This window comes from Moschus berezovskii, chromosome 2 (genome assembly GCF_049115385.1).
Source record: "Moschus berezovskii isolate FMDL1 chromosome 2, NW_MosBer_1.0, whole genome shotgun sequence".
NCBI classification, from domain to species: Eukaryota; Metazoa; Chordata; class Mammalia; order Artiodactyla; family Moschidae; genus Moschus; species Moschus berezovskii.
In genome coordinates this window covers 114,893,877-115,024,119 of record NC_142461.1, presented here as the reverse complement: position 1 = coordinate 115,024,119, position 130,243 = coordinate 114,893,877, and the positions used below count along the sequence as shown (strand labels likewise).

The 130,243-nt window shown below is 41.9% G+C and overlaps 1 protein-coding gene and 1 non-coding gene across 4 annotated transcripts; one reads left to right on the top strand and one right to left on the bottom strand.

Moving 5' to 3' along the window:
- The first annotated feature begins 10,708 nt into the window (after positions 1-10,708).
- LOC129538794 (U6 spliceosomal RNA) lies at positions 10,709-10,811 on the top strand. The gene has a single exon (XR_008682330.2). It is a non-coding gene; the product is annotated as a U6 spliceosomal RNA (small nuclear RNA).
- A 6,130-nt stretch (positions 10,812-16,941) lies between these two features.
- Positions 16,942-107,679, bottom strand: ITGA6 (integrin subunit alpha 6). 3 transcript variants are annotated; one of them, XM_055398901.2, is made up of 26 exons: positions 107,130-107,509; positions 60,090-60,214; positions 58,617-58,696; positions 56,422-56,677; positions 54,690-54,821; positions 51,376-51,586; positions 50,486-50,679; positions 50,256-50,344; positions 49,434-49,552; positions 44,240-44,338; positions 43,926-43,987; positions 38,732-38,892; positions 38,420-38,563; positions 35,955-36,070; positions 35,649-35,838; positions 35,472-35,555; positions 35,295-35,374; positions 35,063-35,140; positions 34,873-34,975; positions 33,302-33,475; positions 31,624-31,722; positions 31,418-31,528; positions 31,220-31,318; positions 23,972-24,097; positions 21,274-21,403; positions 18,967-19,105 (listed from the first exon to the last, which is right to left on the bottom strand). In XM_055398901.2, the coding sequence occupies exons 1-25, from the start codon at positions 107,309-107,311 to the stop codon at positions 21,296-21,298; spliced, it is 3,222 nt and encodes a 1,073-aa protein (XP_055254876.2). In that variant the 5' UTR covers positions 107,312-107,509; the 3' UTR covers positions 18,967-19,105; positions 21,274-21,295. The 3 variants fall into 3 exon arrangements, with proteins under 3 accessions (XP_088686236.1, XP_055254875.2, XP_055254876.2); XM_088830110.1 differs by lacking the exons at positions 21,274-21,403; positions 107,130-107,509 and adding an exon at positions 107,661-107,679 and having other exon boundaries at positions 16,942-19,105; XM_055398900.2 differs by lacking the exon at positions 21,274-21,403 and having other exon boundaries at positions 16,942-19,105.
- Between the last annotated feature and the right edge of the window lie 22,564 nt (positions 107,680-130,243).

Sequence of the window (130,243 nt, the reverse complement as noted above, 5' to 3'; positions counted from 1 at the left end):
TTACTGGTTGGGGCATAGGCCTGGATTTCTGTAATATTGAATGGTTTGCCTTGGAAACGAACAGAAATCATTCTGTCGTTTTTAAGACTGCATCCAAGTACTGCATTTTGGACTCTTTGGTTGACCATGATGGCTACTCCATTTCTTCTAAGGGATTCCTGCCCACAGTAGTAGATATAATGGTCATCTGAGTTAAATTCACCCATTCCAGTCCATTTTAATTCACTGATTCCTAGAATGTCTATGTTCACTCTTGCCATCTCCTGTTTGACCACTTCCAATTTGCCTTGATTCATGGACCTAACATTCCAGGTTCCTATGCAATATTGCTCTTTACAGCACCGGACCTTGCTTCTATCACCAGTCACATCCACAACTGGGTATTGGTTTTGCTTTTGCTCCATCCCTTTATTCCTTCTAGAGTTATTTCTCCACTGATCTCCAGTAGCATACTGGGCACCATTGATGACTGCCCTCAGTTTCATTAGTCCCACAGGTTTAGCTTGAAGGAAAACACTGACCACCTTTACAGGTGTAGGTAGTTGAGGGTTGGGGTAGAAGCAGCACTTAAACATATTTTTCAAAAGTGGTGCCTCTAAGAATTCTTTCAGATATCTGTTAACCTGGTTGTTGTTACCATTTTGGTAAAAATTTCTTTAGAGGAAGCAGTATGAACATAAGACTATGAGATAGGTAGAGAAAGTCGGAGAAGGCAATGGCACCCCACTCCAGTACTCTTGCCTGGAAACTCCCATAGACGGAGAAGCCTGGTAGGCTGCAGTCCATGGGGTCACTAAGAGTCGGACACGACTGAGCGACTTCACTTTCATTTTTCACTTTCACACATTGGAGAAGGAAATGGCAACCCACTCCAGTGTTCTTGCCTGGAGAATCTCAGGGATGGGGGAGCCTGGTGGGCTGCCGTCTATGGGGTCGCACAGAGTTGGACACAACTGAAGCGACTTAGCAGCAGCAGCAGAGAAAATAATCAAATCTTTTTTATATATTTGCTGTCCTACCAGCTATACTCTGTACCCTCGAAATGTGGCCTTCTTTCATCTATTCTATGAATATTTGTTGAAAGCACATTATGTAAAGTCCACCATCGTCGAAGTTTTACACATATCTTCAAATATTAGATAGCCTGCTCCATAAAATAAGGGTTATGTTTGCTCTGAGTGACCCAAACAGCAGATGGAAGACTTGGGGATGGAAACTGTAGGGAGACAGATCTCACCCCCATGTGGAAAAACTTTGGTTACAGCCCTTTGACTGTGAAATGGTGGGCGACCTTAGAGGAGGGGGTGGTTCTTAATGACAGAGACTAAAGGACAGCTTTTTAAGGAGGCTGTGGGGAGGGTGATGGCAAAGCCGTGTGGTGCTATGAACACAGCCTGGATTCTGATGTCAGAGCCTCTTTCATGTACTGGTTATGTGACCTCGAGTGAGTTAACCTCTTTGAGCATCAGCCTCCCTGCCTAAAAAGGGGGGATACTGGATGTCTCATTGGGGGTGACTGTGAATAGATAGTGTAGCCATTTGTGTTAGCACAATACCCAGGATATACTAAACTCTCAGATTCCATCTTTTTTTTTTTAACCATTACTGCTGTGGTTTTTTTTTTTTTAAATTATTTCCTTCAGTTCAGTCGCTCAGTTGTGTCCAACTCTTTGCGACCCCATGAATCACAGCACGCCAGGCCTCCCTGTCCATCACCAACTCCCGGAGTTCACTCAAACTCATGTCCATAGGGTTTAATCAGAACCACTCACACACATTTTTCATGAAGCCAACTTTACCAAAGGTTTGGTAGAAGACAATTTACAACTGAACATTATCCTTAAAATAGTCCTCAACTGTTCTGCAGCTTTCCTGCAGCCTCCGGTCATGTGGCCTTCCTCCTTCTCCCCTTCCTTCCAGATTACTCCCTGAACTCTGAATTCTCCTCACACTATCATACACAGTATAATTGGCTTCCTCAGCCTTGATTTGCAACTCTGCTGCTTTCCACCCGAGCATGTTGAGGTGCTCAACTGAACATTAACTTGTGTGAAAGTACAAAGGCCAGGCAGAAAGCTTGGGATTTATTGTGTCAAGGTTCATTCACTCAGAAACCAATCCAAGTTTTCTTTTCTTCAAAGTATATTCACCAAACTTCCACCCAACTTATAGTGAATAAGTATATAAAAACAGATACAAAATTGCATCAGCTTTTCACTTCTTGGTCAAAGGCTGAGGATCCAGAAACTGGAGAGAATGTGTCTGTTAACTTGACGGTTATTAAGACTATGGTAAAAATATTTTAGAAGAAGCGACATGAATACACAAGATATGTATTCAAAGGTAGAAAGTGATCAAAGGGTGGTATGTCTTTCATGAATTTTTACCAAAGGGCTATATTATTTAACTGTGTACATATAAAGTATAATTGTAATTTAAGGCTCTCTAAAAAAATTATTTATAGCAGACTTGGGCTGGATTCTCTAAATTCACTGAGATTTTGTGATTATTGTCGGATTGATTTGACTGAAAATCATGTAGAAAGCAATAGGAGGAAAGAAGATGAGCTATGCTACCCTGTCTCCTACCCTGTGGCTTCATGGGGCTCAGAGGACAAGAGGAGAGAAAAGTGATTATTCATTCTCCTGCTCCTTCCTGCTGGGCCATGACTTGTGTCCCTTTTAAGTATGGCCACAGCTCCCTTCCTGTGCCCAGGGAGTCCTAGAGGTGGTACCAATCTCCCTCTCCTGTTCATTGGGGTGCTTCACTATCTCCATCTCTACTCTGCCCACACCTCTATAAATAGTCCCTGAAAACACTCTTCAGTTTCCCCTTTGAGTGCGCTACCATTTCCTGCCCCAGAACCCTGACTGCTGCTTTACAAAGGTAACTTTCAAAAGAGATAAAATCATGACTTTCATGTAACTACAAAAACATGAACACATCTCTTGCACGGTGTGTACTACTTTTAATATCTTATGATTTTATCAATTATATCTCACTGAAGCTGAAAAAAAATAAAATGAATACACTGAAATTTTAATTAACACTTTCATTAAATGAGAGACTCAGAGAAGAGCAGCAGCATAGGTTTTTCCAGTAGTCATGTAAAGATGTGAGAGTTGGACCATAAAGAAGGTTGCTGCTGCTGCTAAGTCACGTCAGTCGTGTCTGACTCTGTGCAACCCCACAGACGGCAGCCCACCAGGCTCCCCCGTCCCTGGGATTCTCCAGGCAAGAACAATGGAGTGGGGTGCCATTTCCTTCTCCAATGCATGAAAGTGAAGTCGCTCAGTTGTGTCTGACTCTTAGCAACCCCATGGACTGCAGCCTACCAGGCTCCTCCGTCCATGGGAGTTTCCAGGCAAGAGTACTGGAGTGGGTCTCCAGTCCCTTCTCCGTAAAGAAGGCTGAGTGTCAAAATATTATTGCTTTTGAATTGTGGTGCTGGAGAAGACTCTTAAGAATCTCTTGGACAGCAGGGAAATCAAACCAGTCAATCCTAAAGGAAATCAACCCTGAATATTCATTGGAAGGACTGATGCTGAAGCTCCAATACTTTGGCCACATGATGCGAAGAGTCAACTCATTGGTAAAGACCTTGATGCTGGGAAAGATTGAAGGCAGGAGGAGGAGGGGGTGACAGAGGATGAAATGGTTGGATAGCATCACTGACTCAAAGGACATGAGTTTGAGCAAACTCCGGGAAATAGTGGAGGACAGAGGGGCCTGGCATGCTACAGTCCAAGAGGTCGCAAAGAGTCAGATACAGCTTAGCAACTGAATAAGGCAAGAATTATCTACAATTTACCATTATAAATAGCTCAAAGACAGTGAATCAGAATCAGACACCCTAGAAACTTGTGCTCTGAACAGTGCATTGTATTCCACCTACATTCGCCTTCTCTGTTTAAAGAAGACCATCATTCAAGTAATTACCTGTGCCATGATATTGAAGCCATCCTGCTCACCAGGACTTGTTCAAGGAAAACCCTGAATGTGTCCGGGGGAGGTATTTGATAAGCTGCTGGAGTTGAGAGGGAGATCCCCAGGGACCACTCTCAGAATAGCCTTGCAGGAATCTAGAAGAGGAAACCACTTCGCAGAGCTCAGGGAGAGGGGAGGTGGTGATTGCAAAGGCTGTTTCAAAAAGAGGGAGCTTCCTGAACCCTCAGTAAAGTTCACTAAAAAAAAAAAAAGATTGTTGAGACTGGGTCTTTTGTGCCTTTGTGCAAATTGGTAAAAAGGGTGAATTTTGCATAAGAATTGGAGCAGCATTTGCACTTGAGGAGCCTAAGCAGTGGTTAGGTTGAAGGGGACTCGGAGGTCAAAAACCCCTAAGAATTTACAGACCTGAACAGTGAGAATTGTCCACTGTCCACTGTCTCTGGATATGGACACGCTGGAATTTGCCATTTCAGCTAATTCTGGGGGCAAGAAGCCTTCAGATGTCTGAATTATATATGCCATTAGCACAGTTCAAGTTGTTCTCTTTGAAATTTTGTTGGAGTGGGAAGGTCCAAATTTCTTGTTTCACCATTAATTTCCTTTTATTTATTTCATTTCATTTCTTCTGAGTTTTCTAGGTACCTACTTCTGGGGTTCACTCATTCCGTAAATGTTTCCTTGGACATGCTGTGTGCTGGGCAGGCATGATTTTAGGTTCTGGGTGTACAGCACTGAACAATGCATCCAGGTCCCAGCTTTTACAGGGCTTCCATTCTAAGGGCTAAAGACAGAATAAATGTATACGATTATTTCAGAGAGTGCTACAGACTATAACAATAATAAAACAGACCACTCTGTGTGTGTGTGTGTCTGTGTGTGTGTGTGTGTGTGTTGAATGGAGGCTACTTTACAGAGGTCAGCAAAGGTCATTCTGAGATTAGGACCTTCAGAGGCCCTAAAATGAAAATAGATGTGACTCCTCCCACCACGAGCCTCAAAAAACCCAATCCTCCCTACTGCAAGATACAAAGCCCCTAAGCTTTTTGGCCTTCATTCATTCATAATTCACCAAGAAAGTCTTTAGGTGGGACTTTGGATTATGATTGCTAAAGATTCCCTCAAAGCACAGAGCTGACTGAAGTCATCACCTCAATTTGCAAATAACCACAGGCCACGCACAGCGTTAAGCCTGAAGTGCTTGTCTTCGGCTTCCTGGCCGCTGTCCAGTCCACCCAGCTGCCTCCCCCACCCTCAGGAGACCAACTGAAAGGCTTCATGGGAAGGTCCTTCTCCATTTGTTCTGCCTGAGGAGGTGCCCCCACTGTCTGTCAGGAACCTGTAACTGAAGATTGCATAAAATGCTCATGTCTTCTTCAGAACAATGTGAGTTGCCATATTTCATTGATACTTTTTTGTTTCTTTCACATTTTAACACTTCATAAATCGACAGGGTCCTCAATTCCTATCAGTACGGGTATTGACACTGCTGATGTTTGATCATCAGAATTTGCAGACTGGGTATCCGCTGCCTGGAAGAAAATCCTGAACAGTGGAGTGCTCTCTTCAAAATGCTGCATCACAATACTTTTTGGCAAGCAGATTATTCTGAATTAAATGTTAATTTGAAAGATTCAAAATATAAAGGAAAAGTTCTTAGAGAATCTTAATCAATTAATCTATTTCACTTACATTTTTCTATTATATGCACAGGGAATAATATGATTAAAATCTGTCTATCTACAAGCTCTTAAGATAAAATTTTCAAAGAATAAGAAAACACTGTCATTGGCAATCTTTTAAAATTCTTACTAGAAGGAATGTTGGGAGATAATCTGTCTCTAATTCTACTGGTAATTGGGATTGTTGAGATCACCTGAGAAGGGTGTTGGAGGCCAGAGAGAATCCCTCACAGCAGAAATATTTGAGATGACAATAGTAGAAGCCAAGAAAAAAGCACTTTCAAAGTTGAGGGGGCATTGGCTATCATTAAATATTCTCCAGCAGTCAAGTAAAATGAGAACTGAGAAGTATGCTTTAGACCTAATAGCCAAACTGTGGGTCGTGGCTTTGGAACAAGGGGCTTCGTGAGAACAGTGATGAGGAAGTAGAGATGGTAACTGTGAATAGTCATTGGAAAGGACCACTGTGGAGTTGGTTTATTTATAGGTTTTACAGTGGGAAAGTCTTGAGTATGTCTAAATGCTGGGGGTGAGGAACTTACGAGGCAAGCTGGATATAAAGAGGGAGAGGTTACGTGCCGGAATAGGGTCCTAGAGGACTGGAAGTGTTCTACTCCCACAGATGGGAAGGAGGACACTTCTCTGACTGGGGTGCGTTATCAGTGTGTTTAAGAAATATATGGAATTGACGTGGGCAGACCTGGGTGGGAATCAAGGCTCCATCACTTTCTAGATGCGTCACCTTGGCTAAGTTGCTCACTCTTACTGATGATCTTACTGAGCACGTTCTATGGGATAGGCACTAACCAACGAAATGGTTATTTTCACAGACAGTGCTGAAGCTGTTAGCCTAGTGAAGAGAACATGTGTTAAATTAGACTAGGGCTCAAATCTAGGCAGGAAATTGAGAAAATCCTTCTGTAGTAATTTGCATGTTTGTGTGTGTGAAGTAGGAGGTAAAGTATGCTTGAAATTAAAGGGAAAGGTGGGAGAAATTCATTGGATAAACCATCTAAGAAAGAAAATCTGAATAACCACATGTCTTTTGATAATCCTTCTAGAGATGTGTTAGGGTTGACGGATTTTACTTACTCAAACAGTGACAGACTTTATCTTCTTGGGCTCTAAAAATCACTGCAGACAGTGACTGCTGCCGTGAAATTAGGAGATGCTTGCTCCTTGGAAGAAAAGCTATAACAAATCTAGACAAAGTGTATTAAAAAGCAGAGTCATCACTTTGCTGACAAAGGTCCATATAGTCAAAGTGATGGTTTTTCCAGTAGTTATGTACAGATATGAGAACTGGACCGTAAAGAAGGCTGAGTGCCAAAGAATGGATGCTTTCAAGGTGTAGTGCTGGAGAAGACTCTTGAGAGTCCCTTGGACAGCAAGGAGATCAAACCAGTCACTCCTAAAGGACATCAACTGTGAATATGCATTGGAAGGATCAATGCTGAAGCTCAAGCTCCCATACTTTGGCCACCTGATGACTCTTTGAAAAAGACCCTGATGCTGGGAAATATTGAAGGCAAAAGGATAAGGGGTCAGCAGAGGATGAGATGGTTAGATAGCATCACTGACTCAATGGACATGAATGTGAGCAAGCTCTGGGAGATCGTGAAGGACAGGGAAACCTGGCTTGCTGCAGTCCATGGGGTCACAAGGAGTTGGACGTGACTAAGCGACTGAAGAACAACAAAGCAGGACTCTTTTTTTTGTAAGTTGGCTAAGGCTGTTTTTTGTTTGTTTTCTTAATCAATTTATTTAAATTGGAGGCTAATTACAATATTGTGTTGGCTTTTTGCCATACATGACATGACATGAATCAGCCATGGGGGGTACATGTCCCCCATCCTGATTCCCCTCCTACTCCCTCCCCATCCCATCCCTCAGGGTCATCCCAGTGCACCAGCCCTGAGCGCCCTGTCTCATGCATCGAACCTGAACTGGCGATCTGTTTCACATGTGATAATATACATGTTTCAATGCTATTCTCTCAAATCATCCTACTCTTGCCTTCTCCCACAGAGTCCAAAAGTCTGTTCTTTACATCTGTGTCTCTTCTGCTGTCTCGCATATAGGGTCATCGTTACCATCTTTCTAAATTCCATATATATGTTAGTATACTGTGTTGGTGTTTTTCTTTCCGACTTACTTCACTCTGTATAATAGGCTCCAGTTTCATCCACCTCATTAGAACTGATTCAAATGCATTCTTTTTAATACTGAGTAATACTCCATTGTGTATATGTACCACAGCTTTCTTATCCATTCGTCTGCTAATGGGCATCTAGGTTGCTTCCACGTCCTCGCTATTATAAACAGTGCTGCAATGAACATTGGAGTCCATGTGTTTCTTTCAATTCTGGTTTCCTCAGTGTGTATGCCCAGGAGTGGGATTGCTGGGTCGTATGGCAGTTCTATTTCCAGTTTTTTTTAAGGAATCTCCACACTGTTCTCCATAGTGACTGTACTAGTTTGCATTTCCACCAACAGTGTAAGAGGGTTCCCTTTTCTCCGCACCCTCTCCAGCATTTATTGTTTGTAGACTTTTTGATAGCAGCCATTCTGACTGGCGTGAGATGGTACCTCATTGTGGTTTTGATTTGCATTTCTCTGTTCATGAATGATGTTGAGCATCTTTTTATGTTTGTTAGCCATCTGTCTTCTTTGGAGAAATGTCTGTTTAATTCTTTGGCCCATTTCTTGATTGGGTAGTTTATTTTTCTGAAATTGAGCTGCAGGAGCAGCTTGTATATTTGTGAGCTTAATTGTCAGTTGCTTCATTTGCTATTATTTTCTCCCATTCTGAAGGCTATCTTTTCACCTTGCTTATAGTTTCCTTTGTTGTACAAAAGCTTTTAAGTTTAATTAGGTCCCATTTGTTTATTTTTGCTTTTATTTCCAATACTCTGGGAGGTGGGTCATAGAGGATCTTGCTGTGATTTATGTCAGAGTGTTTTGCCTATGTTTTCCTCTAGGAGTTTTATAGTTTCTGGTCTTATATTTGATCTTTAATCCATTTTGAGTTTATTTTTGTGTATGGTGTTAGAAAGTGTTGTAGTTTCATTCTTCTACAAGTGGTTGACCAGTTTTCCCAGCACCACTTGTTATAAAGATTGTCTTTTCTCCATTGTATATTTTTGCCTCCTTTGTCAAAGATAACGTGTCCATCAGTTCAGTTCAGTTCAGTCGCTCAGTCGTGTCCGACTCTTCGAGACCCCATGAATCACAGCACGCCAGGCCTCCCTGTCCATCACCAACTCCCAGAATTCACTCAAACTCATGTCCATCGAGTCGGTGATGCCATCCAGCCATCTCATTCTCTGTTGTCCCTGTCTCCTCCCGCCCCCAATCCCTCCCAGCATCAGAGTCTTTTCCAGTGAGTCAACTCGTTGCATGAGGTGGCCAAAGTATTGGAGTTTCAGTTTTAGCATCAGTCCTTCCAATGAACACCCTGGACTGATCTCCTCTAGAATGGACTGGTTGGATCTCCTTGCAGTCCAGGTGACTCATAGGTATGTGGATTTATCTCTGGACTTTCTATTTTGTTCCATTGGTCTATGTTTCTGTCTTTGTGCCAGTACCATACTGTCTTGATGACTGTGGCTTTGTAGTCTAGTCTGAAGTCAGGCAGGTTGATTCCTCCTGTTCCATTCTTCTTTCTCAAGATGGTTTTGGCTATTCAAGGTTATTTTGTATCTCCACCCAAATTATGAAATTATTTGTTCTAGTTCTCTGAAAAATACCGTTGGTAGCTTGATAGGGATTGCATTGAATCTATAGATTGCTTTGGGTAGTATACTCATTTTCACTATGTTGATTCTTCCAATCTATGAACATGGTATATTTCTCCATCTATTTGTTTCATCTTTGATTTCTTTCATCAGTGTTTTATAGTTTTCTATATATAGGTCTTTTGTTTCTTTAGGTAGATTTATCTCTACGTATTTTATTCTTTTCATCATGATGGTAAATGGGACTGTTTCCTTAATTTCTGTTTTCTCGTTGTTTAGTGTATAGGAATGCAAGGGATTCTTTCTGTGTATGAACTTTATATCCTGCAACTTTACATATTCATTGATTGGCTCTAGTAATTTTCTGGTGGTGTCTTTAGGGTTTTCTATGTAGAGGATCATGTCATCTGCAAACAGTGAGAGTTTTACTTCTTCTTTTCCAATCTGGATTCCTTTTATTTTTCTTCTCTGATTGCTGTGGCTAAAACTTCCAAAACTATGTTGAATAGTAGTGGTGAGAATGGGCACCCTTGTTTAGTCCCTGACTTTAGGGGAAATGCTTTCAATTTTTTGCCATCGAGCATAATGTTTGCTGTGGGTTTATCATATATGGCTTTTATTATGTTGAGGTATGTTCCTTCTATGTCTCAAAGCAAGACTCTTGCCAACTCAAGTACAGGAAACCCAGTTCAAACTTCCTTAAGTAAAAGACCATTGTTTTCTGGTCACTGAAAAACTTTTCAAATGGTAAACCCAAAACATCAGTGTGTCCTGCTGTCCTCTTCTTCTTTCTTCCTCCCCATGCTTTAGCTCTGCTTTTCTTGGTGTTAGGGCTTCTTGTGACACTTTATAAACTTCACAAAGCTGACTCCTTTCCTATTTCAGAAATGGACAGAGTAGCAGCAGGCTTTAGTTTCCAATGGGAAAAATCTCTGTAATGAGCACCTCTCATTGCTTCAGAAAAACACTAGGGGATAGACCCTGATTGGCTGGGCAGGGGCCATGTTTCCAGCCTGGGAAAATGGGAGTAGGTGTGGAGAGGTGGTACACACACACCTAACATCAGGGACTGAATTAGAAGAAAGGATCCCCAAGGAAACAGCAGTTTCTTTCACCTAAAAAAGGGATGCTGGGAGGTAAAGACACATTATTTCCATGTTCTATAGACTGGTAGCATGTTTTCCTATTAATCACTATGATTTAATGAAGACAGTCCATTAATTATGACATTCTCTCACAGAATAATGATTCTTCACATTTTTTATTCCCTTCACTTCCTGATTAAGTCAGATAATGTACATACCCATTTCCACTCTCTTTTAGAGATTTAGAAAAAAGAAACAAGTGCTTTGGCAGCACATATACTAAAACTGGAACGGTACAGAGAAGATTAGCATGGCCCCTGCACAAGGATGACACGCAAATTCATGAAGCGTTCCATATTTTTATGGAAGCAACCTAGATGTCCATCAGCAGACAAATGGATAAGAAAGCTGTGGTACATATACACAGTGGAATGTCACTCAGCTATTAAAAAGAATACATTTGAATCAGTTCTAATGAGGTGGATGAAACTGGAGCCTAATATACAGAGTGAAGTCAGAAAGAAAAACACCAATATAGTATATTAATGCATATATATGGAATTTAGAAAGATGGTAACAATGACCCTATATGCAAGACAGCAAAAGAGACACAGATGTAAAGAACAGACTTTTGGACTCTGTGGGAGAGGGCAAGGGTGGGATGATTTGAGAGAATAGCACTGAAACATGTATATTACCATATGTGAAGTAGATTGCCAGTCCAAGTTCAATGCATGAGACAGGGCATTCAGGACCGGTGCACTGGGATGACCCTGAGAGATGGGATGGGGAGGAGGGAGATAGGAGCAGGGTTCAGGATGGCAGACACATGTACACCCATGGCTGATTCATGTCAATGTATGGCAAAAACCACTACAATACTGTAATTTGCCTCAAGTTAAAATAAAATTAATTAAAAAAGAAACAATGTATGTCACTCTAACATGACATATATTTAATATCTTGGAAAATCAAGTTGATATTAAAAGCAATAAAAATATTCTAAATCCAGCATTAGCTAGAAGGCAGTTATATCCCATGCATTTTCTCTTTTAATTTCCTAGATCTTTTACCATTTTCTTTGGGTGAGTGGCCATATCAGTTGGGGTTCAGGGTGTAAAGTAAAAACCACTCTAGGTATTACTGCCATGAAGGGATTTAATTCAGGAAATTACATGTATACAACACAGACTAAAGTAGGCTCTAGACAGGGCCTCTGGGGATAGTATCTAGAACAATGACTCATCTAGGGGTTTCTGGAAATTTAGGTGAAGAAAAATACTTGTAGCTACAATCCATAGTCAAAAACAAGAAATGAGACCACCACCAGTTAATCCTTTCTAATGCTCAGAAAGCTAGAAGACCCTCAACGCTGAACCTTAGGTCTCCACAACCATGCTTGCTAGTAGAAACACTCACTGAGTCCACCTTGCAGATCTCAAATGAACGTACGTAATTCACAGAATCCAGTTCATGTGCAAAACCCATAGCTGCAAGGAAATCTGGAAGAGAATTTTTAGCTTTCCAGCCCTTCTAATTAGAGGGTGGAATAGAAGTTGGCAAGCCAATCCACAGATATCTATCTCAATGGGCTTAGGCATTATTCATTTGTTTTCTAGCAGGAGTAGCTGGGTTGTTTGCAGTGGCAAAGGCAAAGGGAAACTGAAGAATTGTTGCTGCTTAAGAAAGAAATTGTCAGATTGCAGAAGTTTAACCCTTAAAGAGTTTGGCTGACTCTTACTGCAGTCTTTCTGTTTTGTTACTTATTTAGAGAAGTCACTGTAACCAGACCAACATATCTTTGCTTCTGTGGGTCAGCTACTAGAACTGGCAGATTGTTCCCATTTGTTGTAAATGGGATTTTGCTTCTAGCAGGGCAGGTGTCTTAAAGGCATGGCCCATAGAGTAGCCTATAAGAATGTTATCTATCCTGTCATCCTCACATTTAACAAAGACTAAAACGTGCCCTGATTGTTCTTTATATGCAAGTTTGAAGATGTTAGGGATTGGGAGTTGTTAAAGGTGAGTAGACTGGTGTCTCCTTTCTGGAAGCCTAGGTCATAATCCTTCCATATACTGATTTACAGATGCAGAAATTAAACCAGTAGGGATAAACAGAAAGTGGCAGAGAAGTGACTTGACCTTGAATGAAGATGGACTCCACAGACCCTTGCTACCCAACGTGTAATCTGTGGACTGCAGCGTCTGGAGCTCATTAGAAAAGTTGACTCTCAGGCTCTTTCCCAAGCTCTCTGAAGCAGCACCTGCAGTTTAATGTCTGCAGGTGATTCTCAGGCATGTTAAAGTGTGGGGGAGGATGGCTTTTAACTACTTTGTTGATTTAAGACTTCCTAACAAAGTGGCTATGGCTGTAAGCGCCCTAGAACTTGAGTTCCATCAGCAATTTGATGACACCTTGGAATCAAACAGACCCCCCCCAGTCTTTCTAGGGAAAGGTTCCCCTTTTACGAACTTTAGAATCTTTCAGTCAATGCGCTGTGACACGTAGAAAGAAAAAAAGGGAGTTTTTCCAACTGTTCTTGCACTGACAAATCTGGTCTAATATACATGATGTAACTCAAGCATGAATGGGCCTATGAGCACTTCCTCTTCTGCACAGCAGTAAAGGTATGTAAGCAACAAAACTACAACATGCCTTCCCACTGCAGGAAACCAAAGAATCTATCGTGTGGGTGAAGAACTGAGGAATGGTTCAAAAAAGAATCCTCTTTTTACACTCTTCCATTTCTGGGGAAAAAAAAAAATCAATGAACAATTCAAGATACCTACATACAGACTTTGTGTGCATGCTCCAAGTCAGCATTATGGTTATTGTATTAAGGGTTTAAAACAGTTTGACATAAGTCAGTCTTGTACAAAATGACCTATGTTGATGAGCAGTTTAAATGTAAGAGTTAGGCTCAGTATTTTTTAGTGAAGGTTCCTTGCACTTGCAGACTGTAGCTATAGCAGGTAAACCCAGGGGTATGAAAAACCTAGATGAGGAGACAGGTCAGCAACAGTTAAACTATATTTCCCCATCTGTGAAATGAGAAAGTAGATCTAGATTTCCATGTTTCCTTCCTATTTTAACATTTTATGGTTCTATATAACAAGTGTAATTATAAAAATAACATTTATTGAACATTTTCTGATCCTCTCATTTATTCCTTTTAATATCAATCTTACTTTACAAATAAGAGAAACTAGGGCACAGGCATGTCAGTCACTCGTGGGGGTTATATTCTAACACGGGAAACTGATTCACACCCTGGCAGTCTGACTGCAGCCTCACTCTTACACACCCTATTCATTGCCTTCTGCTGCTGCTGCTAAGTCACTTCAGTCATGTCCGACTCTGTGTGACCCCATAGACAGAAGCCCACCAGGCTCCCTGTCCCTGGGATTCTCCAGGCAAGAACACTGGAGTGGGTTGCCATTTCCTTCTCCAATGTGTGAAAGTCGTGTCCAACCCTTAGCGACCCCATGGACTGCAGTCCACCAGGCTCCTCCATCCATGGGATTTTCTAGGCAAGAGTACTGGATTGGCTTGCCATTGCCTTCTCCGTCATTGCCTCCTACTTTATGGCAAATATGTCTCTAACTTCCAAGCTCTTGTTACTGATACAGTGGAAATCTCACACGCGGCAATAAGGCACTTCCACACAGAGGGCAGAGCCCTTGCCATAAATATTGAAGTCGTCCAGTGCTTTAGAAGCAGCTCTCAACCTTAGCTAGACATTAAGAGTCACCAGGGAAGCCTCAAATAGCATGGATGCCTGGATTGCACACTGAAGAGTTTCTGATGGAGTCAGTCTGACATGAATACTCAGCACTGAGGTTTTTTTTTTTAATGTTTTTTAGGAATTCAAATAGGCAACCCAGATTGAGACTAGACTACTCCCAACTTTATAGGAATGGGGTTAGTTCTGTGGGCAAGTTCTACCCACGTAGGACCAGGTACTGACTTGATGCATCAACCATTGATACCCTGACACAAGATTTTTAATTCTGCTAGTTATGTAATGGAGGAGGAAATGGCAACCCACTCCAGTATTGTTGCCTGGAAAATCCCATGACAGAGGAGCCTGGTGGGCTACAGTCCATGGAGTTGCAGAGTCATACATGACTGACTGAGTACATTTCTGTAAAGTAGATTACCTGTTTGTCAGTACCATCTGTTGTTTTGGATAAGCTTCCTGTAAAAGGGCAGAGCCAGTGTCTTATTTGTATGTGTGTCCCCAGAGCCTGGTAACATCCCTATAAATTTTATTTCCAATTGGGAAGGAAATAATGAAACCACATCTAACCATCTCCATATAACAACAAGATCTTGACAGAACATGCACTTAAATCTGGTTACTGTTGAACTGAATATTTATCTGCTAGGCTTTGAGATAGGGAAAGAAGCATACTCTTTTCCTAGAGTTTGAGATTTCTTGGGGATGTTCTAGGACAGTGTGTCAATATCGTGTGATAAGTTTTATCTGACCCCTGGTAACATGGATGTCTCTGCCCACTTCCATGACCCCAGCACAAGCAGCCTGTCAAAGAGATGCTCCAGGGTAAGGGCATTTATGCTGACTACTATGAAAGTCACACTTTTCCTTCACTCCAGTGTAGTCATCAACCATCACCTGGTTAGCTTTTCCCTTTGTGGTCCACCTTGAACTATGTTAGACCCATTTTCTCGCCCTGACTTGTTTTACAGTTCACTTACCTGTCCAGGATTTAACCAGGAATCCCTTTGTAACATTTCCCCCCTAAATGGATCTGTTGGTAACACCTCTGCAGATCTGGCCTCAGCCACTGGCTCACAGCACTCTCAGACAGCTGGGCTAGAGAAGGCAAAACCTATTTTTAAGAGAAAGAAAAGTTACTTTCCACTTGACCACAATCAGAACGAGCGGTGGAACAGATGCCTCCTGGCTTCATTGCAGTAGCCACTCTTTTGAAATCATCCTGAAGGTCATTTTCTTTCTTTGAGGCTCAATGCAAGAGGTTGGACCATGGAAGTCCAAAGGACGGACCACTTATCCTTTGAGCTCGAGGAACTGCCTTTAATCATTTACTTCGGCTTCAAGCTCATCAAATAACCCTTCCACGTTCTTGCTTTCTTAGCCCTGGGAATGAACTTATGTGGAAGCCAGTCACCTATAACATTTCACCATTTTTCTCCTTTAAAACAAAACAGCCCATCAGTCCCAGCCTGTCTTCCCACAATGTCCTCATTGTACTAGGGCTAAGTTTCTTACTAAGATGTTTTCATCCAGGGTAGAAGGCTCGAGCTTATCCTTACTTTCCTGGTCCGGACAACGTAAAGCATTTCCCACCAACATCTACCCCACATTCTAGAATATTCTCAACCACAGGGGCATGACATAAGCCATGACTCTGCATGATACGCTGCGAGGTTGTAGCAAATAATCTGCAACCAACAATTACGTGTCAGTGTTCACAGACAGTTCCAAGGGTCCCCTGTATGAATACTGCTATCACACTCTGAGGCATCTGTTTTTTTGGGAGGAAGAGAAGGAAGCAGAGTCCCAGGAGTCCCATAAAGCACTACCATGACCTCTACCAAGGGCATTTATGCCACAGCCCTAGCCAAACCAGTTACTGATGCTCCTAATCATTGACTACACATCACTGCAGTGGCTTACACTGGGTATACCCATGGGACTGTGGTTAATAGAGTCCCAGCCACTGGCCTGTCTAAAAGTACCTATCACTCATTTCTTAGGTGGTTAACATCACACGTCTGACCTTCAAAGAACTAACAAGGCTAAGATATAACGTGTAATACCAAGTACAACGGAAAACTATTCCCTAATAGACTGGATATATAACACATTTTATATTGGAAAATTTATTCAGGCCAGGGCATGCTATATTGTCTGCACACTATATACATGTCTTCCATTTTTAAATTGTGACAATCCGGCTTGAGAAGTTTCAAAAAGCTGCTTAAATTTAAATGAAATTCATTGATGAAGAAAATATTTTCTGACCTGTCAATTCTGCCTAGTCAGTACTTGGTGATCAGTATAATGAGGCAGGTCACAGCTGGACTGCTGTCACAGCGAAAGTGTGTTCTAAGAAGAAAGCAATTTAGCCAAAAGAACTTTTTTCTTTGTGTCATGTGTTATTGCTAGCTGACACCCTATTCTTCACAGGCATAATAAGCCTTTGAAGCAGATGAATCAGTGCTTACACACAACTCCCAATTTGCAGGTATCTTGAACAAACGACCTTTAAGATCATTTCTTTTGAAAATATTCTCAACAAACAGTAAAGCAAAGAGAGGAAAAAAATCACATTTACATTGCATTTTGTGGAGAATTAGTATCTTTGGCTGATCTGAGATTATTCTTAGTGTCCCATAAATAAAAACACCAAAACTTTTATAGTTCAGCTTGATGAAATAAAAAGAAAGGCAAGTCAGGTTATTTATAATTTCACATGTACAATGCTGTGTTTCTAAGCCACAAACACTTTCATAAAAAAATTTTTATTTCACACTTTTATACAAATATCCACAGGTATTTTCTAATCATGAAATAATTTTACAATGCTAGTTAGTATAAAAATGTATCAAATGCAAACAGACCAGTGACTTGACTTGAGATGACATTTTTAACAACTATAAACATCACTACATTCGTGTTTCTTTTGGTGAACCACTCTTGCACCCCGCCCCCCTTTTTAGGACATTCATTTTTATAACAAAGGTCTATTAACACTTTCAAAATATCAGCTTCTCAGCAACCTATAAGCCAGTGCACTGGGTTCCAAGTTATCTAAGCAAGAAACTGAGATTTTAAACATTGTTATGACCTGTTTTAGAGAAATTTCTGTAAACAAAATATCATCTGTAAAACTATTTTTGTTTTGAAAATTCCAAAGCACAACTAATATCTTAAGGGCATAAGATTTCTGGAAGAAATAAAAAACAAAAATGCCAAAGCATCAATGTCACATATAGCTGTATTTTGTTCTTTTAAAAGATTTTGAGATGCTGCTTACTCTATAGCCAAACAAATTAGCACCTGTTTGTTGCTGTACCCCCTGTAACTTAACATTTTAAAGTATAGTAATTTTTTAAATTTTAGCTTTCCAGCTATTCAATCTCTACTGAATGTATATAATAATAACTTCCTCCTCCCTCCCCTTATCTTTAAAATTAAACAATTTAAAGTTCTTTTCAGAGTAGTTTAAGTATTTTAGGGGATACAGACAGGGGAGGAAACAAAGCAAAAAACAGAATATCGACTCATTGATTAAATGATTCCAATAATATTTTAAAACTTCAAAGCCACGATGTTCAGACTTTTGGTATCAGGTATTCAGTAGTCTTACACTGGATCGGTTTGGGTCCACCATCGGCACTCACCGTTTCTTTCAAGTCCTGAATATACAGTATTTTCAGCAGTGACTAAACTGCACTAAAGTCCAACAAACAATCCCATTATTTCCAAGAGTTCCTGACAGTTATAGCAGGAAAATCAGAAATAGCACACAGGGCTCTAAACTAAAAAATATCTTCTGTCTTTAAGAATTAAACATCTCACAGTTAAATTCTATTTCTTAACTGTTTTGGGTTCGGAGGGGGAGGGGATGAGTGCTGTCATGAAGGGAGTTAATAACTTAAAACTTATCTGCAAAGCATAACTCTCTGCTATATTTATAAAGACTTACTATGTTCTTTAGGCAGTCAGTAATTGAGGTCCAACCAGTGACCTCTCATGTTCTGATTCTGATTGCTTAATCCAACCTGAAGGGCAAACTGGAGAATCTTTGGCCTGTTAGTCAATAACAAAATGGTTTGTAAAAAAGAAAAATAAATACCATATACAAATAAGTATAACTAGCATTCAAATCTGTTATGTCTGTGTGTTTTAGTGAAAGGGAAATGAAACCTGTGTGTATTTGGCATGAGCAGGTATTCACACATCTAGGAAATGGAAAAAGATGGCAGGATGGCAACATCACCTTCTATTGCACATTTAATTTATGTGAGCACTTTAGTTTGAACACGGTTACCCTGATGGCATAGGGCTGTGATGCAGGACAGTTAACTGGCATGTTCTTCCGTCCTATGAGAAGAACGCTGGCAGAGGTGGTGCCGAGGTTGGGACGGTCACTCTGTTGGCGCAGGGGTCATGGTGCCTTCTTCCAGCTACACCGTTGGAAGGATGTCGCCTAACAGTAACCGGGCAGGCCCTTCCCCAGCACAACTAAGTCAAAAACAAAGGCAACCCGGAACGATAAATTAAGGCAGTTAAAGAAAAATCCATTCCAACAGCCTTCAATTTGGCTGTGCAAAACAGGAGCCTCGGGCTACGTAACAGTGTCCACAGTTAAAACTGTAGGCCCGTACTTGTGTAGTCTGTCTGAAATCAGTATTCAGATATTGAACAGGTTTTTCAATCCAAGTGTCTGGGCTGGGAAAAAAATAAAGCAGTTTGGGTACTGTGAAGCTTTTCTGACCTCCCTAGGAGTAGCTTTCACTTTCATTCCACTTTGTGATCCACTGTTTTTTTTCAGGGTTATCATTATATCTTTCATCTTGGATCTCTCGCTCTTCTTTCCGGATCCTTACAGCGTGGTATCGGGGAACGCTATCATCGTACCTAGAGCGTTTAAAGAATCCACACTGGAGACGGGGGAGAAAGAAACAGACACAAATTAAGTAATTCCAAGAAGGGCAAGTCCACTGGATGGTAATACCTAAGCTTTCTGTTCAGCTATGCCTAAATTTGGACTGGGACAAAGAATAAAAGACATGGTTTTCTTTTAAGAAGGAACTAATAGGTCAAAAAGAAATAGTTAATAGCTGGTGAGGATAAACAGAAGAGAACAGCTGTAAAACTGGAAGAAAAGTCCCTTTTCCCATCTTGTAGCAATGTTAGTTACCTCTAAGAGTTGAAGAGTTTATGAAATAGTGCTTCCATTTTTTTTATAATCACCATACTATATGTAAAAGATCTAACTTTCAGATTACTAGAACATCGTGTTAATTTCAAGAACAACTTTTTTTTCAAGGCCATAAACCAAAGATTATTCATGCCCCTCTTCCACTAACAAAATGGAAATTAGGTCACAAATATTTTACAAATTACTACTTGAAATGGGTGATTTAATCTCCTCTCCTTCGAGGCTCCAGTACATCTTTCTTAATAGCTAAGATGTAATTTATACTGCCTGGATTTCCAAATGAAGCTTCCAAACTAAGCTGTTTCATTAATAAATCATGCAGTGACTGTGTCCTGCAATAAAAATACTCATGTACCGCAAAGAATTTGAGAAACTATCACTAGATTGAATTTCAGAGCATCCTCTAATTTCTTTTCTTTTTGGCAAAAATTACAGTTAGATTATTAATGAATATATATATTTTATTAATCTTTAAAAACATATTCAATCTGATCCAAAGTAGGTTTTTATTGGGAACATATCTTGAAATTCTTAAGTCAGATTGAATTTTTTTAATGAATAAAATATATATGTATTTTTAAAAAAGATGTGTCTTTAATTTTTAAATGCAGATAAAAGATGGATGAGGAAGATACTTAGAATGGTTGATTAATGTGTTTACTATGTGACATCAATAGGCACAGAACATTTGTTTTGAATGATGTTAAGCTATAAAAATGGCATGAGGCAAAATTAAATTATGTACAAATTTATCACTAAATCAGTGAGGAAAATGGGACAAGAATTTTTGTTCTAAGGCCTTTTCTATTTTCTGCAAAAAAGCCAAAACACCCATCTGTCACATAGTGTGACTACTGCCCCATTTAAACAAAGAAGAAATTGGGGTGATACATAAACTGAAATGGAAATGCTGGGATTCATCATGACAGGGCCATGGAAAGGGATTACAGGGGTAATTCTACCCTCTGGTGCCCACAGAAATGGAAAAAGGAATTGCTGCCAATTCCCGTTTCCATGGAGTTACAAATAAGAGAAGCCAAACATGAACTTAAAATCAGCTGAGACCCAGGGCTAAAAAAAACTTCTAGGAACATGGAACAAGATCAAACTCCATTACAACGTTTTGAATAAACTGTCCACAGCATTTTTATATTAAACTTTTGTAAACTGAAGGCCATGTTGGCAAAGAGTCATCTTCTGAAGCTGACCATAATGTCTATCACGCCAGTAGTGAAGAGTGTGTTGTAATGGTCTTTGACTTGTACTAGATATGCAGGGAAAGGAAGTTGCATGCTTAGCCAGCATAAAACAATTTCTGAGCAACAATAAAAGCATTCCAAGCCTTGCCCCATCATTTTATAGCACAAAAATCAAAAAGATGACAGTGAGAAAGCCTTCTCTTCAAGAGAAACACAATGTTTCCAACATGCAACAGGTTAATTAGGCAGTCAACACAAGCTTCATTCTGTGGGAAATTCCAAAATGGACAAGAAATCTGGAATGATTTCTTATGCATCTTTGAAATTCCAAGTGGTATGCTACATACTAGATTAACAACACGTGGCAAACTGGTCTACTGTAGAGGTCTAACACCTCCTATGTGTATGCAGATTGCAGTTTTCTTCATTGCTGTGGGTGATGTCTATTAACAACAACAAAAAGTAACTCACCTGCAACGAAAGATTCTTTGTGCACTTAAAAAAAAAACAAAACTAAGCTTTCAAGTGAAATAAATGAAATAAAATAAATTCAAGCAAGGCAAGCCAGTGTGGACATTTGGAAAACGTCTGTTAATGGGACACACACAGCAAGCTGTTGCTTTTAAAGTTAGCCACCACAACCATAGCAGGTTCCACAGCTAGCAATTAAAAAACATTGATCAATTACCAATTACAGAAGTAGATCAATACTACGCATCAGAAGTAAGCCTCTCTTTATCAGATGGCTGAGCATGGATCTCAGCCTTGTGATATGTGGCATCATAGTGATCTTTCTTATTTCTCTTGAAGAAACCACACTACAAGGAAGCAAGGTATTTAGTCAGTGTTACAGTTCTGTGTATATAAAAGCTAAACAAAAGAAAAATCTCAGAGTTTAACCTGTTTCCTACTTACAGATTGCTTACAGAGAGACCACTTATGGATCAACCAAAAGGGAATAGACCCCATACCATATGACACAGTGACATCAAGTGTGCTGTATGCTCAGTTGCTAAGTCCTGTCTGACTCTTTTTATAAAAAAGACTGCATGAACTAGAGCCTACCAGGCTCCTCGGTCCATGGAATTTTCCAGGCGAGAACATTGGACTGGATTGCCATTTCCTTCTCCAGGGACTCTTCCTGACCCAGGGGTCTGCTTGGCAGGCAGATTCTTTACCATGACGCAACCTGGGAAGCCCCAGTGACGTCAATTAACCCAACTCTATTAGGTCTCTAGTCAATAGGTCTCCAGTCAAATATTTATATGGATGACACTAGCAAATTGATTTTTCTATTTGTAACAAATCCTAAGGGCCAAAATCATTCTAAAAGGGAAAATATTTACACATCTGATCATAGTTTTAGGTAGTTTCTTCTTGCGGGGCTTCCCAGGTAGCTCAGTGGTAAAGAATCTGCCTGCCAATGCAGAAGACACGGATTCAATCCCTGGGTCAGGAATATCCCCTGGAGGAGAAAATGGTAATCCACTCTAGCATTCTTGCCTGGGAAATCTCACAGACAGAGAAGCCTGATGGGCTATAGTCCATGGGGTTGCAAAAAGCTGGACACAACTGAGCACACAGTTTCTTCTTGCAGGGGATATGGAGTCTAAAAATATGCAAAAGATTGACATCTGCAGTTTACTGATTCAAAGCGTAAAGAATAAATTCTCTAAGACTTAGCACAAATCCAAATAAAAGAGACACTGAATATTTTTCTGTCTTTTTTGGTGAATTTGATGGGATAAGTGCCATCTACTTGAGGCCTTTGTGGGGTAAATCACAATATAAATTTGAACATACCATCATGAAATAATGATTGCTATCACTTTCCCAAATTCTGAGCCACCATGTAACATTTAAGTGATAGTAATCTGTGCTCTTCAGATTCAGTTCAGTTCAGTCGCTCAGTCATGTCCGACTCTTTGCGACCCCATGAATCATAGCACAGATTAGGTCACTCTAAATCAGTATAGAGGTATAGGAAAAGACTGTCCTTGTAGGACCTCTTCTGGAGAGCAATAGAAGGCCATCCTCAAACATCAAACCTCACATTCAGCTTTTGATATCAAAATAATTTCCAGAGCATCTCCTATATCGGCTGGCTATACTCAGACAAACCTACTATCTGAAGTAAACATCAGGTAGGACTGGCTAACTTCCCACGGGAGGATGGGTCTTGGCATAAGCAGATACCAAATTTCAATCACACAACTGGAGGACACCCAAAAATTATCTCAAAATTATCTTGGCAAAAGGAAGTTACTTGGAAAAATAAAGCAAAAAGAGATGCCAAATATTTGAAAGCGAGAATATCTTGAGTCCTTGTCCATTATACTTGGATCCAAAGAAAAGATAAGGATAGTTTGATTCTAGAGACTAGTAGTTCAGTTTCATCATCCTTTGCCTCTAGACCAGACAAGTTTGGAAACCCCAAATTTCCGGCCTTTTAGAAAAGTAATACACTGCATACGTAATGTCACAGTAATTAAAACATTAGTATTCCTAATGTTTTATAATTGAGTGCTGTGATTCATGGAGTCACAAAGAGTCGGACATGACTGAGCGACTGAACTGAACTGAAAGGATAGAGACTATAAATCTCCTCTCTTCACATCATGTCAAGTTCAGTTGCCAAATAAGTCATTACAAACTTTGAGTTTTTTGGGATTGTTGATAAAAGTCTGTGAATCTCCCTTACTGAGAATAACCCAAAATCTATAGGTGATAATTTCTGCCAAGAAAAGTATGTGACATCTCATACATTTTTTGTAATATCGACTATTAAGTGGTGGAAAGCAGAGGGAAGATATTACATTATATTTATAGGCCAGACTCTAATAAAGTACATTATATTAAACACAGATCTTCCTTATGCTTCATATAGGCTACGGTGACCACTTTGAGATTCACTGATTTCATGCTTTCCTATTTTCTAAGCTAGCTGCAACTGTACCAAGCCCCCATGGCTGCCATGAACATTTCTTTACAAAAGTTGAAATTAATAGGGATACAGAATCTGATTAGCATGATAACCAATTTGGCTTAGATTCAAAATTTGATCTTCAATAAAGAAATGGTCATAGTGGTGAAATTTTAAAAATTATTATCTGCTAAACATGCTATATTATATGTGAAAACACTGAAATTTACACACTTAAGAAACTCCTTATATAAATACTATTCCTTTATAAAATATTAGATAGGTATTCAGATATTCATTATATAATTCTCGAGTTTGCTGTATTTTGGAAAAATTTCATAGAAAAAATGTTGGGAAAAAGAAGCAATGAAAAATGTATGTACTATCAGTGTTAATTTACTTTAAAAAAAAAAACCTGAAATAAAGTTTATATCACAAAACTCAAGTGCCAGATATGACTTACCTTCCACAGTAAAAATACTAATAGAGCAAGCATCAAAATCCCAGCAAGAATGGCCACTAGGATGATCCACCAAGGTACTCCTGAGTGTTGAGCTACAGTCTTTGAGGGAAACACAGTGACACGAACCTACGGGGCGTGAAGGAAAGCAATGCCGTTACAACCTTGGGTGAGAATTAAACCCTGAGTCTGTGTCACTCATTCTGCTTCTAGACACACTTGGTCAATGGAGCCTACAGATGGGTGACGTGTCTTTTTGGTGTGAGTTCCTTTCCTTTAGTAATAGAATACTGCTTCAAGAGGCATCTCGTGGAGCTCTTTTCCCAGAACCTGGAAAATGCTGAATTATGTTTTGATGAAATAATTGCTTAATGAACCATTATTTATTCATCAGCAAGTTTCAACAATTACCCAGACGGATACAACCAATCTTGTTATATCTACATTAATATAACTGTATCTTTTTGAGAACAATCACCCTCTCTTAATTAAGCATTCAACAATGGCAACAAAAGGGTCCATTTATGCACAATTAGCCTACATTCCTCACTCATATTTTAAAGATGTTATGAAATATAAAAGAGGAATGGAGCTGCATTACTGACACCATTCTGATTTTCCCTTAAGGTTGAAACCAAGCAGGACCCAGTGGGGCCCTCTCAGCAGACCAAAGCTTTATGGTTCAAACCTGACAGTTACTTGGAACCACAGGATTGTGATGGTCATCTTTGAAAACATAAGATTACCTCTTCCCCAGCACAGAGCTCCTTCCTCTCTTCCCTAAGTAATCTCAGAACAAAACCTGGGGAGTTGGTTCTTTGGGACACACATTCACCTTCTCCCCAGCATTGCTAGCTTCCTCAATAAAGCTCTCTTTTACCTAACACTTGTCTCTCAGTATTGGATTCTTGCGTTACGAGAAGCCAAACCTGAGTTCAGTAACAGGATAGCAAACTACAGACCCTCGTAAAGAATAAAATTTCCTGAAATGGCTTGCTGTCATTTACTCTGACAATGTGTACAGACAAAGGAGACTCTGGATTCATTCATAGGCAGCTTACAGCTTTAAGCAGCAGCTGATAAGTTTAAGCTCTAAACACTTGATAACTGGCAAATACCAACTGAATAGACGTGTTTATTCAGAAATCTAAAAAGCTGCTTATGGTAATTTGCAACAACTTGGTGATGTGAGCTTAGAATTCAAGTGGATTTCTGTGATGTCAGAGGTTTTTTCCAGAAAACTAATCTTCAAAGCTTATAAAAGACCTGGTTAGTCATCTATCAGTTTGAAGTTTCTATCTTTGAATTTAAAGAATATAAAGTGAAGGGTAAGAAAACTTAAGAGGGAACAATTTAATTCCTGAGAAGTGTTTCTAGTTAAGTATTCTACATTGGTACTGAATTCTAGATGCTGCCTAAAATGCTTCCATGTCTACACTGTGATTCAGTACTACTATACTAGAACACTCTATACTAGAAAACAAGTTTTCAACATCCTCTTACAGAATATACTTAAAAGCAGGAACTGCTTTTCTTTAAACATCTTTAATAGGAACAGAATTCACATTAAGAGTTTTCTAAACTCTAACTACACAAACACCTTTATCAGCCACTATGTTTCCTGTTATGGTCTCAATGAAGTTTCACTTACGCTCTCAGCCCAGGGGAGGGCCTCCTGACTCACTTCCTCTTGCCTCCCTTTCCCCAACAGGTGTCCTAGCTTTAAGCTAAAACAACTCTTTCTTGAGATTACCGGTTGAAGCAGAGAGGTACCCATGAAGTAGGGAAGAGAGAATGGTGAGAGACCAGTAAAGAAATAATATAGTTGATGTGAGGGCTAAGTCAGACAATCCTAAACTAAAAAGATCACTTCAACTAGCCTGTGCTTTATCTTGGCTTCCCAGGTGCACAGTGGTAAAGAATTCACCTGCCAGTGCAGCAAACACAGGAGATGCAGCTTCAATCCTTGGGTCCGGAAGATCCCCTGGAGAAGGGAACAGCTAGCTACCCACTCCGGTATTCTTGCCTGGAGAATTTCATGGACAGAGGAGCCTGGCGGGCTACAGTCCATGGGGTCGCACAAAGTCGGGCACGACTTAGCAGCATGCACACACACGTTTTATCTCATTTAACTCCGCTTCCCTAGTATGTAGCAGAGGCAAGCTGCACAGTATCCCTGGGGCAAGGTGATGACTTGGAAGGGCCATTCTCATTTTTAACAATAAGCCAGATGAAGCCTTGAAGTGGAGAGCGGACACTGGTTCACAAAGGAATCAGCCCTATTGCCGCCATACCAGTCTTTCAAATGGATGATCCTAGGGGGAAACCACACCCAAAAATAGCTGCAGTCTGACAGCCATAATGGCTGAACAAGGTAGTTTTTTATTTTGTGGGGTTGGGGGTTGGGTGCAGTGTAGGCAGGAACTCAGCTGAGAGCTCTAAGCCCCAGGTCTGGCTACCATTCAAATCAGATCTTAGAGCCTTTTAGAAACTAAAACAAGTCACTGTGCATCAGACTGAGGACTAATGCTAGGCTCTGGGCCACATATCTAAGGGTCAGATGTGCTCTGCAAAGCCAGTGTGTGTCTGTGCAAGGCCACGCCGCAGTCCAGGAAGGCAAGAGAGGCCGGTCAGCAAGATTTTATTGTTTGTTTCCTTAAACTGTCAACTCTGTGTGGCACGTGTGTGTGTGCGTGTATGATAGTCATTCTCCAGCTGGGACTGAGAACAGGAGGAGGGGAGTGGAGCTGGCCTTAGAATCGGGTGGGGGGAGACCAACCATGAGCTGAGATTCCCAGAGCTCTGGACACCTTGTCTCATCTCATCATGGCAACTGTTACTGATGAACAGTGACAGGTTCAGGCGAGTAGAAACGACTCCAACTTCAAAAACAAACAAAAAAATTGTTTTGGTTGCATTAAAATCTAGGCATTTCCACAGGGATGACCTGTGCACGTGAACCTCATCCATCATGTGTCCATCAGAGGAAAAGGGTTTAATTCTGCTGATGCATTAAATTCCATCACCAGTGAGCAGTGTTGAGACCACATGAGCTTGCCCCCAGCCAACACTGTTTCCCTAAATCACTCTTTAATGTAATATCCTCCACTCTCATTGAACTTTAGTATAAGATATTCACCCAATGAAGGGATTTTCATTATCTTTTATAAAACTATTAAGGAAACCATCTCCCTAGAGAGTGTTCTTTATATTAGAAATTCATCTTATAGAAGAATCCACATCTCAAGTTCTTCTCTGAATTTAGAACCAAAAAATGAAAATCTCCTCCATCCTGAAGAATAATGTTGCTTCCTGACCTGCATACAGGTTTCTCAAGAGGCAGGTCAGGTGGTCTGGTATTCCTATCTCTTTCAGAATTTTCCACAGTTTACTGTGACCCACACAGTCAAAGGCTTTGGCATAGTCAATGAAGCAGAAATAGATGTTTTTCTGGAACTCTCTTGCTTTTTTGATGATCCAGTGGATGTTGGCAATTTGATCTCTGGTTCCTCTGCCTTTTCTAAAACCAGCTTGAACATCTGGAAGTTCACGGTTCACATATTGCTGAAGCCTGGCTTGGAGAATTTTGAGCATGACTTTACTAGCGTGTGAGATGAGTGCAATTGTGTAGTAGATTGAGCATTCTTTGGCATTGCGTCTCTTTGGGAAGGAATGAAGTGGAGATGTGTAAGTACAACCAATAAGAAACTTCCTCCTTCCGTGGCTGAATTCAACAGATCTCTCCTGGTTCACTCTCTCCTGTATTCATTCTGTCGTGTCCGACTCTTTGGGACCCCATGGACTGTAGCCCACAGGCTCCTCTGTCCATGCAATTTTCCAGGAAAGAATACTGGAGTGGGTTGCCGTTTCTGACTCCAGGGGATCTTCCTGACCCAGGGGTTGAACCAATCTCTTGTGTCTCCTACGTTGGCAGGTGGATTCTTTACCACTGCACCACATGGCAAGCCCCACTCACTGTCTCCTAGACCATGAAATTCTTGACAATTGACACTATCTTATTCAATTTTGCTTCTCTAGCACATTTGTGAGGAAAGCTTCTCTGGCACTTCTGTAGTGCATCCATGGCTAATTGGCTTGTTAACTGGATCAACTTAATTGACACTAAAATTTTAGTAACCATCTTATCTGGTTCAGTTAGGTGACCAGCTCTCCCTGACTTTTGTTATAACAATATCTTAAATGTGTTTTATTAAGAAATGAACACAGGTGGGAGGGAGGTTCATGAGGGAGAGAACATATGTATACCTATGGCTAATTCATGTTAATGTTTGGCAGAAACCAACACAATTCTGTAAAGCAATTATCCTTCAATTAAAAAAATAAATATTCTAAAAAAGAATTGAACACAAAACTCTTAAAATTGGTTCAATTATAAGGAAACAAAGATTTTTTATCTTTTTAAAGCCAGGATTAGAGTAAAAGCAATGGGAAAACATATCAACATTAACACCAAAAGACAAGGCTGAATTATTCAACCTCCTTTGCTTCATGTCCAAAGAAAAATAATCTAGACACTGAAAAAGACATAGAATCAAGATAAAAATGAAATTGATACCCTCAGTAAGTGAGGGAATAAAAAATGAAGGCATTTTGACACTTGAATTAAGCTTGAATCTTAAGAATCCTCCCAAAACTGCACCTTAAAATACTAAAGAAACATGTAGATATGACAGCTGAGCTATTATATCTCAGAAATCAGTTAATAGAAAAGGTAACAGAAGACTAGAGATTAAAAAGTCTCTGTTTTCAAAAGAAATGGGTTTTAGATACAAGACTAATCCATTTTCAAAGCTACCAATTAGTAAATAAGTCAAGTAGTATCATAGCAAAGATTCCAATTCCCATTAGTAGGCACAGGCTCTCAAAGCCCTGAGAACATGAAATGCCCAAGAAAACCTCATTTGCATTTGTGACCCATCCACTAGCCTAGACACCATGGCCTTCAGTTCTATCATCTTCAAGAAAACAAGAGCACTTGATGAGAAGCCATGAGCCCAAGGTCTGGTCTTACCTCCACCCCACATGCTGGTCCTGCGACCCTGAGGGACAGACAACCTTCTTTGGACTCAAGTTTTCTCATCTGAACTTGAGATTTGGGGACTTCATGGGGAGCAAGTATTATAGAGTCAAAAATAGGGGCCCAGAAGCCAGAATGGTATAGATTTCAATCCAGGACCCCAAATGACATCCCCTGTCTATGCCTGCTTCCTTTTTTGTAAGTGGGTACAATGTCTACCTTGGCATTCTCCTACAGTTTAAATGACAGTATATGGGTAAAGCATCTAGTATATGGTAGACATTTAATCGGTGCTTTATTAATATTAGTTTCTTCCCTCTAAAGTTTTTTTCTCTTTGAAGCTCAGAGATTCTCAGGATTGCTGATTAAAGCTACAGAAAGTTATAGCAACTGCTTTTAGTCAGAGAGGGAGAGAAAGGATTCTCAGGAAGGGTGTGGTTTGATGGTCCTTATGATGCCTTATTAGTAAAGGCAGACGAACTTCCCTGGTGGTCCAGTGGTTAAGAATTTGCTTTCCAAAGCACAGGATGTGGGTTCAATCCCTGATTAGGGAACTAAGATCCCACATGCCAAGGGGCAACTGAGCCCGCATGCCACAACAAGCCTGCACACAATGAACACTCAGTGCACCCAAAAAATTAAATCCAATTTAAAACCTTTTAAAAGATGTAGAAAGGTAGGAGTAACCTGCAAAGACAATGTAAGGTCAAGGTGAGGGTACATCCCGGTTAAGTCTGGGACAGTCCCGGTTTACACCACATGCCCCAGCATCCTGCCCAGTTTAGCACTTCCCCAGACAAACGTTTGTATTCTAGTTGAGATGATAAATTTTAATTAAGGGTCACTATATTCCAGAAACCAAGGTCATCAGGGAGACACACTGGATTTCAGCTGGTCAAAGGACTGAAGCCTAGACATCATTTGCCTTGAATACATCAGTAGATCACCTTTAGGACGATAATTCTCCATTCTTCTCCATTCACTCTCTTTTGCAAAACACCCCCACCTGTGACCTGCAGCCATTTACCTTGAGAGCCTGATACAAAAGTCCCTATGGGGCCAGACCCCCACCCCCAACTAGGAACCCCTTACTACTATACACAAGCTTCTGCTACTAGTCCTGGTCAACAGTTTTCTTAATTACCTGGATGAAAACACCCAAGACATGCTTCTTGGTTTTAAAAAAGATAAAGCTTGCAAGGAAAGAAAGTTATCAGAGAGCAAATGATCAAGACTCAAAATTACATTGTAAGCCCAAACAACAAAACAAAAGTAAACCACACAAGATGTGAGGATGCACTTAAAGGCGTGCATTTACATTTTTAAAAACTGCTCAAGGGTGCGATGTGGGAAATACAGTTCGACAGCACATTCAGATGAAAACACCTGGAAGTTTCAATAGAACACAAACAGAAAAACAGTAGCTGCCAGAAATGCAAACCACCTTCAGCAACCATTTAAAGACCACATTTTAGGTTGAACTAACAGAAGCTGGGAGGCTGGCTGTTAAAGGGAAAGTTAAGTTGAACTAGGCAGACCACACGTCAGCTCTCCTTCCTGGAGCTGGCCCAGGAAGAGAACAGATCTGGAACCTGTGCAGCTGCATCAGGCAGGACAGATAATTGAAGATATGGGTGGTCAGCTTTGAAGAGAGTAAGAGAGATATGTCCAAGAAAGTATGACAGTTTCCTTCCATTATTTCAAAGGCTGCTACATGCCCGAGAAGGAGGACTCATGTTGGGACTTGTTTCAGGGGGCATAATATGGAAATGATTTTAGAAGATTCAAGTCTCAATCCCTATATAGAGATGGGTTCTAATAACTGCCACTGGCCATACACACCAAGAGCTCCCCCATAGCACAGTGAGGTTACCATCAGTGGGAGTACACCAACACTGGCATGAGGGGTGGTATGAGATGTGGGATCCTTAGGATCTTTGTGCACTTAGGAGGTGCACCCCTCCTCTCCTTGAGCCAACAGCTCTCAAATCTGTCCCATCCACAGCAGAACGAGATGACCTGAGTCACGTCTTTCTTCCATGATTCTACTGAAATACAACTTGGGGTGGGTACCACCTTAAGACATGCTCTGCTTTCTCTTTAAAGGGAGTATCAGTGCCGTGAGAGACATGAGTCCAGAACAACGTGTCCTCAGGCCACGGGCGTGGGGTGGAGGAGAGAGATCAACTAAGTGAAGCCCAAGGAATCCTAACCTGAGTGCCTGCGTTGGGCAGCTTGAGATTCTCAGTGGCGGCAATGACATCAATGGAAGCCCGCACAAGAATGTCCAAGTAGTTCATCTTGGAGTATTCCTGTTTGGAGACAAAATGAGTGAAAGCGTGAGTGAAAAGAGAAATGTTCCAGGAGGTGGCAAACGGCTTGGGGCACACAGCCTGCGGTGGGGGTCACACCTCCAGAAACGTGCTGTTCCATAACCTTGAGCGCAGAACCACGGAGGCCTTGCTGTCCAGTCCTCGCAGTGGGCACTTGATGGTCACACAGTTCACGTTCACGCTGCAGTTCTGGGGAGAAAAAGAACAGGAGTTACAGCGCAACGGTCTGGGGAATGCCCTCCCGCCACCTCCTGGAAAACTCACAGCTCTTGAGAAATACTCACAAGGGTCTGATATTTTCTTTCAGAAAATAAAGAAAATTTTCTGCCATCATCTGTCTGTCTTTCGGCAATTTCTCGTTTCCTTCTTGAATTGTGAGCCTCCTGAAAAGAATTACATCTGAAATACTTCCACCAAGTGTAATTTTTGGCATTACTGTACAAATCTCCAGAGCACACCCTCCCAGATTATGCCAAATTCACGACTGATAATCTTCATCTTTCTGCTAGCACCAAGGTGCGTAAATAATTTAAGTGTAAGGTCCACAAAGTGTTAATTACCAACCTCACTTCAACTTTATTTTTCAAGGTAATTTTCTTTCATTCCAACATTAAAACTCAGAGTTGAGACAAAGGCTTTCTTTGTTCTGCTGTCTCCTCACCAAACTGTGAGAATCCTGAGATCAGGGACCAGTCTCATTCCTCTACCCCTAAGCACTCAGATCGGTACCTAACATAACTGTAAAAAGTCAGCACATCCTGAATGAGTGACCCAGAATGAGGAAAAGGGAAAGTAGAAAAAGATCAAGCATGATTTACTCCAAGGAGAGTACTGAAAACTAAGCCAAGGAAGATGCTTTAAAATTTCATTTTTTGGACTTCCCCAGTGGTACAATGGATAAGAATCCACCTGCCAATGCAGGGGACACAGGTTCAGTCCCTGGCCCGGGAAGATCTCACATGCCTCAGAGCAGCTAAAGCACATGTGCCGCAACCACTGAGCCCACACTCCAGAGCCTGCCAACTGCAACCAGTGAGCCCATGTGCTGCAACTATGGAAGCCCATGCACTGCAAGGAAGAGTAGCCCCCACTCACCACAACTAGAAGAAAGCCCATGACCAGCAACAAAACCAAAAATAAATAAACTGCATTTTTCTTAAAGATTAGGAATAATGGACCATCTTGTTTCTCCAAGTTGATAAATATAAACCACCAATTATGAACACTGGTCATACCCAGTCACCTTAGAATTTAAAAGAAACAGACTTGCAATAACAAAGCAAGTCTTTATCAAACTGGAGCATAAATGATAGACCAGATAGTTACTTAGGTGTGGAGCAGTACAGAGAGAGGTTAACAGTGCAGGCTTTGAAAACAGGCAGGGCTATGCATGAATGCACTGCCCTCGTAACTGCTGAGTGACTCTGAGAAGGTTAATCTCTCTGATTTTTAATGTCCCCATCTACGAAATGGTGGGGATGAGAAAAATACCTCATCAGACGATCACTAGAATGAAATAAGAAAATGCAAACCAAATGCTTAGCATGGTCTTGAGACATAACAAGTACTCAATAAATATTTTCTATTTTAAAAAGAATGAAAAGTCTTCAAGGTCACTTGCTAAGGTGCCAGTATGTTCTGTAATGCTTGATTCTACTGGGAGTTAACACTGGCTGGCCCATCCCCAGGGCATGTCCTTATGTGTCACACTGGGCCTTCAAACTTCAGAAAATGTCATTTGCTTCAACATGCACAAAATGACCCTGACTTATATGCCACAGTGGTCCCTAATCAGCAGAAATCCTCAGCCTGACTTGGTTACTCACAACAAAACAGAAACTATGACACCAAAGGAAAAAAAAATTCAACAGGCCAGAATGTCAGTTTCCCAAGGCAAGCAATGATTTCCCCCTTTTCTTCTATTAACATCTCTGGAGACATGAGACAGATGCATCAACATACCGTTAGTTTCAGGAAGTTGATTTCACCTTGTGGCTCACAAGTTATTTTTTCCAATCCTTTTGATTCTACTTTCACCAAATAAAGCAACCATTTGCCGTTGCTAATTTCTTTTGGCCACTGGATATTCAAGGTTGCTGTGCCGAGGTTTTTAAGAGGTTTGCCCAAGTTAATTACCTGTTAGAAAATAATATGTATTATCTCAGTGTAATTCTCTCAACATAAAATTAAGTAAGCAGTTCCTATTGCCAAGAAAAAAAAAAGCCAAAATATCTGGCATAATCCAACAATAAAAGTGCAGGCTCCAAAAGTGGACTTTGGATAGATTCAAAATAGAGATTTGTGTTTAAAGATTCTTGTCAATAAAAATAGGGGAAAAAAAAAAAAAGATCAAAGAGAAATAACTGTTCCCTCAATCCAGGAACAACTTTTGTGTGCAACAGAATCTGCCAGGCTCTCAAAATGCCCAGGGAAGTCACGTGTGTTCCTGTATCACTCTGTAACCACTCTGCCTGGCAGTGACAAAGCCAGTGTGGCAACAGTGCAGCCATAACCTGCTCTGGGAAGCCCCACCTACTGCAAAAATGAAGCTGCTTCTGTCCTGACTACAGGGCGGGGACTTGAGATAACAATTGAGAGACTCAGAGTAGGGCCATTCTGGCAGCCATGAACCCATGAGTCCAAGCTGGAGACAGGGCAAGGAGCAACTCTGTGCAACAGAAATCAAAAGAGTTTGTGTGAAAGACTGCTCCAGAACCCACAGACCTCTTTGCAGCCACATCTGCACAGGTGTCATAATCACCACCACCCACTAGCTGTTACAGTTCTGTCTGTAAAGCTAAGAGATGCTTTCAGAGGAGAGTTCCACCTCTTCATCCTGCTAGAGTCAAGGGTGGACCCATTTTTGCTATTTCAGACTTTCACCTCGACAGTGGTCACTATGCTTTCAGGAATATGATTTGAGCCACACAGACCTGAACCTGCATATGAGTTATGAGTCACCTCTGTATCATGCACTTATGTTCATTTGACTGGTCTTAAGAGCCACTGTGACTACCTACTTTGGAATGGGTCAGAGCAATCATTAGTCTTCCTTACGGGTATACGTCAAACCCACATTCACCATCTCAAAACTGTGCTTGGGAAAGGTCAGTGAACATTAACCATAAGCAATAACAGAGACGACCTTATAACAGAGGAAGAAATAAATCATTCACACATTCTAAAGCCAAACAGCATTTTGAGATTTTTGCTTTATAGACAGACTCTGGGGAGAAAAAATTCGAGTATTCCTTTGTCTCAACACCACATTTATTATTAACACATTAAAACTCCCTAGGAAGAAAAAGACCAAGCTGAATTTGATTCTGAACAGAGTCCTATGTTGAATGAAGTTGTGGTTCTCCATTCTGAAAGACAACTTTTACACTAAGCCAGTATGCTGTTTAAAACCTGGCAAGCTCCCTTTATCACGCTTATTTATTGTTACTTATTAAAACTACATATTCAAGATCATATACAGCATAGGTTAGCTTCTGATACACAGACTGGAAGGGCCAACTGCAACCACTTACCCTGAACTCGTACTCAATTAAACTTCCCACATCCTCTTCAGATTTCATCGCTTGCTCACCAACTACTGTACCTCCAAAATACACCTGGGAAGGTTTAGCAACTCTGTTAAATTAAAAAACACCAGTTTTAGTGAGGATTGTAAATGGTTCTTTCAGACACTGATTTGTTATGCTAAACACAAACACTTACCCGGAGACCGATAAAAGCAGTTCAATAACCACTTTTGCTGTAGCTGTAATTGAAGCCAAATTATCTTGATTGCTTGTTCTGAAAAAATGAAAGGGAAACAATAGGGTTTTATTGTAACAGTCAGTTTTCTCATTAAATTACACTTCTTTTATGAGTTAGATAAAGGCCAATTCATTGACTAGCCGTGTTTTCATGAAATAATTCTGAATGGAAGGTTGAAAGAATCTCTTACGTTTCCAACTTCAGATTAATATCCAGATCTGTGGTGTCAAAGGTGACCTCAGTTGTACTTAAAATCAAATAAAAAGTAACCTAAGAAACAGAAATAGCTGTTAACAGAGGCTGAACCTATTGACACTGCAATGGTATTTTAAAAAATTAAAATGCAGTATGTAAAGGCATCACCTACACTGGAATTTCTTTTAAAAGGATTCCCAAGCTCACAGTCTGCTTGTGAGCCATTCTGGTTGGCAACACAACTCAACTGCTTCTCCTGTAATAGAAAAACAGACCAGATCACAAAACATTCATTTACCACACAATGTTGGTTTTTTTCCCCTCCAAGCTGGTCTCTTAAAATACTTACAGGGAAAGCCCTCAGTTCTCTATATGCAGAGTAAGTCAGAGTGTCTGGAAAAGTGGCAATGAGTCTAGCTTCATGAGCGTCATCACCATCTTTGGAGGGATTCTTTGGGTTAGAAGGGCTGTTTGTCACTGTTATTTCTAAAGCAATGTCCTTCTGATCTTTTAGAACTAGTTCTGGTACACCTTTTTGACTATTACAAAAAAAAAAGGAAAACAACAAAGTTCTCAATAGATTTTCAATAACCCTTCACAAAAAGTCACTGCAAAGCCAGAGCCATTTTTGCTAGTACTACAGCGCAATTCTTACATTGGTAAATAAGAAAATTTGTCCTGATTTCCTTCTCGGGTACAAAATTTATACTCTAGCTTAAGGTTGCTGTTACATATGTTGTCGTCGCCACATCCCTCTTTTAAGAAGTGCACCTGTAGGAAAACAAAATTGTAATTTACACCATTTAGGACTCTAAATAGGTGACTGTTTCCATACAGTTCATTTCCCATTGTGACAACCACCACAGCAGAATTCAAACTACAAACATACTTTGCATCGAACGCCCACTCTGTCCTTTAATGAAACTGTGTTTTCAGAACACTTTGACCAAGGCACTGAGATGCTGTAGGGCAGTAAAGAGTAAACCTGGCTCAGCTGTGTGGCTTTGGGCCAGTCATTTAATCTTTCATAGTCTAGGTTTCAACACAGGTGACGTGGGGATGCCACCGCCCTGCTATACAGGGTTACTGTAAGAATTAATAATAATGACAGTACTACCTAACACATGACTACATGTTTAAACTCATGCAATCCTCACAAGGGACTATGATGCATATAGAGTTCAGAGATCCTTTGCACAGATGGGGAAACAGAATTCAAAGTTAAGAAAGCAAAGGGCAGAGTATCTTGCACTATGCTAAGGGATGCTTGATAATCACACTAATCAATAATTAGGAAAAATGGTCTTCTTGTTTTTTATGTTTAACATGACTATGGAGCTTGTGTATATGGGAATATACAGAAGAAATATTAATGTAACAATAAGTGACACTGACAAGTACAACAAGGCTGTATATTGTGACCTTGCTTATTTAACTTATATGCAGAATGCATCATGTGAAATGTCGGGCTGGATGAATTACAAGCTAGAATCAAGACTGTCAGGAAAGATATCAACAAGCTCAGATATGCAGATGATACTGCTCTAATAGTAGCAAGTGAAGAGGAACTAAAGAGCCTCTTGATGAGGGTGAAAGAGGAGAGTGAAAAAGTTGGCTTGAAACTCAAAAAAAATCGAATATCACAGCATCTGGTTCCATCACTTTATGGCTGATAGAAGGGGGAAAAGTGGAAGCATTGACAGATTTTATTTTCTTGGGCTCCAAAATCACTGTGGATGGAGACTGCAGCCATGAAATTAAAAGACACTTGCTTCTTGGAAGAAAAGCTATGACAAACCTAGTCAGTGTATTAAAAAGCAGAGACATCACTCCACCAACCAAGGTACACATAATCAAAACTATGATTTTTCCAGTAGTCATGTAGTGATGTGACAGTTGGATCATAAAGAAGGCTGAGCACTGAATAACTGATGCTTTCAAATTGTGGTGCTGGAGAAGACTCTTTGAGAGTTCCTTGGACAGCAAGGAGATCAAACCAGCTAATCCTAAAGGAAATCAACCCTAAATATTCACTAGAAGGACTGAGGCTGAAGCTCCAATACTTTGGCCACCTGATAAGAAGATGCAAAGAGCTGACTCATTAGAAAAAACCCTGATGCCAGGAAAGATTGAAGGCAACAGAAGAAGGGCGCAACAGAGGAACAGATGTCTAGATAACATCGCTAACTCAATGGACACGAATTTGAGCAAACTCTGGGAGACAGTGGCAGGCAGAGGAGCCTGACGGGCTGCAGCCCATGGACATGACTCAGTGACTGCACGAGTGACACTGAAAGTGTGCTGAAAAGTACACGAGGAGCTGCACTTGATGACAATAAATACTGCAGTGTGCAGGTGTAGGCACGAGCCCCTAGGCCTGATTCATTCATGAAAACTTCGTCAGTGGGCCACCAGAACCACTGCCTCAGAGTGGACACTCTACTACTAACTATATTTTGACAAGCATAAAACATTCAATCAAGATGTCACTGGTCCCGAGCCTAATCGTGCAGATAGATGCAGGCATCCTAAACCCTAGCAAACAAACACCCACCACTTCATTAAGAGGTATACAGCAAGCCACACCATATAAATTTTACTTCCTAAGATTACATGGGCTACATTAGACACTACATTTTTACTATTTCATTGCTCATATATTTCAGTTGTGTCTGACTCTTTGCAACCCCATGGACTATACAGCCCACCAGGCTCCTTTGTCCACGGGGATTCTCCAGATACGAATACTGGAGTAGGTTGCCATGCCCTCCTCCAAGGGATCTTCCCAACCCAGGGATCAAATCCAGGTCTCCCATTGCAGGCAGATTCTTTGCCATCTCAGCCACCAGGGAAGCTCATGTCAATTATAGTCTCAATAACCAAAAATTATTAAGAAAAACAACTCTCATCTCCAAATTATATACTGTAGGTTTCTATATCCATTGTTTACTTGGGAAGCAAATTTTCTCCAAACTATACATATATTAAAAAAAGCTTATTTAATATACAAAGGAATGGCCTTTAGGGTAAATCAATCACTAGTCTATTGCCTTCAGAGATGTTCAATTTAGCATAATAAAATGGTAAACAATTAGTAAAATGAAAATCAGAAATACTTACATCTGTATGAACAGACTTGGGCTCATTTGAATTCAGAATTGGGAAAACTTCCGGAAGTGAATTCACTCGCCTCCGAGTGCTTGGCTCCTGGATCTCCACTGAAGCAGTTACGGGAATGGGACGCAGTTTATCTCTGATGTTTTCCTGAAAAGAATGCAGAGACACAGTTAAAACATGCTATAAACACTACTAGGGAACTCCAAAACAATGCTTTCCTTTGTCCTGGATAATGTGTTGCTAGTATTTATATGTCAAATCTACACTTGTGAGCATGTACCTGCATGACAGATCTGATCTGTCTGCGGCCCTCACCTGGAGCCAGAGGGTTTCCTCCATGCACACCTTCTGTTTCTGTCTGTTCAGAGTGAGCTCTTGCGTATACTTGGGCTCAGAACCTTGGTTTCGAAACTGAACTCTTGATGACAGCCCAGATTTTCTTCTTTCCTTTTCAGCCTCCAGAGTGCCCACAATGGCTAGATGAAATCAACAAAATCACAGGAACTTAAAATATACTCATACATAACACAGCTGTAAGTATACTGAGTTCATTTTTTATATATTTTAATTCCTCTTAGAACATTTTTTCTTATTGCCATGGTTTTCCTTCATATTTCCTGGCAATGTACATTCTGACTTAAGTTTCAAATCAAGCTGTCCTTTCCTGCTCATTACTGTGAACAATTTTTAAAGCTACATTTCCTTTGGGCCACGTGGGGGAGCTCGAGAATAAGTCAAAACCTCAGAGACGCGTTAAGAATCAGTTTCACTGCATTTCAAGACCTCATAAGAGTACGACAAACAGGAGGGCAGCCAACCCTGCCGAAGGACCTAAACTGACTCCTTCTTCAACAGTCTGCTGCTTAAATTCCAAAAACGCCTCTAGATCAACAGCAGCTTCCCCTGTGTGGTGTAAGGAATGCAGATCCTCAGGCCCAGCCAGACTACTGAACCCGAGGCTGCATTTTAATAAGATCATCAGGTGGTTTTTATACACATTAAGCCCTAATAAAGAGTAATTGTCTAAAAGAGGAAAAACATAGAGGTGGAGATGTCAACAATAGGATGAGACTTTGCACTTAAAAAAGATGAAGAATTTAAAGGTAAAACATCCCCTTTGTCCATTAATAAAACTCCCAGAATCAAGGTTTCCACTTCCAAAGCCCAGAGGGCACATCCTACTTGTGATTACCTACACTAACAGAGCTCAGAGACCAGCTGGGATTTGGATGATCAAAATCTCATTTCTTAACTTCAGAATGCATTCTTTGCCAATTTGCTGGATATAGCTGCTATGTTTTAATACTTAAATGACTTACATTTATTAATCACTCACTAACCATCCTTGAACTAAAAGGATATCAAACCCGTCAACACTAAAGGAAATCAACACTGAATATCCACTTGAAGGACTGATGCTAAAGCTCCAATACTTTGGCCACCTGATGCCAAGAGCCAACTCACTGCAAAAGACCCTGATGCTGCGGAGGACTGAGGGCAGGAGGAGAAGGGGCGACAGATAATGAGATAGTTAAATGGCAACACTGAATCAATGGACATGAATTTGAGCAAACGCTGAGAGAAGTGGAGGACAGAGGATCCGGGCATGCTACAGTCCATGGGGTTGCAAAGATTTGGACTTGACTTAGTAACTCAACAACAAAACCATCAGAAGGGAAAGCAAACCAGTGTGTACAGGGTCAGAGAAGCCAGCCTCAGGGAAAAAAAATCTGCTCCAGAAAATGAATCCATGTTCTAATAGTCACATTAGAGTTTGGAAGGGACCTTTTTGCAAGCATCTGTTTTAATACCCTCTACTTACACATGAAGAACTGGAGACCCACAGAACTACGTGACCAAACAAACACAAAAGATAACTGCCTTCTAACGCCTCTTAGATGTGCAGGTTCCCACGTCCCCTAGGCTTCTGCCAGCTGGACCGCCCTGCTCTTTTTCATTTTACCTCTCCTTCATTGCTGGGCTAACTCTACTCCTCCTTCAGATATCAATGTGGATGTTACATCCTCCAGGAAGCTCTCCCGGCCCCTCCTGGGGGGTCCGAGAGTATTCTATTTCTTTCATCACTACACTAGAGAAGGTAATGGCACCCCACTCCAGTACTCTTGCCTGGAGAATCCCATGGACGGAGGAGCCTGGTGGGCTGCAGTCTATGGGGTTGCAAAGAGTCGGACACGACTGAGCGACTTCACTTTCACCTTTCACTTTCATGCACTGGAGAAGGAAATGGCAACCCACTCCAGTATTCTTGCCTGGAGAATCCCAGGGATGGAGAAGCCTGGTGGGCTGCCGTCTATGGGGTTGCAGAGTCGGACACGACTGATGCGACTTAGCAGCAGCAGCAGCATTACACTTAAGTCTGCTGCACTGTGAATGCCTAATCAGTTTCCCAGGAAAAGCTGCTCCAGAGACCACCTCCAGCTGTTCACCATTGTATTCCCCAGCAACAGCACAACACCTGACATAAACAGGATTAGTAGAATAGATGAACAAACACATCAACACATACCCAAGGCACATTTGCATGCACACACATACACTGTCATCATCCTTATGCTGAAACAATGGTTGTTCCCCTATGTAAAACCAAAATTTAGAAACAACAGTTTCAATAGTAATTTCTGTGTCCATCTGAAGAATTCTTAAATGTCATGGCTGCCAAATGGAATGCGCCTCCATTTTAGGCCCTCTGTGAGCCTTGACATCATCCATTTATCAGTGACCTGCTAACTTCACAATGAACCAGACGAAGGCTCACATGCTGAGTGCCCCTCATGGCAAAAGCAGGGGAGTATGTGGGGGCATTAAAACCATTTATCTACCAAACCCTCTCCAACCTTTTTTGACCCTCCAGACAGTTCACATCATCTTAAAATCCTTGCTGGCCACCTTTGCTGACCTTTGCAGGGGCAAGCCAAGTAGAATAGTCATTAAGGCTCAATTATAAATATCTGTAAGTATGGAACACTATATCCGAGGACTGCTGATTTAAAACAGCCTAGCTGAACAATAAGCTCACACACTCGGACACGGGGAACAGATTTTATATGTATTAACTCTTGCAGCTTTCTGCAAGTTCTGCTTTATTTGACTTAGAATTTCCTAATACCGTGGAAGCAATGGCAATGAAAACAGGCTTTCTTTCAATTTCTTCAGAGAAAAAAAGTTATTTCTATAGTGAAGTGAAAGCTGCTCAGTTGTGTCTGACTCTTTGCAACCCCATGGACTAAACAGTCCATGGAATTCTCCAGGACAGAATACCAGAGTAGGTAGCCTTTCCCTTCTCCAGGGGAACCTTCCAACCCAGGGATCAAACCCAGGTCTCCCGCATTGTGGGTGGATTCTTTACCAGTTGAGCCACAAGGGAAGCCCAATCTATAGTGGGCTAGCCATAAACACTTGGTTAATGTAGGGGTAGTTATATAAAATTCATATACATGGCATCAAGGGCAGCATTTAAGCCAGAAGGAAGTTTGTAATTTATTTTGTATAAATGATTGATCTGAGGGAAGACAAGAATGTTCTGATGAGATTTCACATCTTTGCCAACAGTGTGGTCTGAGAAGATGACCAATAGAATAAAAACGTGTTTCCTTTCCCTCCCCCTGCCTAGTCTCTGCCCTCCCTGGTCTCTCTAGGCTGCTTCCAGACGCAATGGTAAAAGGCCCCACGATCCAAGCGGGCAAGTGTAAGGCACCACAGCTGGGTAAAAACAACACAAAATCTGAGAGGGTGAGAGATTGTGAGAAATCATAAAATATGTTCTACTCCTGAAAGCCACACAAAGAACAGGATTTTCTGCATTCAATAAAATACCGGCTACTTCAAGAGCACAGTGAAAGGCCACAGCGCCCCTGGGGGTGAAAGTCCTAATACATGCACACCATACTGCAAGGTCTGCAGAGCTCTTGGAGGGAAATAGAGTGGGAGGGGGCCCAGAATAAGGGGCCTAGAAAGGTGAAGGAGATGGAGAAATCTCCTGAGGACAGTTTAAAATCCAGGAAGATGAAGGCCAAGTGGTTTTCTGACAGCATGAATTGCGTGAAGGCAGACTTATTTCTTTGTGAAGTTCTGGGATATCATAAAGGGACATCTTTTTTTCATAAAGAAAAGAAATACTCAAGGTAATATGAAGAAGCCATAAAAAAACTCATTCCATCTCAAAGAGGAGTAAAAACTGAAAACCTTGAGAGCTACCCTGTCCTTCCAGAAAAGGTTTCCTTGGTGGCTCTGCTGCACTGGTTCACCTAGCCGCTGGGATCACGACTGACCCAGGAAGGAAATCACCCTCGCTCTGCACTTCCTCTTTGGAGAAAAAATGTCTTTAGATTTCGAGGCCCCCAACTTTACTCTGGCTTACTCCTGAAGAGGTACAGATGCTACTAAAACACAGGCGTCGGTGATCATCACTTTTGTGAGAGTATCATTAAAAATTTGTCAAACCCTGTGGCAAAACCCTTTCTTATAAAAAAAAAAAAGAGGCGAAGTAGAATAAGACCTTATGAATGACAACCTGCTTTCACCACCTTGAAAAAGTGAAACTCAGTCATGTCCAACTCTTTGCGACCCCGTGGACTGTAGCCTGCCAGGCCCCTATGTCCATGGAAGTCTCCAGGTAAGAATACTGCAGTGGGTATTGATTCCCTTCTCCAGGGCATCTTCCCAACCCAGGGATCAAACCTGGGTCTCCTGCATTGCAGGCAGATTCTTTACTGTCTCAGCCACCAGGGAAGCCCTTTCACTACCTTCTCTCATCTGAACTCTGCCACAATCCTACGTAGTTAATTCCCACCAAAGGCATTTATTTTTAACTGATAGGAAAATAAAAACTCAAACATTATGGGATTAGCTCTGTGTTGAAGCACTGGATCCAGGAGCAGAGCCCAAGTCTCTGAGTTCAAGCCCAGTCTTCAGGCCCCCCGGGGCCACCCTCAGGGACACGGCATGGGTGTTCTGGACCACAGAGGCCTCTGAGAGGCGACTAGAAACTGACAATTTATTCAAGCAGGACTCGGGCTCCCGTGGTCACTCTTCTACAACTACCACCCGCCACTTCACAACCACAAAACCAATTTTCCACACTGCTGTTCAAAGACAGACATGGAGGAAACGGTTGTGGCAGCAAATGAGTCCTTATACAAGGCATTCATTCTGCCCTAAACCATCTGCTCTGGAACATTTAAATGGGGACCAAATGCATTTTTTTCCTCTTGTGCTTCACCCTTCTGATTAAAAAGAAGATGACAAACAGACTTAGTTCTTTAAATCAGAATTTATGGACTCATGTTGGCCATTAGAGTTTTGTTCTTCTAGTTATTTATTCAGAACTTTTCAACCTGGCAGACAGAAAAGGTCTAATTTCAGCTGATTCACTTTGTTGTACAGCAGAAACTAACACAACATTGTAAAGCAATTATACGCCAATTAAAGAAAATTAAGCAAAATAAAGATGTTCAGATAAGCAAACAAACAAAAAGTACGAGGTACTTACTTATTGAAGGATTGTAACCGGTGGGTTTAGCAGTATATTCAAAACAGGCCTTAACCTTGAGGCTGTATAAAATCAAACACATAGTCATTAAGAAATGCCTTACTGCCCTGGAAAAAAAATCTCAACACGTTCCTCATCCTCATATGCCCCCAGGGATGACCGATGAGTAAAATGTTATATATCCACTTGACAAAATTCCTCTTCCCTTTCCCTATTTCTCTTAATCTTCCCTGTGGCTCCTCAGGGCAACCGGGTCATCATAAAGCAGAGATATGAAACTGTGGGGGAAGAGTGGACACGGCGCAAAGGCTCACCATATCCCACTCGGCGCCCCACAGAGTGTTTTCTGGCGGAGATCAATTCTGTCAGGTGTTACTGTGATGGTTTGCTGAATATTAATCACAGGCCGGGATCTGAAGACAAAGGAGAAGACCAGCTCAGCCTTTTGCTATCTGGATGTAAGATGAGCTCACGCACCACACAGGCATCCTCAGATGCTGCATCTTAAAAACCACAGGAAAAACTCTTTCCCAATGTTACTTCTGCTCCCCCGCTGCTAAAGAAAATAGTTGTTAACAGACATGATTTAAAACATGATGACATGATATTTACAAAACTGTTTAAACATGACACATTCAAAATTATAAATTGTTTTATATTAATAATTTTAATATTAATGGAGTTTTTAAACTGAAAGAGTAATATGGGCAATATGTAAAAAGTTCCATAGTTTTCAGGTAAATATGTCTCATCCCCATCCAAACTCTCAAGAAGCTTTGCATGTCCTTCCAGACATATCAGTCTGGTTCAATTAAAACGACTATTTAAAATTAAATATAAAAGCAGAATTTCTTTTTAAGTGGGAGTTTTTCATGCTTATTGGTCTGCATGCTGCTTTTTCTCACTCACATTTCAGAGGTCTTCTCATAGCTCTACATACAAATCTAGTTGCTTCTCACAGCTGGTGGTGATACATCTGACAATGGAACATCATTTATTCAACCAGTCCCTTAATCAGTGGACAGTTATAATTTTGTAAGGCTTTCAGCTGACAAACATCCTTGCATATACATCTATGTACATGTATGTGTCCTATTTTCATACATCTGTTTATCTGTAGGATAAATTCTTAAGCAGAATTTCGGAGTCAAACAATATACGCATTTTTAATTCTGGGTAATCTTGCCCCCCCTAAAAAGAAGCTCCAAAAAAGTTATACCAACATACATCTAACACCTGGGGTGCTCACTACCAGGATTTCTACACATATGTGAATTTTAGTAATCTAGGCAAGTCCTGAACTTACAGGTCCCCATCCTACAGTATCTGAGCTTCCTATTCTCCCTCAGACTCTGCTATCTCCAACCTCACGCGCTTGCCAGTACTGACCACAACTTTTCTACCCCCACAATCTCTCTATAAGCAAAGCCTAGAATCCTTCATCCTTTCCTATCTCTGCCTTAAGCCAACCTCACGGACACACAAGCAGTGGAATCCTATACCTTTAGCCCTTCACTCCATGTAAAACATCATCGTTCTCCCTTATGTATTCCTCCCTGTCACCGAGGGCCCATGGCTTGACCCCCGCACCATTGGCACAGAAATGCAAGGGTGTGGCGGCTGGGGGTGCGAAAGGGCTGGGCAGACAGCACACCTCTCACCTCTGCCACTCCCCACGTGAACTCAGAGTGGCTTCCATGGCTCCATTACCACAGGGATTCAGCCACACCAACTCCGGTGGGTTTGTGGTAAACCCAGCCATCCTGCAGAACAATGTTCCACAGCAAAATGTATTCCAAGTTCCAAAGAGCTAGTCTGAACTTCTGGAATCAATCTGTCTGTAGGTCAGACAGAGAGTGAGTACCTTCATGGGGAAGGCAGGAGCCAATAAAAGGGCAAATGATGCTCACATTTTTTTTCATTTCCCTTTATCTTGTTTATCTATTGTTATTTTATATTGGAGATACTGCAGGTTTGGTTGCAGACCACAGCAATAAAGCAAAGATTGCAATAAAGGAGTCACTTGAATTTTTTAGTTTCCTGTAAGTTTGTTTTTCAGTATACTGTAGTCTATCAAGTTGCAATGGAATTATGTCTAAACAATGTACCTGCCTTAATTAAAAAATACTTTATTGCTAAAAAAAAAATGCTAATCAGCCATCTGGGCCTTCAGGAATTCATAGCAGTAAAATCCAAGATCACCATAATTAAAGTAATAAATGAAAAAGTTATAATAATAAATGAAAAATGTTACAAGAATTAACCAAAATGTGACAGAGAGACATGAAGTAAACACATGTTGGGAAAATGACACCTTGCTACAAGCCTTCAATTTAAAAAAAAAACAAAAAGCTCCCACAGTATCTGTGAAGTACAGTAAAACAAAGTGCAATAAAATGAGGTATGCCTCTAGGTACGTTTCTAAAGTTTTGAGAACATATTTAGAAGGCAAAAAGTTCATAAATGTTTCAATACCAGTTGCTACAGATGCTAGAGTGTTTTACATATAATAGTATTAAGGCTTTGGTGCTGCATACATTTCAAAATAAATATTTTAACACACACTTCTGCCTAAATCCTGTTTTTAAACACAATATACACAATTTTCAGAGCACATTATATATGGAATCATAAAAATGCCTTTTAACACATAAAGCAAATCTTATTGCTCAGCTGTCTTGTGTTTAACTGGCATTTACTTATTAAGTATCATAGTACTAGCATGATTTAGTGGAGACTGACATTGGGAAGATTTAGGTACCATGCCCTGCTCTCACAGGATTCAGGCTCAAAAGCACAGCCAAGTCCTGGGCCTCTGTTTTTCTTATTTGTAAAATAGGAAAGTTACTGTATTGGCAAAGGCTTTTGAAATTCATTTTCATACTATCTGTGAGGAAAGAAGGAACATGTATACAGGATTCACAGTCAACCTACTTATGGGGACAGAAAAATAAGGGTATTAATATCAATTACATACAGATACAAATATTTAACTGGCTAAAGACAGGTTATCTCCTGGGAAAGTCTTGGTAACCTAATTTTGTTACAGGAATTCAAGTCTTGACACCAGAGGTCTGTTATCTCAAACTAGAAGTTCAAATTGCTTTTTAATGGAAACTGTTAAAGTAATCGAATGTTATACTATATTCCTCTACCTTTTAAAAATGTTGACTATTTTAAGGTTAATACCTAACACATGAACAGAGAGAAACAGGCATATAAAGGCAGTAACAGACATTCATTCAAACTTTTTTTTCACTTCTTCCTTTGGCCTAATATTCTAGATACTTCTCCACTTACCTTCACGTCTCCCACTTTTGCCATCTATAACGTCTCTTCTGGTTCTTAGCTCTCTCATAAAATGACTTTCATAGATCTTGACATTTAACTAGAAGACTATTTTTATATATTATTTTATACCACATTATATAAATGCACAGTATATTCTGTCTTTTTTAAAGTAGTATTCTCTTCAAAAGTGTCCTGGTGTCATTCTATTAGCCCCAGGGGTTTTGGTTAGGATACTGTTTTAGATATAGAGGTTACATCTTTGCTTGGCATCCTTCCAGAAGAATACAGAGCAACGACAGTACCAAGTGGATACATGACACACAGATTATTTTTCATTTAGGGTTTCACTGTACCTCGCTGCCCATTTCTTTGAAGAGATTCTTTAGATAAAAATGACTATAAATAAAGCCAAATAGTTTTTTTTAAAAACAAACAAAACCCAAATGGTTCATTTTCACCAACGATCAAAGAATTGCAAATTCAATCAAAAGATGAGATCACACCACAGTGGCAAAAATTAAATAGATTCATCCTGTTGGGTGTCCGTAAAGGTGTGAGAAAATGGGCCCTCTGGTAGGTTGGTGCTATGAGCATAAATTGCTACAACTTTTCTGTGGGTATATGTATGAATAAGGGCTTCCCAGGTGGCTCAGTGGTAAAGAATCCATCTAACTGCCAATGCAGGAGATGAGGGTTCAATCCCTGGGTGAGGAAAATCCCCTGGAGGAGGAAATGGCTACTCACTCCAGTATTCTTGCCTTGGAAATCCCATGGACAGAGGAGCCTGGTAGGCTGCAGTCCATGTGATTGGAGCCGGAGACTGAGTATGCATACACACACACGATGAATACAAAAATGTGCTAACCTTGATCCCAGCAATTTTATTTCTAGGAATTTTTCTTTAAAAAATCCATTACATGGAGATATATATACAATACACCATCTAACACACTGTTTATAATAGCTAAAAGTCACAGACTATCTAAAAATTCCATCAACCAAGGACTCATTAAATGTGTATTATGGAATAACATTGAGCTTTTAAAAAGAATAAGATTAATATATCTGTATTAACAAGGAGAGAAAATGGAAGAGATTAATTTTTACAAACCAGAATAGAGGACAGCAGTTATAGTATGGCTGTTTGATGATACCCTAGAAGTTGAGACAGACTCAAAACTATTAAAAGTTGTTTGATGGAAGGAAAGAATATAGGAAAACTTGCACTTAACTGCAATTCTGTATTAACCTTTAAAAAAAAAAGTGCTACTTTTTAAATTAAAAAAAAAAATGTTTTGCACAATGTTTCCTGGCAATTTCCAGCAGTGATGGAATTGTTGGGATAAGGCCACTAAGACACAGCCAATGGAAAAACCGCTGCAGCCTTTCTGGAGATCATTTTGACTGAAGGAATCACAAGTCCTAAAACACACATGCCCTTCAACTTCACAACTCACTTTTAGGAAGTTATCGTACGGAAATAATCTAGGACATGAAGAAAAGTAAGGATGCTTACCAGCTTTGTGTATCAAGGAAGCAAACCACCAAAGCTGGAAAGCAACCTAACTGTCCAATGACAGTATGACAGTATGGCAGTTGTTAAATAAACTATGACCCAAAATAAACAACCCAAAAGTTGTTAAACACATGACCCATGTGATATCTCAGACAACCATTAACTTCATTTCAGAAAAGTACTCAGTGACAGGGAAATAACCCACTATGTATTATACTCATTCACAGAAAAAGGTCACTATTCGTTACAAACCAGCAAAAGCAGGTTACAAAACTATATGTACATTACATCTCAATTTTGTTAAACATACATGTATATTCACAGAAAAAAACCTAGGAAGATATAAACCAAAATTTTGGAGTTTCTTAATGGATGGTAAAATACAGTACATACATTTCCTTCTTTAAATTCTTTATATGGTCAAATTCTTTGTTTCAGTTTTTATAAATGTAAAGGTAAAAAATTTCCACCAGTTCTGACCTTTTTAAAAAATTAGTTCAAAATTATACCAAAACTTTATAAAATAGGTTTTTATTACATTGTTGTACTACTATCTAGAGAAAAAAATATTCAAAACTCATACAAGACTTTGCCTTTGAAGTACAGTTCTTACAAATTTCAATTCAAAATGTTAAAAAAAACCCACAAAACTCTAGTGTAAATAGATTTACCAAACAAGCTTAAAACAAGAGATTACATACCTGAAAATAGTTACCGAATCTGAGAGGGAACCAACAGCAACATCAGGGTAGGAATTTCTATCAAGGTCCATGTTTCCAGCAATTGAATATCCAAAAAAAGGTGATTTACCCTCAAGAACCTGAAAGGAATAGGGCATCAGAACGGACACCTGGCTAATAAATAAGCCTTTTATTTATGCTTTGAAGATAAGTCTCTTTTGAACTGAAGTTAAAGAGTTTACTTACAAATTATATTAAATCACAACTGAATTATAAATAAGTACACACATGATCAAACATTTCATGCATTTTATTTTCACAAAAGTTACCTCATTTATGTTGCATCTCAAAAGACAGAAGAGAATTTTTGATAACCTTATGTACCATATTAAGTCAATCAGTGTATTTCAAACCAAACTTCTCTTCCTGCCCTCCAAATGTCTTATTTTCCTCTAAAGCAATTTTTAGATTTTGGTATCTGATTCTCTATGCAATTACAATCATCTCTTATGTTTGTCCAGTTTCATCCCTTCTTAATATGTTACTAAAGGAAATATATCACATTCCATCTCTTTATGATGTTAGGGTAGAATAGTCTTTTCCTTTGGCTTAGTTTGATTCTTAATTTACCAAAGAAATTTTACAATTTAAAACAAGCAGCTCATTGCATTTAAATCTATTTACAAGCTATCTTCTAATAGGTTTTTTATAAAACCAAAGTTCATACTATTTTAGACTTGTAAGTAACACATGATTAGTGTGAAAATTCACATAAACCTAAACAATCCATTGGAAAGAAAACTACTGAGACCTTAACTGTAGAAATCCAAGTTATCTGGTTACCTGTGTTGGTTTGGTATTTATTCCATTCGCAGATCCATGATAGATAAAAACCTTCCCCTTACCATCATAGGGTGCGCCAACTGCAATATCTGTTAACAACACCACATTTTAACAAACGTCACATTTTAAAAGCATTCCAACACAATGTTTTAAAATATGTCATGAGCACTCACTATTTTAGACAATCACATAATCTATAAATCATGACCATTTCACAATCTATTGTCTACCTGGGTAGCCATCTTGATTAATATCACCAATATTTTTGACTGCAATGCCAAACATAGAATCTTTGGTTCCATTAAGACGAATTGGCTTGACGTTATTCCATTGGCCTTGCTGGTTAATGTAGACATACGCTGCACCTCCAACTTCTCCACTTCTATCAAAATACTGTGGGGCTCCAATAACTATATCCTGCCACCTGAAAATATAATGAGGGGAAGAACTGTGAACCACTGGCCAGAATATCAGCAAGCTTAGGGAGAATCCCACGTGAACGGGTACTAAGGACACAAAGAGATAGGATAAAAAGGACCTCAAATCTGGAATTTATATCTCATCAATTGAAGTATTTTTTTAAAAAAACTAGTAGCCTCTAATAACACCCAAAGGAAAACAGCAACTGTAAGAATTTGAAGCCAGTTTCCAAGTTACATCTATAGTGCAGAGAGACTCCCAGTAAAGATTCCACTCCCTTCCACCTCTGACCTTCTACCAAAGACCCAGATTGGCACCCAACCAGAGACCTTTGTATCGACTTTGTCACCAATCCCTACTTTCAACAGGACATTCTGGCCGCTCCAAAATCCCCTTAAGAAACCACAGAACAGAACCATGTAGGTGTCATTTTTTTTTTTAGTTAAATTTTAATTCTCATGGACCCATGATCCTAGGACATAGTAAAAACTGAAGACTGAAAATGTAATCCTACATCCTAGGGAGGGTAATGAATGTCTACCAAAATATAAGTGAGGAAGACTGATGGGATGGTAAAAATTTGGCAGCAGAAATACTCTTTCCATCAACTAACCTGGAAGGGTATTTCCTCACAACACCTATAGAAGCCAGAGCAGCAATGAGTTCTTTGCAAATGTAAAATAACCTCAGAGGCTCTTACCCATCTTTGTTGAGGTCCACCACTGCCACGTCATAGCCAAATGAAGAAGCCAGCCCTTCTCCATCAAATATGTGCTCAGGGAGAAGGTGTGCAGACTTCAGGTCTCTTTTAAGCAAAACCACAGCTCCACTATGATTGGCTCTAGGAGCACCAGATACAAAAGTGATCTCATCTTTGGAAACAATACCTTTCCCTGAGTCCAAAGAAAAGCCTAGAAAAACAAAACATGGTACTTATCAACTCTGTTTTTCAGGAGGTATCTAACACTGGTTACTTCATCACTACCTTTCGTTTCCCACCACTCTCCTTCTGACCCTCCCCACCAGCTATCATATCTATGATAAGAATTATAGAACCAAGAGATCTGACTCAAGCACAAAATAGTAGGTATTTCCCTGTTAAGACATTTAAAGAAAAGCAGCTGTGCTAGTTAGCATTTGTGTAACTTCAATCATGAAGCCTACATGCTACTTAAGAATCAGTTCACACTCCATTCCAATACTGAAACTGCTACAAAAGGAGATCAAGCTAGATACTAAATTATCAAGGGAAAGTTACATCCTGTACACCAAGATGCAACCTGACATAGCATAATTGAGTGCCTATGGGTTTTGCTATAATGCAGTGATTAGTAACGTCTATATTCATCAGTCTCCTTGGTCATCAGGCAATAAAAGAATGCTAACAACATTAATATACCACAGCCAGCATTTTACTCCTTAGGGCCAACTCAGTTCTCAGACACAAACATGCAAACAAAACCATGACTGATGAGATTTGAGAACCCAGCGTAAACAATAGAGGTGAGCAAGTTGTCATCTGTATCAATTACACACTTGTTCGGAGGGCAGAAAAACATTAGAAACCTCATCATAAAGCATCAGGTAGGATGTCAGATTACCAATACTGAGGTTAAATGGCAAGCAGACACAAATGTCCACACATCAAAATTGTCCAAATAAAGCAAATCCCCCCAAGTGAAGACGAGGCAGATGCAGAATACTATAAGCTCACCCTTTTAATTGGGTTTTATTTATGAAAAGCATCACCACTACTGTTGCAGTTCTCAAATTGTGAAGCGAGTTGAAAAATAGGATGAGGTACAAGTTTAGAAAGGAGACACAATTGAATCCAGCTCTGGAAGCGATTCTGGCTACAGAGCCTCAACCGCAGCATGCTTTTTGTGTGTGCTTCACTTGAAATGAAATAGAAAATAAAAAGATTTATGCTCTGTATGGATCAAAAAAAAAAATTCTTAAATGACCATGACCAAGACCATTTATTTGTCATCTCAGAGGTCACAAACCTAGGTAGCTATTCATCATCACATCAGGGGATGTGTCGGGCTGCTCCCTGGGAGGCTGTGTTTTATAAACAAACTGATCGGGATCTGTATAGGAAACGCTGGTCAAAAACAGCAGGCCTGTACACATGCACGGGACGGAAGAGATTGAAGAAAAAGCAATTATGCTTGGTAAGAGGCACAATGGCTACTGTCGTGCTTGCAATGACGAGGCCACTGCTGCATCTGGCAAGCCACCCTCTTTGCCAGCTTCCAAACCTCACGCAGATCATTTTCCTCCTAAAACCTGCTGAATTTTTTGAAATGACAGATGCACAGACAGCCAAAATGTAACAGTAGAAATGTGACACTATTCTCCCCACCCCAGCCCAGTACCTGCTTTTGAGGAAATCCATTCTGAAAGTGGCAAATGTGTTTAATAAAAAAAGTTTAATAGTTTCAAATGTTCCAGTAGACACTAAGATAAAATCCATGGGCATCTATCTTACGAATGAAAGTGTTGGCTTCTTGACCAGAGCCATTAAATTGAAATGGCATAAACTAATCCCTAAGTAACTCATTTGAAGAGGTTGTCTGTTAAAATTTATTCAAATAAAATACTGGTTTATTGATAGTATTAATATTTACCTTGAAAAGAATTTTACCCTGGAAAACCCTATTTAATAATTGAGACTGCAAACCACTCAGCCCTGTGTTCCCCTCCTGTCCTGCAAAGCCACTGACAGCATTCACATACCCAGCTGCTTGCCACCCTGTCCCAATAATTTTCATGAGCATATCTTCCCTTGGCTGGGGGATTATTAATTGTGTAACCGTGGACTAGGAAATTCATTTCCCTCAGTTACAAGGATTTTTTTCCCCATCGGCAAAAGGAAAATAATACTTATTTTACAATATAGTTGGAAAGAACAAATAAGACCTATAAAGTAGTAAGTAACAGTGTGTGATTTATAGCATACGGTAGGTGCTTAACAAGCGGTAAGGATAAGTTTTCTCCATTCTATGTCTTCACACCAAGTTTTTAGTTTAGGGGTGGGGGAGTTTCTGAAAAGTTTTTTTTAATTAACAGTATTGTTCATACATATCTATATAATTAGAACAATTTTTAAAGAATATGTTTACTAATACCTTGTTTAGAATTATTTTTAGATCTACACCCATTTTTTTTCCCCTTTTTAACCTTCCATTGTTCTAGTAAGATCTCCAGCATATGGTACTTCTCTATTTTTTAAAAAGAATAGGATACTATTTAGATTTAGTAAATTTTTTACATTTTTTTCCAAGAATTACACAGTAATTATTCTTTATGTCAACTCATACCAAGAATTAAAGCTTTTAAAAGCCTTTGTGTAATTACCATAATGCACATGAATAATTTAGGACACCCATTAGTAACGCAAACAAGCGTTAGGAGTTAAGGAATTGGCACTTAGACCATAATCTGGGTGTCCTCAGAGTGGCTTTAGCAGTGCGGCTCTGGCTAGGCTGGAAAGCCCCCATGCCACCCGCCAGGGGCCTTGTGACAATCCAGAAGCAAGGCCAACCCTTGGGGAAGGGCAGTCACAGAGGATGGACCTGGAGGTCTCGACTGCCACTTAAGAGTAACTTCATAAACGTAGCTCTTCAAGAGTATCTCTCCAAAAAGAGGCACTGAAGGGAGAGGGAAGATAACTCAGCCTCTTGCTTACATGCACACATTGTGTCACGGCTGCATGGACCGCCTGGTGCGGGTTACAGAAGTGGACATTAGCTCAGGAAACAGACCTGCATGCAGGACAGAAGATTTTGGGAGATGGTAGGTTTCCTTCTGCTTTGAGGCAGCTCAGGTCAGATACCCCAGGTATCAGTCAGATTACCTCAGGGATCACCAAGCTTTAATTCCAGTAAATGCAGCCACAGGCCCCCAGCTCCAATCGGGCCTTTTCTCAGCCTCACAGTCCAGGGTCCTATGACAGCAGTGTTACACAGAGGCATCTGAAGAGGGAGGCATGTCATCTGCCCTCGTTCCTACCTAAGTAACTGTTAGCAGGAACAGGAACTAGACTTTCATCATGGTCAGTCTCTCCACCAACTTCATAAGGCCCATCTTCAAAGATGTTCATGTCAAAAAAAGTGTTATTCTTTTGCTCTACGCGAACAATCCCTAAAAGAGTGAAATGGTAAAAAAGAAAAAAAAAAAATGAAGATGAAACAAAATAAAATGGATGGTTCTAATAAACATTCCTGATGTTATCATTAAGTTCAGAAAGAACAGTTTGGAGGAACAAAAGGCAGAAGATGACTTTTGAGGTTATTAAAGTTAAATAACCCTGTTTGTGTAGATTTTTACCAAATAAAATTGTTCCAGTAATAAAAAAATGTCCATATGTTTTCATGAATTATCTTTATAATGCCATGAAAATGGAATTATAGATGGAAAATGGAATGTTTAATTAACTAAACCTACAGAAAACTCTTTAATTATATGAACCTGATATATTTTACATTTTCTATAATCCTAAATCAATTTACCTTCTTTACTATAGTGTGAAAGCAAGATTAGTATTTTGATATTTTCTTCCAATCATTTTAACCAGAGATTTTAAATCTTCAAAAAATTTTCAGGCCTAATCATTGAAAAGAGATCTCACATAGTAAGTCCACTACATGATTTTTTTAAATGGTAACATTTTAAATCAGCATTTACAAAGCAGGCAAGATATATTTCCTAGAAATTAAAACATACATAATTGGTGGGTGTTTTTATTTTGTTTTACTATGTATGGCATCTCTTGCTAAAATAAAACGATTTCTAAATTCAGTGTGTTATTAGGTCAAGATAACCCAACAAACGCTGCTATGTGGAAGATTCAGCTGAGGGTGGGTAGCCTAAGGAAGTTATTTCCAAAGATTGCTATCAATGACATATCCAGGAAAGTGTTCAAGGACCATTCCTAACAGAAATCAAAACTCGGAAATTTTTGAATGAACAATGAAAAATTTTCCCAAGATTTTTCTGACTATAGAAAATGTTAGAACATAGGATTTATTATAATAAATTTCTCCCCCAAAAATCTTATTTCTGAATCAGATGTATTTCTCTTCACCATGAATTAGAATCAGGTAACTTGTCCTTTCTAATAGAATGGTTTTCTACACCTGCTTAATTTCTTTAGAAGTTGAACTTTACCATGTTCCTCCAGGCAAAAAATGGGATGTCACACCCTTCACCTACATCTCGAGATTATTTAAACAATACCATTCAACATTTCCACAAGTTATCTGCGATCATCTCAAAATTTCCTAATTTCTCATCTGTCTTTCTAACTACCCTACTTTATTAGTAAACCATTGCCCAAGTAATACATAACTAAAGAAATGTCTGTATCAATACAATATTATTTGTATACAACACCACTCAATTCTTCTCAGTTTTCAGATCCCTATGTTAAAATTAAAACTTTCAATTTCATGAGACAAGCAAATACAAAACAGCAAAAACTAATGCTAACTGTATTTTTACAAAAGGAAGTTAATTATATGAATGTAAATTGCTGGCAGAAGGGAAAAAATCTTAGAATATACATTTTGATGATTGTTTTTAAAAATCAGAATTAAGATATTTCAATAATCCTACTCTACTTCTATAATATAAAAATGCCTTATGATACATTCTGTTTTAATTTAAAATGTACTAAATCATGGTGCATAGGCAGAAATTATGCAGTCATTCTAATCTCCATTTCTATAAATAGACGGCATACCTTTCCAGTTATAAGTGCCTGGGGCTCCAAATGCAATGTAATGGAAGTCTTTAGTAAAAGTAGCTGCTACACCTTGCTGGCAAGAACCAAATTTTTCATGACCTCTCAATCGGCCATCACAAAAACTCCAGTCTCCTCCATCCATATCATCTTCAATCCTGAGATTCTGACTTAGGACGTAGCACCTTCCAAAGATGTCTCGGGATTCCTGCTTTGTATTAACATGTTGTCTTTTTTCATATCGATGAGCACACGTCTGCAAGCAGATGAATAAAGTAGCCCACATGTGTTGGCAAACCTGAAGTTTTTCATTACAAACCAATGAAATTGTCTACAATCAAGAGGTTAATTCTAAATGGGGTGCTAAATGTGTCCTCATCCTGAGACCAGATCAGAAAACCAGCAAATCTTCCCCAACCTTCAAGGAGGAGGCCATTATCTAGCACAGGACTTCTGTCTTATCGTCACCCAGAGAATAATGCTGCAATCCAAATATTGAAGGCCAACCTGTAATCCCCTGGAGAAGGAAATGGTAACCCATTCCAGTATTCTTGCCTGGGAAATGCCATGGACAGAGAAGCCTGGTGGGCTACAGTCCATGCGATCGCAAAGAGTAGGATATGAGTTGGTGGGACTTCACAGGTGGCGCTGGTGGTAAAGAACCTGCCTGCCAATGCAGGAAACAAAAGAGACCCAGGTTTGATGCCTAGGTCAGGAGGATTCCCTGGAGGGCATGGCAACCCACTCTAGTATCCTTGCCTGGAGAATCCGATGGACAGAGGAACCTGGCGGGCTACAGTTCACAGGGTCTCATACAATTGAAGCAACTTAGCACACCAGTGGAGAAGGCAATGGCACCCAACTCTAGTACTTCTGCCTGGAAAATCCCATGAATGGAGGAGCCTGGTGGGCTGCAGTCCATGGGGTCGCTAAGAGTTGGACACGACTGAGCGACTTCACTTTCACTTTTCCCTTTCATGAACTGGAGAAGGAAATGGCAGCCCACTCCAGTGTTCTTGCCTGGAGAATCCCAGGGATGGGGGAGCCCGGTGAGCTGCCGTCTATGGGGTCGCATAGAGTCGGACACGACTAAAGTGACTTAGCAGCAATAGCAGCACACAAGCACACACACATGACTCAGTGTTTAAACAACAACAATCTGCAATTCACAGGCAATTTATTTGTAAATTCACCTGTCACGTAAACAATGGGAAACACCTTATTTCATCTTCTCAATTTAATTGGCTTTTAGTGGCTACATATCAGTATGCTCATGAAAAGAAGGAACATGTTCCACAGGAGAGAAATCATGAACATATTTTCACAGGAATTGGGCTAAAACAAAGGCATTTTCCTTTTATCCATACTATTTCCTCATAATCAATCCTATCTTAACTTATCCTTTAATCTCTGAGATTAAGTTTATTTTAAAAGGCAGAGAGAAACCTTTTAAAAAGGCAGAGAAAAATCATACTGCCAGGAGAAACTAAATAAGCTCTAATTTTCACATATGGGTATTCATGGCCACTCTCCATGTAACATAGGCTAAAAATATAATGCCCAGTTAATATCCTATAATGCATCTCCTTAGATGTAAAAATTCAATACTTGGTAAAATTCTCATTCTTCTCAAAATTCTACATAAATTTGTTACAGCAACCAGATTTTGAAAGAGATAGAAAGATCATCGTGATCCAGTCTGGCACCTCCAAGGCCACCTAACACATTCCATTGAACAACCCTTTTTTCTCGGCTACCACTTCTATCTGAAGTAGCTCAGAAAATAAAGAGTTTAAAATGATCTGATCGTTACTTTGCATGACCATTCCCATATTTTTGTAACTCATCTATAATAGCTGCATAGTTCCTAGGACAAAAACCATGTAAGGTTTTGCTTTGCTCTTTTAAGACCACCTAAAGTTGTAGGGACATCCAGTAAAGGCTTTTAAGTAAGTTTTTTGGATCTAAACGTTCTAAGGAAAAGCAGCTTGTAGGGTTGTTTCAAAGTAAATCAGGAATCACAGAAAAAGTAATGGTTTGATTTCCCCTTGACATCAATTCCTGCTGTACAGCAGTCGGTTTTCTAGAATGTACACTCTAGGCAGGCGGAAGCTGTCTGCTCTGTTCACTGCTGTAAGCCCACCACTAGCACGCAACAGGTACTCAGCGCGGAATGGACACATCTCTATACCTACCACAACTTTGCCGCCTGGACCCTGGCTTTGGACAGTGACTCCCATCCACTGATCTTCCTTGCTTTCCGATGAAGGGTCAGCTGCAGAGAAAGCAGCATAGGTCACTCACACACACACACACACAGCTAGGACTTCAAAGCTACGGCCATGAACCAATAAACGAGGAAAAACGTAAGAAACAGCTTCTAAACTGCCTTGACTCCAAGTCTAACTACTTAGTAAGTGCAGTTACTCAAACCATAAAAATTACTTTCCATCTTTAGAAGGCGGGTGAGTGGTTATTGGTATGAATGTTTCACCAAATTCTTTACATAAAATATGTAATTCTACCTGGTGGCCTTTTACCTTCTCTGACACCCAGAGTCCCAAGTACAGAAATGACCATCCAAACTAACATAAAGGAAGTTACTTCTTTACAAACCCTCAAATTTGTTACATAATAGCATGAACTTTGCTTTCCTTTACTGGAGATGGGAAAACAAGGCCTCAGATCCACTTTCTATCTTTCTATTGATGAAAAAAGTAAAGTCATATATTTTCTTTTACCTCCTCCTTCCAAAAAGGAGAGAGGGAAACCAAAAATCTCACCGTGTGTTCTTCAGTATCAATTTGAGCCTACTGTATAACCCTACATCCAAAATTCTGCCTTCCTTAATGAGAAGGCAGGCATGATTTTCAATTTTGAATCATTACGAAAATGAAAATTAAACAACTTTAGGTAGGCAGAAGGAAAAATGCCAAAATGTTAAATAAATTGGGATTATCTCTATAGTATCGGTGGGTTTGGGTTTTTTTTTTATTATAGTTCAATGTCATTTACAGATTTCTCACAATTAACATACATTATTTTCCAATCAGTTAAAAAAAAAAAAAAGTTGTTGCTAAAAAGATTTAAAAAAAAAAAAAAGAGAAGAACATAAACATGAAGCTGAAAATCTGTGTTGACCAAGAATGGCAAATTAGGTTTGGTTGCAGCTTCTCAGGACATAATTGCTTCTGCCTACCACAGTCTATACAAAACAAGCCTCTATCTGAGATAGTAGGGAAAAATTTATTCATGTTGTCCAACTCTCATTTTACAGAGACCTTATATTTAACAGTCTTTCTCCCTAATATTTTAACAGCAAATGACAAGTTTTGGCTGCTGAGTACAGGATACACATTCAATTTTCTGAACAATTTTTCAACAGTCTCCTGTAGAACCTCAACACATCACTAGGTGGCAACATCAATACACCATACCAGTTTGGAGACCAGGGTTGGGGAGACAGCAAAAACAGTGCAGCCAATGTGACTTAAAAAGTAAATGTTCTTTCTCAGCATAAGCAAGAAACAGTCAAGGCCCATGCAATTAAGAGAGGCCTTCTCTCCAAGAATAAATGCTTCTTCCCCTCTTCCCTTCCTCTTGGAAAGGGCAATGGGATACAGGTTGAGTTGGCCAAGGGAACACTGAGCAAGTGCAGAAGAACACACCGTCGTTATCAAACTCAATTCGCGTGCATGGCCCCCGGGAGGTGATGTCGCAGCTGTACAAGCCTCCTGTTCGGTTGGCCTTCTGCAGTGGAAGGGCCACTGCACGGGGAGCCCCCACGAGCAATCTGTTGACGAAACAGAGAATTTGGAGATTTGAGCTGAATATGCATTTAACATTTAGAGTCAGAGCCAAGAGATACCGGAATTATTCTCTGTCAAAAAGTCACCTAATTCTCTGCCAGTTTAGGTGGTGAGGGAGAACAAAGGCAGAGCCCTGTGACACACAAAGACGCAGGTGAAGCACAAGAGGAGGGATTGCTGGAACAGGTGAAAGATATGCTGTCTCATAGTATCAGCAGCGCTCTGCTGGGCACGAGTCTGGTGTTTTAGAAGACACTTTCCACAGAGCTTGCGCCCTACACCTAAGCCAAGGACATCACAAGGAACACAGACAAAACAAACACTCCCTCACTGAGGGAGAGAAACGGTCACGTTAACCTGAAATGATAATACATCTGCTTCTAACACTGTGTCTTCTTAGGGTGGGGACACGGGGTTCAAAGGTAATTTTTGAATATGCCCCAGATTTTCAGTTTATATACTGTTTAGTTGATTAAACCAGGTGGCCACTGGACTGAGGTGGGTCTAAGGCTATGGCTATGGAAGCAAACTGGAATCTCAGCCTGTAAATGTCTCAAGGTTACAAAACCAAACCCAAGGGCAACCAATCACAAACAGGCACCTAGGCGGTAAGCCAATCGAATCATTTCCTCGCTTTGCTTCCCTACGCGTCCTTACTTTCTGTGTCTTTCCCTGCTCCTGCTGGTTCGACACTGCCAGGTTTGCACTGATTTCTGCTCAAATAAACTTGTCAAGTTTTTAATATGCCTCAGTGCACCTTTTAACAATATAGATTTGGAACCAAATCTTTGCCCGAGTTACAACTCGACCGAATTTCTGTTTTGTAGCCTTTTTCTGCATCAGTTCTCACTGGCTGGCACTTGGTCATCTTGACCAGCTCCTCTTCTATCATCCAATCAATCTCCACCAAGGATTCAGGGATGGTCTGAGAGTACCTTCTATGCAGTAGGCACCACAGTGTTCCCTCTCCCCTCCCACCTCAGGGTTCTTGCCATCTCCAGTAAGAGAGGCTCCTAAGCTAAACCCACAATCCTTAAAAGCTGACTGCTTCTCAGCCAATGGGATCTTTCAAGACCCACTATCTTTCTGCTGTGTTCTTTTGCTAATGTCTTTTTTCATTCAAGGATAACTGCTTTACAGAATTTTGCTGTTTTCTGTCAAACCTCAACATGAATCAGCCATAGTTATACATCCTCTCCCTGTTGAACCTCCCTCCCATCTCCCGCCCCATCCCACCCCTCTAGGTTGATACAGAGCCCCTATTTGAGTTTCCTGAGCCATTCAGCAAATTCCTGTTGGCTATCTATTTTACATATGGTAATGCAAGTTTCCACGAAACTCTTTCCACACACCTCCCCCTCCTCCTCCTCCCCCCATGTCCGTAAGTCTGTTCTCTATGTGTTTCTCCACTGCTGCCCTGTAAGTAAATTCTTCAGAACCATTTTTCTAGATTCCGTATATATGCCTTAGAATACAATATTTATCTTTCTCTTTGTACTCACTTCACTCTGTATCATAGGTTCTAGGTTCATCCACCTCATCAGAACTGACTCAAATGTGTGGATGCTGATTGCAGCCATGAAATTAAAAGACGCTTACTCCTTGGAAGGAAAGTTATGACCAAACTAGATAGCATATTAAAAAGCAGAGACGTTACTTTGCCAACAAAGGTCCGTCTAGTCAAGGCTATGGTTTTTCCCGTGGTCATGTATGGATGTGAGAGTTGGACTGGGAAGAAAGCTGATCGCCGAAGAATTGATGCTTTTGAACTGTGGTGCTGGAGAAGACTCTTGAGGGTCCCTTGGACTGCAAGGAGATCCAACCAGTCCATTCTAAAGGAGATCAGTCCTGGGTGTTCATTGGAAGGACTGATGCTAAAGCTGAAACTGCAATACTTTGGCCACCTCACGTGAAGAGTTGACTCACTGGAAAAGACTCTGATGCTGGGAAAGGTTGGGGGCGGGAGGAGAAGTGGACAACAGAGAATGAGATGGTTGTATGGCATCACTGACTCGATGGACATGAGTTTGAGTGAACTCTGGGAGTTGGTGATGGACAGGGAGGCCTGGCATGCTGTGATTCATGGGGTCGCAAAGAATTGGACACGACTGAGCGACTGAACTGAACTGCATATTCCATTGTGTATATGTGCCACAATTTCTTTATCCATTCTTCTGTCGATGGGCATCTAGGTTGCTTCCATGTTCTAGCTATTGTAAATAGTGCTGCAACGAACAATGGGATACGTGTGTCTTTTTCAGCCCTGGTTCCCTCAGGGTATATTCCTAGGAGTGGGATTGCTGGGTCATGTGGTGGTTTTATTCCTAGTTTTTTAAGGAATCTCCATACCGTCTTCCACAGTGACTACATCAATTTACATTCCCACCAACAGTGCAAGAGCAGTTTCCTTTTCTCCACACCCTCAGCATTTAGACTTATTGATGATGACCATTCTGACAAGTGTGAGGTGATATCTCACTGTGGTTTTTTTGCATTTGCATTTCTCTAGTAAAGACCAATGCTGAGCATCTTTTCATGTGTTTACCAGCCACCTGTATGTCTTCTTTGTAGAAATGTCTGTCTAGGTGTTTGGGTTGCGAACATCTTTTCATCACCATCAGTTTTACAGTCTTTGGGGTCTGGCTAACTAACTGACAACAAGGAAAAGAAACAAAGAGAAAAGCACATGCACCGGACACTGGACAGAGAGAAACAGAGCTGAAAGAGCAACCAGGCTAGAGCTGGGAAAATCGGCTGGGAACACAAATATAAACCAACAGCCAACCCCCCCAAAACAGAAAAGCCAATCCTGGCCTTCAAGAAACTCATAACTCTCAGATGCAAATAACAAAAACTAAGACAAATAACAATACCACCCTCTCCCAGCTCAACGATAGGCCTTATTGCTTTTGTCCTTGCCATGATCCCAGTAAAGGGTTTAACATATTTTCTTTCAAAGCAATGCAGTGCAGTGGAATAAAAATGCACTGAGAAAACAGAGAGGGGTGCCAGACTCTGCCAGGGAGAGCCAGTGAAGCAGACCTTACAGAACACTGGCGGACTCACTCACGTGTGAACACAGAGCCCTAGCACCATCCTTCCCCCTAGACCCTCGGAGGGCGGCACCATCGGCCTCTACCTCCAATCCGTCCAACATTTACAGGACGAAGTAGCACACTCCAAGGTACAGAACTGGAACAAAGCCCGGGCAGGACTTCTGGGCAGAGCAAGGTCAAGGGCTGTTATCGCACACTTATTTCATTAACATCATCGTAGCTTCATCCCAGGGGTTCTGACAAAGAGCTGCAAGGTGAACTAACCCAGACCCTGTGAGTGAACAAGTCCAATGACTCAGCAAGGGTGAAGACGGAGCCCTGTCCAGGTACTGGGAGGGACAGGCAAACAGCCGGGGTCAGAAGCACAGGATGTGGGCACCGGAAGCACTAGCCCTCTAACTCTACAGATGGGCAGACAGAGGCTCTGGGGAGGAGGGGAAGTACTCTGCCCCTAAGGTCTCAGAGGCAGCTGAGAGGAAAAAAACCACTTTGGAGTAGTTTTCTCCACTCCTTTAAATTGCTTCCTAGGAAATAAAACCCAGCATTTTTCAGGTGTTTACAGTCTAGCTGGAAGGGCAAAACCTACACAAGTGAAACATTGAAACAAGACCGGTTTCCTTTACTGACAGATTTAAGACCAATTCAGAAAGGGTGAGGGAAGGCAGAGCAGTTTTGCAGCTGGGTGGGGTGAAGGTTGGGAGGAGATTTCCTATAAAGGTAAGGATGACTCCAAGGGAAAGGCGTAAAGGGCAGGCCAGGAGTTCCAAGGTTATTACACTGTATCTTCTCTGACCACTTCCTCTCCTCATCCCCGCCCAAGGAGCCTAGCAAACTACCCCAAAGGCAGGTACTGGGCTTGTTATTTCCTGTTGACCGTCCTTGCTCATCCTTCATTTATTCATTCCACAAACATTTAAGAGCCTCCTCGGATGAGTAAGAATCGCCCCCTCTCCCTGCCCAACCCTGGCCCTGCGGAAGCCAGATCCATTATCTTTAAATTGCAGGGAGGTAGAAGCCATGCCAGGGTGGGGCAGAGTGCTGTGCCCGGTCCAGAGGGCACTAAATCTGCCCCAAGGAAGTGTCACCTAGAGATGTCAGGAGCTGGAGGGGGCCCGGTGAGGGGCACAGCACGTGCAAAGGCTGACAGGGAAGGAGCCAGAGTTAATGGAGGCGTAAGAATCAGCGATGTAACAAGAAGGGGTTTGGGGATGGGCAACCTGGTCTGTGGAGCTCCAGGTTCTGGTGTCAAGGGGCACAGAGGCGCACCTGCCGAGCAGGCTGGCTTCCGCCAGCCCTTTAGCCCAACAGGTGCTTCCGTGTTTCCTGTTGTTGACAATGCTGTGGAGATTGTTGCATTTACATAGACAATCCTTCAGATCAAGCCGCTCCCTCCAGCTCGCTCCCTCCAGCTCTTTCCAGCCACAACCACTCCCCGGCCCCGCCCCCCAGCTACCTGGGAGGACTTCTGCCTCTAGGGTACCTGCAGTGCCAGTTTCCCTGACCCTCTAACACACATGCATGACAGACTGGCCCTTCAACTCCAGTTTGCTGGCTGGTTATAGGAGCTCTGGCAACAAAAATTTCCCCTGTGCTATAAATGCCAAGCTCCTACAGAAGATTTTGGGGTGGGGGGACAACACAGAAGGAAGAACTTGACAAAAAGAGAGAAAAGTACCTCTGGCAAACAGTGTTAGCTGTCACACTGCCTCCTGTGTTCCCAGCCCTGTCCCTTCTCCCAGGTCCCTGCTCTAACTGCACCCCATTCCATGAAACCCACACTTACAGGAAAATCAGGAAAACAATGGGGAGGGCAGGTAGAGCTGTCAGATAATATCAGAGTCATAGAAAAGGTAAGGAAGCACTTCGATGGAAGAACCCGGTACCACCCCCCGCCATCCCCTCCTCCCCCCGCATCAAAGTCAACAACTGACAGGTGTCTTAATCCTCAAGGTAAAGTTGCCCTCAGTTGTTCAGGAACTAAGCAAATTCTGATTTCTGCTTAGAACCAGTCTTCATCACAAAAGATCACAACCCATTTGCTAAGGCTATGCCTGGCAAGGACAAAGAAATGAAAACAGTGCTGTATGTATCCAGTCAATGACACTGGCCTGGTGTGTCATCTACTTCCTAATTAAGTCTTTTAGGACCTGGGCACTGGCCTAAGCCAATCGGAACCAGCCAGCTCCTGGGACAGCACAGCAAGTGCAGCTCTAGGAGGGGCAGCCTGAATCTGGGGGGAAGACTCGGGCCACATCCAAATCCACTTTCTGCTCAAATCCTACATTTTTGCCCCCATGAAGCTGGTTTTAGTGAGCAGCAGGCAGTCTGGGCACTGCCTGGATGCCCACAGCAACTCCTAGGACCCAGGCAGCAGCTGCCAGGCAGTTCGTTTTCCTTTAAGCAGCAGCAGCAGCAATAGCTGCTCTTCTTACTGACCCACCCAGGATGAGTAGAAGAATTCAGAAGAACAGTACGAACTCACATTCAGAGTGACAGGGATCAAGGGACCTAAAAGTTACAACCTTCAAAGGGAAATGGTGGAAATTAACAGAACAGGGTCCAAGAAACCTATTCCCTTATCAGGTCAAAAGAAAAACCATAATCAGGGAAGGGCAAGAGTCTGAGTTTGAACTTAGATTGTTTTAGACACCAAAATGAACAAGAAAAATTACTTCCCAAATTGCTTTCCACAGGGCCAGAGGACGATCACCTCCACTGTTTTCAAGCTGTACTGACATAAAAACTGCCTTGGGGTTCTAACATGTTGGAAACCTACCTATAAGACACAAAACGTGCAAAACCACATCATCTTTAAGGATGAGAAATAAAATTTGAAATAGTGAAATACGATGTCAAACTCACAACTGTGGCAGTAACATAAATTCAGGTCTTTGGAGTCTAGATCAAAATTCTTGGCACAAAGATTCAGGACCCTATCAGGCTATTTAATCACAAAGTTATTTCAAACTTCAAATAAGCCTTACTCCTGTTTCCTTTAGTCAAGTTCTCTCCCAAATAGAGTCGGTATACTTTTGCATAACTATTAATACAGCAACCAAAAGTTCTAAACACTGGGGTACTTTTAAAACTCTAAGGACAATAGCAGCTTTGCTTCATTGTTTTTGGCACTAATTCATTTCCTCAAGGATTAAAGATTCTGTCTCTAGCTATGCAACTTTGTCCCAGGAAATGTGAAATATTGCTTCATTAGAACAAGGACACTATTATTGCTTAACTTAAAATACAGCCTTCTTAGTTTGTCCAAATTAAGCCTTAAATTAGAAGATGACATTAATAATTCAACTGTCACCTCTACATTTAGCCCATCTTTGAGTTCAGTCCTTAATTTTTAACAGTAATAAAGACAAATGGCAAACAATAAAATTGAAAGAATTTATAGGAGAGCAACAGATTCCACATTCATCCCAAGACCGCACACTCTGGGCAAACTCCTTTTTTAAAAATTCTGGATTTACTACTGTGTAACTCTAGATATTATGCTGATACATTTATTTCTCAACTTACTGGCTTTAGGCAATTAACTGTTGATGCCACAATAGGAAAAAGAGAGAGCTTAAACTACCAGCTACTTTCCCTCCTATGTTTAATAACTATATCATTTTAGTTCTTCTATTATCTTATTATCCCCTCTATTTGCCACATAAATTATACTTTTTATTATCTTCATCCAGAGAATCCCTGATAGGTCTTTTTGTTCTGTTCTGTTCAGTCACTCAGTCGTGTCCGACTCTTTGCGACCCCGTGGACTGTAGCCTACCAGGCTTCTCCGTCCATGGGATAGGTCTTTTTAGGACCTCAAATATTGTTATTAACAGAAGACATAATTTCATGCACAAGGATTCTGTAGTCACTCTGTATCACACAAACTTCTACATGCTAGAATTTTTCATGTGGAGAACACGTGATTAGAGAATTTGATGGACTCAGCTTTTTATAACTGGTTGCTTGTATTACACTAGACAATTCCTTTCTACTATAACAGTAATTGAGTACAACAGGACTACCGTATATGAAATAGTCATATGAAAAATTTTCAGAATTTTTTTAGGTTTATACTTCAAAATTTAGATAAAGGATATAAGGTCTCTCTTCTAGTGTCCAAATTTTTTCTTGATAAACTTACTATTTTATTTTCAAAGTATCTCAATTGTTTAATAAAATGGAAATAAACTAAGACTGTTTTTTTTTTAAATTCCTAAATAGTTGCTGACTTTATAAGAAATGTTTAATATTCAGTTCAGTTCAGTCACTCAGTCGTGTCCGACTCTTTGCGACCCCATGAATCACAGCACGCCAGGCCTCCCTGTCCATCACCAACTCCCAGAGTTCACTCAAACTCACGTCCATCGAGTCGGTGATGCCATCCAGCCATCTCACTCTCTGTTGTCCCCTTCTCTTCCCGCCCCCAATCCTTCCCAGTATCAGAATCTTTTCCAGTGAGTCAACTCTTCGCATGAGGTGGCCAAAGTATTGGAGTTGTAGCTTTAGCATCAGTCCTTCCAGTGAACACCCAGGACTGATCTCCTTTAGAATGGACTGGTTGGATCTCCTTGCAATCCAAGGGACTCTCAAGAGTCTTCTCCAGCACCACAGTTCAAAAGCATCAATTCTTCGGCGATCAGCTTTCTTCACAGTCCAACTCTCACATCCGTACATGACCACAGGAAAAACCATAGCCTTGACTACTTTGTTGGCAAAGTAATGTTTCTGCTTTTTAATATACTATCTAGGTTGGTCGTAACTTTCCTTCCAAGGAGCAAGCGTCTTTTAATTTCATGGCTGCAATCAGCATCCACAGTGATTTTGGAGCCCCAAAAAATAAAGTCTGACACTGTTTCCACTGTTTCCCCATCTATTTCCCATGAAGTGATGGGACCAGATGCCATGATCTTACGTTTTAAGTAATATATTTTAACTTTTGTTTTCCCTTCATCAACTTTTGACAAAAATTTTTCCATTCCCCAGTTATGAATACGGTGCTAACAGCACCATTTCCCCAACTTTCCTCTTGGTTTCTCTAAATCCTATTTTTACACTACTATCAGAACCATTACCAGTTACATTTTGTGTTGTAACCACAGTTTGGTCACCCGTTCTTTCATATAACCAGGTAAATGTTATTCAGTGCTGAACCAAACAGTGTTGAAATTACTCTCTATTAGCACTATTAGAAGCTCTTGGGGATGTCCCTGGTGGTCCGGTGGATAAGACTCCACAACTACTGAACCTATGCCCTAGAACACACACAAGCAGAGAAGCCTGTGTTGCGGCAACAAAGTGCCTGCGCAGCCAAAATAAAATTTGAGAAAAGCCCTTGGCCTCCAAGGGTGTTGTTCCTAGCATCAAGGTCAAACAGACTTGCTTTCCTTACATTCTATCAATTGTTTGGTATGCCTGATATTTGGACTACGACTTTTGCTTTTCTTGACGTTCTCATCACCTTTATTTCCCCCTTCCGTTGTTTGCTTTCATTCCAACCTCTATGGTTTCTAAGCGCCCAGTCATACCTTGGGTGAAGTCAGGAGCTTGTCTTTGCTCAGATGTCCTCCTCAGGGCCCTTGGAGCTCCTGAATGTTCTTCTAAGAGCAAGGTCTGAGTCATCTCTGGCTGTTATACAGGGTCATCCTAGCCCTTCCTTTCACTGCCCTCTCAAGTTGGTCTCCTTTGACCGAGGATCTCATGTTTTCCTCTTATTTGATTTTCTTAAATGTTATCCTAAAGAACAGTACATGATAGGTAAACTGAGTCCTTGCATATTCAGAAATGTTATTTTGCTCTGCTCTTGACTGAGAGCTTGGGTGTAGGATCTAGGTTGGACAACACATTCTTCAGAACATTGACATTACTGCTCTAATTTATTCTAGAATCCAGTGTTGTCCATGAAAATGCTGACGTTAAGTCCTATTTTCATTTCTTAAAGGCGACTTTTAGGCTCTGCATTTAGCCCAGGCCTTCTGAACAGCACAACAGCACCTATGTGTGAACCATCACTCACTCACTGTGTGCTGTGTGGCTTCTTTCAATCTAGAGAGCTAGGACATCACGTTCCAGAGAACTCTCACGGTGCATCCATCATGTCACTCATTCCATTTTCTATTCTTTCTGGAACCTCTGTTAGCTAGTCAGGTGTTGGATCTCCTGGATTAATCTTTACCTTTTCCTTCCCTCTTTATAGTTCTGAGATTTGACTTAAATTTTCTAGTATTTCTAATTTTTAAGTTTCAGCAATTAAATCTGTAGTGTTCAAAAGCTCTTTGATGGATTGTGCCTTTCACCTAACTATGCACCCTATTCTTATTTTGTGAATTAACATATCCTCAAAATTCTAAACATTTTACCTAGAAGGGTTTTTCCCCCTCTGTTCTTTCTGCTTCTGGATTTTCTTCCAATTTTCCTTCTGGTTTACTTCAGGCATTCCCTTTTATGCTGCCAGCTCTCATCACATGTCTGATAATCCTTGTTTCCCTTGCTCTGCTCTTGTCTAAAAAAGGTCCATTTTTGGCTCCGTCTCACCTCGATCAGGAATTCTGGAAGGGAGTTCTGGGTGGGGCCTGCTGACAGAGGAGTCACTTTAGGTTGAGTGCGCAGGGAGCCGCCGTCATGACTGAAAACCCGTCTTCAATGCTAGAGGTGTGCTAAGTCGCTTAAGTCGCGTCCGGCTCTTTGCAGCCCTATGGACTGTAGCCTGCTAGGCTCCTCTGTTCATGGGATTCTCCAAGCAAGAGTACTGGAGTGGGTTGCCATGCCCTCCTTCACAGGGTCTTCCCAACCCAGGGATGGAACACGTGTCTCCTGCATTGGCAGGCAAGTTTCTTTACCACTAATGCCACCTGGGAAGCCCCAGTGCCAGAGGAAGAAGGCTGAATTCCCAGGGTGCCAGCATTCACACTAAGGAAACCGAGCTTTCCCTAGCTGTTTTTCAAATACCATAACTGCGTTAAGATACAAGAATCCATTCTTATCTCTGAGATGCAATCATTTAACCTTTGTAAAACATGCACCTGTCAACATTTCCATCCCCTTCCCCCTCAAAAAAAGTAGTATGTTTTGCCTCGTTTTGTTTTGCCAGAGTGGTAACTGCCAGCATTCTATACTCAAGAGAGACGGGAATGAAGGTGTTACCTGGCACCTGTGGTCCAGCCTTCAGACCTTCAACTCCAGATGCACCCCTCACTCCCAGTCCCTGCCACACCCGCAGGGTCTCAGGGTGGGCACAGGGCAGTCCCTGCAGGATACACTCCTGAGTGTGGCTCCCCGCCTTGTGAAGTCATGTCAGATCCCAATCTGCTTTCTGCCTTTAGTAATAATCTCTCAGCCATCACGGAGCCTTGAGGAGCCTGCGGGGGAACCTGTACACTAGTCAGCCATCTGAAGCCATAAATCAAAATCCAATCATTTTTGAAGGAATCTGAAGGAATCAGATTTTTCACCCAGCCTAGATTCCTTGCAGTTAGAAAATGAATGTCCTTCTCCCAGCTGTTACCACACCATCTCTATTATAACCACCACCCCTCAAATACCACGGGTGCCTCATAAGACTCCATGCATGGGGGAAAAAAATCCTTTTTTAACCTATTTGTATATTTATGCCTTTATGAATCTAGACGAAACAGTCCATTGACATTTGATCATTTATACAAAGGTTTTGAATAATATTTTAACATTCATCCAATAGTTTTATTTCATGAAGCAATTAATTGTATTCAAATTCCAAAAGCTGCTTTGACATTACTTTCTGAAGGCAATGTCTAACCCAGTTTTTTCAAAGCATTTCTAGGACATTTTAAAGTTTATAACCACATCCAAGACTTGCAATTATGGTGTCAAATCCTGAAAATTATTACTAAATGTGAGCTAAATTTCTTAGCCTTTTGAAATCAACATATTTTACTTAAATATTTTTTAAAAAATTTAACTGCTATCAGCATCCACAATTATAACTGATTGAGGTCCCTTTAGGCTACTGTGTTTACGGCAAACAAAACTTTGTTGCTCAAGTAAAGTAATCAAGAGGGCAGCTCTCATAAGAGAACTATTTTATAAGGGCTCAAATATAAGGTGGCATAATTTGGGGATCAAAAATAGATTTTGCCTTATACTTAAGGATATACAGAAAACAGCTCTAAAACCCCCAAGCTGGAGAGCTCTCTGTGGTTGGCAGGCATCTTACAAAAGGCCCCAGGTCATAACTTCTCCTCCTCTGAAAGGTCTAGGCCCTTCCACACAAAGGCCACATTGTAGTGAGTCATTTTTGGTCCGAGAGTCCACAAAGTGGTTAAAGCTTCCTGCCCTTAGTGGGGCTGACCAGGGTGCAGGTTTCTCCAGTTCACGCCTGACTCACACCTGGGGACCTGGGCCCCCTTTTATCCTCAAAAATGTCCCAGTTTGGTAGAAAATTATACAGTCCTCCCAGCCTCAGATACAAGGAGAGCAATGTAACCTGACTGATGTAACAGCCTGAATTTAATTATGCCATCCCTGACAGTCTGCAAGGAGATCCAACCAGTTCATTCTAAAGGAGATCAATCCTGGGTGTTCATTGGAGGGACTGATGCTAAAGCTGAAACTCCAATACTTTGGCCACCTCATGCGAAGAGTTGACTCACTGGAAAAGTCTCTGATGCTGAGAAAGATTGGGGGCGGGAGGAGAAGGGGACGACAGAGAATGAGATGGCTGATTGGCATCACCGACTCGATGGACATGAGTTTGAGTGAACTCCGGGAGTTGGTGATGGACAGGGAGGCCTGGCGTGCTGTGATTCATGGGGTCGCAAAGAGTCGGACATGACTGAGCAACTGAACTGAACTGACAGTCTAACTTGTGGCTGGGTTTGGCCACAGTCACACAGGTACCGGGGAGTTTATTTTGGCCTGGGAGGCCCTACAGTCAATCTCCACATGACCAGGCTACCGGAGAACAGCTTGTCTGGTCACCAAAGCTCCACTGGCCTTCTGAGAGCCCTTCAATCTCCAGGTGTCCACCAACAGAAGCACTGTCCCTCCTCTGCCAAGGACCAGTGATAAACAGGGAATGTCCACACCCCATTCATCACCCCAGACACATCAGCAAACCTGGTAACCTGCCCAGACTGCTAGAGTTTCATCCGTTCCTCCCCTCCTTCCTTCTCCACCAGGTGAAGAGAACAGGAAGCACTGAGTCTTCCTCGTGCTTTAATCTAAACTCTGCCCCTGAAACAAATTCCTTCAGAGGAAGAGAGGGCCTGCTTCTCTCTCTTTTGGAATCAATCAATCAGTCTCAACTAGAGAATCAGTCAATCATCAGACTAACCCCCTTGTTAGGCTTTCCAAACAAAGAGCATATCATATATGTTATTAAAGTCATAAAACAAACTTATTTTTTTGATGACTGGTTATTTGGAGATCTAAAAATAAACGCGAGAACTCTGCTCACAAGAATTGATATCCAGCAGCAGTGAGCTGTGCACTAGCAAATATTATTGTATTAAACATGTACAGTCACTTCCAAACAACCTGAAAACTAAGTATGTTGGCTAAAACTCTAGCCTTTCAAGAAGTAGTCAAATATGAAACAAACTGACTTCCAGGAAAGTCACTGCTATTCACAACCATGGAGTAGTGACCCTCTGCCTGGCTGAGTGTCTGGACACAAAGTCTCTGCCCTCACATAGGTCAGGGGCATAAGGCACCGAGAATGCATCTCCATGAGGGCACAAATCTTGCTCCTGGAGCAGGTGCTGGCACATGGGGATGCACAGGTATTCACTGAAGAATGACCGCAGCCCAACCCCCTCGGCGGGATGTGTAAGAGCCACTCTCCACTGCCCTGAACGGCAAAGAAAGTATCAGAGGTCATTACTACTAAGTGACCTGGCAGCAACAGCCATCTACAACAAGACCGTGAGTTGAGGTGTGTTAGCTTTCTGTGGCTGCTATAACAAGTTACCACCAAATTAAGTGGCTTGAAACAGATTTCTTACCTTACAGTTCCCGTAGTTCAGGAGTCTAGAATGGGTCTCATTGGACTTAAAAAAAAAAAAAAAAATCAAGGTGTTGACAACTCCTTTCTGAAGATTAGGTTTCCTTGCCCCGCCAGCTTCTAAGGTTGCCTGTACTCCTTGGCTTGCAGCTCCTTCTTCCATCTGAGAGGTTAGCAGCAAAGCACCTTCAGATCCCTTTCTTGCCTCCCTCTTCCACATCTGTAAGGATCCCTGTGATCACAATGGGCCCGCCTGGATAATCCAGAACAATCTCGCTAATCTTAACTCAGCTGCAACTTTAATACCCCTTTGCCACTTAACACAGTCAGAGGTTATGGGCGGGGGGGTGGGGGTGGGGCGGTGTTGATGACAGAGACTCCGAAGGCATTATTCTGCCTATCAGAGCAGGAAGTCTAAACAGCCTCTTTCATACTGAATTGTACACAGACTTGAATTTGAATTTGGAACAGCATACTAAAATGCTTCTGCTGAGGCTAAGTCTATGTGAAGAGCACACTCAGGGGTTACCTTCTCCCTCACTTTTGACCCTTTTACACTAGGCTTCTTTCAAACCTCTCAACGACCACGCCGTCCTGGCTCAGCATGCTCCTCTTCTCCCCTGGAATCCTCCTACTCGCCTCTTCAGGTCTCTGCTTAAAAACCTCACTGCACCTTCCAGCCTGGGTCAGGTCCCACCTCTTGGAAGTCTTCACTTACTTGCCCTCCACAGCACGACCATGTCAGCGATCCTAACGTGAGAGGCGTACCAACCACCTGCCTCACCAGAAGGTCAGCCCCATGGGGCCAGTGGCACGTCTGCTCAGCTCACTGCTGGGCCCCCCAGTTTCCAGCTTAGGGCACAGCGCTTAAAGGACACTCAACAAGTATTTCTAATGAACCAAGTTCATCATAGTAATATACGCAAAAGCAAAGTTCACTTTTAATAATTTCAACACAGCAGATTTAAACTAAACTGAGAACCCCACCACTGTTTCTATAAGTGACCCTGTGAAAGCAGAGGAAAATGGGGAAATAGCACTGCCAGTCATCACCACACACCCCCACACCCCTTGGCCTAATTCCAGCAAGTCAGATATTCCTAGAGGGCTCAAACTGGTTTTCAAAAAAAGTCTGTATTTTGTTTTGTACAGTGATGTCTAAACTGTATGTCTCAGCTAGAATTATAATGCAAAATGTACCATGGTTTTAAAACAGTTTTGCCAACAAATCTGAATAAATGATGGTGAAATGCAGGCAGCCGGTTTGAGCACACGACCTTTCAATCATCCAACTGTCCGTTTTCAGGAAATATCTCCACGCTCCCACTTCAGGACCACTCTGCCAACTATGCACCTCTCTGCCTCAGTTGGACCTATTGGGAGACATCAGTGGTTCCAATTTCCAGGATTCCTACCGATGAACACATTCCCAGGAGACTCAAAGGAAACTAGTCTCCCCTGTGGAATGCTCAGCAACACCTTACATAGCTCTGGGCCTCTGTGGCCCACACTGCATCTGGGAACCAAAAGAGGGGCTGGGGGGTTTCAGAGGTAGCTTTATACCCATGCTCTTACCCAGGACTCAGCTGCAACAACACACACCAAGATGAGCCCATTAGGTGGGTTAGGAGAGAAAGCCTTAGAAACATCACTTATCCAATGAAGCTTGAATTTTGCTCCTGGTTTTAAACACACAGAATCTATAGCCCTAGCGTTTGTGAATGCCTTTACCTGACCCACTTTGGATTCTCAGCAGGGCTACTTACAGATAAGAAAATACAGAGCTGCCCTGTTCCTATACTGGGAGCCACCACATGCCTCTAGTCCTGTGACGCCGCTACTGTGTTACCACATCACTTCCCCTCCACGCCCCACCGAGACTCCAACCAGACCGACCACCGGACAGCGTCCTTTCCCCCAGGCTCTTTGCTCATGCTTCCACACGGTGCCCATGCTGCCCACCCCCTGCAGAACATCTGCCCCGTCCCCAACTCCTCCCCGCACCTCCACTCGACTCCAGCATCATCTCCATCGCTGAGGTCCAGCCCTCTCTGCCTCCTCAGGGGCTGGTGGCCACACGTGGACCACAGCTGAGCCCTGGTATCCCTTTGGGCAGACCCCCTGCCTGCCAACCCCCACCAGGCCCCGGGTTCCTGGAGGGGCTCACAGATCCCAGCTTGATCTCATCAGAGCTGATTTTAGGGGAACAGGAATCAAGAAGGGTCAAAGAGGACCTGTCCAGGTCCCCTGGTCAATTATGCAGCCTACATTTCAGACCTTAATAGTCAAGACAAGTAATCACCTGGAAAGAGGAACTAGAAGATCAAAGGAAACTGGACAAGGAAACGGACTACATTCCACCTCTTTCTTAATCAAATTCTGAAACCGTATTTCATTCACTGAGAGGAATCCCCAGAATATCAAATTCCTCCACAATCTGACCTCAATCTAAGATTGAGTGCTAGGGGCTCCCCTTCTCTGTTAAGACTGTGTTCGTGTTATTCAGTCGCTCAGTCGTGTCCGACTCTTTGCGACCCCATGGACTGCAGCACGCCGGGCTTCCCTATCCTTCACCGCCTCCCTTAGCTTGCTCAAATTCATGCCACTGAGCCAGTGATGCCATCCAACCATCTCACCCTCTGTCATCCCCTTCTCCTCCTGCCTTCAATCTTTCTGAGCATCAGGGTCATTTCCAACGAGGCGGCTCTTCGCATCAGGTGGCCAAAGTATTGGAGCTTCACTGTTAGACTTTAAGTGATAATTCGGGGCGGGGGGGGGGGCACCACATGCAGAGCTTTGAACTGTGGGCTCACTTCCCTTATGGAGAAGGAGAGGGACCCAAAAGTCTCAGAGACCCCATGTCTAGTTTCATGTTGACCCTCTAGTCTTGTCTAACTAGGAACTAGACAGGGCAGCCGGAGGAAAGGGCAGGAGGCCTGTGTGGGCCTGCTACTTGCCAGGTTTATCTTCCCACCTGCCAGGAGCTCCCCTTCCAACAAATCTTGGGAATCTTGCCATGTCTCTGGCTATACTCTTGTCCTGAGGCTAGAAACACCTTCAATTAACAGCTGACTCTCAGAACATCTCTTTTCTGTCCAGGCCTCTCGACTAAGAACCACACCCCAACACCCGGCTGTCTACTGGATGTCTACACCTAGCATCTCATATTTACTGTGTTTAACACACTCAGCTTCCTTCCGCCCAACTATGCTCCCCACAAGCCTTTCCTCTCTTGATAAATAGACACTGTCCACCCAAGTTTCTGCTCTGGCCAGAAACCAGGTGTCACCCTGGACTCCCCACTTCCCCTCACCTCTCACATCCAAGGCATCAGGGCATTCTCTCCCTTCTGACTCTATTCTACCCTGACCCACTTCTCAGTAGCTACTTTGCTATCAGGACATGAGCCTCCATCTGGTCACACCTGGACGAGAGTAGTACCCTTCTGACTGGTCCACCTGCTTCCACTCTCGTCTTACCCAAGACCATCTCCACAAAGCAATCTCTGCTCTTTCTACATCTTAAGTCATATCACATCACCCCTCTTCTTAGCCCTCTCTTGGTTCCCATGGCCACTGGCATGGAATTCAACCACCCACCATGCTCCACAAGGCCCTACAGGAACTGCCCTTTACCTGAGGCTTCAGCCTCAACCCCCGGGTGAACACTCCTGCCTCACTGGCCTGGCTCCTGTCCTCTGAACACACCCACCCGGTTTCCATCTCAGGGTCTCTGCAGCTGCTTCCTTCAGCTGAGGGCACTCTTGCCAACAGACCTTTGTGGATCGCACACTTTATATCCCTTAGGGCTCAACTCAAAAGTCACCTTCTCAACTCACCCTCCTTACTAGCAAGAGCTCTCCCCTAAGTCACTCTCTACAGATTCACCCTGTGTAGAGATGGTCACAGCCCTCAGCAGTACCGAAAAAGGTGTTCGCTTTGTGTCAACTGCTTGTCTTCCTCGCACTGGAACTCTACTGGCTCCAAGGATGCAGGGGCTCTTCTCTCACTCCCCGAACTTGCACCTGGAGCAGTACCTGGCAGGTCGATACTGCTCACATATCCCAAGATTTGTCTTAGCAAATAGACAGCACGTCTGAGTAGGGAGCAAACCACTCACCTTTGTATGGCACTCTAATTGAATGAAATTAAAGTCACTCAGTCGTGTCTGATTCTTTGCGACTCCATGGATAGTCCATGGATTTCTCCAGGCCAGAATACTGGAGTGGGTAGCCTTTCCCTTGTCCAGGAGATCTTCCCAACCCAAGGATCGAACCCAGGTCTCCCACATTGCAGGCAGATTCTTTACCAGCTGAGCCACAAGGGAAGCACTCTAATTACAAAGTCCTTAACATAAGCTTTTTTAAAATGAAATATCTATGGTTTTATTTATTTATCTTAGGTCATACCGTGTGGCACGTGGGATCTTAATTTCCTGACCAGGGCTCATATCCATGCCCCCTGTACTGGGAGCACAGTCTTAACCCCTGGGCCACCAAGGAAGTTCCCTTGATTCAACTATGTCTCAGCAATTGGGAGGTAGGTATCTGCATTGCAGAGGTGAAGAAACTGAGGCTCAGATACAACCTGACATGGGTGGGGCTTCAAGCCCAATTACCTTCTCACTGCAATGGCAGCCAGCCCCTGCCGTCTGGCCCCACACTAGCCACCTGTCCCAGCTGCCCCTATGCCCCTCACTGGCCCAGCACACAAAGGCCTTAGTGCCTTGGCTCACACCATCCTGCCCCCAATTCACCAAATTCTCCTCAACAACTACTTCCAATTCCAGCTCTAGGCTTTATGCATCAAGACTCTGCCTCAAGTTTCACCTGGCCAGAGTAAACTTGCCTTGACAAAGATTTCTCCCAACGTCATTTAAGTAGACTATTCCTTGAGGGCAAGAATCTGGTGCCATTAAAAAAATAATAATAATAATCATAACCTTGAGGGATGTTTGGCCAAGAAATACCAAAACCCTATTTAACTATACTATCTGGCTGATCCAGTAGGGCAAGCATGAGCAAAAATTCACAGTAGAACAAATCTATTCACCTCCTAGTCTTGGGTTTTCACTTTTACAAAGAAAGGTGATTTAAAGGCCAAGGATCCTTTTTCTCTATGATCTACAATCTCACTTTCAAAAGACTTAGATTTTTAATAACCTTCTAAGAAATCACATGAGAAATACATACCCTACTACAAATCAGGGCAAATAAGCAATTATTAATAATACACTGGGGGCTTCTCTGGTGGCTCAGTGGGTAGAGAATCCACCTGCCAAAGCAGATGACGTGGGTTTGATCCCTGGGTCAGGAAGATCCCCTGGAGAAGGAAATGGCAATCCACTCCAGTATCCTTGCCTGGGAAATCCCATGGACAGAACAGCCTGGTGGGCTACAGTCCATGGGGTCACAAAGATTCTGACATGACTGAGCACGCACACACACACAATTATACACTGGAGCTATCATCTCTCATGCTACAATGCATCAGGCACTCTGAGTTCTTTAAGTACACACTGTGACCACCACCCGTTTTACAAGTGTGGAGGCAGGTTCAGAGAGGACAAGTAACTTGTCCGATGCCACACAGCTGGTACGTGATCAAACTGGGGTTGTGTCCAGCACTCCCTGAACTTTCTCTACATCACTACACTGAAAATCTCCTTTCTGCTTTACTGGATAACATCACAAAAGCACTTTGACCAATCCATCTTTTTTTTTTTTAAAGTATTTTACAAGAGTTATAATTAAAGTCTAGAAAGTGCTTTGAGATCCATGCCACAGGGGCCCAAAGGATATATTATATGGATCTTGAAACCAGTCATCCTATCCTGGCCTTCCCAACATTTCTTGAGACTTTTTCCTGTCTCCTTGAAGAAACATGCTGGAACTAAATTCAGTCTCCAGTGACTATGAAACTCCTGCAACGCCTGAGCCTGAGGGTTCTAGTTCTTACCTGACTTGGTAGGTTTTAAACAGGTGTGTCGCTGACCAAGAACAAGAGCACTCATGCAATAAAGAAACACCCAAAGCAGAACATGTTTTTAATCACCCACAACATACAACTCCTCTTCTGGCTCAGAAACCTCCACCATCAACCAGGGGTGAAAAATGTGAAATCCCGGCACCAATTTCAACTATGTAACTGGAAATGCCAACAAGAGCGGTCAGCAACACAGAGAAGGGGATGGGAAGGAATTCTGGGTCCAGCCCTGGCATCAATTTTTGGAATAACCTTTGTTCAACACCCGCTTCTAATCTCCCAACAACAAAGATTTAAATAATCTCAAGCCAAAAGAATATAATTAGCACCCAAAAAGACAAAATCATAATAGATACTAGCCTATATGGAGAATGGCCAAGAATTCAACTTACACAGAAAATGATAAAGTATAAACATATAACCAGCTTATTTTAAAAAAATTAAATCATCAGATGCAAAGGAGTTTTTTAGCTGACCAAGCAACTCATTACCAGTAAGACATCACTCAAGAAGTTAAGATAAAAATGCTTCTATCTACTGTAGTAAGAACAGAAAGAATGAAAATCTCCAAGCAATCCTGTTCTTTCAGTTTTACAAAGCAGTTACTTGTCCAGTGTGCCACTGGCTCACTTTCTGTGATTCTGAATGATCAGATACCTGACTTCCCAGTTGCCAAATCAAATCACGTTTGTCCTTCTAGTGAATTGCCCTTTCAAGAAACCAAGTCCAAGGACCTGTCTGAACTGGACTGTGAGTGCACCCTTCTATCCTTAACCTTCACATAGTACTTGGTACATGGGCATTTAGTGAATTTCTAGTAAACGAAATTTTATAATTATCATTGCATTTCATAATTTTAAATGTAAGTATGTTGTTAGTATACGGTTTTTCTATGCCATTAGACTGTATCGTCAGTGCTAACTTAAAAAAAAAAAGTTCATTTCTTAAAGGCTGTTATCAAATAGCTCATTTGCGAAGGCAAAAGCGACATTTCCATTTCCATCAAGTTTCAAATACTTTCAACAAAAACCAAGAAAAGGTACATTTAAAAAGTATACACCTGGTAGGTCAGCATATTCATTTGACTATTTCAATAGCTTAGGAAATCCAGATTTTTCAATGTTTTGAAAAGGAAATGAATATGATCACATAGTTTATTTTTTAAATGAGATAACTAAAGCAACAGGCTTAGTTGCTGTGCCAGAGACCATTGGCTGGTACCCAGGGCTGGTTTTCCCCTTTTTCCATAGTAAAAGAATTTGTAGCTGGGCATAAGGCCACCCTGAAGAAAGGCTATTCAGCCCAGCCTCCCTTCCCTGTTGGCCGTGCCGTGTAACTTGGTGCTGCTGACCAGGACTCTGACCAAGTGTCACACCGCTGCTTCCAGGAACCATCTCTAAAAGGGCAAAAAGATGGGCCTCAGCTCTCTTCTGTGTCCCTTTGTCCATCCGGCCTAGACTGCAGATGAGTTTGAGGCCTGGTGGGGCACAAGGAGAATGAGTCCTGGGATCCCTGACACCTCAAACCAGCCACCCCGACTTTCATATCCGGGAACAACAACAAAAACTACACAAAATCAAAATCTAAATTGTTCAGGTGAAAAAGGATTTAGAAACAAGATGCCGGGAACCACAACAAAAACACCATTTAAAGTGTACATATATGCTGGTAAGTTATTCATTACAGTACAATAAAGTATGATTCCAATAGGGAACCTTGATTCTTATCCCCCATGTTCTATCCGGAAGTAATTGCTTTATATTTTATTTGTTTTTTCTGGTGATCTCTGAGGCAGGTTTCAGGGTTTGGCAATGCAACATGAAAGGTTAGGAAAAAGTATTAAAGTGTGGTTGGAAAGCTAGTTAATCTGAAGAATGAAATTTAAGGTAAAAGATATTTGAACTCGGAATTGACTAGGAGGCTAAAGATTTAAAGCAGAAGATAAAAAAAAAAAGCAGGAGCATATTCTTCTCAAGACATTAATAAGTTGTATATTATTTAGTGCATTTTTTATACATAGTGGGTATTTGTAAATGACGTTGAATTCTAGGTGAATCCTCAGTTCTGACATCACTGTCAAACAGATCAAGCTGCAAATATTTATGTTTTAAAAATAAATTATAAAGTTAGTTAAACCTTTCTAACAACTAGATTTAATGTTCTGAGGACATCTTATATTAAAACACTACCTTTTCCATATTACATATGAAAATATTCATATTAAGTACAAATTGGAGACTGGGAATCAGTCAGGATTCCTTGATATCTCAAAAGAAAAAAATCAGACTTAAGGAGAATTGGACTAGTTTTCTTATCTAGATTTTAAGACTAGAAAACCAAGAACAAAAATACAAGAAATTAAAACTCCTTCTTATTAAAGTGATCTATGAAAACATTGTTACTGGACATTGAAAGATCTTGAGGCCTTTCCTCCAGAAAAAAAGGACTTGATTGTCAGGCTTATATTAGGTTCTGAACCTTAATGTTATGTATTTGTTCTTATTAAAAAATCATTACATTGAAAAGTACATTAGTGATATGAACTTCTGGTCTAGTTTGGAGTTCTTCCATTTAAAAAATGTGCTATTTGCATGGGACTATTTGAGTCTTTTTTCTCCCCCTCTCAGTTTCCCTTCCACTGGATAGGACTGATGCTAGACTTTTCCCTTATCATAAAGGAATAAAAAGTAAATATGTTGTTTGTAAATTGATGTTTAGTATTAGAGGGAAAGTTGAAATACTTAGAATACATTATAAGCCTAATCCTAGGCAACTTTGTAAACTATATCTCTTATCTTCTGAACCTATGTTCACATTGTTTTTCAAGATATTTTAAGTTATGTTTTTTTCCTCTTTCAGAGACGCTTCTTTGAGGCTTTTTAAAAAAACTGAGGTGTAATTCATAAAGGGCCACTTTTTTTGGTAAGGCTTCTTTTAACTATTGCCGGATGTTTTGCTCTAGTCTTCCAAGAAGGGCCATTTTATTTTTCACAGTCACTTCTAAAATCACAAGGTCTTTAACCCTGAGGACTCTGGTGTCTGAGTGCTAATTCAGATTTAAACTTGAGTAACCTCATTGCTTCTCAACCCATGATATGGAAGAAATACTTTGCTGTAGTTCTAGACCAAAAAGATGGGGAAGAAACTCCATTTTCTTTTTTGCACACAAAAAAAGCTATTGTGCAGAGTTTTTCCTTGTTGACTTCAGCAGATGAATTGGACTGATAAGTGTTAATTCAGATTTAAGAAATTATCTGAATCTTGGTTTGAGTTGATTTGGGATCTACACAAAATATTAACTAGATCAGATAGCTTTTATAGTTTCACATGTATACATAGGCTTTCTCCACCCTGGTCAATATCCATTAGTTATTAAACTTGGTAAAATGGCATTGAAACATTACAACAATGTTCTGTTGTGCCAGTTTTATAAACTTTTACAGTGCAATACACATTATTTTTCAGAGACAAACAAAAGGTTTATTTCTCAAGGTTCTTGCTGTTCATTTTAGCAGGATCTTTTACATACACTTTTATTTTTTTTATTTTTATTTTTTATTTTTATTGGAGGCTAATTATTTTACAATATTATATTGGTTGGTTTTGCCATACATTGACGTGAATCCACCCCGGGTGTACATGAGTTCCCCCTCCCACCTCCCTCCTCCCTTTATCCTCCCTCTGGGTCATGCCCGCATACAAGCCCCGAGCATCCTGTAACATGCAACAACCCTGAACTGGCAATTCATTTCACATATGATAATATACACGTTTCAATGCCATTCTCCCAAACCATCCCACCCTCACCCTCTCCCACAGAGTCCCAAAGACTGTTCTATACATCTGTGTCTCTTTTGCTGTCTCGTATCAGGGTTATCATTTGCATCTTTCTAAATTCCATATATATGCATTAGTATATTGTATTGGTGTTTTTCTTTCTGTTTTATTTCACTCTGTATAATAGGCTCTAGTTTCATCCACTTCATTAGAACTGGTTCAAATGCATTCTTTTTAATGGCTGAGTAATACTCCATTGTGTATATGTACCAAAACTTTCTTATCCATTCGTCTGCAGATGGACATCTAGGTTGCTTCCATGTACTGGCTATTATAAACAGTGCTGCAATGAACATTGGAGTACATGTGTCTCTTTCAATTCTGGTTTCCTCAGTGTGTATGCCCAGGAGTGCGATTGCTGGATCATATGGCAGTTCTATTTCCAGTTTTTTGAGGAATCTCCACACTGTTCTCCATAGTGGCTGTACTAGTTTGCATTCCCAACAACAGTGTAAGAGGGTTCCCTTCTCTCCACACCCTCTCCAGCATTTATTGCATGTAGACTTTTGGATAGCAGCCATTCTGACTGGTGTGAAATGGTATCTCATTGTGGTTTTGATTTGCATTTCTCTGATTATGAGGGATATTGAGCATTTTTTCATGTGTTTGTTAGCCATCTTATGTCTTCTTTGGAGAAATGTCTGTTTAGTTCTTTGGCCCATTTTTTGATTGGGTCATTTATTTTTCTGGAATTGAGCTGCAGGAGCTGCTTGTATATTTTGGAGATTAATCCTTTATCAGTTGCTTCATTTGCTATTATTTTCTCCCATTCTGAAGGCTGTATTTTCACCTTGCTTAGTTTCCTTTGCTGTGCAGAAGCTTTTGATTTTAATTAGGTCCCATTTGTTTATTTTTGCTTTTATTTCCAATATTCTGGGAGGTGGGTCTTGGAGGATCCTGCTGTGATTTATGTCAGAGTGTTTTGCCTACGTTCTCCTCTAGGAGTTTTATAGTTTCTGGTCTTACATTTAGCTCTCTAATCCATTTTGAGTTTATTTTGGTATATGGTGTTAGGAAGTGTTCTAGTTTCATTCTTTTACAAGTGGCTGACCAGTTTTCCCAGCACCACTTGTTAAAGAGACTATCTTTTCTCCATTTTATATTCTTGCCTCCTTTGTCAAAGATAAGGTGCTCATAGGTGCGTGGATTTATCTCTGGGCTTTCTATTTTGTTCAATTGATCTATATTTCTGTCTTTATGCCAGTACCATACTGTCTTGATGACTGTGGCTTTGTAGTAGAGCCTGAAGTCCAGCAGGTTAATTCCCCCAGTTCCATTCTCCTTCCTCAAGATTGCTTTGGCTATTCGAGGTTTTTTGTATTTCCATACAAATTGTGAAATTATTTGTTCTAGTTCTGTGAAAAATATCATTGGTAGCTTGATAGGGATTGCATTGAATGTATCAATAGTATACTCATTTTTACAATATTTATTCTTCCAATCCACGAACACGGTATATTTCTCCATCCATTAGTATCCTCTTTGATTACTTTCACTAGTGTTTTATAATTTTCTATGTGCAAGTCTTTTGTTTCCTTAGGTAGATATATTCCTAAGTATTTAATTCTTTTCGTTGCAACAGTGAATGGAATAGTTTCCTTAATTTCTCTATTTTCTCATTATTAGTGTACAGGAATGCAAGTGATTTCTGTGTGTTGATTTTATATCCTGCAACTTTACTGTATTCATTAATTAGCTCTAGTAGTTTTCTGGTAGAGTCTTTAGCGTTTTCTGTGTAGAGGATCATGTCATCAGCGAACAGTGAAAGTTTTACTTCTTCTTTTCCAATTTGGATTCCTTTTATGTCTGTTTCTGCTCTGATTGCTGTAGCCAAAACTTCCAGAACTATGTTGAATAGTAGTGGTGAGAGTGGGCACCCTTGTCTTGTTCCTGACTTTAGGGGGAACCATTGAGGATAATGTTTGCTGTGGGTCTGTCATATATAGGTTTTATTACGTTGAGATATGTCCCTTCTATTCCCACTTTCTGGAGGGTTTTTATCATACATGGATGTTGAATTTTGTCGAAGGCTTTCTCTGCATCTATTGAGATAATCATATGATTTTTATTTTTCAGGTTGTTAATGTGGTGTATTACATTGATTGCTTTGCGGATATTGAAGAATCCTTGCATTCCTGGGATAAAGCCCACTTGGTCATGATGTATGATCTTCTTAATGTGTTGTTGGATTCTGATTGCTAGAATTTTGTTCAGGATTTTTGCATCTATGTTCATCAGTGATATTGGCCTGTAGTTTTCTTTTTTTGTGGGATCTTTACCAGGTTTTGGGATTAGGGTGATGGTGGCCTCATAGAATGAGTTTGGAAGTTTCCCTTCCTCGGAATTTTCTGGAAGAGTTTGAGTAGAATAGGTGTTAGCTCTTCTCTAAATTTTTGGTAGAATTCAGCTGTGAAGCCGTCTGGACCTGGGCTTTTGTTTGCTGGAAGATTTCTGATTAAAGCCTCTAGTTCCGTGCTTGTGATGGGTCTGTTCAGATTTTCTATTTCTTCCTGGTTCAGTTTTGGAAAGTTGTACTTTTCTAGGAATTTGTCCATTTCTTCCAGGTTATTCATTTTATTGCCATATAACTGCTGATAGTATTCTCTAATAATCCTTTGTATTTCTGTGTTGTCGGTTGTGATCTCTCCATTTTCATTTCTAATTTTATTGATTTGGTTCTTCTCCCTTTGTTTCTTGATGAGTCTGGCTAGTGGTTTGTCAATTTTATTTACCTTCTCAAAGAACCAGCTTTTGGCTTTGTTGATTTTTGCTATGGTCTCTTTTGTTTCTTTTGCATTTATCTCTGCCCTAATTTTTATGATTTATTTCCTTCTACTAACCCTGGGGTTCATTTCTTCCTTTTCTAGTTTCTTTAGATGTAGGGTTAGGTTATTTAGTTGACTTTTTTCTTGTTTCTTGAGGTGTGCCTGTATTGCTATGAACTTCCCCCTTAGCACTGCTTTTACAGTGTCCCAGAGGTTTTGGGTTGTTGTGTTTTCATTTTCATTTATTTCTATGCATATTTTGATTTCTCTTTTGATTTCTTCTATGATTTGTTCATTATTTAGCAGCATGTTTTTCAGCCTCCATATGTTGGCATTTTTAATGGTTTTTCTCCCGTAATTGAGATCTAATCTTACTGCATTTGGTCAGAAAAGATGCTTGGAATGATTTCAATTTTTTTGAATTTACCAAGGCTAGATTTATGGCCCAGGATGTGATCTATCCTGGAAAAGGTTCTGTGTGCGCTTGAGAAAAAGGTGAAATTCATTGTTTTAATTTCCCCTTTCATACTTGTTAGTAATTGTCTTACATATTGCGGTGCTCCTATGTTGGGTGCATAAATATTTATAATTGTTACATCTTCTTGGATTGATCCTTTGATCATTATGTAGTTTCCTTCTTTGTCTCTTTTCACAGCCTTTGTTTTAAAATCTATTTTATCTGATATGAGTATTGCTACCCCTGCTTTCTTTTGGTCTCTATTTGCATGGAATATCTTTTTCCAGCCCTTCACTTTCAGTCTGTATGTGTCCCTCGTTTTGAGGTGGGTCTCTTGTAGACAACATATATGGGGGTCCTGTTTTTGTTTCCATTCAGCCATCTTTTGTCTGTTGGGGCATTCAACCCATTTACGTTTAAGGTAATTATTGATAAGTACGATCCCGTTGCCATTTTCTTTATTGCTTTGGGTCCGAGTTTATACACCCTAGAGAAGATCGTTTAGCATTTGTTGGAGAGCTGGTTTGGTGATGCTGAATTCTCTCAGCTTTTGCTTGTCTGTAAAGTTTTTTATTTCTCCTTCATATTTGAAAGAGATCCTTGCTGGGTACAGTAATCTGGGCTGTAGGTTATTTTCTTTCATCCCTTTAAGTATGTCTTGCCATTCCCTCCTGGCCTGAAGAGTTTCTGTTGAAAGATCAGCTGTTATCCTTATGGGAATCCCCTTGTGATTTATTTGCTGCTTTTCCCTTGCTGCTTTTCCCTTGCTGCTTTTAATATTTGTTCTTTGTGTTTGATCTTTGTTAACTTGATTAATATGTGTCTTGGAGTATTTCGCCTTGGGTTTATCCTGTTGGGGACTCTCTGGGTTTCTTGGACTTGGGTGATTATTTCTTTCCCCATTTTAAGGAAGTTTTCAACAATTATCTCCTCAAGTATTCTCTCATGGTCTTTCTTTTTGTCTTCTTCTTCTGGGACTCCTATGATTCGAATGTTGGAGCATTTAACATTGTCCCAGAGGTCTCTAGTATTGTCCTCATTTCTTTTAATTCTTTTTTCTTTTTTCCTGTTTCATTTATTTCTACAATTCTATCTTCTAGCTCGCTTATACTGTCTTCTGCCTCTGTTATTCTACTGTTTGTTCCCTCCAGAGTGTTTCTGATCTCATCTATTGCATTATTCATTGTATATTGACTCTTTTTTATTTCCTCTAAGTCCTTATTAAACCTTTCTTCCATCTTCTCAATCCTTTTCTCCAGGTTATTTATCTGTAACTCCATTTTGCTTTCAAGATTTTGAATCATTTTCACCATCAAAATTCAAAATTGTTTATCGGGTAGATTCCCTATATCTTCCTCTTTTGTTTGTGTTGGTGGGCATTTATCTTGTTCCTTTACTTGCTGGGTATTTCTCTGCCTCTTCATCTTGCTTATATTGCTTTGCTTGGGGTGGCCTTTCCCTCTTCTGGCCGTTTGTGGAGTTCTCTTTATTATGTAGTTTCCTCGCTGTGTGTGGGGTTGGACGGGTGACTTGTCAAGGTTCCCTGGTTAGGGAAGCTTGTGTCGGTGTTCTAGTGGGTGGAGCTGGATTTCTTCTCTCTGGAGTGCAATGAAGTGTCCAGTAATGAGTTATGAGATGTCAGTGGGTTTGGAGTGACTTTGGGCAGCCTGTATATTGAAACTCAGGGCTATTTTCCTGTGTTGCTGGAGAATTTGCGTGGTATGCCTTGCTCTGGAACTTGTTGACCCTTGGGTGGTGCTTGGTTTTAGTGTAGGTATGGAGGCGTTTGATGAGCTGCTATCGATTAATGTTCCCTGGAGTCAGGAGTTCTCTGGTGTTCTAAGGATTCAGGCTTAAGCCTCTTGCCTCTGGTTTTTGGTCTTATTCTTGGAGTAGTCTCTAGACTTCTCTATCTGTCATTTCCAAGGTGGTTCCCTCTGTTTTAGCTTCTGTTTGCTGTCTCTTCAGTGACTAATTTCCGCCCTGATACTAGGGGGCGGGTGGACACTTTTTAGGGCTCAGTTGTTCAGTCCTGTTCTGGGAAGGAAGGAACGCTGCAGACAAATATCTCTGGCGTCTGTGGGGAGTGCTCGCAGTGTCTCGGCCACACTGGGTTTGCCCCCCGCTCATAGCACGTGTGTTGTCCCAGTCTACACTGCACAGGCTCTAAGTTGCTCTGCTGGGAACTGTCCAAGGCCAGCGCTGGGTTCTATGCACTTCCCAGGTCTGAGCAGCTCAAGTTCAGGTTCTTGGGTACCCCACAAAGGCACAGACTTGATTGGGCCTGCGTTTTGTGCCTTCCCTGGTCCGAGCAGCTCAGCTGACCAGGTGTTTGGCGAGCGTGGTCGCTGCAACTTATCACCTCCCCAGTCCCTGCCACTTGGTTTTCTGGGTGTACAACCGGTGCACCTTCTCAGGCAGATATCAACCGGCCCGAGCCCAAGAAGTCTTGATTAGCAACAAGCCTGCCTGCAGTTTGTATCTAGCAACAAGCCTGCCCTCAGTTTGTATCGGATGCCTTTCTGGGGCCGAGGTTGCCCCCTCCGGCTCTGGCTGACCTCCCTGCCTGTCTCTGCGGGGGATGGGGGATGGGCCGACCGCAGGCAGCTCGCTCTGCTCAGTCCTTTGTTCTGTGAGCGGGGCTGGCACAGTCTTAGGTTAGAGCTTTCCGCCTTTTCGTGGGGAAGCTATCCCAGTCTGCTTCAGATTGTTCTCGCAGCATTCAAGCCCAGTCCTCTCTCTAAGCAGTTCAGCCGGCTCCTCCCTGCCCAGCCCCCACTTGCTAATGGCGTATGCAGGCATCTGTGCTGCTTCTCTGCTGGGAGTTACCATTTGGCAGGTAATCCATGGGTTTTAATTACTTCTTTCTTTTTCCTCCCAGTTATGTGGCCCTCTGAGGTTCCAAGGCTTGCCACAGACTAGCCAGTGAGAGTGTTTCCTGGTGTTTGGAAACTTCACTCTTTTTAAAGCCTCCCTTCCCGGGACGGAGCTCTGTCCTTACTTCTATTGTCTCTCTTTTTATCTTTTATGTTTTTTACTACCTCCTTTCGAAGACAATGGGCTGCTTTTCTGGGTGCCTGATGTCCTCTGCCAGCATTCAGAAGTTGTTTTGTGGACTTTACTCTGCGTTCAAATGTTCTTTTGATGAATTTGTGGGGGAGAGAGTGGTCTTGCCGTCCTATTCCTCCGCCATCTTGTTCCTTCCTACATACACTTTTAATAGATGGAAAACCAGACTGCAAACCTTTTTTTCTTTTTAAGCAAACCATGGACCAGGTTTTTGGTACAAATTGTGTAAGATGAGTTCAATTGCATTCTATTAACCCATATGAGTGTATTTCTGTGAGCACAGTTATGCTGAAATAAAGTTTTAAAAGGCAAAAAAAAGTGCACATATATATTTATAGAAGTCAAGTTACATTGCTAAATATTTACATTGTTTGCCACCCTACTCCTGCATTTAAACATGGCATTTAAAAATATTTAGCAATCAGTAATGCTTGGAAACCAATTAATCAGCACAGATGGTAGTGCAGCCCTGGAGCAACATCCCAGATTGCTCCATCATATTAGGACATTTCCCCATTAGTTGCTGGATTGTGGTGAAACATGGGAGGAGGGTGTCCTATGGGAAGACTGGCCAAGGCAGTGCCAAGGGACACTTCACGGGACAGGGGGAAGCTTTTTTTTTTAACCATTTTTTTAACCAACCAGAAGTCTTTTGATAGTTTAACAACTAGCCCTACTTCATGACGCTCAGTCGGTAAAGGATCCACCTGCAATGCAGCAGAGTTGGGTTTGATCCCTGGGTGGAAAAGATCCCCTGGAGAAGGAAATGGCAACCCACTCCAGTATGCCTGCCTGTAGAATCCCATGGACAGAGGAGCCTAGTGGGCTACAGTCCATGGGGTTGCAAGAATCAGACATGACTTAGCAACTAAACCACCAGCACCACATCCACTAGCTGAACATCCGTTCTGCTTGGCCTGTCACTATCAGGATAATATAGTACATGCTTATAGCAGTACCGCCTCCAGCTAGCCCAGGCCTTGCCTGCCCGGTAACAGACTGGGAAGTCACAGGCATAATCGAAAATGTGGGAGTTCCAAGAAGACCTAGTGGGTTCAAGTCCTGGCTGTATCGCCTATTAGCTGGGTGTCATCCGTACGGGTCATCTGTGAAGTGCCCTTAAGCTTTCTCATTGGGTGTTGCAAGGATCAAATGAAACGTCACATAACCTTTTAAACTCTAATGCAGTGATGAAGCCCTGCATGTGCTCTTACCAGTATCCGGTCAACACACATTCCAACAAGCCATTCTAATTTTAACAAGCACTTTTTAACAAGCATAGGTCCAGGTGGGGCACAAATGCTGCAGCTATCAGGAATCCAACAGCTTGGGCTTAAGACCGGCAGCTCTAGCTGTTGAAAAGATTCCAGCAAACCGACCAGCTGAGAAGCCTATAATATCAGAGGATAGGATATAGTTTGTGACAGAAACTCATGAAGAGCAGTCAGTCACGCCTCCAAAATTAGCCATGATCACTGAAACAATGCTGGGCAAGCCACTGCAGTAGGAACTGATCCTCTACCTAGGTGAAAAGAGGAAGGTATAAAATTCTTGACAGCAGCGCTGCTTTTAAGAGCAAAAGATTAGAATATACCAGAACATCCAGGTTGGTTCAGTGAATCATGGCTCATCCTTAAAAATGAACACCATGTAGACATTAAAAATACTGAAGAAATTCTTTACTTACATCAAACAAGCTCTAAAACACGCCAAGGGAAAAATAAAAGATTCAGAAGAATACATGTGGCATGCTATCACATGCAAAAACATAAATCCTTTCACAGCTGTCTGCAAATTCATAAACAAATACAAACATATACAATAAGCTAGTAAAACAACAGTTGCCTCCAAGAAGAACAGGACGACTAGAAACCAGAAGTGCACGGGTGATTGTTTTTAGTTTTTATATCTTTGTACCATGTGACTGTATTACTATTCAAAGATAAATTTAAAATGTAATTTTAAAAATGACGTTGGTTGATGGGTCATTAAAAGTCTTGCAGAGAAAATGACAGAGATAGATGATCATGGAAGTCAAAAATCAGTGCCCAGAAATCACAAAAAGGCAAACCTCATAATTGCATAAGACAAGCTCACACGTGCTATCTTTCTGTAGGCAGCTGCAGGCAAGCAAGAGTCAGAGACTGACTTTCACAGCTCATTCCAGAGGCATGACAACACATAAATAAAGAAGCATATAGACCCAGACCTACTGTGTACCAGGCACTGTGCTGGCCATCTGGGCATTTCAATACAGTGCAAATTTATTGTAATAGACAGAGGTGGAAATATACTGAGGAGGGACATGTAGTTTTTCAAGGCAGGAGCCCACAGTGTCTCCCTTTCTGCTGAGTAAAGTAAAAGTAAAGTAATAATGCTACCCCTTTCTACTCCTCCAAAAAAAGAAAAAGAAATATACTGAAGAGAGGAAATCCAACCAGCTGAGAGGGTGGACAAGCTTTCCACCACAGTCAAGTGAGGTGCAGAATAAAATGCAATGACATCAGAGAGGGGAACTCCCGCCTTGGCTGTAAAAGTCCAGGAAACTGACGCGTTCGGGGAGACGTCGCAGCTACGGAGAAACAACACAAAACGCTCACCCCTCACATCTTTCGTTAGAACGGAATGAATGTGCCCCATCCAGGGGTATCTCTGGTATACAAAAGGCTTAAGTGCAGTGAGTACCTTTTATATATAGCTGCAGGGTCCAGTAAAAGGCTTTGTCTTAGAGCTGTGGACACTGCCCGACCCCGCCCACAGCAGTCACCTGTCTCAGGGAGGAGCGGGAGTGAGTCACAGCCTGAGTCAGCACCTCACCTTTCATTTAAAGCAAGGGGGTGGGGATCCACTTGGAGAACACACAATCACTTCTGCATGTTCAGCAGCAAGCCCAGGCTGTGTTCCTCACAGAGACATGGCTATCTCAGGAACTCGGGGTGGCAACTCTTTTTGATAAGCACAGATTTTCAAAGAAATTTGGTAGAACTTGAACAGCTGAAGCTTCTTTCCAGTGACACTTTTATAAAAACAGACACTGGCTAGACTGATCCCTGCTGGGATAGGCAGGGGAAGCAGAAGACAGGGATTCAAGTCAGGAGAGACCTCTGGACACAAGGCGGAAGAGGGGTGGAGGAGCTGCTCTGTTAGGAGCTGGCTGCGTGACCGACAACAAATCCTAGGTCTCCAATTCTCAATCTATAAAAAAAGACATGGGCTACCTTTCTAGATCACTCCCTGGGTTCCTTTCTAACTTCTGCAGGTGGTAAGTCATTTCAGTGGTAAAGAAATCCGCAAAAGCATTGCTGGGTTATGTGACTACTCTCTGTACAGCTGAAAACACCTATGGGTTTGCGTGTGGATGTCAGATTTCTTTTTAAAGCACATTCTTGTTTTATTTTTGATGAATGACACATGTCAGGCTCCACATTAAAGCTCTAAGCAAACAGATAAATCAGACCCAAGCCACCTTCAGAGGGCCCACAATTCAGAACAGTCGGTAAACTCCTATTAGGACAGCTCCCAAAGAGCTTACCAGAAATTTCATAATGAAAATATCATTAAGAACAAAGAAAGCCTATTAAATTCAACAGGTTTCTTGGCAATAGAGAAATTAGTCATTAGAAAACCAAAGAGAGAAAAGATAAAGCTGTTCCCAGGTATTAGATAACAGGGATCTAGAGAAGTGGGTAGGGGTGGAAGGGTGGTATGAACAAGGAAAGTGCATGACAAGCCAAAGCTGGCCTGACCAACAGGGTCAGTTGTCAGTCTACTCTGACACCCTGAACACACACTTCCTCCTGAGCATCAACCCCAAATGTGCCACTGACACACCAAACCTCCTCTGCTCCATCTGAATTCACTGTGCCTCTAAAACTGGTTTCATTTTAAAGCTACTAAGAGGTAGTTGGGAAAAGTAGCAAGACAAAAGGAACAGCCAGGTTTTGGGTTTCTTTTTTATATAATCTTCCACAATTCTCTCATAACTCAGCAAAAGACTTTAATTACCTGGGTTTCTCAAGGAACATGCATGAGGAGCCCAAGGGCTCCACAAACGGAGCCAGGGGCACAACGGTTGAAATCAATCAGGAGGCATCTTTTACCAGATTAGAAAACACATACTCAGCTAAGAGATGAAATTTATAACACCATAAATTTGTTAAACTTTTAATTCCATTGCCACTAACCTATGTTAGAATATCACATCAGATGATATAATTAAGCACAATTCTATGTTTAAGTAAGTTTGGTTTATCAGTATTTGATGGTCTCATAACAGGGCCATCCTGATTTCTGAGCACTCTAGTAGTCTATGGGGTACTAGGATTTTGCAAATATGTGGATATATTTAACACACTGAACTGGACGCTTTAAAATGGTTAAGATGATAAATCTCATGTGTATTTCACCACACTTTTTAAATTTTTTTAAGTAGTATTAGTACCAGGATATAAAGGATCATTCTAAAGAAACTGTCATCTTACTTCCTATTTTCCACAAGGCTTCCATGTACTTTCAAAGAGCTGAACAAATGCCTTTTGGGTGCCATTTCTGTCTATCAGATTGGAACCAGAAATGGACAAGCCATCAGCCTTGCTCATAAGCTCACAAACCAAGAGGAATAATGCCTCTCCAACAGACATGAAAAGAGTATCTTCCACACGTATGGATTTGGCCAGGCCATGACGGCAACTAAAATGCTATGCTGTCTTATGTGCAAACACCCACACCTACATCCGATTACTAACGCTGGCCTGGAGAATTTGGAGACTCACTCAGCTGGAAGAAGTGCTGTGGTCATGTGGAGTGTCCCCAGTTAGCAGGTGGAAGAGCAACAGTGGCTGTGTATTTGCTATTGCTATACCAGGCCATTATGGGAGAAGAACATTTCAAAATGTAAGATACTGTTCCATTAAGAGCAAGATCGGGCAGTACAGATTTAATTCCAGGAACTGGCTACCAGGATGTTGACGTGATGGCATAGCACTGAGTGGACTGGGCATTAAGCAGGTGGGTTTCAGGACCCACACTGCCACTACCCAGCTGTCACTCAACTTTCCTGGGGATCAGTCGTACCTCTGTAGAGAAAGGGTTGGGCCAGTCAGCCTGTCAATCATTTTCACAGAAGTCCTGAATGAGGGAGGAGATAACCGAGTTTGGGAGCACAGCCCAAAGTGACCACCAAAAGCTTGAACTGTCTTTAAAGTCTTATGCTTTATATTTAAAAACTTACTCATATTTCAATCTGCACTACACGGAGACAATTTTTTTTTTTTTAATAACTCACCGCCACATCACCTCCAGATGTTCCCTAATGAATCTGTGGCACACACCAGGACAAGGGTTCGAAGGTCCTGTGAGTCACACTCTTGCATAACTGCAGAGATACTTTCTTTCCTTTCGGATTCAGAATTACCTCGTCACCTCTTTAGCCAACACCACTAATCTTGAAAGAAGACTGAAAATTGACAGTACTTTAGAATCCCCAGTGCCATTCAGTTTTCTCCATCCCTGACAACTCAACAAGGCCACACGTCATCCTTGTTCAACGCACACGGTGAAATGCTGTGCTGGTTGAGGATGATCAGGAAGACCATCGGCTGGGCAGGGAACAGGAAACCGGAAGCCGGGCCCCGGCACCCTGCGTGTCCACCTGGCCTGCAGGACACACGGATGCCGTGCTGTCTGAGATGGAACTAGATGTTGGAGCTGCAGATACTCCCATATGGGAAACCTCCATCCAACATGTAAAGTGAGTTTTGTAAGAGGTTAACAAAATACCCAGTTGGCCAGAAAGTTCGCTCAGGTTTTCCTATAACATCTGACAAAAAAAAAAAATCTGAATGAACTTTTTGGCCAACCCAATAAAAAGCGGTGGTTCTCTGAAGCTCAAATATGGCCTAAGAAACTGGAAATCCTTACAGAGGTTACCCTTGTTGTCATGTTCTCTTCCTTCTTCCAAGCTCCCCTCTTTAAGGCAATATGACAGTTCCCATCCATCTGTGAACTTCCCCCCAACTCTGGGGCAACTTAACCTTTGATCTGACCCCCAAAGGGTAAATTCCGCTGACTACCAGACTGTGAAAACAGCTGTAGAACTCCCCCATGTGAGGGGATCCTGACTACTACTTACTTTAAGGCACCTGCAACAGTAAAGGCTGGTGTTTGTTGGAAGTACTGGGCACGATGCTCAGGGCTTCCTACCATCTACAGTTCATCTTCACAATTCTACGAGGCAGTTTTCATTAGTGCCTCATTTCCACTGGTGAGGACAAGGAACTCGCCCAAGATCAAATCAACAGAGTGTGAAGCAGCTGGGATTCAAACCCCACATTCCTTTGCCTGTAGAACAAAGTTCTTACTCCTGTAAGGCAAATGTCTCTACAGGTGCTGAGTAACTTATGTTTGTTGTTGAGTCACTAAGTCATCTCCGACTCTTCTGCAACCCCATGGACTGTAGCCTGCCAGACTCCTCTGTCCATGGGATTTTCTAGGCAAGAATGCTGGAGTAGGTTGCCACGCCCTCCTCCAGGGGATCTTTATGACCCAGGGATCGAATTCATGTCTCCCACATTGCAGGTGGATTCTTAGTCACTGAACCACCGTAAAGATATATTATTATTTACTAAGAAATCAGAAGCAACCAAAAAAACACTCAGTCTCCCACCATGATAATTACCCACCGACCTGCATATGCACCCCTTTACTCTGCGGTTGACCAGTTACCTGCTCTCCAGTAACCAGATTATCTTCCCCACTATGTGTCCCTCTCACCCACGCACAGACATCACACCAGCAAGTCTCCCTGCTCCTGTGTTCACTTCTCCCTTTCTGTTGAACTCTCATCAAAAAACCCCCACTGTCACGTCCTCCCATTTAAAATAAAATTCCCCCTCGACTCCAGTCTCCCCTCCAGCTCTTGCTCTGCTCCCCTCTTCAGGATCTCCAATTCATCTTCTAGTCTCTCACCTGGTGTTGGAGCAGACTCTTGAGAGTCCCTTGGACTGCAAGGAGATCCAACCAGTCCATCCTAAAGGAAATCAGTTCTGAATATTCATTGGAAGGACTGATGCTGAAGCTGAAACTCAAACACTTTGGCCACCTGATGTGAAGAGCTGACTCGCTGGGAAAGACTGAAGGCGGGAGGAGAAGGGGACAACAGAGGATGAGATGGCTGGATGGCATCACCAACCCAACGGACATGAGTTTGAGTAAACTCTGGGAGCTGGTGATGGACAGGGAGGCCTGGCGAGCTGCAGTCCATGGGGTCGCAAAGAGTCAGACACGACTGAACAACTGAACTGAACTGAGTCTCTCACCAACCCACACCAGGCACTGCTCCTGCTCCACTCTACAACACTTGTGATAAGGTCACCCATGGCCTCCATATTGCTGTTCCAGGGATCAAATCTCAGCGTTATTTGACACAACTGATTGACCACTCCCTCTCTAAAGCACCTTCATCACGTGGCTTCCAGGACAGCACGTTGCCTAGTTCCCTACTTTACTGGCCATTCCTCTTCATGCCTGGTGCTGGGTCCCGCATCTCCCCTCTGTCTGAGAAAATACCCTGCAGGTCTGTCCTTAGTCTCTATCCTCTCCTCTTTGGTGATCTCATTCATTTGGTCCACAGCTCCGAACACAACCTCGAACTATGGCTCCGCTATTTGTATCTCCAATCCAAACCTTTCCATCCAAACTTCACACTCACTCAACTGCCTACTCAACAACTCCACTTGAAATCTGGACATCTCAAAACTATGATCTCCAAAATTAAACTGCTGCTCTTCTCCTCATATCTATTTTTTAATAGTCCACTCTAAACCACTGTATGACAACTTTATCCTTCTAGCTTTTCTCTCTTTAACTGGTCCATAGAAAATCCTATTCCCTCTACTTTCAAAACATATCCAGAATGCATCCACTTCCCACTATCTTCACTACTACCTTGGGCCAAATCACTATCATCTCTTACCTACTATTTAAAAGGACTTTCATCATTAAGATCACTACATCTGTACTTGAGTGTTCCCAATAATGTAGTAGCTAGAACAGGGTAAGACAACCCGTCCAGTATTCTTGCCTGGAAAATCCCATGGACAGAGGAGCCTGGAGGTGATATAGTCCATGGGGTCACAAAGAGTCAGACAGGACTGAAGTGACTTAGCACAGTAGCTAGAGAATCCATGCAAAATCTAAGTCAAAACATGTCATACTCTTCTCAGCATCCTCCAATGGCTTCCCATCTCATTCAAGAGTAAAAACTAGCCTTTCAATGACCTATAAGGCTCTCCACAATCTGGCTCCACGGAGATTACAGGCTTCTTTGCTGCTCCTGAACATGCTTCTGCCCCAGAGCCTTTAGACCTGCTATTCTCACTGCCAGAAATACTTTCCCCCCAGTACTGACATGGCTTGTGCCTGGCTCCATGAAATCTTCCTGGCTGCCTGACAGCCAACCATTTCCTACCCCAGCTAAGCTGAGGGGACCCTCGTGTCTCAGAGCTCATCTCTTAGGATCATCCTGTGAGCAAGGGTCCCAAACACTTTCTCAGCCTTGGGCCCTATTGCAGCCTTGGGCCCTTTCTGAATACAAGGCTTAGACAGTACTTTTCTTTCTAAACTAGCTGATCTGATATGGAATCTGAAAAGACTTTATTATGTGCTGGGCAGTCAAACACTTCTCCAGCTGGCCCCCGAAGTCCTCCCTTGAGGTTTGGACCATCTAATTCAGGGTCTTCTCCTTCGGTTCTCCCCAGGACTCTATCCTTGAGCCTCTAGAAGATCCAACAGAGTCCAGATCCACCTCCTTTTGCACTTGCGGGTTTCCTTAAGACTCTTTATCACTAGATCTGAAAGCCAGCTCTCAACTTCCCTGAGTACTGTTCTAAGTTGGCCTGTGGACCTACTCTCACTAGCCACCACAAGGCCTCTGGATTCCTGAAGCCCAAACAACAGGGTTTCAACACTGCACATTTGCTCCAGGTATTTTAAATATCTTCTCCTATCTATCTCCAATCTCTCTGGGCCTTGTAGAATTCTAAACATTTCCATTTCCCTTTGTACTCAAGGGACAGATGGAACTACACTGTCAGGAAGTGGGGTGGGAGAGAGGGGTCATATCAGTGGGAAGGGAACCCAGAAAAAAAAATTTTTTTTTCACTTTCCTCAGCAAAGAGAGGGAATACAAAACTTCAAATTCCCTGTGCTACCCGGTGGGCCATTCACACTAAGGAACTACCATTCCACACATACACCACAGCTCCCGTGAATGGGAGCCTCCAGTTAACTTTACATCATGTTGCTTTATCAGGACCACAGAAGACTGACCCCTATATCGATGGCAGTACACCCTGAAGACAAGGACTCTGATTCTGCAAACAGAAGAGGTTATTTGGTTCAGGAGACGTACAGTTCAGTGACATTCTACTCTCTGGGTCTGAAACATTTACTATCATGCGTAGCTCGCTCTCTCAGACACACACACGATTAAAATAACCTCAGTACAAATGAACGTCCTTTTCAAAATGAAGAAACTGAAGCAACACTGATACCTCAAGGCAGAACAAGCAGAGACCAAGGGTAAAGCGGCACTGCCCTGAGCTCCGTTTACTCTGCGCATCCCCAGTATGCCCCTTGCAAGTTACACCAAGGTTTACTTTTATTTCTATACTCCCAAGCTTATAAAGCCTACTTCTCTAAAAGGCTTTTCCCATATCTGAAAGGCTTTTCAAAAAAAGTGATCTTCGGATTGTATGACAAGCAAAACATATCCAGCTGGTTGGCAAAGAAACATGCAAGCAGACAACCATGGCTTCACGTCCCCTGTTTTTGCCTTCTGCACTTTCTTTCATGGTACTTTCCCCATTCTGGCTAATTCAGAACAGTCGCCCTTACCACTTAATTGGTTTTCAAGACTTAAAAAGTTTCCTACAGTCTTCTCGCCAATTTGGGATGAGATGAAGTGACAGCAGTACCCAACAGTAGAATCCAGCACGTGTAGGTGTGGATGTGCGGTGTGGGGAAGGGCAGTGGCTACAATGCGGCCTAAGGAAGGCGTTATTCTGCCAAAACACCAACCACGCAACAGGCAAGCTGATTCAGAATTGTCTCACCCTGTTGATTGAAATGTAAAAGCCAGACAGCATCCATTTAGATGGTGATCATTCCACCCTGTTACGAGACTAACAGGGACCAACACTAGTGAAGTCCATAACTAGTTAACAATTAGCCTCTTAATTTAGTTCCAAGAAATCTGTGTGCAATTCTAAACACCAGTTTAATAAACAAAAATTTGCTGAAACATGACTTCCACACTTTGTCCATGCATCTCTCAACTTTAGGCAGCTTCATCATTGACAAATCAGATCCAGCTTTACACAGGCTCCTTCCTATCATACATTAATGCCAAACAAAGGACTAAGAAAAATAAATCATCACCAGCCCAGCCCTGGGCGGAGTGTACACTACCCAGCCTGCCAAGAATGGGAGTGGAGGGGTGCGACTTTCCAAGTCACAGAGGTCTGAGAAGATCTGGAAACCAGACATTTGGTATTCCTTATGAATAACTCCAGCCTGAACGTGCACAAGCCACCCTCTGTAGGTACGCTACGCCCAAAGTCCCTGCCCATCATGCCTGCACCAGTCTGCCCGTTCATCTCCACTGCTTGTGGAAACCCTGCTGGTGTTCATCTACTGCACCACGGTTACCCACAGACCGCAAGGTATGGTTCTCCTGAGAGGTACTTTCCAAACATGGTAACTGTAGAATGGAGGCAGAGGGAAGATGGACATTTGAACATCATCACAATCGATGCCCCAAAGAGAAAGTACACCCACACAAACCAGGCAGCGTGGAAGCTGTGGACTGAGAACCAACTCGCCCAACATGTCATGGGCACTTCACCTCTCACCGTCTTGGTTTCCACATTTATTTAACATGCACCAAGTGCTTACTCTGAGTCACGACTAGTCTAAGGTACAATTATCCTCATTCTACAGCTGAGGAAAAAGACCTAGAGGGATGAGGTGCTGTGATTTATAATAATATATGTTTGGTTTTCATCTACTGTTCCCAGCACAGAGTTCTTAAAATCCTTGGAATTTGCCAAGTAAGGAGAGCGACAAAGGTGTCTTTTGTTATGTTAAGGAGATGGCTCCGCCTGCACCTAAGGAGGGGGCTGATTGCCAGGAGAACCAGGCACTTTATTAGGGGGTTGGAACTTTCAGTCCCACCCTCCTGACCTCCAGGGAGGAGGAAGGGCTGGAGATTGAGTTCAATCAGCAATGATTAATGTTTTAATCAACTGTGGCTAATATATCAAAGCCTCCATAAAAGCTCAAAAGGATGGAGTTTGGAGAAGGTTGGGGTCGGAAACCACATGGAGATTTGGGGGTGGGGGTGGCATGCTGGGAGAGAGCATGCAAACTCTAAACCCTTCCTCCATACCTTGCCCTACGTACGCCATCTCTTCCACCTGGCTGTTCCTGAGTTCTATCTTTTTATAATACACTGGTAATCCAGTAAAAAAAAAAAAAAAAGAAGCTTCTCCAAGTTCTGTGAGCCATTACAGCAAATTAATCAGATCCAAGGCAGGGATCGTGGGAAATTCCAATCTACAGCCAGTCCGTCAGAAGCCCAGGGGACAACCTGGACTTGACATGGGCATCTGAGGTGGGGGAGGCAGTCATGTAGCACCAAGCCCTTAATCTGCGGGATCTGTTGCTATCTCCAGGGAGACTGACAGAACCGAGTTGACTGGCATCTGAGGATGGTTTGAAGGTGTGTGGGGAAAACCCCTACCACTGGCATGGGGAGCAGAATGTTAAGTATTCTGCACAAGGTACAGCAGGAAATGGTAGAGAAAGACGTGATCCCATCCACTGGGATCCAGACTCCAGCTCTAGAATCTGTTGATGCATTATATTATGTTCCTTCTGGGTAAAAACTGAAAGCTCATCTAGCTCAAACTTAGAAAATGTTATCAACAGATTCTTAGATCACAACTATAGAAACTAGTATAACAGATCTGGCCTGAGCTCAAATTTGGAGAAGGAAATGGCAACCCACTCCAGTATTCTTGCCTGGAGAATCCCATGGACAGAGGAGCCTGAAAGGCTACAGTCCATGGGGTCACAAGAGTTGGACACGACTTTGCAAGCCTCAAATTATATTTTTACAAAGAGATTCTCCAAGTTACCTTGATGACCAGCGAGGTTTGAGAACCTGGAAAGTTCCTTGTAGATAAAATCATTTGATTCTAAACTTGTACCCAAACACAGGAGGGGGTTGGCCCTGCTCCCAGGGCCCATTACTGCAGGGCTCAACGTTGACCACTCTCTCAAAAGGCCGTTAGAACTCTGGTTCTGACCCGTGGGCCACCTGGATCACCATTCTACATACAGCTCTCACTGGAGGGGGTTAGCAGCTACCCCACCACTGCACTTAAAGAGCTATATGTATCCAAGACCCCCGTACTGACCATGAGTAACTAAAACTTAGCCATCAATTCACACGTGCCCTCACATGCTTACTTCCATTTGACCGCCACATCCTTGTCAAGTAGCTTCAGGACCTTAGTCTACAGCCCTCCTTCCCTATGTAGTCTTGATTTAACAACTAGCAGATCTCAGTTCCCAGGGCAGTATAGGTCAGCCTGTATTTCTGGGGTTAAGTTATAAAGTGTGCCTTTAAGGCAAAAGTCAAGTGTAATTAAAAATCACTCATAAAAACCCCTTAGCAGGGACTTGGGCCCTTGAGAACTCAAAAAACCAAGAGTTAACCTCTTTGAGCAAAGAAGTCAGATACAACTGAGCGACTAAACTGAACTGAACCTCTCTGAGGTCTCTTTGCATTACCACTATAGCTCCTCTTTCCCTGGAGGCAGCAGAGAGCAATGCCTACAGTAAGTTAGAGAAGCGCAGACCATTAAAATAAAGGGATTTCTCCCTCTCTACCCTGAGCCGGAAAAGTTGACTGCACAAGTTAAATTGAGTGTATGTTATGATTCCATTTTATTTGCAAGGCATATTCAAGGTGCTATCAGGCAAAGAAATGAACATAAAACCCCTGCCCTCACATAACCTATTATCCACCTGGGCGGGATTAGCCCATACTCTGAAAATGGCAGACAACCATTAAATTAAATATTACATAATTAAATAATACAAAACCATCAAAGCTGTCAGGCACATGACACGGAGGACTACAGCATTCAAAGGAAGAAGGTATGATGTAGTACGGATTGGGCTCAAAAGGCTTTCATGGAGAAAGGTAAACTGGTTCTTACAACATGATGATGTTCTTCAGGATGGACTGACTTGGAACTAACCATCGTTCTAGATAAAACTGACCCTGTCATCTAAGCACAGGATAGTATGTTCTATTATGTCTCCAGTATCTATCTTGAAAGTGCCAGGTCATTCATCTGTCACTCTGTCCCTATGCTGAGTCAAGGTCTAAGTGAATCCATGCATCACAGTTCCAGTACTACTTGGTGACAAAGCTTAAATCCTGATATTACTGATAGCACTGCCAACTCAATGGACATGAATGTGAGCAAATTCCAATAGTTGAGACCAGAGGAGCCTGGCGTGCTGTAGTGCGTAGAGTCACAGAGTTGATAAGACTTACAGCCACTGAACAACAATATTGTTATGCTAAAATAGGGAATTATACAGCTAAGAACATAGCAACTGATTCTTTAAAATAATGTAAAGCTTTTCTACATGAGCATTTCACCCGACTTTCCTGACATTATTATTCATATCACAAAATTACTGACTTTTTTTGTAAACCCTAAGTCATGACTTGGATGGACTCACGAGACCAGCCTGTGTTAAAATTCAACTTGTCTATTTCTGCTTTCCTGCACAGTCCTAAGATCTCCTCTAAGTCTCCCTGCCCATTTTGGCTCTTTCTCCACTCTCAGGACTCAAGGTGACCGAGACAGTCCCTGGACGATGGCCCTGGGCCACATGGCACTCTGAATGAATGCAAGGAAGTAAGTGCTTAGGTACACATCCTGGACATAGTTCTGATCCCCAGCTGGCTCCTCACTGGGCTTTTTCAGAAGGGGAAGGAATGACAGGCAAAGAAGGAAGGACCCAGAAGCTGATCCAAGGCCAGCTGGAATAAGTGTCCATAGGAAGAGACTCCAGGCACAGATATTTAAATAGACAGCTCTGACCCACGTGGGGAGTGGTTTAATAAATCAACCTAACACAGTACATTTCCAAAACTCAATTTCTCCAGGTCTGAAGGACACGTCTCACTTTTCCTTTTAGAGGTGAAATGAGCATGAGTCAGAAATGCCAAGTTCAAATCCAGATTCTGTTAAGATTCTGCTTAAGCACTCATAAGACTATAGACATTTAACTTCCAGCTTTAGTTTCTTCATCTATAAAGGGAGCTAGATAGACTAGACGATCTCTAGTTCAGTAAAACTGATTTTAAGAGCAAAAGCATCACAAGTGTGAGAAAAACCAAGAGCAAACATTATAGAGTCAAAACAGAAGCGACAGTGGGCCTAGTGGGCCTTAGGAAGACACTGGAGATCAGGAAGTTTCCAAAAATAAAATGTCAATTGGGATAAGCCCAGCATCACTCCCAGCATCAAAGATAGAACTTAAAGATCGATTCCTTCTGGATTCTGTCCTGCAATCACACATAGACTCAGCTCCTCCCAGAAGAGTAAAAAGGGCTGACTCACAGTATGGACATACCCACAGATGCCATCCCATACTTTCTACCTAGTTGGGGTGACTCAACCTTAGATCCTGACCTCAGTAACTCAAACTTCTTTAATATCTAGCCTAAAAAGCCCAGTGAAGTTTTATGATCTCTATTTCAGTTTGACAGTCCCCGAAGTTTTAGGAATAGCCTGTGGCTCAGACGTAAAGAATCTGCCTGCCAAGCAGGAAACATGGGTTCGATCCCTGGGTCAGGAAGATCCCCTGTAGAAGGAAATGGCAACCCACTCCAGTATTCTGGCCTGGAAAATCTTAAGGAAAGAGAAAAAGTCAGATACGACCTAGTAACTAAACAACAACAAACATGTTTTAAGGCTCTCAGATACAGTATTATTCTGTTATAAAATCTTAGAGTTTAAGATATGAAATATTTAAACAGCATTGTAGAAATTAACCCACAAAAATCTATGGTTTGTTCCCACAATGCTGCATTCATCTGATATGCTCACATATCTTTGATATTTTACTTTCCGCCTCAGTGAAGTCCCTTGTTTGAGAAATTTACTTTTGTTGTAAATCTAAGATGGATTAAAGTTAAAATGCTTTGAAAATGGGGTTCATAAATGTGATTAAGTTTAACTTAACCAATGCCAATAACCTTCGATTTCACTCTTTGGCAGAGTGAGACTCATTGGATGCTTAACACCTGCAGAGTCGCAGGCACACAGGAGGAATTCAGTTACTGCTTCTAAATGCATCACCATTAACAACTACCATTTAGTCAGCAAATAATTCACGCCAGGCAGGAATTAGGCACTTTGCATGTTATCTCTTAATCCTCACAACAAGCCTACTGAGCAGTAATATCTCCATTTTACATATAAAAACACCAAGGCTCAAAGTAACAGTTGCAAAATACCAAGAAGGAATTTTGAGCTTAGGTCTCTCTCACCATTGCCCTGAAATACTCCCAACAAGTGCAGAGTTTAGGAAGCTGGCCCATAAGCTGTGGGGTCTCAACCTCACTGGCTGTTACTTTACACCCACATCCTTCACTGACAAAGGTGATAACTAATATGGGTATGGCCTGTGTGTACTGGTTCTCCTGGGTGAGGCCAGTGCTGCTACATTACTTTACAAAAGAAGGTGGGGCGTGGCACCTGACATAAATCACAGCCCCCTAAAGTGGGCTACTGCCACACTCCCAGGTCCAGAGAAAGATAAGAGTTCCCTTAAAGTGGGCCACTCCTCTCTGTCAGTCCCTAAGAAGAGCATTTCTAGAAGGCATCAGCCCCCACACACAGGCTTCCTCTTACATACCTGCAGCAGGTCTAACAGCAAAGAAGCCCACCAGTGAGAACAAGTTTGAGCAAGCACACCCCTAACCTTGGTGACAACAGAGATCCTGGCTGAACCTACCTTTTGCAAATCTCCACCCCCACAGATAACTTTCCGTCCCAGTACTTTCCCTTCACAATGTTTGCTTGAACCAGGAAACCACCAGCTTCAGTAGAGGACTGGTGCAGAGAATGCCAAGGAGAATATATTCCCTCTGCTGGCCCGTGGTCATTTCTGCACTAACAAGTTCACTCTCCATATGGGTGAATGCTCATCTACACATTCAAGTACTCAGAGACACCAAACATCATTCATTAACTGAGTTACCAAAAACCACCTTTCATTTCAAATTTACAGCATCACAATTATTTCTGTTGAGAGAAAACAGAGTATAAGCAGTTGCTTAGGCCTGCAGACCACCCCTTGGCCTTCCCACCCCCTACTAATTTCTTTGCTTCACTGGTAGGTGTTATTAGAAAAATTTGACTTTAAGATTCAGGCACCTACAACCTTCATCAATTCCGAAGTTCTTAATTACTGAAATCAAGATTTTCCCTTCGGCCCTAAAACCCCATTCCCCTCTCATAAAGTCCTCTCCTCTGTGGCTGTACTTTGCATTCTTCGGTCTGTTGGTCCTGGAAGGACCTCAGCTCAACCAAAGGGCTGGGGGTTGGAGGACCTTTTGTGAGTTTATTTTTCGGTAGCCCAGATCAAGAATGCGGCCCCACAGCGATTAAATCCACTAAGCTCCCAAATACCCTCTCCTGCCTAAACAATTTGATCATGTGGGAACCAAACACTGTCTAAGAAAGAAAAGGAGAAGCTAAGAGTGCCGGTCTCCACTTTCTTCCTGGAGGAGCACCGCTGTGCCATGGTGTCGGGGGTTGTCACTTCCAGACCTCATTTGCAAAGCCCCCAACCTAGATCGGACATTTTGCTTTAACCCCTCGGCAGGGCCTCCCAGGGCTGGGGCCCACCGGGTCTCGGGTGGCGCCGGACGCTTTGTGGCTTGTGCGGGGTGGGGGTGGGGGGTCGGCCACACCACTAACAGGGTCTTGTTTTCTCAGCTGATCTAGTTCTCCGGAACAGGTGTTTGGTTGGTTCCATCTTTTTAAAGGCGGGGGAGGCGTGTAAAAGTCTCGCCTACTGGGGAACCCGCCCTTCGGGGAAAGCCTCGCAGGACGTGATGAAAGGTGGCTTTCTAACTTCTGCGAGGCGCGCGAGTCTGCTGGGGGGCGGGGGTGGGTGTTCTCTGTGAGTTTGGGAAAGGCCTGGATCTCCCTAACGACCCTCTCAGTCATCTCACCGCAGCGAAAACAGCGACCCCCCTCCACCCCAAGTCACCCCCCGCTCCACACACACGTGAAGCTCAGCAAAGCGTGCCACCTGCCGGGTTCCCAGCAAACATGCCCGGAGGGAAGGATCGCCGGAAAGCACTTTGTTTAAAAAAATAAAGTAAACTCTCCCGGGTCCGAGGACAGCCCCGCCTGGCACCGGGGCCGCGGTGTGCAGAGTCGGCCCCCGGGTTCTCTTTCCGGGGCTGAACTGGGGAAGGCGCCGCGCCAGGCGGGGCCGGAGGGGAGCGCGCGGGGCGCCGGGCCCCGCTCCCCCGGAGCCCGCGGGGTGCCGGAGCGGGCAGGGCCGGCCGGCGGGAACGCGGAGAGCCTTCGAGCTGGCTCGCGCGTGGGCCGGGGCCCGGGTGGGGTGGGCAGAGTCGGGAACTCACAGCCGCTTGTCCTCAGGCTGCAGCTGCCAGTGCATCGCCAGCGAGAAGCCGAAGAGGCTCCCGGAGTCCCCGGTTTTCTCGATCACATTGTCCTCGCGGGTGTCCAAGTTGAAGGCGGTGCCGAGCCGCGGCAGGAGCCCCACCGACAGGTAAAGCAGCCACAGCCGCCCCGCGGCCGCCATGGGCCGGCGCGCCGGGAGGGGAGCGGGAAACTGCGCGGCCGCCCTGCGCTTCGGGCCGGACTCGGGGCTACAGCGCCGCGGCCGCCGAGGTCTCCTCTCGCCGCCGCGCCCGGCCCCACCCCCGGGACGAGTCGCGCTCTCCGCCCGGCCGCTCCCCTCGCGGGCAGCTCCCGGCCACTGAATGAGCCCGTTGTTCTCTGGAGACTCGCAGGCGTTTTATCAAGTGACGAGGCCGCCGGCCCCGCCCCGGCCCTCCCCACCCCCGGCCCCTCCTCTCGCGCCCGCCGCCAGCACCTTTGCGGCCCGCGCGGCTGCGGTGCGACCCGCGCCGCCCCCGCCACCCCCACACCTGGTCGGGAAGCAGCGGCACAGACCCGGAGGCGAGCTGCGGGTCTGGCGATCCGAGCCTGCGGGGTCTCCGGAGCAAAGCGCTTGAATTGTGGTTGCCGTTCGGCACAGAGCCGGAAAGGCGTTTACTACCTGTTCTAAAAACAAGTAGTGGAGATGCGCCGGCCCTAATGGCCGGGAGCCCCTGGTGCTCGCCGACCGACGTGCAAAGGCTGCGTTCATTCATTCCACAAGTGTTTATGGAGCGCTTAACGCGGGCCCGGTACTTGGGGAACTGGAGCTGTATAGATTGTCCTCGGTCCTCAAGACCTAACGTCAAAAACGATAACTGCACAGATGTTAAAAGGGCTGTGCAATTGACAACGCACGGCTATTATCTCATTTCATGCTCCTAACAATCCTATGAGGTGGGTATTTTCTTTTTGCAGATGAGAAAACTGAAGCTCAGTCTTGCCCCAGTGTCTCCAGGGATCTGCGTCCAGGTGGAAAGGAGAGTTTGTGGGAAAGAAAAGTCACACTGGTGTAGGCAACTTAAAACTTGATTTCCAGGTATTCCTCATCAGTGAAGGAAGAGTTATTTAAAGTGGCACCCAGGCGCTCAGGAGCCCTTCCTTCCTGCCCCAAATTCCCAGAACTAGTTGGGAGGAGAATTTCCCTGCCTAGAGACTGCTCTGAGATCAGTGTGGGTGGCCTAAAGGCTCCAGCCTCCAGCACAAGGGGTGGGGCCTCTAGTGAGGTGTTGACCCCTGGGGTGACTTTATCTGCAGGGGTTCTTAACGTAGGAGGAGAGAGAATTCAGGTTACTCTAAATTTGGATGACAACAAAATTTACATTTTTATTTTCACTAATCCTTTAATATTTAGTATTTCCTTCCTAATATTTAGCATTGGTTTCCTTTATGTATTTTATTTTATGCATTTAAAAACCTAGTCTGGGTTCAGGAGGGGGAACTTATGTAAACCCGGGGCGAATTCATGTCAATGTATGGCAAAACCAACTAATACAATATTGTAAAATAATTTGCCTCCAATAAAAAATAAATTAATTACTTAAAAAAAATAAAATAAAAAAAGAAAGTGAAAAAAACAAAATAAAACATGTTGAAACATTGGATTAGCCTTAAAAAAAATAAATAAATAAATAAAAACCTAGTCTGTAAAGGGGTCCATGGCCTTCAGCAGTCTGTGGAAAGCGCTAGCCCAAAGATTCCTGGAATGCCTTGGGGAGCCTGCCTTGATCTTACATCCCTACTTTGGAAATAGAAGCTGAGCCAATCCCAGGGAAGAGCTGGAGCTCTGAATATGCATGTGGGGAGAAGGCGGCAGGGTCGTGTGCCATGTGGCCTCAAGGGGTATTTGTACCAAGGGAGCAGCCTGTACCACACAGAGAAGCCACCTGAACAGGACAAGGGTCCACAGGTGGTAACAGCTGCTAGAAGTGGGGTATGTCCCACTTCTCTCCCAATCAGTTGTTCTGTTGTTAAGTTGTGTCCGACTCTTTGGGACCCCATGAACTATAGCACACCAGGCTCCTCTGTCCTCCACTGTCTCCCAGAGTTTGCTCAGATTCAAGTCCACTGAGTCAGTGATGCTGTCTAACCATCTCATCCTCTGCCACCCCTTCTCCTCCTGCCCTCAGTCTTTCCCAGCATTAGGGTCTTTTCCAATGAGTCAGCTCTTTGCATCAGATGGCCAAAGCACTGGAGCTTCAGCTTTAGCAACAATCCTTCCAATGAATATTTATGGTTGATTTCCTTTAGGATTGACCTGTTTGATTTCCTTGCAGTCCAAGGGACTCTCAAGAGTCTTCTTCAGCGCCACAGTTCAAAAGCATCAATTCTTCCAATCAATACCTTCAGTCAAATATAGTCAAGTTCAGTAGACAGTCTTGAAGGTCATACTGTTTTAACCTGTACATGGTAACTGTGATAAGATTGAGAAACTATTGTAGATTGTAATCTGGCAAGCTAAGAAACACCTGCAATATGATTTTTCATGCAAATTTACCTTTTTCATGTTAAACACATACTATTCCAGAGGGACAGGTCCCAGCTATTATAGCTAGAGCACAACCTTAGTGTAGGCTGGTACTCAGCAGGAGCCACTGATGGGGCCGTAATGGTTACTGAAATACTCCTGAACTGGTAGATAAAAGCTATGCCCTGAGCTCCCCAAATTCAATCGGCCCCACCCTGGCCACTTTCCTGTGACCTGCCAACTTTCCCACAATTCAGCAACTAATAGGTTTGAGCCCTTAAGCCCTGCCTGGCACTACAAGGGCATCTTCTGATTGTGTGTGCCCATGTCATAACAGCTGTTAACTATACCGAATATCACACCCTGCTTCCAAGAGTAATCTTGCTTCCTCCCCAAGATACATTTAGTGGATGTTTGAATAGCCAGAGGTAGCTAGTTGACCACAAGTATCAACTGAGCTCAAATTGAAATTTTATATAATGTTAAATTTAAATATAGTGCTGTGTGCTCGGTTGCTCAGTCATCTCTGATTCTGTGATCCATGGACTGCAGCCCTCCAGGCTCCTCTGTCCATGGAGTGTTCCAGGCAAGAATACTGGAGTGGGTTGCCATTCCCTTCTCCAGAGAATCTTCCCAACCTAGAGATCGAACCCACGTCTCCTGCATCTCCTGTACTTGCAGGCGATTCTTTACCACTGGGCCACCTGGGAAGCCAAAAATATAGTGCTACTAATGAATAATACACATGGACATCACCAGATGGTCAACACCGAAATCAGATTGATTATATTCTTTGCAACCAAAGATGGAGAAGCTGTATACAGTTAGCGAAAACAAGACCAGGAGCTGACTGTGGTTCAGATCATGAACTCCTTATTGCGAAATTCAGACTTAAATTGAAGAAAGTAGGGAAAACCACTAGACCATTCAGATATGACCTCAATCAAATCCCTTATGATTATACAGTGGAAGTGAGAAATAGATTTAAGGGACTAGATCTGATTGATAGAGTGCCTGATGAACTCTGGACGGGAGTTCGTGACATTGTACAGGAGACAGGAACCAAGACCATCCCCATGGAAAAGAAATGCAAAAGAGCGAAATGGCTGTCTGAGGAGGCCTTACAAATAGCTGTGAAAAGAAGAGAGGCGAAAAGCAAAGGAGAAAGGGAAAGATATAAGCATCTGAATGCAGAGTTCCAAAGAATAGCAAGGAGAGATAAGAAAGCCTTCCTCAGTGATCAATGCAAAGAAATAGAGAAAAACAACAGAACAGGAAACACAAGAGATCACTTCAAGAAAATTAGAGATTCCAAGGGAACATTTCATGCAAAGATGGGCTCGATAAAGGACAGAAATGGTATGGACCTAACAGAAGCAGAAGATATTAAGAAGAGGTGGCAGGAATACACAGAAGAACTGAACAAAAAAGATCTTCACGACTAAGATAGTCACGATAACGTGATTACTGACCTAGAGCCAGACATCTTGGAATGTGAAGTCAAGTGGGCCTTAGAAAGCATCACTACGAACAAAGCTAGTGGAGGTGATGGATTTCCAGTTGAGCTATTACAAGTCTTGAAAGATGATGCTGTGAAAGTGCTGCACTCAATATGCCAGCAGATTTGGAAAACTCAGCAGTGGCCACAGGACTGGAAGAGGTCAGTCTTCATTCCAATCCCAAAGAAAGGCAATGCCAAAGAATGCTTAAACTACCGCACAATTGCACTCATCTCACACGCTAGTAAAGTCATGCTCAAAATTCTCCAAGCCAGGCTTCAGCAGTATGTAAACCGTGAACTCCCAGATGTTCAAGCAGGTTTTAGAAAAGGCAGAGGCACCAGAGATCAAATTGCCAACATCCGCTGGATCATGGAGAAAGCAAGAGAGTTTCAGAAAAACATCTATTTCTGCTTCATTGACTATGCCAAAGTTTTTGACTGTGTCGATCACAATAAACTGTGGAACATTCTGAAAGAGATGGGAATACCAGACCACCTGACCTGCCTCTTGAGAAACCTGTATGTAGGTCAGGAAGCAACAGTTAGAACTGGACATGGAACAACAGACTGGTTCCAAATAGGAAAAGGTGTACGTCAAGGTTGTATATTGTCACCTTGCTTATTTAACTTATATGCAGAGTACATCATGAGGAACGCTGGGCTGGAAGAAGCACAAGCTGGAATCAAGATTGCCGGGAGAAATATCAATAACCTCAGATATGCAGATGACACTACCCTTATGGCAGAAAGTGAAGAGGAACTCAAAAGCCTCTTGATGAAAGTGAAAGAGGAGAGTGAAAAGGTTGGCTTGAAGCTCAACATTCAGAAAACAAAGATCATGGCATGTGGTCCCATCACTTCATGGGAAATAGATGGAAAAACAGTGGAAACAGTATCAGACTTTATTTTTTTGGGCTCCAAAATCACTGCAGATGCTGATTGCAGCCATGAAATTAAAAGATGCTTGCTCCTTGGAAGGAAAGTTATGACCAACCTTGATAGTATATTAAAAAGCAGAGACATTACTTTGCCAACCAAGGTCCGTCTAGTCAAGGCAATGGTTTTTCCCGTGGTCATGTATGGATGTGAGAGTTGGACTGTGAAGAAAGCTGACTGCCGAAGAATCGATGCTTTTGAACTGTGGTGTTGGAGAAGACTCTTGAGAGTCCCTTATACTGCAAGGAGATCCAACCGGTCTATTCTAAAGGAGATCAGTCCTGGATGTTCATTGGAGGGACTGATGCTAAAGCTGAAACTGCAATACTTTGGCCACCTCATGCGACGAGTTGACTCACTGGAAAAGACTCTGATGCTGGGAAAGGTTGGGGGCGGGAGGAGAAGGGGACGACCGAGAATGAGATGGCTGGATGGCATCACCGACTCTGTGGTCATGAGTTTGAGTGTACTCCGGGAGTTGGTGATGGACAGGGAGGCCTGGCGTGCTGTGATTCATGGGGTCGCGGAGAGTCGGACACGACTGAGCGACTGAACTGAACTGAATGAATAATACTTATGTAGGAGAAGTGAGGAATAAAGGAAAACAGGGATCAGAGTCTTGTTCTGGAGTGTGCCACATGCCCATCACGTATGACTTTTGCTCCTGCCTTCCACCTACCTCTGGCTGTGATGCCAAACATATTTGAAGTTGAGTCAAACTTGGGCTCTTAATAATAATCCCTTTGAAGATTGTCCCCTCTTCTTGATTAACTGTAACAATCATGTTTTGTGAATTAGTTGTCAATTCTGTGGCAAATAGAGGTAAGAGTGAAATAAGAAGTATCTTAGAAAAGGGAGAATTAGACGTCCTTCAGGATCTGCTGAGGACACTGTCAGCCTATAGGGCCAAAGGAATGAAAGAATCAAGAAATCTAGAAATTATGAAGGAAAGATCTGAGGAGGGAGGTACATAGTTATAACGAAAAAGAATCTGGAAAAAGAGGAAACTTGTCTGGGACCAAAGGGAGAAAGTTAGCTTGATAATAAAAGTATGCTGACCATCAGATGGCATATGTGTATGTGTGTGCACACACATACACACACGCACAAACTTACGGATAGGAATCCAAAGGGCACAAATCCAGTTAGGACAAAATTGTGTCATAGGCCTTTTGTGATGATACCATAGAAGGAATTTTACAAACTGAAAACTTTAAATAAAAAAACCGTGAAAGCAATGAACATAGGCATTTGCTCAGTTAACAGCTTTTGAATTCTTGTATTTTACCAATACACTTTACAAAAGAAATTTTGTTGGTCTATATCCCACTTTTGGTAGAGGAGCTTGCAATAACTTTAAACTATGGGTTACCCTTGTAGATTCCGAGGAACTCACATCATGCCTGATATATTTTCCATCTTCTGGGACCTACTTTAATCAGTTTTGCTCTCAGGTTCCCTGTTCTATTGACTTCATCATCACCAATAGCAAGGATATCATATTTGCTGCATTTAGGCAACATGGAAACTATTAAAATATCTCTTTATTCTTCTGTGATTGTGTTCTATATCAATAGCTTCACATATTCCCTGCAGCCCTTTAATGAAGGCCATTTGTCAGAGTGATTAGCACATGGCCTGTGGAACCCAAGTCCTTCAAATCCCATCTCTGCTCCACACCAGTCAGGTGACCTTAAACAAATTACTGAATCTCTCTCCACTTCAGCTTCCCCAGCTACGAAGTAGAGATGATAGCATCCCTCCCCCCACAGAGTCGCCTCACCTTCACTTCAGTTGTATCTGACTCTTTGCAACCCCTTGGACTGCAGCACACCAGGCCTCCCTGTCCATCACCAACTCCCTGAGCTTGCTCAAACTCACATCCATTGAGTCGGTGATGCCATCCAACCATCTCATCCTCTGTCATCCCCTTCTCCTCCTACCTTCAATCTTTCCCAGCATCAGGTCTTTTCCAATGAGTCAGTTTTTCGCATCAGGTGGTCAAAGTATTTGAGTTTCAGCTTCAGCATCAGTCATTCCAATGAATATTCAGGAACTGATCTCCTTTAGGATGGACTGGTTGGATCTCCTTGTAGTCCACCGGACTCTCAAGAGTCTTCTCCAACACCACAGTTGAAAAGCGTCAATTCTTTGGCACTCAGCTTTCTTTATAGTACAACTCACATCCATACATGACTACGGGAAAAACCATAGCTTTGACTAGACAGACTTTTGTTGGTAAAGTAATGCCTTGCCTCGGGGATGAATAAAGTTAACATGCCACAAGATCCAGTGCAGCCAAATAAATAAATAAAAATAAATATTAGAAAAAGAGTGTTGTGTCCGAACCAGAACTTTCAGCTGTGCATGAGCTTTAAGAATTTGACTTTTACAAGTTAGGTGCTGACCCATGGTATACCTTTAGTTTTGAAAACTAGTTTACAAAGTTTATATTTAATATATAATTTATATTTATTTATATATAAATATAATAAATATGTATTTGTTGTATATTTATAAATATATACAATAAATTTTTATATTTTGTATATTGTATATGAAAATATATTTATGCTATTTATTTATATATAATTTATATTTATTTAAAATATAAATTATGTCTATAAATATAAATATATATATCAAGAACTGTTCCAAACTTGGATTTAAACTGTTCAGTGGTATTATTTTTTGTTTCAGAAAAAAAAGTTTTTCCTCAATTGCTTTGTCTCTATATATGTATTCAGGGGTTTTCCTTCTACACTAAACCTTAATGCTTTTCATTTTGGCTTTTTTTTTTGCTCCAAGTCAGAGCACATTTTGTAGGAGCCAATCTGCCTTTGGTTGGGATCAAGAGAATCCAAATTGCCAGCTCTATTTTATTTTAACACCCAGATCCATTTTATTCATTTTTCCAGTTTTATTAAGATACAATTGGCATAGAACATTGTATACATTTAAGGTATACAATATAATGATTTAGTATATGTATATATTATGAAATGATCATAATAAGTTTAGTTAACATGCATCACCTTACAGAGTTACAATATTTTTCCTTCTGAGGAGAGCTTAAAGATTTGTTATCTTAGCAGCTTTCAGATATCCAATACAGTATAATTAACCATTGTCACCTTGCTGTGCATTACAACCTCACAACATATTTATCTTATGAACTGGAAGTTTGTTTCTTTTGACCACTTTCACCCATTTCCCTCACCACCCACCTCTAGTAATCTTCAATCTGTTCTTTGTTTCTCTGAGGTTTTGTTTTTTTCAGGTTCCACATATAAGTGACATCCTACAGTATTTATCTTTGTCTGATTTATTTCACTTAGCACAATGCCCTCAAAGTCCATCCATGTTGTCTTAAACAGCAGCATTTCTTTCTTTTTTATAACTGGTTAATATATATCACATTTTCTTTATCCATTCGTCCATCAATAGACCCTTAAGTTCACCAGATCTATTTTTTTTCCACCAGATCTATTTTAAAGTAAATTTAAGTTGAATGTTTCTTATTCCCTTATTATTAACTCATTAAATGTTGTACAGTATTTCACATTGCCACTTTAGGTGGGATTCTTTTTTCAAATTTGTTTTGAGGGAATTTTTCTAAACCAAAAAGACACATTTTGCTAGCCAGCCAGAAATAAACTCAGACTTTAAATGAATTTAAAATTGAGCTCCCAACACTGAGGTGAAACCCCCACTGGAAAATTTGGCTTTCCATCCCTACCATCTTCAGAAACAAACATGAACCTGTGTGTATCTCATGCCACACAAATGCAGTCTTGACAGGCTGAACTTAGAGGAGACATTTTTAAGATTTTTTCTTGCTTTCTATAAAAATATCTTCACTGGGGGAAAAAAAAAGACAAGCTGATTCTGAGTTAGAACTTAACCCAGTGTTCTCTGGAGTGTATTAATTCAGGTCAAAGCAAGCACTCAAGAGAAGCAGCTTAGCCTCACCCACTTCCCAGGAGAGGGCCTGGAGCAGGTCCCTGTACTTCACTAGGACTCAATTTTCTAATCTGTAAAATGGCCAGAAATCTTACTTCACCAGAGTGTGGGAAGAATTAAATGAGATTACATGTGTGAGACATTGTGAAAGCACAATGTCTGCTATTAAATATGGGCTGAATAGAATAGTAGCTGTGAAAATGAAGAAGAAAATATACTAGAATATAAAAAAAGAGAGGGCTTCAGGTTAGAGAGCCATAGGAAGAGGAGGCGTGTGAATGACTTCACCTGCACCCCACAGTCACTTGATGTAAGTGGTCAGGATAAGCCATTCCTTCTTATTATAGTTTGGCAAATAATCTCTGTCATATCATAGTTTCTCAGTGCCTGAGGTTTGGATGGAAGCAAGTTTGTGCTTAACCCTTACTCTGGACCACTTCCATCTCCTACCAGTCTTTGCAGGAGCAACGGTAGGTTCTAAACTTAATATCATAAGTTTGAAAGAGAAAAAGTTCAGACAACTTTTTCTCTAGCCAGCCAGGAATCCCGGTAGTAAAGATGAAAGCTGGACATTTCCAAACATATCCTTATCTTCTTATTTCCACGATCTGATTGACCAGGGGAAGTTAGTGCTAAGGATTATCAAAAGTCATAGCCAACATAAAAATCATTGTTATTTTGTTTTAGCTTTATCTTATCAAACATATCTTGCTGGTAATATTAAAGCAGCTTCTACCACTTAAAATGAATCATCAGACACTTCATAGGGAAATGAGATCCTGAACTTCAAAATTTCTTCAAAATGTTTGAATCTGGAAAGCAAGTCATTTGCACACAAATAATTTAGTACTTAACTACATTCAACAACACACTTGAAGGCAATGTAATACATTCTGTCCTAAGAATAAAGAACAAATACAAAAAAAAAAAGAACCACTATAAAGAACAAATAACAAGGAAATGAGAAAAAGCATGCAGAAATTCAGACCACCTAACAGCCAAGAATGTTTCTATAACAATAGCTTTGCTGTTTCAGATCACATGATTTAAACTAAGAGGCTAACCAGTCCTGCATTACACAAGGTATTTCCAGATACTCCCTGATGAAAGACAGAAAAGTGGACTCACTGATACTTAGACTACATTTCATTTTCAAAACCTGTAGAAGATCAGTGCATCTCCACAAAACCAAAGGCATTGTTCTATTTCATGTCTGGGGACATCTAAGCAGGGACTTTTCGCAAGAATGTCAGGATCTCCACCAAATTAAGACTCAGGATATCCCGACTTCTGACTTCATAACTGAGACCACACCTTCATACGTTTTTTCAGCCTTGGCTGACGAATAGTCCACTGAGACCAAATTTCCTGCCTCCCAAACAAGGAATTGTCGCAGCTCATGAAACATAATCTCAATCAAAGCTGTTCTCTGGCAGGAAAAGACTAGCAGTCACACTTTATCAGATAGGCTGGGTTGTCCATACATGAACACATGCTTCTTATTCCTGCTGCTCATAGGAGGACGGAAGCATAGAAAAGCTAACCAGGGGGATTCGTGCTCTACCAAGTGCAATGAGCCACGGTGAATTTTTCAGCCTTGGATCCCAGTAGGAAATAGAATCTCCACCCCATTGCTCCAGAAAGAGTTTACTTTCCCCAAGTAGCCAACCCAACCCTAGTTGCTGTTGGTTACAGAAACCTTCAGGTAAATGCCACATTGGTTGAGAAGGAGGTAAGAGAGTGTGGGAGACAGTCAGCTCTTTGATTTTGAAGGCCTATTAGAATTTCCTAATTTACACTCTGTAAATAACCAAAATTCATACATCTATTTCTCTGAGACATTCTTTATGTGTTGACCGCAGTCATCTAGCAATGTCTTTATGGGTTATAAACAGTTTTCAATCTGTATTTTTTAAATGATTCAAATGCAGGAAAAATAGTTTCAGGGTTATGCATATTTTAAAAATATATTCCAAAATTGAAATATTTTCCAATGTTAATTGAAAATTATATATATACATATATACACACACACACATATATATATATACACTCCAGTCATCAGCCACTTAGGATAAATATTCAAAGAGAATAGTAGCATTAAGTAGACAACCTATCCATCTGCCCAGGCACTCCCTTTTCAGACTCTATCAACACTCGGCATATACCTCTCTTCTACTTCATAGTGAGTAATATTATGATTTATCTGCTTATACAACTATCTATTAAACTGTTAGTTCCTTCACAGTAGGTTCCATGCTCTATTCATCTTTGTATCCTCAGTACCAATAACTAAGCCTGGAACATGGAAGCTACTAAAAAATGACTGACTTATAACTCAGTTGGTAAAGAATCTGCCCACAATGCAGGAGACCTGGGTTCAGTTCCTGGGTTGGGAAGATCTCCTGGAGAAGGAAATGGCAACCCACTCCAGTATTCTTGACTGGAGAATCCCATGGACAATGGAGCCAGGCAGTTTACAGTCCATGAGGTCGCAAGAATTGGACATAACTTAGCGACTAAACCACCACCAGGGTACCAAAGGGTTTTTACCAATCATAACTTTTATGTCAGAAGACTTCTTTGAAGTTGGAGGGGTTTTAAAGAAAGTGTGTCATACTTGTATTAGGAACTTAAAAAGGAGCATACCCAATAATGCACATTGTTCATATCCTCCCCACCCAGATTCCTCTAAAGATCAGTAATTCTCATGGAAATAGAAAACCCCTGCATCAAGTCAGCCACTTAACAAGGTGCCATTTTAGACTCAAGCTCTTTAATACTATAATCCTGCCAACAATTGGAAGATAGCTATAAAAAGTGAAAGTGGATTGCCTAATCTGGAGTGGACATTCTTAGCAAAAGATATGGGGGAGACTGGAGGGAGAGGGGAAAGGAGGAGGGTGGATTAGAGAGGAGAGCATGGTGGCTGCAAATCCAGAGCTCCTTTGAACAAAGAAAGCAGCCAGGTTCTAAAAAGGCTAGGTTGACAAAATTGTAAACTACGTTTGTTTCACTCTTTGGTTTACTGTCCCAAAATGCTAACAATGTTATCACCTTCAGTCTACCTTGTCCTTTAGTCACCAAAAAAGGAAAGACATGGTGGCACGAAGTAGGAAAGATTCAGGCAGTAGCTTTCTGTAACCTTCCCCTCCATCACCTGATCCACTCAGTAGGATACAACAGTACATAACTGGGCCAGCTCTGCCCCCTGCCCCCTTCCCATGACAGCGGACATGCCTACATGGGAGGATGCTTAATGCCAGCTAGGCCTTCAGCAAAGGTTTCTGAGACAAGCATGCATGGAGTATCCTAGTAGACACAGCTGAGGTTTCTGAACTTGAAGCAATGCTCCAGATGTGATATTTTTTACTGTGATGAAAATTAAAACACTGAAGGAAATGGATTTCTGTTTGCATCTGTAGAGATGATATGATATGGTTTCAAGGCGCAATTATAGCTTACGTAGAATTCTGGAGACGTGAGCAGTGTGTGAGGGAATACGGTTATAGCAATAAGACCACAAGGCAAACAACAGGAAAAGGCATCCAGTGTGTAAGTCCCAGTTTAATACATACAGACTACATTGTTTTATCAGTTCTCTGTGATTTATTCAAGGTTGATAGTAAAATTGTCAACCAAGTGCTATCTACTTGAAATCTGTGCAGTTACTCTCCATCATATATTTCATTGAACAGATCTTTCAATTGTTACTGAATATTATTAAGCACTCAATGAATACGAGGGTTTACTAAATAGTAAGCACTCCGTGCATACTCAGTATGTGTATAAGAGTTTCTTAAGAATTTTCCTTTACTTTCTCCCCCTTATTGAGTAAAGGATTTGAGAAATGACTTATAATACTGAATTCTTTCTATACCATCACAAGAAAGTGTTTGAGGCAAACTTGAGATGACCATAGAAATTTTTGACATTCCTCTCATTGACAGGTGGGGTCTATTTCACTTACCTTTGAATCTGAATTGGCCTCTGTTACTTTTTTGACCAATAAAAATTGGTCAAGAAAGCAGATATGACATTCTGGGACTTTCCAGGCTAAAGTATAATGAACCATATAGCTCATTCATTCCTGGGACTCTTGAAACACTCATTCTTGGACCCTGAACCACCATGTAAAAAGTCCACCTTCCCTGATGGAACAGCCACAAAAGAACATGGAGCAGGGCAGAGGAAGGGTGGCTGATTGGGCTCAGCTTTTTACCCATCTGTGCCAAAGTGCCAGGTGTGGGAGTGGGCCCTACAGCTATCTTTGGCCCTACAAACCTATCCAGCCACCAGCTGGAAACCAAGTAATCCCTACTGAGACCATATGAAACAGAAGAATCACCCATCCAAGCCATACCTGAGTTCCAGACCCATAAGATATTAATAAAGTGATGATTGCTTCAGGCCACTGTGTTTCAGGATGGTTTGTGATGAAGCAATAGATGATCTAAACAGATGTAGTATAAAGTTCCTGTGTGGTTCCTCTGAAGGTGGGAATTAACTTCCACTCGGCTGACCCATCCTCTGCCATCTTTCTCGGTGGAAGCCAGTCCAGAGTGCCAGGATGTTGCTGACTAACCTACTGAGTCATGCGCTTAGAGAAATGAGATCAGTTACACTTGCTGAAAAGGTAATTAGAAAGAATTTGGGAGTGATGATTTCATGGCTCCATGACTAATTCCAAATCACTCAATAATAGGTCCAAAGCATTTGCAAATACAGTGGGCTTTCTATGGTTCTCACAGCCTCTAGTATGGGGAGAAGGGAAGAACAAAAAGCAGCTCTGTCTGCCATTGTGTGGTTGGAGATGGCTTCCACTGATCCACATGATGCTCCCTGACCCACTTCATCTTAAAGAGTCTTTTACAGCTCCCATCAGCATTATACATATCCATCATCACAATGAATTTGCAAATGGCAGCAGAGACTTTCTGTTAAGCAGGAGGGCAAATTGCAGAGTGTCATTCCAACACCAAGTAGAACAGTTTCAGCACAAAGGAGGCCTCCTAGAAACTTAAAAGCTCTCCCACCAAAGTCTCTCAGCCTTCCTCTTCATTAAAGACTTTGTTTTTTCTCTCTCTCCAGCTCTAGTTTCATTTTGTGAAAAGGTTCACTGCCTTATGTGCCATGAGCAGACAAGCTTATCGAATGAACTGTAAATCTAATCAGTTTGGCATCGGGGGTTTCATGGGAGCCATGTAAACAATAGCTGGAGTTGTGTTAAGCTTCAGTGACTCCAACTGATTCCCAGTTTGGTTCATTTGTGCAGAACAGTTGGAGATACAAAGCCAAGCCCATTAATTTCCAGAGAGCAGTTCTAACAGAGGAACGATCTGTCAGTCCCCAGGAGGTTTTCAATCCAAGGTCTAACTACAGGATTTTATTTATGGCATAAGGTATGTCTTTGACTGACTCAATTTGTTTCCATTTCCTCAATATTCTATATTTCTAAGAAGATCCTGGCAATTCTTATAGAAACTGGAGTCCTGTGGAGAAATGAGCCGAGAAGGTCTCCAAGTTCCTCTGGCCCCTCAGAATAGTGATCAAAGTGGAGTCTTGAATCCCCATCCATGAGTGTTCTTAATGTGGTGGTTACCTCTGAAAAATGGACTTAATTAGTGTCAGCAATCAATTCAGTTCTATTTCTCATCTGTATACTTTTACAGCAACACATTCGTTTTGTAATGTGCATTACATTCTCACGATTGTAAAGTTTATGTAGTTACAGGGCCGAAGTCACACCAGTTTTCAATCTGCTAAATGGCATGTGCTTCGTTTCCAAATGGAAAAATGAATATTCACCACAGCTCCATCAGGAATGCCAATTTCCCATCACTCCCCAGCACTGGGCAATGCAGTTTAAGCACTGTGTTAATTTAAGACATTTTCTCCTCCTCCAAGCCTTATATTTACATGCTAGGTGAAACAGCAATGGAAATGAATGGGGGGAAATTGCCTTATCCCCATTTTTCTGTGAGAAGGAGAAAAACACTTATACTTGAAACAAGCAGATGTGAAAACACTTCTCACTAATCAAAATGTTTACCATGAGGTTAGAAGAGGCTCCCTGTTTAGAGGCAGTGAACCTGGTATGTATGTTTAATAAGATGAGTGTATTTACTGTGACAGAACCTTGGAGCAGAACTTGTGCAGCTTAGCTCAAGATTAACACGAGCAATACAGCATTTCTTTGCTTATTAGGCTTCTCACAGTTCATGAACTTGGATTCAAGAGTGACTCTTGTGTCTATTTCAGTGTAGACTTTCACACCAATATACTCTCAGCTTCAAGTTACTATACCCAGAGGTAATACGAGGCGGGGGTGGGGGGTGGGGAATGCAAAGAGAATTGTCTCTATAGGATTCAAAGAATTAGTTTTGTAAAACACTTCATATTAAAATAAGGAAATTTAAACTGGAATAAATTATATACCTGCTATTCTGGAAGGCAACAAAAAATCATGCAGTTGCTCTCAAATTGATCCCAGGCATTTGAAAAGAGTCATAACAGAAAATTCACGAAATAGTATGTATGAAGATGACAGATGATTCCGTAAAAAGCTTTGCATAATCAATCAGTCTAATTTCTTTCTATAATAAAATTACAGGCTTATAAACTAGTAGAAAGTAACAAGAAGTCTATGTGCATTTTCTTAAGACCACCAGAGTTGTAAAATTCACAGACTCCCACCTGAAACTAGCTTAAGCTACACAATTAGTATTCAACAAAGTTTATGGAACAAGTTGTGACAATAATAACTAACCTTCATGGGATATTTGCCCTGTAGTAGGTACCGTTTTCAGCAAACATTTTCATTGATTCATTCATTTAATCTTTGCAAAAACCTGTATCATTAATATCCTCAGTAATCCCACTTAAATCATGAGAAAAGTCATGAGCAGCAGGGTCACATACGTCCCCCAGGTTACATAAATCAGAAGTGTTGGAGCCAGATTTTGATCCCAGGTGGGCTGGCTCCAAAGCCAGCATGCATGACCCACATGCTCGACCAGTAACATGACTATTTATCAATCAATAAAAAGTGTTATCTTCTGATTTTATTTTGGTCTGAGTTAGAGTAGGGGCTTACAGATTGAAATCAGAAGGTAGTAGTGTTCAGCAGAACAGTGTCCACCTGTGATGGTGTGGAGACAGTCTCACGGGGTTCATTCTTAGAATATATTTCATTGGATATCAGTATTTGGTAGAAAAAAGTTAGAATATATGCCCTCAATTTTTATATGATAATGACTTTAGTGAAATCAATATCAGGGAAAACAATAGAAATTCAAACTAACTCTCAGAAAATGGGGGAAAGTAGTTCTATAAGAACCATTCAGTTTAGATGTGCCAGATGTGCCAAGATGTTTACCAATCACAGTGCCAAATCATCTGCTCCCCACCGTGCTCCTTGAATTACCAGCTCCCATGCCCAGCACAGATGACTGGACATGGGTGAGCACCTGATCCAGGGTGTCGGGTCACCCTTGGGTCACAGTGAGTCCACAGGTCGGAGTGAAAAGATGAGCTGGGCTTATCAGATTCCCACTCCTGGGAATTTGCTTTGGAATACAGAATGACCCAGTGGCAACAGTAACTCAAGGTGAACAGTTGTGATGTAGGGAAAGAAAGAACCACTGTGGCCATGTCATCGGCAAGTCGAAGCTACTTGCACACGGAAGCAGACTCTGAGTGAGCACGGCAAGGCAGTCAGTTTAGAGGGGAGAATGAGGCAGAAATAAAAGGGAGAGAGGGTGTATACATGGGCGAACATGAGAAGCAGACACGCTAGTGGCTGTGCTTCGAGCCGCTGTACTTTCTGGTGGCTCTCGGGCTCCACTGTGGTCTGCAGGTACTTGGACACACCCCATGGACTTACATAACTCAAGATAGCCTTTGTTCCTTGCAAACAGAAAAACCTAATCTGAAAAGCATATGGGTGAAAAGTAGTTTGTTTTTAGACAAAATCCTTCTACTTTAAACTAGATTATGGAAATATTGATAAGAAAAATTATGCATAATTAAGTATAATTTACCTCTGTGAAACCATTGCTTAAAAATCCAATGATTAGGTCTAAATGAAAAGGAATGTATTATATAAATTGTGATTTTTAAAGAGGCAGGTTTAAAAAAACTTTTTGCTTTATTTTAATCAAATTTTTCTTAGTATACATGGTCATTTTCGCACCCTTTAAGAAAAGAGATACAGAGATCCTAGCAAGGGTTCCAAGAATAATTAAAATTATTAAAGTATGACTTACAAGAGAAGTAACAAGAAATTGGGGATATTTGGCTTAGAGAAAAGAAAGCTAAGAGTGACTTTTTATTGTTTTAAGGAATATGGAAGGTTTTCAGTTAGTTATGTCTTGTATTCATAGAAACAGAAATGACCTTCAGTCAAAGCTTTTCTAATGAACACAAGGGAAGAGTCTGTTGGCCAGTTACAGAAGAAGGCCACTTTCTTTTTCAATAAGAAATTTAGAAAATACCTGGAAGTCATGGATGGTTGACAAATAGAACTCAGTAGCATCTTTGAATCTGAGCTGCCAACAGAAACACACAGCACCTATCCATGAGTATCACGGGAAGCCGTGAGTCAGATAAGGAAGAAATAGAGTATAGAAGAAAAATAGAGGAAGAAGAAGAAATAAATATGAATGTACATCTGAGGAAGTGGTCAAGTTAGCATTCACCTATCAGATACTTCTGAAGGTCACTCTGACCTCTGTTATTTTGTACAATATAGAGTGTAATAGGGTTGTCATCATCAAATGCCATGCTTGTTTAGAAGTGACCCAAGTTGAGCATGACAAACAGAATAGCCAAGAGTTTCAGGCACTCCCTCTGAATGCAGTATCGCTCCCCCACTCTCCACAAGAGCTCCTTGGGGACAGCTCAAACACCACAAGGGACAGGCCAAGACTGATTCACCAACTCACTTCAGGAATTCATCTGAGAGTGGCCCCCACCAGGGTGGGAATGCCTTGGCCAGAAGAATATCAATTATGGCGCCACCTTGCCCTGACTGTGCTACATACATCCTTATTTTTGGAGCTTGAAGGAAAATGGCAGATGTGGTCCCTATTTCTAAGAAACTGTGCTGTTGAAGAGGGATTTGAAGGCAGCCTTGTCTCCAAGCTGGAGCATGGAGGGCTACCTCCTAATCTCAAATCCGTGTGTATTGCATGAGAAACCTTGAGCATACTGCTGCTCTCAGTTCTCCTACTGCCATTCCTACAAAGCAGATTAGACTGACTTTCCTCTGACATGACATCCTACATAGGACACATAACAGACCTATCTGACTGAGTTGCTGTGTTTTGTTAAAGTTGGGTTTAGGGACTTCCCTGGTGGTTAGGAATGCGCCTGCCAATGCAGGAGACGCGGGTTCAACTCCTAGTCTCAGAAGACCACACATGCTGTGGAGCAGCTAAGCCAATGCAGTACAACTGCTGAGCCCTCATGCCCTAGAGCCCACGAGCCACAACTTCTGAGCCCATGTGCCTAAAACCTGCACTCTGCAACAGCAGAAACCACCGTAGTAAGAATCCACACAGCAATGAAGAGTAGCCCCTGCTTGCCACAACTAGAGAAAAGCCTGCACAGCAATGAAGACCCAACACAGCCAAAACAAAAAAAAGTTGGGCTTAAAATGGAAAAGGATGAGAGAGGAACTATGTGGCACTCACTACTCAGAATTCTTGGTTTATGAACCACTATGGGAGAAGGCAATGGTAACCTACTCCAGTACTCTTGCCTGGAAAATCCCATGGGCGGAAAAGCCTGGTAGGCTGCAGTCCATGGGGTCACGAAGAGTCGGACATGACTGAGCAACCTCAATTTTACTTTTCACTTTCACTTTTCACTTTCATGCATTGGAAAAGGAAATGGCAACCCACTCCAGTGTTCTTGCCTGGAGAATCCCAGGGATGGAGGAGCCCGGTGGGCTGCCGTCTATGGGGTTGCACAGAGTCGGGCACGACTGAAGTGACTTAGCAGCATGGAGGCCATAAAGTTTTTATGCAAAAGTAGACCTTGGGCAGCATGTAAAATTCAATCTTCTCATGTGTGTGGAGCTGAGAAAACTGAGGCCCGTAAAGGATTAGGGGCAGCAGAGGATGGGATCAGGAGTCCCCCAAATCTCACCAAGTATTTTTCCCAGCAGACCACATCAGTGACGTGTTCTTTTTCTCAAAAACAACCCAACACACTAGAATTCAGCAGGTTGTGTAGTAGAACACACCCATGGAGGTTCTGTTTGTCCAGAAATCCTAAAGTGGTAGAGGCTGAGGAGATTCTGTGACTATGTCCTGACAGCATGTCCACTCGGGCTGGGTCCTATCTACTTTCAACAGAACATGGTGACCACCAGTCACTGCCACCCAGGATCCACACAGGGCTTGCAGTCTTCCTGCTTTCATACTACTTCTAATCCAGAGGTTTAGATTAGAAAAACACTGAGTGAAAGCAACCCTCCTGTTCACAGAAGGACTCTACCCTGGGATATATCAGTTCCTCCTACTTCCTCAACTTACTCCAATACGCCTTGAATCAGACTTGTTCCTGGCATGAGTCTGAAGCCAGTTTAATTTTTCACAACTGAATGAAGTTATGCTAAATAAAAACAATGTTTTTAAAAAGTTAAAATATGAGTCATTATTAAACAAAGACACTTAGACAATAGAAATGTAAGAAACAGAAAGTGACATTTCCCACCCTGTCTGATACCACTCCCCTGAGACGATCATTGTTAACAGTTTGGTTTACATCCTCCCTTTTAAACATGTAGGAACATGTTTATAAATATTTGTCTTTCAAACTTTGACTAACTTAAGAAGCTCCCTATTAAAAACTGTAGGTCAAATCCCTCTAATTAATGTATTAAGCCTACTGTGGGGATACTAAAGACAAACAAAATAACATAATATGGAAGAGGGCAACCTGCCTTGCTGTGACAAGCTTCAGAAGGATGCCCCAAACATGAAAATAAGTCAAATCTGGTAATTTAAAAATAGGACTCCAGCTCTTATTAGAATTAAGAATAAGAACTGTGGAACTGGAGCTCAGTGGAGAAATAACTATAGAAGGAATAAAGGGATGGAGCAAAAGCAAAACCAATACCCAGTTGTGGATGTGACCAGTGATAGAAGCAAGGTCCGGTGCTGTAAAGAGCAATATTGCATAGGAACCTGGAATGTCAGGTCCATGAATCAAGGCAAATTGGAAGTGGTCAAACAGGAGATGGCAAGAATGAACGTCGACATTCTAGGAATCAGTGAACTAAAATGGACTGGAATGGGTGAATTTAACTCAGATGACCATTATATCTACTACTGTGGGCAGGAATCCCTTAGAAGAAATGGAGTAGCCATCATGGTCAACAAAAGAGTCCGAAATGCAGTACTTGGATGCAATCTTAAAAATGACAGGATGATTTCTGTTCGTTTCCAAGGCAAACCATTCAATATTACAGTAATCCAGGCCTATGCCCCAACCAGTAATGCTGAAGAAGCTGAAGTTAATCGGTTCTATGAAGACCTACAAGACCTTTTAGAACTAACACCCAAAAAAGATGTCCTTTTCATTATAGGGGACTGGAATGCAAAAGTAGGAAGTCAAGAAACACCTGGAGTAACTGGCAAATTTGGCCTTGGAGCACGGAATGAAGCAGGGCAAAGGCTAATAGAGTTTTGTCAAGAGAATTCACTGGTCATAGCAAACACCCTCTTCCAACAACACAAGAGAAGACTCTACACATGGACATCACCAGATGGTCAACACCGAAATCAGATTGATTATATTCTTTGTAGCCAAAGATGGAGAAGCTGTATACAGTTAGCAAAAACAAGACCAGGAGCTGACTGTGGCTCAGATCATGAACTCCTTATTGCGAAGTTCAGACTTAAATTGAAGAAAGTAGGGAAAACCACTAGACCATTCAGATATGACCTCAATCAAATCCCTTATGATTATACAGTGGAAGTGAGAAATAGATTTAAGGGACTAGATCTGATAGATAGAGTGCCTGATGAACTCTGGATGGAGGTTCGTGACATTGTACAGGAGACAGGGAACAAGACCATCCCCATGGAAAAGAAATGCAAAAGAGCAAAATGGCTGTCTGAGGAGGCCTTACAAATAGCTGTGAAAAGAAGAGAAGCGAAAAGCAAAGGAGAAAAGGAAAGATATAAGCATCTGAATGCAGAGTTCCAAAGAATAGCAAGGAGAGATAAGAAAGACTTCCTCAGTGATCAATGCAAAGAAATAGAGGAAAACAACAGAATAGGAAAAACAAGAGACCTCTTCAAGAAAATTAGAGATTCCAAGGGAACATTTCATGCAAAGATGGGCTCGATAAAGGACAGAAATGGTATGGACCTAACAGAAGCAGAAGATATTAAGAAGAGGTGGCAAGAATACACAGAAGAACTGTACAAAAAAGATCTTCCCGACCAAGATAGTCACGATAACGTGATCACTGACCTAGAGCCAGACATCTTGGAATGTGAAGTCAAGTGGGCCTTAGAAAGCATCACTACTAACAAAGCTAGTGGAGGTGATGGAATTCCAGTTGAGCTATTACAAGTCTTGAAAGATGATGCTGTGAAAGTGCTGCACTCAATATGCCAGCAGATTTGGAAAACTCAGCAGTGGCCACAGGACTGGAAGAGGTCAGTCTTCATTCCAATCCCAAAGAAAGGCAATGCCAAAGAATGCTCAAACTACCGGACAATTGCCCTCATCTCACACGCTAGCAAAGTCATGCTCAAAATTCTCCAAGCCAGGCTTCAGCAATATGTGAACCGTGAACTCCCAGATGTTCAAGCAGGTTTTAGAAAAGGCAGAGGCACCAGAGATCAAATTGCCAACATCCGCTGGATCATGGAGAAAGCAAGAGAGTTTCAGAAAAACATCTATTTCTGCTTCATTGACTATGCCAAAGCCTTTGACTGTGTGGATCACAATAAACTGTGGAACATTCTGAAAGAGATGGGAATCCCAGACCACCTGACCTGCCTCTTGAGAAACCTGTATGCAGGTCAGGAAGCAACAGTTAGAACTGGACATGGAACAACAGACTGGTTCCAAATAGGAAAAGGTGTACGTCAAGGTTGTATATTGTCACCTTGCTTATTTAACTTATATGCAGAGTACATCATGAGGAACGCTGGGCTGGAAGAAGCAGAAGCTGGAGTCAAGATTGCTGGGAGAAATATCAATAACCTCAGATATGCAGATGACACTACCCTTATGGCAGAAAGTGAAGAGGAACTCAAAAGCCTCTTGATGAAAGTGAAAGAGGAGAGTGAAAAGGTTGGCTTGAAGCTCAACATTCAGAAAACAAAGATCATGGCATCTGGTCCCATCACTTCATGAGAAATAGATGGAAAAACAGTGGAAACAGTGTCAGACTTTGTTTTTTTGGGCTCCAAAATCACTGCAGATGGTGATTGCAGCCATGAAATTAAAAGACGCTTGCTCCTTGGAAGGAAAGTTATGACCAACCTTGATAGTATATTAAAAAGCAGAGACATTACTTTGCCAACCAAGGTCCGTCTAGTCAAGGCAATGGTTTTTCCCGTGGTCATCTATGGTTGTGAGAGTTGGACTGTGAAGAAGGCTGATCGCCGAAGAATCGATGCTTTTGAACTGTGGTGTTGGAGAAGACTCTTGAGAGTCCCTTATACTGCAAGGAGATCCAACCAGTCCATTTTAAAGGAGATCAATCCTGGATGTTCATTGGAGGGACTGATGCTAAAGCTGAAACTGCAATACTTTGGCCACCTCATGCGACGAGTTGACTCACTGGAAAAGACTCTGATGCTGGGAAAGGTTGGGGGCGGGAGGAGAAGGGGACGACGGAGAATGAGATGGCTGGATGGCATCACCGACTCTGTGGACATGAGTTTGAGTGTACTCCGGGAGTTGGTGATGGACAGGGAGGCCTGGCGTGCTGTGATTCATGGGGTCGCGGAGAGTCGGACACGACTGAGCGACTGAACTGAACTGAACTGAACTGAACTTGAACTGAACTCTGCTGAATTGCAGATAGGTTTCTACAGAAGAAAGCTCTATTTTATACTAAATGCTATCTTCTTTAACACTCATTGGGAATTTCCTTGGCACAGTCTCTCTGATGTTCTGTGTTCTCTGCTGATTTCTTTTGGTTAAAAGAGTATCTATAGCTAGGGTGGCATAGT

Excerpts from the sequence above, each read along its gene's own strand:
- ITGA6 (XM_055398900.2), bottom strand. The coding sequence starts at position 107,311 with ATGGCGGCCGCGGGGCGGCTGTGGCTGCTTTACCTGTCGGTGGGGCTC. Across the intron at positions 50,345-50,485 it reads TAATCAAGATGGCTACCCAG|ATATTGCAGTTGGCGCACCC; the intron begins GTAGACAATAGA and ends TGTTGTTAACAG. Across the intron at positions 31,529-31,623 it reads AAAGAAAATATCAGACCCTT|AACTGCAGCGTGAACGTGAA; the intron begins GTGAGTATTTCT and ends TTTTCTCCCCAG.